Genomic DNA, 115,197 nt, shown 5'->3' with positions numbered 1-115,197 from the left:
CATTTCCTCCTCCAGCTCTCCCAGCTGCAGGCTCAGCCTATCATACAGGAGTTACCAGCACTATGCTGTACCTAGACCTGTCCTCCCCTATATAAATCCAGAGTCCTTCCAAGCTTGAGAACTGAGAGCGGGTGATCTCCTATTGCACTCGCCCCTTGTTGACAAGCCACGTTTACAGCAGATAGGATAGGTTAGTGCAGCCGTCAGCTCCTCCAGTAGCAGCTCTGCTGGCCTGCCTTTCCAGGCCACCTTGTACGGGAGCAAGGTGATACCCGGGCACTCAGGACACAGGGTTGGGAATTCAAGGCCCATGCAGCCTTCTGAGCCGGAAGCCTCTAGAGCAGTTAATCAGGCTCTGATAGAGGCAGAGAGATGCACCCCCAGCGTGCTGCCCTCTCTCCAAGCCCATGTTGCCACAAGGGGCTGAGGATCAGCAATTAAATATGGTGACCAGCCCATGCCCCAGGGCTGTAAACTCACAGCCAGCCATCCAGGTTGGAGATGTAGTTAAGGAGACAGGATGCCCAGCTACAGAGCTGCAGGGCATCTTCCCTGATCATCCTTACAGCTAGCCATGGGTAGGCCAGCGGGTGAACTAGCCTGGAGGGTCACTCCATTGTCGCCTTGGCTGGAAGGTCTCTTGGAGCAAGAGGTCCATGCCCTAGGGAGCTCCCCACAGCAGAGAAGTCTGGGCATCAGATGGGTTTAGGATCAATAGGAAGAGGTCGCAGGGAAAGGAAGAGGGGTTGGGGCTCAGGTAATGGGGCGGGGCTGGGATTTAGGGAAAGTGAGAAGGAGAGGACAGGAAGGGTTAGACAATGTGAGGGGTAACATGGAGGAGGGTGGCAGAGGAAGTTGGGGATTTAGGGGAAGGGGGGAGTCTGTAAGCCTTGAATTCTTCCCTTCCATGTGTGATCTGGGGGAGTCCTACCCCTCTTCAGGGATCTGAGTCCTTCTCTCTGCCCCCTGTATATCCTGGAATGGGGGACCCTGGCCCTCTTGGGGTTTCTGGGACCCTGTTCTTTCCCCTCATGTGAGCTAGGCTCTGGAAGACAAGTGGGGTGGGAGGCTGAAGATAACACAAACAGAAACATCTGAAATCCAGGAAATGGATAGTTAAGGTGCATATCACCCAAGGGGTGGGGAGGCTGGCCAGAGTGTGTGGGGAGAGGCTGACTGGATGGACTTGGGGCATGGCTACGGAAACCTGACTGAAGCTGGGGCCGGGGGTCTGGCTGGGGTGGGTAGTGCAGGGAGGGGCCCAATTCAGTTTTCCACTTGTACTACATAACCAAGGTAGCGTGCGGCCCTCCAGTAAGCCACTGCCTGTGATTTGCGCATACAGGAGGAGAGGGCACAAGCCAGTAAAGAGCAACTCCCTTATGTGTTAATGGCTTCTGTGGTGCTAACTAACAGCTTAATGGGCTGGGGAGGGGAGCTGGAAACGTTGGCAAGGTGGTGTTGATGCGGGTAAGGGTTGGAGAAGGAGAGAGACACATCAGTCTATTCTTACATTCCTCAAGTTACTGTAACCACCAGATAATAAAATTATCACGCTTTTGGGACATAGATCATGGGTGACATTTCTCTCACTGGCCCTGTTAGCAACCAAACATTTCAAAGCATAACCATTATCCCGCGTTCACTATAGCAAAATATAGAGTAGGGGGAGACACAATGAGGCATCACATTGCAACTGTGTGGCCTACTGGAAATACCTCTGGACTAGGACTATTCCTAGATCTACCACTGGCCTGCTGGGTGACCCTCAGCATGTCACTTCACCTCTCCGTGCCTCAGTTTCCCATCTCCAAAATGAAGATAATGTTGAAAAAGATCTACTGATGCAAACACTACATAAAAACTAGGTCTTTTTTGTTATTACCTAACCATAGTAGCATATCTTCTACAAATCTAAGAGAGAACTATAATTGCCTAAACAACTACTAACTCCCTCAACAAATTCCCTTTCTTTAAAAAAAAAAAAAAAACCCTAGGAAACTCACTTACAAAAGCTTCATTAACACAGACTTAAGGTTGCCTGGAGGCATCTCATGCCCTTCCAGAATGATGAGATCAGTAAAACTCAGACCTCTGAAAACCAGGAAATACATAGTTATGGTACACATCAGTGCAATCAGATCCACCTTGAGGTCTGAGGATAACAGTCCATGTTATTCCATTAACTCAAGTAATAATGGCCTGTGCTGTGGCTCTAACGGGCCCCAGCTGGAGGCCCTGGCAGGGGGTGACCAGACCTCAGGGGAGGGGCTGGACTCTATTCCCTTGGCTCCTGCAGGAATTGTCACCTGGGTGCTGGCCAATCCCAGCTGCCTGCAGGGTATAAAGGGGGAAGGCTGGCCTATAGGCTTTATGGGTTACTAGCAGGAGAACAACATGGTTGGGGTATGGCATGGTGGCGCTGTGTGTTTTTGGGTGCTATACTGCTCCTTTGCTCTGGGGCTGGGAGTCCAGGGGGGTCCTAGACAGCTGGTCTGTGGCCAGAGAAGTCTGCAGTTCATACTACCTCCTGGCCAGGCTCGTGTGGGGTCCCTGGCACTGACTGCTTGGGGTAAGTGGGGCCAGCCCTGTGAACCCTGCCTGGGTGTAGAGGGAGCCCAGGCTGTGGTTTCAGTGGGAAGGGAAGGGACTGACTGTCCTAGATCTACCTCTCAATGGCCCAGCCCTGCCTGGCAGCTGGCTGAGTCCTGGGGTACTTGAGCAGTGGCTGACATGAGCTGCAGTTCATGTTCCCAGCAGCGCTGTTGGGCTTAGCTATTTCCCAAGCTTGTGGATCCTGGGCAGTGCCTTGTGCTGCTGGCCTGGCCAGGGCAGCCCACGGTGGGCTAAAAGCCTGTCCCCTGTGTGTGGTGGGCAGTTGCTTGCTGGATGGCTCTGTGGCCTCCTTCCCTTGCATTGGCTGCTGATCCCCTTGTTCCTCCCTAGATACAGCTGGGAGGCTGCATGCTCTGCAGAATGACTCCAGCTGTGGGGTCTGGGTCTCTCTGGCTGCAGATGGCTCCAGGAGAGTGGATGCCTCCTATGCTGGCTGCTTTGTCTCTGAATGGGTGAGTGACCCTCTGGCGCCTGCTTTGGGTGCTGGGACTGCTGCTCTGCCAGCCCTGATGTCTGAGTCTCTCTCTCCCCAGAATGGCCAGTACCTGATGGTGGTTGGGACTGAAGGGATGGCGGCTGGTGGGCGCAGGGCCCTGCATGAGGAGAAGGTGCTCAGATGCCCCCGAAGCCTGCCAGGTGAGGGCCTCATCCTCTCACACTCACCAGTATGAGGCTGGGTGTGCAATGCTGCTGAGTGAATGATTGTCTAGAGATAGCTGCTCCCCTCCAGTTAGATACAGAGAGGCCTCAGCCTGCCTCCAATGGGAAGGCCTGTGTTTCCCTCGTTGCCTCAGCAGGATGAGATGGCTGCCCTTAGCCCACTGATTCTCCTTCCTCGCAGGCTGAGCCTGTGGCAGGGAGCATTGCCTTGTGCTTGGCTGCTTGTCTCACACAGAGCCTGCTGTTAATGGTCTCTGGTGCATTTGCACCTAGAGGCTTCCGTCAGGGCCTGGGGTGGGGTCAAGTGCCAGAGGCTCTCCTAGAGGCAACATCTCCTTCACCAACCCATAGCCCAAACTACCCCAGGATTAAATGGAGAATTTTTGGTCTGGGAGTGCGCAGACCCAGCCTTCTTGAGGGCTGGAGGCTTCAGAGCAATGCTCCTCAGCAGAGCATCTGTGAGCTGGCAGCATGATGTCTGTCCTGCAGTCCCTTGGTCCTGAGGGAGCCTCAAAGGCCCCTGCCCAGTCAGGAGGGTGTGGGCTCTGTGGGCCAACACCTCATCCCACCCATCTCTCCTACTTCCACTGGCTCTATCCCGACTGATTTCCCCCTGTTTCCTTTCAGCCTTGGATGCTCCAAGCCCCAGTGTCTGTGCTGCCATCCAGAGCCAGGATCGGCTGCCCTGTGCCTCCCCACCCATCACCCATGGGGACTGTGAAGGTCGTGGCTGTTGCTTTGACCCCAGTGATAGGGTGAAGCCTTGTTACTATGGCAACACGGGTGAGTTTCAGTGCGCGCACACAGTCCACAGCACTGACTGTAATGGTCCCTCGGGTGAGGGGAGTGGCTGAGATACCTGGCAGCAAAGCTGAGGGATCTCCATGTCCCCAGTCCTGCAGTGAGTTCAGTGCTGGCCTAGTTCGTGTGAGATCCAGGCCCTGAGCAACGCTTCCCATCCAGCCTCTGAGTGATGGCTGAGAGCTCCTGCCATGTACAATACCAGAGCCAGCCTCATGGGCCGGAATCACAGCACGTGTCCCATGGCCATTGCAGCCCCTCTGTGGTGTGTGCACAGCCAGGGTCCCTTTCAGCACCTGCATGTGCCTGGGAGGGACTCAGTAGAACATGGTGGGGTCTTATCCAGCTACAGGACATGCTGCTGCTTTCACACTAGTGTCCTGAGTGGCTAGGCCAGGCGGGAGGGAGACCGACGTGCCCCTTGTTCCCTTCTAGTGACCGCGCAGTGCACTCCAGATGGCCAGTTCTCCATTGCCGTCTCTCAGGATGTGACTCTGCCACCCCTGATCCTGGACTCGGTGCATCTGGCCAGTGGGCGCAGTGCTGGCTGTGTCCCTGTGGCACAGAACAATGCCTTTGTCCTGTTCCAGTTCCCACTCTCTGCCTGTGGCACCATTTTCCGGGTAAGTGGCTGTGATGAAGTAGAGGTCTTAAGGTTTTCTGAGTGCTAGTGTGTGCCTCAGTTTCCCCCATATATTACTCATGTATTTCGGTGATGGGACTTGGGTTGTGGCAGGCGGAGACAGGAGGGGATAGACACCCTGCCTGGGCTGGAAACAAAGGACTGGAGCAAGGGATGGAGGAGCAAGGGGATGGCTGACTGGAAGGGCCTGTCCCTCAAAGGGGGGCTCAGGAGCAGGGCCTGAGAATGGGCTCTGAGGCCACCTAGCTGGTGGCTGCTGCTGTAATGTCTCAGGATAACAGCATAGAAAGACTTTAGCAGATTAATTAGAACAGATAAACCCTTCTGATTCCCATGCTGGCTGTGAATTGCTTCTGAATGTAAGGTGGGGTGCAGGGCTCCCCAGGATCCTGTCCAGGGACTCATGGGGAGTTCAGGCGGAGCAAGGGAGCTGAATGCTCTGAGGCCAGAGTCAGGACTCTGAGCACTAGAGTCTGGATTGGCTTTACCCTGAGTGGTTCCAGAGCCCAGTTCCTGGGGGACTCTGTCACAGGGGCTCACTCCTCCCAGTAGCCTGGGTTCCAGGGTGGGAGCTGAGCTGCCTGCTGGTCAGTGTAGGATGAATAGCTAAAGGGCTTGCAGCCCTGAGTCAGAGCTCCCTTATTGGGCTAGTCAATTTGGCATCTGACCTCTCATTGCAGATGGCTGGAGATCAGGGGGTGTATGAGAACGAGCTGGTGGCAGACCGGGATGTGAGAACCTGGAGCCTGGGCTCCATCACTCGGGACAGCACCTTCCGGTAACTCCTGAGGCTGGTATCCCTGTCCCTTCCTGCCCTGCATCTCCAGAGCTGCCTCTGCGTGTCATGGGAGACCAGCTCAGCTCATGGCGATAGCATGGGAGCAGTTTGGGGCCAGCTATTATGTGACACCTGCAGCATAGTGACTCTCCCCAAACCCTGGATTCTCCCAGCTCCTCAGGGCAAGACTGGCCTTGGAGGGAGAGGCGCAAGGTGGAGGGAGGTGTGAAGTGAGTCAAAGGGGATATTGGGTTGCAGCCCTTTCCTGGAGGTGGTGGGGAATGGAGTGAACTCACCAGTCAGCATGTCCTTCTGCAGACAGGCCTGGCATCATAGCAGCTCTGCCTCCGTTTGCTCCTACCATGTTCAGCCTCTCCTCTGCTCAGGTCACTCCTCCTGCTGTAGGAGGCTTACATGCAAAACAAGACCCCATGCAGGGTCTGGTCCCTGACGGCTCCCTGTGGAGGCTTTCCTTTCCCCTCTCCTGGGGGAAGGGGAACCAGGCCCACCCTCTGCTCTGGGCTCCAGACCAGACACCCTGGGCATAATCCACTAAAATTGTCTCCTTACAAGACCCTCCACTTGCTGCCCATGGGTGCCTTTCCCAGGACCACACCATCCACTCCCCTCCTTGATGGTCTGATTGCTTGTGTGGCTTCCTGATGGCCTGCTGCTGGTGTGCTGCCTCCTGGCAAGTGCTGGGGGTTAGAAACTGCCTGGAACCCAGGTGCCCTCTCCCTGTGGGGCCACTCTGTAGGGCAGCTCTCCTTTTGGTCCTCTAGTGCCCAGCAGTCCCTCCTCCATGGTTCTCCAAATGGGACTAATCCTTAATTAGCTCCCCTCCTGGTGCTGGGTAGCTGAGCTCCCCTTAACCTTGTCCCAACCGCTGGGGCTCATACTCCCATCACAGAGCTTCCTGTCTAAGTGGGGCTTGTCCCTCAACTCCATTTCTGCAGTGCATGCCTGGCCTTGACCAGCTCCTCCTCTTGGCTCTCCCCAGGTTACATGTCCGCTGCAGCTACTCCACCAGCGGAAACTTCCTCCCCCTGAGTGTCCAGGTCTTCACCCTCTCCCCGCCTCCAGCTGTGTCCGAGCCTGGCCCCCTGGCACTGGAGTTGCGCATTGCTACAGGTAGGGGAGTGGTCTGAGGAGGCTCCTTCTTACCTCTTTGGTGCAGGAATCAGGTCTCTGCTGTAAGCCCCCCAGCCCAGATGAGGCTTTGGCTCTGTGTGTGGAGTAGGTCTGGGGGTGGGGATAAGGCTGTGACTGGGCTGTCCATTGCACTCTGATGCTCCTGGGATTCAACTAAGCACTCTGAGCAGGAAGTGAGCAGTATCTGTCCTCACACACGGAAAGGCAGCCTTGCTCCTGTATTGTGAGCTAGATCTAGTGCAGGGCAAACACTCCCCCCTGCACTGGAAGTCCAAGCCTCTCCTGAACAGCCTGCAGGGGTCTTAGTGCATCATAGGGGCAAAGCTTCTCTACCTGCATCGGGTGCTGACCGGGAGTGGCCCCTCCGTGTCCATCTCTGTTCCAGAGCAGAGTTACAGCTCCTACTACACAGACAGAGATTACCCTGTGGTGAAGGTTCTGCGGGACCCCATCTACGTGGAGGTCCGGATCCTGCAGAGAACTGACCCAGTGCTGGTTCTGGTCCTGCACCAGTGCTGGGCCACCCCCAGCGCCAACCCCCAACAGCAGCCACAGTGGCCAATCCTGGTGGATGGGTGAGTGACTAGGGGTCTAGGTGAGAGTCTTAAATTGGGCCTGGGGAGAGCTGGGCACCTTCTCACAGCTGCTCTCTTCATTCCCAGGTGCCCGTACACAGGAGACAACTATCGAACCCAGCTGGTCCCTGTGGGAGCTGCCTCAGGGCTACTGTTCCCATCTCACCACCAGCGCTTCATCGTCAGCACCTTCACCTTTGTGGAGTCTACCTCCCAGCGGGCACTCGCAGGGCCGGTATGGCTATCTTAGCAGCTGTAGCTCAGCTCCATTAGAACACAACCAGCCCTGTGTGGGGTGCTCAGGAGATGAGCTGGTCTACCGGGGCACCTCCTATTCATGCTGAAGCAGGTCACCTTGGCTGAATCCTAACTGGCAAATTGCCAACTGGGGTTCTGGAGCTGGGGGACTAGGCGAAAAGATCTGTAGCTAGACTGGGACACTAGTCCTGCTTCTGCCCAGACCCTAGCTCAATGAGACCTTTGCATAACTCGGGCTGCCCAGTGGCCTGCAGTGGAGACTTGGCTGCTCTTTGTAAATGGCAGGGCAGAAGGCGATCAGGAAAAGCCTTTAAAACTTCGTTGCTGAATGGGTGTAGAAATACTCTTGCCCTAAAGCCTTAACATGTGGCAGCGGGCCAGGAGATGAGGTCACAGGACTTGGAGTTAGGTAACAAGACCCATAGCTCACACACCCAGCTTTCCAAGTGCCCCCAGGAAGCCACTTCTCATCAGTCTAATGGTGACGCTTGACTTGACTTGGGTCTCAAGCCATCACCAGCATGTTGGATTTACTGACCGAGGAAGGCTGTACTAGAGCAGCCAGGCTGCTCATGGGGTGGGGAAGCCACATCTGCTGCTCATGCTAGAGCTCGCCACAGTATGTGGACAAAAATGTACCCTGCACCTGATATCCTAAAAGTATCTGCTAGCATCTCTGGAGGCTGCCTTGGCTGAGCAGTATCTGACCCAGCTTAAGGACTGACTTGTAGCTTGGTCTGTGGCTTGTAGCTGTCCCCACCTCTCTGCTCACACTACTCTCTAGATGTGACTAGAGGGCTCAATCAGGGAGAGGACTCTCCTGCAATCTCTCCTCTAACATCTGCTCTCCATTTTTGCCAATATCTGCCTTTTTGGGGGACTCTTCCCAGTGCACTGGTGTACATCCCAATGAGAATTTGAGCAGCATTTCTAACCCCTTTGTTCTTTCTCTGCCCCCATGAGGGCCAAGCCATCTCAGAGCAGTTGGCTCTGACAGTCAACACAATCCAGGCTTGTCTGCAACTAGATGCTGAATTTCCTTCCCTCAGTGTGGGATGGCAGGGGGCCAGACCACTGGGTTCCTTCCAGTTGCAAGGGGATGATCATCTACTAGCTGGACTCCCAGGAGCCTTAGGGACTCAGTGCTGGGGAACCCCCTGCAGCATTGCTCCCATAGGGATCAGCAGCTCCTGCTGTTTGCTAACACCTGTCCGTCCTTTAGGTGTATCTGCACTGCAGTGCCTCTGTGTGCCAACCCTCCAGGCTGGAGCCCTGCACCATCTCCTGCCCTGCTGGAGCCAGTAAGTGTCCCAGTTCATCCCTCCTAGGGGATGGGGATCAGGGCTGCTGATGGGAACCCTGTGTTCAATGCTGGGTCTGCCCCAAACTAAGGGGGGGGACTGGTGAATAGTGATGCCCAGCTGACACTAGCCCCTCCCTCCCCAGTATTGCCAATACTACTTCAGCTCCTGCTGAAATCCATCTTGCACTAATGCAGTAGCTCCAGCCCCATGTGACTGTCAACCCTGCTCACAGGAACCCCTCCTAGGCCACCTTCCCCACTTCCCACAGCAGCACCTCTCAGGAGGCAGGGAAGAATGGCCCCCTCTGACTCTGGACTCCTGAGGAGGAAAGGAGCAGCTGATATGGTTTTCACAGAGGGCTGGGCAGCCCAGAGTGCAGTGGCTGACTACTCTCAATCCCTGCACCTGCAGGCTTGAGAGGTGAGCACCTGGAACTACCCCACCAGCGCTAGGCTTGAGAAGAGTGCACTGATGCATTGGCAAGCCCAGAGCTAGAAGAAGAGGGTGGTGGTGAACCCCTGGAACTGCAGGAGCAATGGGAGTGTGCTACGGGGTGGGCGGGGGGCCTGGAACAAAACTACCTGAAAGGCTTGGGGAGAGCTGGAAGGCTTGTGCTGTCAGGCAGCATTGTGTAAACCTGCAGGTAGATACCTATCTGGATTTTTCCAATGACTGCTCCTGCTGCAGGGTCAAGGCCTCTTTGCTGTGTAAAACTGGGGGAGCTGGCCAAAACCTCCATTTTGGAGCCAGTCATGATCTGGGCCTGGCATGACTTTAGGATGTCACTTCCCCTTTCAAAAGCAGTGATCCTGGCTAGTAAACACCAGTGACCCTCTGAGTGTGCAGCAGATAGGACTTCCATGCAGTGCAGACATGTCACTTCTGTTTGCTAGACACTCCATCTCAAAGATAAGGTCAATGCAGCTGCCTCTTCAACCTGAGTCCAAACTTCCATCTCCGTTGGCAAACAATGGGAGAGTAGGGCTGTGTTGCCATCTTTGCTGCAGGGGAGGCTAACTTGTACTACCTTGCCTGGGATGATAACAGACTACCTGGTCACTCTAGGGCACTGCTGCTTTGCATCTAAAACACTTCCCTTGCCTCTCTCTCTCTCTCTCTCTCTCTCTCTCTCTCAGGGGGCAGAAGGAGCTCTGAGCAACACCCAGAGACAGGCCTTTCCCCCATCACCAGCAGGGGGCCTGTGTTTCTTCTCCAGGATGGCACAGAAAGGGATGATGCTGTGCAGAGCTTTGGTGAGTACCACTGTACTTAGGGTTCTCCACAAGGGAGCTTGGGTGCAGCCATAAATGACCCTGCCAGAGCTGCATGAGTTATAGGCAACCTGACATCACCTTGGGATCAGGAGAGCTCAGATGGACTCCCTGCCTGGCCCTGGTGTCCTGGCACTATCCAAGCTGCCACTGTCAAACCTGCAGTCTGAAGCATCTCCATCTAACCTTCTATCCCTAGTGTCTGGTCAACATGAACCAATACCCCAGGTGAGTGAGTGGTCTCTACCCCACTCATCACCCTGGGAAGACAGCAGCCACCTGAGAGTTTCCACCCTATCTCATCTGAATGAGAACTGGGTTGCAGTTGACATTCGGGTAGCTGCAGGAGAGCCCCAAAGTAAAAACAGCAGTTGCTGCTCACTTTAGTGTGAACCCCTATTGCTGCCATGTTAGTGACCAATCAAGTGTCTAGCGCTCTCCCTACATCTAAAGAGGGAGCACAGTTAATTAAAACAGGGATAGAGCATAGACAGAACTAATTCAGATGTAAAACCACTTTAAATAGCAACTTGTTGCATCTTTCTTGCTAAATACACTTTAGCCAGGAATAGCACAGTGGCTCTAATCTCTAAACATGTCCCTTTTTAATGCTAAATGAGATTATCCCTGGTCCCTCCTTTGAATAGGACACTGGGCTCTGATTGAATGGTCTCTTTTAAGTGCTTCTAAAGCAGAAGTCAACAGACTTCAGCCTACTGCTATTTGTCTCCGTATAGTAGACTTGGGGAAATCCTCCCTCTGGGAGGGAGGCCAAACTTTCCAGAATTGTTCTTGATAACAGACCATTCAGGAGACCTATCCCTAGCCTATGTAAGCACAGGCTGAAGGCTCTAGCTTTCCAACCAGGGGAATTTAGGCAAGAGTGAGGTGTAAAACCAAGTAATTTGACATTACTCCTAATGTCAACTAGCTTAATTGTTTCACCAAATCTCCTCTACACCTAGAATCACAATGCATAGGTAGCTTCCTCCTCCCATGGGTGGGGCCTAATTTGAAGCAACAAATGGGACACTGACTGCAGTTCTCCCATGCTCCTGCTTAACTGTGGTTATTGTCATCCTCTCTGACAGGACTGCCTGTGAGCACTGGAGCACCCTGGACACTTGCTGGTGTAGCACTTCTAGGAGCCCTGTTTGGGATGCTTGTACTCACTATGTGATGGAGACAAAAAATGTAGCTTGAAATTACATTGCAATAAATGCTTCAGACTTACCTGCTGTCTCTGGGCCTTTCTGATCAGCTGGGAGGCAACTGCTTCTAGGACAGGGCAGGCAAGGATAGCACTTGATGGAATTGGAAAGCCCAACTAGTAGCCTTTTCACTCAGTGAGTGAATCTCCTTCCTAGTGTCTGTAAATCTCCCTCTGGATGCACATGGGGAATAGTCTCCAGGTGAATGACACAGGCTAATACTAGCATCCAACTACATAAAGGTGGTGGAACATGTGCTGCTTTGTCAGGGTTCTGAAGTGATGGCTTCAGCAGGCTTCACCTGCCTGTAGCCTTCTGCCTCAGCAACAATGATGCCTGTCTTGGTGCTTGTTGATGCCCTTAGCATATACTGGGTGGGCCAGGACTCCCTTCAGGTTGCCTGGGGGGAGGACTCTCTGCCCTAGAAACTCTTTAAGTGACACAGGAGCTGTCCTTGCCAACAAATGAAACCTCCAATTCCACTGGCAGCAGTGGAGATACTATTGCAGTTACAGAGCCCTCAGATTGCTATTGCACTGCTCCCTGGAGCAATGTCTTGCAGGAGAGTCTGAAAGAGGTGGGAACATGGGGGCAGGGGGAATCATGAAAGGTCAGGTGTTCTCCCCCAGTCCTTCTCTCAGCATGGAGGCCAGTGTTGCCCTCCACTTTCTCCTGTGACCTTGAAAGGCAGGCACTGGTGGCTGTCTAGCATTTGCACTGTAATCATACAACACAATCCACAGGTCCCTAAGGCTCAGGACAGGGAGTGCTACATGCATTTGAACAACCACCAGCCTAAGGGGACCAAGGTCACCCTAGGATAGCAAATTGCTGCAGAATTTGAGACTGAGGAATACTTGGTGGGGAGAGCTGGCTATGACCTTGCAGCTCCAGGCCAGCAGCAGAATCAGAGTTCTCCTCCCTGCCTCAAAGGTATGTCTTAGTTGTGCACACTGCATGAGCAGTGAGACCTTCAACTGGCAATTACTAGCAGAAGAGTACTGATTTGTCCTAACTCTGCTGAGCTGAAGATCTCTGACCCTAGGGCCAGAGGGGGCTCCCTCTTTGCAGAGCTCTAGTAAGAACTGTACTGAAAGTACCAGGCTATTTCTTCAGGTAATCTCAGTCTAACATCTGATTTACTCAGGGTTGCAGTTTCAGTAGTCCAGACTCCATTAGTATAAGCCACAAAGCTCCACTGATGTACATCAGGTGAGAGAGTCTGGCTCCACCCCTTCACAGAAATTAGTAGGATGGAGCAGTGAGGGCAGAACAGGAATCTAGGGCAAGGGAAACTGAAGCTGTGCTCTAATACAGAAAACTGGCCAGGAGAGTTTAAGAAGAAATAAAACTAAAGGCCTTTAAAAATAAAAGCATCTACATCACTGCTGTCAAACTACACAGTGGCAGGTACTTTAGGCCTAGGTGCTGGCAGAAAGGGGATGAAGGACTAGGAAAGCTCTTCTCTGCTAAACACAAAATAGCTTCCCTCTTCTATGGGGAGGACAACAGATTTGTTAATGACTGTGTACAAAGTATGCAACTTAAAGGGGGGAGGAGATTCTACAGACCCATCAAGGCATGAGGAATTGATTAGATCTGACTTAAAACCAATTCATGCTTTTGAAAGACCCTCTACCCACATTTTGCTGAGGGAGGAGGCTAGAGCAAGGGGTGTCACAGCAGTCATCAGCTCACTTTAACAAAAGACTACCATCCAGATACTAAACTTTTCCCTGGAACTAGGACTTGCTTAAAAACACAGGGATCACTGTAGGGTGTGCATGTTTTTTGTTTTTAAGCTTTCACATGCAATAGTGATGTAAAGAATTTTAGCTCTGCAAAGTTAGAGCAAGCTTTCACTACTGCCACCCATTATACATCCAGAAAGCAAGCTTCTGTCTCAAGATGAAACACCTTTGGTGTAAACTTCAGTAGTCAGTTCCTAAGCTGAGAGCTTATTGAATATTTGTTCAAAAAAATTACATGATCAAGACCAAGTATCAACCTTTTTATTAACCAAATATTAAATAAATTTATCTGTAATTAAGTGAAATGCACACTTCCCCCATGGACAATACTCAGCCAAGGTTGAGGAAATGCTTATAGTACAGTAGAGATTTAGGGTAGCATGCCAGGGTCTGAGACCTCATTGTGCTAGGTTCACAACCCTTTGATTAGTTACAGACCAAATACAACTTAATTCCCCTTAACAGAGAACATCAAGGATCAAATAGTCTAATAGGAGGAGTGCAAGAAGAAATTGATAAATGTTGTAGAAAGACAAGTTTATTTTACAGTTCTCTTTTGATTCCTTGGGGGAATGCTCTTTTTGTCCTGAAGCTTATTCTGTCCTCCAATACCACCTCACTAAAACTCATTAATTCATAGTTGTGTAAATAGATCTGGCTTTCACTTGTAATGTTCTTATCACATTGTTACAAATTTAACCACTTATTTTCAGATGAGCCTTTGGTAGCAATACCATCAATACTTAATGGTGTCCCATCCACTGAAAGTTTGCTTTTAGATAACTAAAAGGTAGATAAATGAGAAGTACCATAACTTGCAGGGAGATCCATACAACTCATTTACACAAGATAGTCTTGAAGTATCTCAATGAAACTGATTATGAATCATCACATTTTCATAATGCAAACACTGAAAACACAGGTCTTTATACAGTACAGATGGAAAGAGTATTTATGGAAAGACACAAGGCTTTAAGTGAGAAAAAGGAAGCAGTGGAACAAGGGGAATTTCAGGTCCTGCACTGAAGAGGAGAATGTATTGATATGCTGTGGAGGAGGTTTTCTACAAGATCATATGGAGCTCAGGAAGTACAGATTTCAGCTTTTCATTACAGCTCAATAATAGAGGCAGTAAAAGAGCAGGTTCCTGAGAAAAGGGAAGGTTTTCTAGCCTGAGAAGGAATAGACAGACAACAACATCACTAGTCTGTCTGGCTACAATTCTTCCAGAAGTAATAGCTTGTGTGTTTTGTGCAGTTCATACCTTAGGAATTTGACAAGTCAATCTGAGTCATGACCCAATTCTCAAAAAAATTATTTTATTTAAGGAAAAAGCATCCTTTTGTTGTAGAATTTCATCGTTTCTCCAGTTTTTTGTACTTTGCTTCTGCAGAAGAAAGATAGAATGGTTGTTAGAACTGAGAGGAGGACTAAAGGATCCAATTCTGTAAACTGCTGTGTATCCTAGACTCCCCTTGACTTCAGAGTGATAAGAGGCACTAGGGACAGTTTTTCACAGGTATTTAGGCACTTATAGTTGCAAACAGATGTTTTAAAAATACCACTAGGTGCCTAGCTCCCATTAAGATCAATGGGATTTATGCACATAACCTACTTAGGTGTCTGCAGGAATTTTTAAGAGGACCTATCTGCATCTTTAGGCACCAGATAACTGATCCACCATTGTGCCTTGCAGAATCAGGTGGGATTAATAATTATATTGCAACAATAGCCATACTATACTCAGCCTCCATGTAAGGCTTGCTACTTCTAATATATCCAAGTTAAAATATGCTGCTTACTATTCCGAATATACTTCTATTATCCAGTTTCATGAAAGGAGGACAATCATACACTGCATTTTCAGAGTTCCAACACTGACTAGTTAAATCCTTTATGAAAATTACTCCTAGCTTCTTCCAAATACATTGTATAACAGGTTATCTTGCTCAATAGCATCCATACAGGGAAATAGTTACCAAGTTTTTTCGAATAGGCATCCAGCTTGTAGGCTGCCTGCTCAAGAGTTGCTACCTGCTCTTCAATTAGGTTGATTTGTTCCAGGTACGGCTGAAGACCAGCATCTTAAAAAAGGGGGGAAAACCAGACCAATCAATTCTTACTAATTCACTGAGAGGGAATGGTTCAGATCTGAAACAAAGAGCTTCTCAGGGACATTGTTTGGATAGAATATTTTACAAGTGTCTAGAGATGGATTTTTAAATATAATATAACAATTAAACTATTCTCAAACTCACCACTACCAAAAAAAACAAAAACAAACAAAAAAAAACAACCCAACCCCATACAGGGGGAATTAAATTAATACAAGTATCTTTTTTTAATTCTCAATCAGTCTAATCTGCTAAAAGCAAATATACGACATATGTAGCCCAGTTATGAGAATGAAAGAAAAACCTATTTACCGCACTCACTATACAGGCATCTTATTACCTATAGCATATAGTTATACAAAGATAGCAGCACAATGTCTACCACCCATTTTGCACACAGATCCAATAAATCTCCAGTTTCAATCAGTAATCTAGCAGGATTGATTCATTATCTGCATTGAGGAATTGCAAAGTTTTATCGTGTTTGGAAAACAAGATCGCGTGTACATATCATTGGCATAACCCATATCTGTGATTGAAGGTATATAGCTGTTACACAAACACAGATTTAGAAAAAACAATGAGAGTCCTGTAGCACTTTAAAGATTACCAAATTTAATTTCTGCAGGCATAAGCTTTTGTACCTGCAGAAATTAAATTTGTTAGTCTTTAAAATGCTACAGGACTCTCATTGTTATTGCTGTATACAGACTAACATGGCTACCCCTCTGGAACAGATTTAGAAGACCCTCTAATGCTTCATAGAAAATAATCCCAATCTTAGAAAGAAACTTTCACTCTTACAGAAACAGGTACTGAATAGAATAAGAATTTTAAAATGTATTTGGACTCTCCAAAGGCAGACAGATACATATCTTGGGCCAGGATAATCACAATGATGACACAAAGCACCCATATGGCTAGAACACAGTTTCCTTTAGGTTACAAATCACTATTTAATTTACTCACGTCTTACATTTTGTCCTTTACCTTCTCCTATGCGTAAACTAAGCAGCTGAAATAACTAGTTGGGAAAATAATATTAAGGAAGGGCAAAGTGTTTTGGTGGATTAAACCTCTTGATCCCCATGTCACCCTTGGTGTAGATAAATATTATTGTTCCTAATGTACAAATGGGGACACTGATAGGCACATCTTATGGACCTGAACAAACTCTCCCTCAAAGTCACTGGAGTCTTTCCATTGACTTTAAATTGGCTCAGACACTAACCTGGCCCAATGCCACAGTGGGACTCTCACAGAGCTGGGAATACAATCCAGGTTTCCTGGCGCCTCTTCTGCAAACTAATCACAAAATCATCCTTTGCCTCTCCCACAGAAAAGCAAAAGGAGGAGCATTAGTACTATTCAGAGAGCTCCATTCATTTAATCCAGGAGTTCTCAAACTTTTTTTGCTGAGACCCCCTTTGAAAATATTTCACGCTGTGATGATCCTCCCCCTCCCCATGCCATGCCACCCTTACCCGCATGCGTGGGGGCTGACAGCTCATGACCTCCTCATAATAACCTTGAGACCCCCTGAAGGGTCACGACCCCCAGTTTTAAACCATGAGCTTCAAATAAAACTTATTCTAGACTTACCATATATTCTAGGCACATACAACCTTTACAGAGCCTTCTCTTCTTCAGAAGTTAATGGGAGTGTGAACTATAGGCCCCTAGATGCTCTGTTTACTGTGTAACATCTTTTCTATATTCATTCCTGATTTGTTTTTACTTACATTTTTGATTTAAGTCCTTCAGGTTTCGACTAATATTTACAGCAATATCTTTCATTTCCAGATATTTCAAGCTAGTCAGCTTGTTCATGTTTTCCAGGAGTTTGTAATCTTCACTGGTGGCTTTATAAAAAATGAGAAAAAATGTACATCTTTATAAAAACAACTGGGAGAGTTTGGAATCTATGTACATACTGTTCAGAGTAGAAGATTTCAAGGGGATAGCTGAACACAGCTGAGAATAGCTCATTCAATAATATGACTCTTAACAGGATGCTCTCTAAAAACAAGGGAATCAAATGTTGCAGACTGGAACATCAGATGGACTGAAGAATAAATATGGTAGCATATTAAGTAAAGAACATGGGCTTATTTTATACATTTCTACAATACCTATCGTTCTGAAGGACAAAAGTTTCTATTTACAGAGCTAAAGGCCTTGATTCTGAAAGCTGATCTGCATGCATGGACCCTTATGCCCACACAGAGCCACACAAAAGTCATTGGGGCTCCATAAAGGCACGGTGGTCTGCCTGTATGCAACTGCTTGAAGGATCTGGGCTTATGACCCCACACAGCTCATTGCATTGTTTTTTTGTTTTGCATTTTTATAAAGAAAAATAATAAGAGAAACATATTAAGCTGAAAAAAGTTGGAAAACATAAGAGTTAAGACTTCTTTGTTAACCTGACCTCTGTCACTTTGCACACAGGCTCTGATTCAACAAAACACCATTAGAAAGGAAGGATGGTCCAGCGGTTAGAGCATTAGCCTGGGACTCAGGGAATCGGGGTCCCTGCTCTGTACAACAGAAGGCAAGTCATTTAGTCTCTCTGTGTCTCAATTCCTTAATTGCAAAATGGGAATAATAGCTGCCCCACCTCACAGGGGTACTGGGAGGATAAAAACATTAAAGATTGCGAGGTGCTCAGATATTACAGGAATAGCGGCCAGATAAGTATGTAAGATAGACAGAGGTGTTTAAGTGCCTTGCTGAATCAGGGCCACAGGGAATATGAAATGACAGAGGTCCTTTCAAAGTCTGCTGACGTGATTTATTTTGGACAAATAGGTGGTTTGTCAATGACATGCCACCAGGCTACTTGTGGCTTAACAACTTTAACACAAATGCAACCTACATAATGCTGCTGGTGCTGCCGAGCCAACACCCTGAAACATTTCTATTCTCTTAACTGCAGCTAATGAGAACAGCAACCCATTTCCACATGCTTCATGGGATATTGGCTCTGCGGCATACACACAACACTTGCTCCATTCAGTGACATGGAGCAGCTGTAGAGATCCCTGTAACAGGGTCAGCCATCACCCAAAATCATTTCATGGCACCTGTCTCTGTCTCCCCTACTTTGGAAGCTCATTACTCCACCCCCTAGTTCAAAGGTAATGTAAACATTCCCCTTCTGGGGTCCAATTTATTCAATCCTCTGAATACACACTAGCACTCCAGGCCCCAACCTCAGGCCAGTGTCTCTCTTTCCCTTAGCTAGGGAGTCCCCAGCCCTCCTTCCTGGAGCTGGGTCCCCATTCAGTCACCACTCTCAGGCTTTACATGGCCAGAGCTCAGCCTTCTAGCTCTGACTTCCAAACTCCTCTGGTCCTATTTGTAACCTAGGAAGTGGGTGGGCACAAGCCCACCCACTGCTAATGGCCCCTCCCCCTACTCCAAACTCCTCTGGTGTCAGGGTCTTCCTCCTACCTTAGCAAGCTACTCCTAGTTCGGGTGATCTCCCTGATTTCAGTTTTCTCTGCAGGAGACCTTCCCAGATAGTCTTTGCCGCAGCTTCCTGCTGTTCTTAAAGGGGACAGTTGTGGTTCCATTACATGGCCTTTACTTCTCCCACCCATAGAGGTGAGTTATACTTGTCACAGGAGAATGTCGACATAACTTATGACGTCTTAATGGCTGCCATACAGCCACTGCAGTAATTAAATCGCTTTTGCATGTCCACACCATGCTCTTTGTGTCGGTGGTGCATGTCCTCACCAGAAGCACATGCACCAATTTAACTGTCAGTGTGAGGCATTGTGGGATGACTTCTGAAAGGCAGCAACAGTCGATGTTAGCAACGCAGTGCAGTGTCAGTCTTGAGACTGCGTCGACCTAATTACATTGACCTAAGCACTGCACCTCTCGCAGAGGGGTTGGACTAGATGACGTCCTGAGGTCCCTTCCAACTCTAATATTCTATGATTCTATGTAGCAGGTGAGCTATGTTGGTGGGAGCTGCATTTTAGTATAGAGCTTAGAGTTAGGTCAACAGTTGCATTGACCTAACTCTGTAGTGTAAACCAGGCCTTAGTGTGAAAGCGCTTTGAAATGGGAGTAGATTAAAGCATACTAGGGAACTTCTAGCACATGGCAGCAGTGTCCACATGGACATTTAGTGCATGGCAGGCTACAGTGTGATATATTTACACCTCAGCTTGCCACAAACTAAGTGTTCGTATAGACAAGCTCTCAGAAGAGGAAATAGTTAACTTGATTCACTTGCTTGTACCATACCGGAAACTTTTTGAAATATAAAAAGTCACATCAATCTAGGGCCCTCTTTAGTTTCATATGCAGATGCGCGGATATTCTATTTCAACACAGGTGGCAACCCTCTAACTATGACCCCACTGACATGCATTAACAATTTGCTACAGCACTTTGATCTAGTCCTTTTTGAAATGGGACTAGCTCAAAGCTCATTAATGAATTATTAAGACATATCAACGGGGTGCACAGGGACAGTTAGACTGGGGCAGGGTAGTGCAGGGTACATTCATACCCCAGCTTTCCATGGTCTAATTGCTTGTGAAAATAAACTCACTAAATCGAATTAAGGTCACTTTAATTCTGCCCACACCAGGGCTCAATGCAGTTTAACTAATCCACTTTTAATTCACACCTTTAGTTAATTCAGATTAATTTTCCTGAGTGTCCCTGTGTAGACAAGCCCTGAGACACCAAGCAACATACTTCTTTAACAGTTCATCTAAATGCTAACCAGGTTCGTTAGTTTCACAGTTGGTCTCACCTGTCAGTTCACCTGTTAAGTAAGTGGCCATTTTGTTGAACATATCCTTACAAAGCTCATTGATATCTGCTTCTGCTGGTTCCTTAGCCTCCTCTGCTGTCTCCACGGCAGGATCCTCTAATCAGGTTATAAACGAACAGCACAGGGGTAAGGGAAAGTTGGTCAGCTATTGAAAACATATCCAAGACTGTAAAAACAGTACCGATCTTTTTGTTATTTATTTTCAGCATATGGTGCACATTTTAGATTAAAAGACAATTAATCCACAAAGTTATCTGTAAAATAGCATAAGGTTGATTTAACAGCTTGATTTTAAATCAGTGAATGTTTTATCTATTTCAGGGACAGGCCTCTCCAGATGACATGATGCCAATGATTTCTGGAAAGATCTTTGACTCTGATCATTTCTATTGGCTGAATCTACTGTCATTTTTGGTTTTTTTCCAATCTTTGATCACTAATTAAGAACAGTTTTGTGTTCTCTTTAGAAGATGCTGCAACAGTCCTTGTCCACTAAACTTTTTTCTTTCTTCAAATCCCTTCGTAATGTTCTTCCCACTAATAATCTCCCCTCTGTTTCCTTTATCTGAGTAGTTACCTTCTGCACTGTATTTGCTTATCTTTTCTTTACATGGCTCAATCCTGAGAGATGTCCAAGCACACATAAATCCAACTGACTTTATTAGGAGCCTGTGAGGGCACTTAACAACTCACTGGAAGAGCTTGGCATATGGCAGAATCAAGCCCATAGGCAATATGCATTTTGCAGTAGGGAACTAGTCTGACTCTGTTTTGGACTAAGGAGAGGATCATTTGCGGTGCTACATAAGTGGTTAGTATCAATTCCATCCAGGAAGAATTATGAGAGTCATTCGCCTGGAAAAGCTTTTCATGACAAAACCATAGGCTACCAAGCTAAGTGAAGACATTTTCCTTTCCCTCCTGATGTTTCATGTTGCTCATGTCAGGCTCATTGTAAGCAAGGAATAGTAGCCAAATCAAGGCTCCCTTGGACAGCAAGTCACACATGGGATGTGGAAGAACAGCATCAGCTGTGACAGAAGAGGGGTCCCACCACCCACTTCCTGAAGGTTTACCATTATGTATCAGAGCGGGGTGCACTGGTGTGTGGGGAAGCAGACAACCTCAGCCTAGGGAAGGACAAGCCACCAAGCCAACACCGCAGCCCATCACCGTAAAAACAAACCCTGCTGTGTTAGGGGATGGAGACCCGGCTCTAGGGGCCACAGAGCGATGCCACGTGGGGGGTGGGGAACTGCACCTGCCAACAGGTAGACAGGTGACACCAAGCGCTCTGGGGGCAGGCGCCCCGACTACCGCAGAGTACACGAAGCCTGCCCGAGGACAAGTGCGGGTCCGTGGGAGGGGAGCGCCAGCCCCGCCCCCTCTCTAGCCTAGGGTGCGCCGAGGGACAAGACCCAACTCCACCCGCACCCCTCCCGGGGCAGCGGCCCCGGCCTGCCAGGGGCTCCCGCTCAGCAGCCAGCCGAGTCCCGCTGGGGCCCCGCAGCCCCTCGAGGACAGACCCCATTAGCAGCGCGGCACCCGGGGGGGTGTTCTGCTCCAGGCCCCCCAGCGTGGGGGCGGGGGCGCCGGGGGGGGGGGGAAGGCGGGTCTCAGGCTCCCCCCGGCCTTTCCCTTACGTTTGGCTACTTGCACCGGCGGCCCCTCGGCAGCGGCTGCGGTTGCCATGGCGACAGCCTCCGGTAGGTCGCAAAACCCGGCCGCTTCCGCGTTCCCCCGAGCAGGCCGAGCGCAGGCCCGCCCCCTGCTGCGCCGGCGCTGGAGCACGAGCGCAGGCGCACAGAGGCGGCTGTCTATCACACGTGACGGGTAGTGACGTCCTGCGCACACATGGTCACACGTGGGTGCCGGGTCGGCCCGGGCGGGGCGCGGTGGTTGTCCTGGGCTGGGGGAGCCGATGGCCGGGAATTCTCAGGCCCCCCCACCCGCCAGCTTCACCCCAGTTGTGGGGAGGGGCGGCCCCCCTCCCACAACCCGCCTCGGGGAGCTGCGCGGCGCCCCTCGGCCTCCGACCCCGCCCGGCCGGGGCTGGGCTGGGCTGGGCGCTGACCATCTCCCTGCGCCGCTGGAACCTTCACCGCTCCTCATCGCTCAGCCCGTGACCCTCGGGCCGGCTGGCAGCGGCAGGAAGGCCCAGGCGAGCGGAGGGAGCCTCTCTTGATCCCAGCTAGGCCTCGGGCCTGCCAGCCTTTCACCCCCGCGCCTCGGCCGTGCCTGGCCCGTGGCCGGAGGGCTCCGGCTCCCCGTGTTATAACGGCCACACACCAGGCTCTGCTTCCCCTCCTGCCCTGGCTATTGGGGCTTTGCTAGCTCGTCTGTACGGTGCCTGGCACACTGGCTGATCGCAGTTGGGGCCATGCTGTAATAGAAATAGCCACCAACGTGTTAATTAATGTCCCTTTGATACCAAAGTGTTTCTTGTCCCAGCAAACACATTTTAAGATGTTTTAATAATTACTTTCAGAACAAGAAAACTAATCAAACAAACAATTCTAAGCATCAGATAGTGTTCAGTTATTTAAACAAACACAGTAAATAACGTTTGTACCAACAACTCAAAGCTGCTGAGGAAGTGAAAAGCCAGGGATTGTGGTTTCAGATCTAGCAGGATCTCTTCCTTCTTTGACAGTGAAAAACAAGCAGTCACAGTTTGGGGTGGTAGCATGGCTAGTTCCCCATTTGGCTCAACTGTGATCTTGAGAGGTGTTCTCTGCCCTATATCATGACTAGACCATGTTTATCTTTAGAACACTAGGGCTTGTCTTCACTGCAGCCTTAGCTTGAGCAATAACATGAGTGTTGCCCTAACCTGTGATGTCTACACACACAAGTCTCTAGGTTGAGTTAGGTGGTGCCTTAAACTCAAGCAAGCTTGGCCTGTCGGGGAGTGGGCTGAAGCTCGAATGCTCCTGGCACTGGAGCTAGTAATGCAGCTTCTCTGCTGCTAATCATCCTGCGCTGCTCAAGTGTCATGCGGCTCTGTGGCTGCTCCTCACTGGAGCTAGGCTAACTTGAGAAGAGTTAACTCAGGCTAATGCTGCATGAAGATACACTCAGACTGTAAAAACAACGAGAGTCCTGTAGCACTTTAAAGACTAACAAATTTAATTTCTGTAGGCATAAGCTTTCATGGGCTGCAACCCACTTCCTCAGATGCAAGAAATAGAAATCAGATAGGAGGTATATATACACACACATCCAAGGGTAAGGAACAACAATGAGGAGGGTAGGTGTTAGCAAAGCCCATTCAGTTAGAGTAGATGAGGTCTATTCACAACCATTGATTAGAAGGTGAGAATGTGTGAACAGTGACAATTACTTCTTGTAATGAGAACCATTCCAACTCCCTATTCAGACCCAGTTTGATTGTGTCAAGTTTGCATGAGTTCCAGCTCTGAGACTGTGGTTCCCTCTATTAAATAAGCATTTACCAATGTATCACACAGGGGTATCAGATTCTGCACTCTTTATCTAGACTGAGAATAGGAGATAACTGCAGAATCTTCAGCACTGCTACAGTAACCTTTGGTGTATGTGGACTACTGGTTGCAGCTATTCACTGTATTATAGAATTAGGCAGCACATCTGTTTATTGTTAAACTCCAATTCTGAAATCTTCAATTCCACAGTTCACTCCCAACCCCTGTGTGGTTAACGGAGCTTGAGAAAGACCACACTACTGGACCATGAGTTTGTTCCTGTTTGACAGGTCATACATAGGCGATCATTCTTCTTTACCTTGTAGGAAGAGAGCTCATCTGGGTAGGGGTAAAGCTGATGTTGTGGTATTAGGGCAGAAAAACAGTCATTGTGTACCAATGATGGGCAGAATAAAGGTGATTGCAATGAGCCGATATAGCAGATTGCCAAAATGAAATATGGTTCATATTAATTTATAAGTTTAAATATTTTCCCCTGAGATACTACAGACACTGGCCGCATACTAATGAAGTTCCATAAATTACAGAACACTGTTTTATAGACATGCATAAGAGAACATGTTAGTCTAACAATTCCTTAAAAATAAAATAGTCAGCAATTCACCTGCAGACAAAGTAAAAAGAAGTTACTCATATGCTCATGCAGTGGACGTCAGTCACAAGAAACAAGTGGCCATGTAGCTCGATCTGATGCCCGCGGAGTCTTTCATCAGTCTGCAACAAGCATGGGACTGACAAGCTTTGCAGCTCCATGTCCTGAGGTAAGTCAGAGCAAAGTGATGTGTGAGGCTAGGTGAACTTCTTCATGAATCGGAGTTTCCCGTAGGCTATCAGAAGGAAGATGGCAGTCATGCAGACCAGAGCCACTATGTTTTCCCACATGGCCCAGTTGGTAGGTATAATCCCTTGGCTGCATAGATATGTTTCACCATAACAGCTGCGGTGGGGACATGGGACAGAAGTTAATAGCAACACTTGGAGAGCTCTGGCAGAACATGCTAAGTGCTTTACAAAGGTGGCTACTGTTATTTATGTTCTGCAGAGATGTTTCTTCCCCAAATAGAGACACTGAGACACACAGTGGGTAGAGCTGGGATACAACCCTAGGTCTTCTTCTGACTCCCACTTTTCCTATCCTTTATACCAGGGGTGCCCAGCCTATGGGCCATGGGCCGTACACAGCCCACCAGGGCATTTCATAAGGCCCACAGCCTGCTTCAACACAATACACCAATGGCCGATTCATTAGCATTTTGTTGTCATGATCACATCATTTCAGTTCAGTTGTGTGTTCTTTACTGGTTTTTCCCTGTTTTCCATAATTCTGATACACATTTTATGCACTGATTTCTTTCTTTGTTTTTAAATAGACAATATTGCACAGAGGTTGTTTTTATCTAAATACATACGAAACAAGCTGTCCGGCCTTCACAAGGTTGTGCTCAGGTTTATGTGGCCCTCTGGTGTTTATGTGGCCCACTGTTTCTAGACCACTTTGCCTCCTTTGATGGCATCGAGTACCAGCAATATCTAATGTGTCAACACAGTCACCCTTTAACTGTCACATCTCACCATATCCAGAGTCAAAACGATTAAGGCTGGTACTCTAGCTTTTTATACTCTGACTCATTTGGGTTACAGTGTCCTACCGAGAGATCACATAGCCTGTTCTGCATCATGCCCGGGATGATTTCATTATTCCTAAACCATCTCAGATAGATGGGCATCTTTTTACCTCTCTTACAACAACTCTACAGCCTCCCGTTAGATGTTGATACATATACCCCCATGCAGGGAAAACTTAGAGATTTAAAAAAAATTATCCTTTATAAAGATAAGCCATGGCAGGCTACGAAAACTAATTTCGAATGAGCAAAGTCCCTCTTGCCTATTTATAGGGGGAGTGACCATATTGTTCTAGGGTGGCTGGACTTTTTAGGGACTTGGGAACCAATTCACCTGTGATTGTTCAGCCACCTCCCAACTGAGATTGCTCAAGTGATTATAAAAGCTAGCAAGTGGCTTAGTTGGAAAGAGCTGCAGGAGGAGAGCTGGCTTGTTGGCAGGGTGGGGAGGGAGAAGACATGCCAGGGGAAAGGATTTGCCTGCAGAGACCGCAGATTAGGGGAAAACCCAGGTTTATATCTGTGGGTGTTGATCTGTTTTATTATGTTTGAATAAACTGTGCTCTGAAGGAAGGGCCAGAAGAGACTTCGGAAGTGTTGTTGTTGATCCTTCCTAGGCTGAGGTTCCAGGCCAGCAACCTACAGTCCGCCCTGCACGATATTAGCTAATTGCCTGCCCAAATGTGCTGAGGTGGGTGTCCTGTGATGCTCTCTTGAGAAAGCTGGCTGGTGAGCAGCTGCTTTCACGAGCAGTAAAGTGATCCCAAACCGATGGCTGTAGAAACTCCACCCTCAGGAAACTTGTTACCACTGGGGCCCAAGAACCATTGTAAGCCAGACACTTACGGCACAGTTTGGACAAATGTATTTGGGGAACAATCAGCCGCCTCCTGGGGGGATGCAGTGATATTCTGGGGGTTCTCACCACAGAAGTAAAGATCTCTAAATTCATTGACTTCCAGGGCCTGTGGAGGAAACCAGACACCAAGATGTAATAAAAACACCAACATCAGCTTGCTACACTGAGCAAACATTTGGCTTTGAGTGAAAACCTTCCCTGGGGACTGCATCCTGATGAGGTGAGAAGGGTTGTGTCCCCCAATGACCCCAAGAGCTATGCCAGCGGGAGCTTTAACTCCTGATAGCGCCACCCAAGTTGGACACGTCAAAGGGTAGGGACCAGTAGAAGAGTAGTGCCTGATCCAGGGTTGATCAATAGGCCAAAATCCTATCCTCAGGGGAAAATAAAGTTGTTATAGAAACACAGCAAGGGAACCTTTCCAGCAAACAGCACTATAGACAGGGATGGCAGAGCCTTATTTGTGCCCTAAGTGACATCTGATGATGCAGGAAGGATATTCAGCTTTGGGTGAAAAGCTACACTTTTCTATTTTGGGGCTCTCTCTGCTGGGTGGCTAGCTCTGCCTGGCAAACACGCAGAGTTTGCTTCTCAATTTGGCTTGCTAGTTCAAATTCAATTTAAGTAGGTAATATCCAAATGGAACAGGCCAAGATTTTCAAGAGTGGCTAGTAATTCTGGGTGCCTGATGTGAGATACCTCAAAGTGCAGGGCGCCCGCCCTCTAAAATTCAGGCCCCCTTCAGGTGTCTCATGTTACGTTCCCAAACTGAGGAACCCGTGATCACTCATCGCTTTTGAGAACTTTGGCCACTGCCTTCTGAGAAGGGATTTGAGGTTCTGGGGCTCTCAGCCTGGTTCTTAGTGGAAGAAAAGATGGTTAGGGTGCTAGCATGAGATGAGAGCACTGCCCTGCCTCCCAGGGAAAATAACAAAGATGGTGAGGTGCTCAGATACTCTGGTCATGGGGGCCATACAAATAACGTAGATCGATAGCTGTCCATGTCACAAAGTGCCACCACACACTGGTCACTTGCACGGCAGTCTCTGCAGAGGGGCCGCAGGTTAACAGGCCATGGGCTACTGAACTGCCTTCTCATCCATAGAGACAGTCTCTCCAGGTGAGGAGGTAAGACCATTGGTGGGTGGCAGGACAGGGTGATTTGCCCTCCTGCTGCCTATTTTGTGGTTCAGTAGAGGAGTTCATTCTCCAGAGCTTCCAACCCAAACCCTTTGATGAGACTATATTAAACCCTTAAAATTAATTAAAAAAGAGCCCTCAGCAATTACATTCAAAAGTATTCACCTTAAAAACCTCTTCCATAAGGGACACCCTGCACACATTATCCATTAAAGAATCACTTTCTACTCACTGTGAGGCCATATCTCTGGATGCTGAAGTATTTGAGCCAGTTCAGCCACCCCATCACAGAAGGAAGGTTCACCAAAAGACCAGAAAAGATCTGAGATAACAGAAGGAGAGAGGTTGTTATGGGTTCATGCACTGACCTGGATTCATGCCCTTTTAGGCCTTAGCAACACACGAGTTGTGTCACTTTACACCAGTACAGTTAAAGCAGTACTGCTTTTTCTAAAGTGAATGCAGTTGTAATAACAGCGTGGGCATGGGGCACTGCAGATCAGCACTGAGGCATCCTGGCATTGGGCAGAGTTCGGTAGAAGCCCAGGACTAGAATAGCTGGGGAAGCTGCAGGGCAGAACTAAACTGCAGTGGTAGAGATGTGCATGGGGTCTTGGACTGCAATGACGGGGTGCTGGAGGTCAGGACCGAGGTACACTGGCAGAGCTGAGTATGGGACAAAGACCAAGACTGTCAGAGCTTCTCCCACCCCTATTAAGCCCTCATTTCTATTAGTGCCCAACCCATTCACACCACAAAGCCCCCTAAAGCCACACACACAATACTTACAATCATGAAGACAAAGCAAACAGTGATAAGCAGATTGGCAATGGCCACCACATCCATCCCAGCACTGATAGCCAGTGACATGGCCGTGGCTGTATAGGATACGAGCACCAGCGTTAACATGAAGAAAAAGAACCGTCCTGCTACTGCCTGATAACCTGTCAAAACAGCAAGACACAGACAGACTTGGTGAATAGCTGGGTTACAAAACTTGGAGAGCTGCCCTCGGCTCCCTGTCCATGGTAGCAAGACACTTGCCCAGGTGAGGAGAGACAAGGTTTAGAGTTGGCTGCAATGAAGCTGAAGCCAGACAGCCAGGAATTCAGGTGAGAAATGAAAAGTAAGTTTAATGGGAGTCAGTGGCCGGCGTCACCCTGCATTCTTGTTGCTGGCTGGCAGTTTTCTAGCATGATTTCCAGCTAGATTTCACCCCCTGAATTGTTCCTGTATATTTAACTGTGTTTAACAGCCTCCCAACGCATGCACCATTCAGCCTGTGCAGGAACGCTCAAGGCACTAACCTTTTTTTTTTTTTTCTTTTCTTTTTTAACCATTTGTGTTGCTTAGCTATAGAAATTAAGCATGAACGACTCAGATTCAAGAAATCAAAGGTGTTTATGCAAGGACAAGGAGGGAGTGGGGTTAAGTGAACATATCAATTCTTTACCAATCATCCAGTAACTTATGCATGAAAATATGATGGCTGGAGCAGTTCTCATGGGCAAAAAGTCTCCAATCATCAAGGCAAAGAAGTATGCCGACACTCGGTAATACCCACTGGTGTACTGATGGCTGTGAGAACAGGAACACAGGTTATTGGACATTTTTAGAGGTTATCAGTATTGATGTGACCATATTCAGCAATGTGCATCTGTTATTAAAGACCTCTATAATGTCAGGGTAATTGGTGGTCTATTCTTAGCTCTCCCACTGACTCCCTATCCAACCTGGGGCAAGTTGCTTAACTGCTTTGTGCCTCAGTTTTCCTATCTGTAAAGTGGGGTGGAGGGAATAATACTGATTTGCCCCCACAGGGCTGTCATAAGGGCTTTGAGATCCCTAAGTGAAAGGTATTGTAGCAGTGTGCAGCATTACCACACTGAAAAAGCCCACGCAGAGGGAATGGTCCTGAACGCTGCATAGGTGGAGAGCCAAAGGCTGGTTCTCACTGGTGAAGGACTGATTCGGAAGCTTCCCCGACAAACTCTGAAAATCTGTTTCTAAGGGGAAGAGGAAAGCTCAAAACTTGGGACTCACGTCTCGGTCACTGACTTAAATCCAACCCAGGCCGTGACCACAAGTCGTTGGCCGTTTGCTGGGCCACGAGAAATGAGTTGGTCTTAGGTCAGTTACCAGAACCAAGGTGCTCACTTCGCCAGGGCACTAACTGGAGCCAGCGTTGGTAGTCTTTGTAGGCAGGCCAAGGAATGGTTAAGCTTTGGAGGCTGAACTGTGACAGATCCTCACCCCCAAAGTGGTGTCCCAGGGGCAGTGTTGGCAGAAGGCAGCCCGAGGGAAGCTGGTAATGCTGCTGCCCAGGCTAGAGTGGGCATCCAGGTCCAGGTGCTCTCATGCTAGAGAGAGAGATTCCCAGTTGTCCCCAAAGGGACAGCTTTGCATCACTTTTGCATTACTGCTCTGGTGCAAAGGGGACTTAACTGAGGCCAAGGATCTGAGGCCCAGTGAGGCAGAAGCTATTTTTTGAGTCCTATTTCCTAGCTATGTATATGGGATCACCTGGCTCACAGTTCAGGCATCCGTCCAAGGCTGTCTCAATGCTAAGCCATTATGGGTCACCTTCTCTCTACCTCTTGGGTACTTCTGTGCAACTTGCCCAAATTCTACCTCCCCGGCTCAGTCTGGGTTCTACAATCCCCTTGCACCATCCCAGGTTCCTAAAGCAGAGCCAGGTCTCTATTTTAATGAAGCGGTCTTTATTGGCAACAGAAGTTGCAGAGGAGAAGCAAAACCTCGAAGTTGGATCCTGACAGGTGAAACGCGTTTCAGGTAGTCTGTCAAAATTCCCACCCTCCGTCCTAACTTCTGATAAAGAAATGCTTGTGGGAGGGCTGCTACTTACACAAACAATTTCTTGTCCCTGATAAACAGCTCAATCGCTGATACACTGGAAAAGCACTGGTTTGTGGTTATGAAAAACAAGGATCCAACCCTGGAACACAAATCGAAATAGTTGAAGACCAAGTCACAGGCCAAAGTCACCAGTGCCAGAAACCTTATACAGGATCATAGCAGCTAGAGATGCCAAAAGCCTATTATATCATCAAGGCATTCCCCTGCCAGTACAGAGTATAATTTCCTGACATGGGAGGTATCAGACAGACAAGGTAGGGGCAGTAATCACAGAATCAGAGAATATTAGGCCTGGAAGGGACTTAAGGAGGTCATCTAGTCCAACCCCCTGCTCCAAGCAGGACCAACCCCAACTAAATCATCCCAGTCAGAGCTTTGTTAAGCTGGGCCCTGAAAACCTCCAAGGATGGAGATTGCACCACCACCCTAGGTAACCCATTCCAGTGCTTCACCACCCTCCTAGCAAAAAAAGGTTTTCCTAATATCCAACCTAGACCTCCCCCACTGCAATGTGAGACTGTTGCTCCTTGTTACCGTTGCTCCTTGAACAGTCTAGCTTCATCCTCCCTGAAAGCCCCCTTCAGGTAGTTGAAGGCCACTATCAAATCTCCCCTCACTTGCCCAGTTCCCTCAGCCTCTTCTCATAAGTCACGTGCTCCAGCCCCCTAATCATTTTCGTTGCCCTCTGCTGAGCACTCTCCAATTTGTCCACATCCTTCCTGCAGTGGGGGGCCCAAAACTGGATACAGTACTCCAAATGCGGCCTCACCAGCGCTGAATAGAGGGGAATAATCACTTCCCTCGATGTGCTGGCAATGCTCCTACTAATGCAGCCCAATATGCTGCTGGCCTTCTTGGCAACAAAGGCACACTGCTGACTCATATCTAGCTTCTTGTCCACTGTAACCCCCGGGTCCTTTTCTGCAGAAGTGTTGCCTAGCCAGTCAGTCCCCAGTCTGTAGCTGTGCATGGAATTCTTCCGTCCTCAGTGCAGGACTCTGCACTTGTCCTTGTTGAACTGCATCAGATTTCTTTTGGCCCAATCCTCCAATTTGTCTAGGTCACTCTGTATCCTATCCTTACCCTCTAGTGCATCAACCACTCCACCCAGTCCTGGGACCAACCCCTGGGGCACTCTGCTTGATACTGGCTGCCAACTAGACATCGAGCTGTTGATCACTACCCGTTGAGCCGAATGATCTAGCCAGCTCTCTATCCATCTTATAGTCCATTCATCCAACCCATACTTCTTTAACTTGCTGGCAAGAATATTGTGGGAGACCGTATCCAAAGCTTTACTAAAGTCAAGGTATATCCCATCCACCGCTTTATCCACATCCACAGAGCCAGTCATCTCATCATAGAAGGTGATCAGGTTGGTCAGGCATGATTTGCCCTTGGTGAATCCATGCTGACTGTTCCTGATCACTATCCTCTCCTACTTAACCGATACCACCCATGGCTCTGCCTGCCTTTTGTTGTCCCTTTCGTATTCCATGTGGGAATATGTCTGGGGCTGATGGGATAGCATTTCAGGAACTACAGTAATGCCCGATCTTGGGCACCAAAAGCCTGTTCACCCTTCCTGGATAATGTGGCCCAGTACCAGCGCCTCCCTGCTGCTGAAATGTGGCAAAGATTGACACAGAAATGAGACACTGCTTCAAGCATTACCGGTTCTGAATGCCGCTTTGGTCAAGTTTTACGCTGAAAAAGATGGCCCCCAGAATCAGCGCTAGGACGATGGTCACTGCGATCTGGAGGGGCAAAGGAAAAAGAAATTGTGCAAATGGAGGAACAGGGACAAGTCACCGGATAGAGCATAGGTCATTAGAGCTGCACACAGGACCCAGTATTCACATTTGTCTCTGTGAATTTGGGCCAGTGTTTGGAGACAAAGAAAGTTACTTGGCCGAATTCTCATCAGTTATCCCCCAGACAAACCTCAAAGTCTTGGCCGCGTCACTCCCCAAAGAAACTGAATCATGTGCTCCAAAGTAGCAGCACATCATCACTAACCCTAAAGAGGGCAGAGAATTAACACCACACTCAAATTTCAAGGCTGTGATGTGACTACATCCAGAGTAGGATGCAGAACTGGCCATTTCCCCACACAGCCTTCACTGTACTTTTAATAGTGCCGGTACAGAACTAAAGCTAGGATCTTTAATGCCACCTAAGGAGATTGGGTGCCCAACTCCCACTGTCTATTAAGAGTGCCTACTTCCCTTAGGGGCCTGGAAAATTCCAGACCTATTTTGACAGGTGCTTTATAAATACCGATAGACATAACGGGATATGGAGTCCTCTATTTCTAAATCCCTGACTGGACCCCAGCCCTACTCAGCAGTGAGCAAAAGTTGGGCCACTGCACAGCTGTCAGATAGGAACATGTGAAATTCCAGGTCTTAATGGACACATGGCATAGAAATGCCTATGGGGTCACAGAAATGTTCTGAGAAGAACTTGGCCCACTCTCTCTCTATGCTGGATCCTGCTTGCTGCTCATTTGTGCCGGGTTAGATGATGCTTTTAGGCACAGCCCTGAATGAGAGGGGCTGTGTAATCTGTATGGGGCAACCCCAAAGGCATTGTGCTTCAGAGACACCCTGATGAGCCCAAGCTCCTCCCTTGCTCTGCAGGCACAGTCACTGGCTGGTGGTGTGCACCTGCCGTTCAGCTCAGCCAGCCATCCAGGATGTCTGCTACCATGGCTACCAAAGGCCTGGAGTTTCATGTAGGTCACCTGCCAGCCATCAGGTGGTCATGATTTTTGGCACCTGCTGACCAGGGCTGGATTCAGTGATCTAGGGGAGATGGTGAGGAGCCTGATAGGACCACCGTGGAGTGGTCCTGCCTAGTGGCAGCCTCTCACCTGTGCCACAGACGCCTGTGGGTTCCTGATAAGGTTTTTGTTGAAACGCTTGGACACCCAGTAGAGCTGGGTGAAGAAGCCGTTTGCATACGTGATTTCGTTCACGTGCCTCGACTTCCCCTGCTCCTTCCCCTGGCTGAGCTCCACTTTCTTCAGCACTTCCCTCATGTCCCGATACTGGCTGGAGGTCAGGTACTGCCGGTGCAGCGTGTCCACCACATTCTGCTTTTCATCACCGATTGCCCCTAGAGCAAAGGGCCCAAGATGGGATTCAGCATGACTGGTCCAAGCTCCCGTCTTAAACCCAGCACCGTTGGCTCCATGGGCTCTCACTAATGCAACCCAAGATCACGGGGAAACCCATGAAACCTATAGCTGACCAGGATCTGGCATTAATGTGGGACTTTCCCATTGGATTTGCTCCCGGTTCCTTATTCATGGAGTCCACTGAAGAGACTGCTGGCTGGTGTTGCAGATCCTCAAAAGGGATTTAGGCACCTAACTCCCAATGTAATGAATCAGTGCCTAATCCCTTTGAGGATCTGGGCCCAGGTGATGGCACACTAGCTAGCACAGTTGCTTTAAAGGTGGCTGGAACCTGCTTCAATGGGTGGAGGAGCAAGAATGTGCGTCCTCTACAGAGAGATTCTGTACAAGGTCTTCATTGTGTGGTCCTACAAAAGACCTGTAGTGATACACAGTGCCGCACACTGTCCATGCACACAAGGCTACAGGGAAAGGCAGTGTTTGACTACTCAGAGCCAGGGCTTCTTAGTCCTGTTCCAGCTCTCTGGCTGTCTCAGGGTTTTATGTTGCTGCTGATCACTGTACTGTCTGGGTGCCTGCCACATAAAGCAAACATCCCCAATGAATTTTGGGGAGTCTGCAGCATTGTTCCCTTTTCAGGGTCAGAATGCTTTTTGGGCTACGGTTTTAGTTGGTCTCTACCACCCATGACCTTTGGGTGACCTTGGGCAAGTCACTTCACCTAACTCTGTGCCTCAATTGTTTCCCGTGGCAAAACAGGGTTGATTGAACAGGTGACTTTGTACTAAATCATTTTAAGAGCCCGAAGGCTCCTGATGAAAAGTGCTATATGTGAGGACAAAGTCCTAGTATGAAAACACAACAAAATATCCACTCTTTCGGAGAAAACAACAAAACAAAATCTACCATCACTGCCTGCAACTTCCCCTGCAATCTGGCCAATGCTTGATGTCTCATTCACCGGATCACCTCCTTCAGTCCCTCCACTGCCCAGGCTCCTCTGATCACCTTTGCTTGCTGCCACGGCAGTGGAGTCACCATTTATCACATCGAGGAAGAAGTCAGCCGGATTGTTGAAGGGCTCGCATTGATACCCTTTAACGATAGCAAGCGGAACACATATGTTTTAGACAGAACACTGCTTGGTAGTAATACTCCACCCTCCCATAGCCTCTTACACAAGCCTCTTGGGGTGCTTTAGAAGCACTGATGAAGCTGCTGCTGGGAGGGAGGGGTTATGACTTGTTTTACATGTGGGGAAACTGAGGCATCTCCATAGGTTAAGTCCACAATTTTGACAAGGCTGCGCTGGTTTTGGGTGCCTAACTAGAGACACCTTGGGACTAGTTTCCAGAAAGGTGGGAGCAACTTCATCTCCCTCTGCCTTGAACTGGAGCGGTGGGTGATTGGCCTTTCTGAAAACCAAGCTCAGGGTGTCTTTGACAGGGCACCCAGGAACCAAGGCACCCAAAGCTATGCAGGGCTGGCTTGTCATGGTGCCTACTCAGCCCCATGGGGTGGTAAGGCCTCTCCACATCACTTCTGCTCTGATGGGGACTCTGGCCATAGGTGGGGAGCATGAATGCGGGGGTAAGGAGGTGACTGAGGGGCTGATGAGACACCGCAACTCACTGGCCGCAGGGGAATAAGCTGTACACCCACACTGTGTACAAGGGGGGAGGAAGGGTGACAGGGCAGAGCGGAAGGTTACAGCACAATAACTCAGTGGCAGAGAGAGGAATAGAACCCAGGAGTCCACACAACACACTCTCCATTAACCACAGAGGCGGGGTGCCCACCGTGTAGTCATTACCGTGTTTATGTGGGTGTCAGCACCAACATGGCGCTTCTCACCCTTTGTGAGAGACGCCCTCTCGTGCATGATCTTCCCTGCCAGTCTCCCCACCTTCCCAGCAGCCTTCAGACACGTAGGCCCCAGCCCCACACCCAGATCCCCTGTGGCCCGCTGACGTCAGCGTGGGATGCACAGAGCCGTAGAACTGTCGTGGCCTTGCAGGGGGGCTGGAACAATCTGTATAGTGGAGGTGCTGAGAGCCACTGAGCCGAACTGTAAACCACTCCAAACCAAGGGGTGTGACAGAACCCCTCGCGCTCCTAGTTCCAGCACCTACGTGGCCTTGTCATCTGTTTACTGAGCTGCTAAGTGTGTAGGAGCCTGCTGTCAGCTATCATTTTGTGAGGCAGAGTGGATACAATGAGCCCTGAAGGGGACACACACACTGAGCTCTCATGGAGACTTTACTTCTGTTCCTTCTTGTTTTTCTTAATTACACAAAACTCATTCACACTGGAAACATGAGGCTGCTCCTTGTGTCTGGAAAATGCAGCAATAGGCTAAACATAGCTAGAGCTAATCCATCACTATCAAGGATCATACGCTAAGCCATTAAAATAATTAATTGGTTACCTTATCTCTGGCCCTGTTTTGAGATGTAAGCACTAAAATATGAGAGCGACTAGTGTTATTGCATTTGGACTGCACACTCACCGATAGAACTAAAATACTCCAGGGCTTGCTTAGCCGGACCATGATACAGCATCTTTCCCAAAGCCAACAGTGTCAAGCTGTCAAAGAGCTTGAATATGGAATAGCGGGGCTGGTGGATAGAGAAAATGATGGTCCGACCTCTTCTCGAAAGCCTAGGATGGGAGCAAAGAGTCCAAAGTTCAACTATGCCCATTGTATCTTTCAGAGAGAGGGCTAGTCCCCCAGATCTGCATTAGTCCCAAGCAAACAAGCCACCATTCCAATCTGCTTTGTCTAAAATCATCTCTGGCTGGACAGTAACGATGTATGCAAATCCCATAGACTAAATCCTCCCCAAATGTTTTCTAGACAATATACCAGAGCCACAGCTTGTCTAATCAGCATAGCTCTATTGGAATAAATGGAGCTGAGGATCTGGTCATTCAAGGATATTTTTCTTAGCTACTGTACTAGACTAGTCTAACCAGGCCAGGATTCCTAGTTTTCCTTTGAACTAAGTTTGCTGGAAGCCCTCACTAAGAGAATTTAGTGTTGATGAAAGTTCCTGACTGACAGCCCCACAGATTGAAGGCTTCTGCCCATGGAAGAGATACAGCATGGGCAGCAGCTGGGAAAACTTCCCCTAAGATGCCCAGCCAGCAAGCTGGAAACTTCAGAGGGAGGGAGCCATCTCTGGTGGAATGAGAGATTCAGCAGGGTTTCCATATCAAAGTGGTTGTTATGGACGTTTGGCCCTGTCCAACCCAGCAGTCAGTCCATCTCCAGCCTCAATTAAAGACTAAAGGAAATTGGCCATGGTCCATTTTCCTAATGTAGGGAATAGACCTAGTCAAAACTTTTTGTACAAAACTTTTTTTTTGGCAAAAACCTGCAGATTTGGTGACACCAAAACATTTCGTGAATTCGTGTCCATTTCGCCAGACTGTTTTGGTCCAAAAGACCTAACTTTTTTTTTTTTTTTTCTAAATTCTTTGACATTTGCAAAGCAAAATGTTCCAGTGTTCTGGTTTGAAATGATTTTTTGTTTCCAAATTTCCTTTCATTTTATTAAAACCCAAACTGGTCAAAACTGAAATAAAATTGTTCGATTTGGTCGAGACAAAAGGGTTAGTTCAACGCAAGAGGATTTTGAATTTTTTGGATCCCCCGAAAATTTTTGAAAAAAATTTCATTTTTGGTTTGATCCAAACCAATTTTGTTGTTATTGCTTTGTGGGATTGCTGGAGAACTGAGCCATCCATCATTGCCCAGCTTTGATTGCTCTTAGCGATGATGCAGCTGAAAAGACAAGAAGTGAATAGCCCATGAGTGAATAGACCTTTCCCGCTCCCGAGGGGACTTCTCCAGGACAGAGCTGGGCTGCACTACTGGCTGTCCAAGCTGTATCTATTCTTTAGAGCTCTGACCCGAAGTCCAGTGAAGTAGGACTGTGGATCAAGTCTTAGAGAGAGAGACTGCAGGCCAGCCTCTTTTACCAGCACCAAGACCACTAAGCCATCGGTTTAGATGAGCCCAGAAGTAGGGGGGTTAAATAATAAATCCCCACAGGGCCGGCTCCTACCTCTTCAGGAGGATGAGCACAGCATTGGCCGTGCTAGCATCCAGGCCGGTGGTTGGTTCGTCCAGGAACAGGACTGGGGGCTCTGTGATGAGCTCCATGCCGATGTTGGTTCTCTTCCGCTCTCCGCCTGACACCCCTCGGATTAGTTCCGTTCCTACCTACAGCAAGGAGTCTCGTGGTTAGTACGTAGCTTAGGTGTGCGTCAAACATTCCCTGTGGGGTGCCGGGCTTTCCCATGTGAGCCATCCCGTTACCTCCCAGAGGGCTGGCCATGTCTGCAAGTGCTACTCCTAGCAGTGCGCACTGGACCCAGCCCTCAGCGGCACCACGGGGACTGCGTGGAGATCATGCACAAGAACTGGCATTTTCAAATATTTCAAAGACAAGTTATGCAGCTGGTTAAAGGCAGTTTGGTTTTCAGAGGTGCTGGGCACTGGTAGCTCCCATGGGCTTCAGGGAGCCAGAGATGGGGTAAGGAGGTGCTGTCTTCTATGGATTCACCACGCTGGGGGATGGACCCCAAGGCCTTTTCCCTGAGAGGCTGAGTGCTCAGATATCACAGTGAGGGGCATGGCAGAGGGGCCTGAACAGACTAGAGGGGACCATGACAACACCTCAGCTGAGATTGCCACCTTTGAGCCCTTCTGGCCCCTCATGAGTTTTAGCACCGTGACCCAGACTTCCTCACACTGTACAGCAAAGCCAAACAGAAGAAGCCTGGGATCTGGGGGACTGTAGGAAGAGTTCTTCCCTGTTCCTATACAGCACACTGGACCTAAAACCTCCTACAGGGCTCATCTGTGCCTACCTCTTTCCCTGCATGATCCTTCTTATCCTAGTTCTCTCTGCCTTAGAGAGAAACTCAAACCCTTTTATATCCCTGGCTTGGAGCTAATAGGATGCAGCTGAACCAACATCAGAGTGAGTCAGCAAAAGTAACTCTACATTGTGCAGGGTCTAGTCCTGCATTCCTGCCATAGTACATCCCCAGTACATGGGCAAGGATTTTGAATTCTGGAGCAGGTTTCCCCTGCCCACTCCTCCAGGTACTCACCTTAGAATCAGCCACTTTGCTGAGCCCCAGCTCGCTGATTATCTGGGTGACCCGCTCTTCCTTTTCTTTAAAGCTGATGGAGCTGGGAAGGCGCAGGGCTGCAGAGAAGAGTAGATTCTCCCTCACCGTCATTGTGCCCATAACCACGTCATCCTGAGAACAAGGCAAATGCACCACTGAAAAGCCAAGGATCTTTCAGCTTAGTCCCAGGCACCTAATTATTTGCATTTCTGTAGCACCTAGTGACCCAGATGGGATGAGGGCTCCATTGTGCTAAGCGCTGTACACACACTCAGCCTCTGTCCCAGGGAGCTTGCAATCTAAATAGACAAGGCACACAAAGGGTTACAGAGATGGGGAAGCGACTTGCCAAGATCACACATCAGGTCAGTAAACAAAACGCAGTGCCCTATCCACTAGGCTACACTGCTTCCCGCTGTGGTACTTGAAATGCAGGCTATACAGCTTTGCGCTGGGAGGTCATTTGTCATTTAAGCCAGTGGTTCTCAACCTTCCCAGGCTACTGGACCACTTTCAGGAGTCTCATTTGTCTTGCGTACACCAAATTTCATCTCACTTAAAAACGACTTGCTTACAAAATCAGACATAAAAATACAAAAGTGTCACAGCACCCTGTTACTGAACAATTGCTGACTTTCTCATTTTGTCAGCATGAAATTTTTGTTTGCACTGACTTTGATAGTGCTTTCTATGTAGCCTGTTATAAAACTAGGCAAACATCTAGATGAGTTGATGTACCCCCGGGAAGACCTCTGTGAACCCGCAAGGGTATACGTACCTCTGGTTGAGAACCAATGATTTAAGCTACTGTGAGAGCCTGACTCACAGAGGTACTGAAAACTCCAGCTGACGTCAATGGTTTTTCCCTTGCAGATGGTTTGTTAAGGAAATTTATGGTCATTCCTGCTGTCAAGATAGCCAAATTCATGACGAAAATGCATATGCCGTGCGGCTTAAGTGGTAAACAACAAACAGGGGCGGGTATAATTATACACCTCCCATAGCTATTAATATTCATTTCATAACCATTTCTATCACCACCTAGGGGTTTTATGGGGCATTGTAGAAGTGTGTGTATTGTTTTAGATAAAAAGTTGTAACGTAATTAACTAAGGGCTCAATTTGTTGGTCCCGAGGCAAAGGGGAACGAGTGGAGTAGAGGCTGTAACCAAATAAACGCTCCTCATCACTCCACCCGGCTCAATCTCTCTCTTCAATCGACCCTGCAACAGGGGGGACAGAGGAGGGCTCAGCCCAATTTTTTCCCCCCACATGCAGGTCATTTTGCATTTTGCTTTGGTTGCTTTATAGATAGCCAGTGGTTTAGAAACTGGAAAGCAAGGATTCCTAAACTGGGAATTCTTATAGGAAAAATCAAATTCCCTCACAGTTTCTAGGAGCTATGGGGAATTTTTGGATCCTGGGACTTGACCTCAGCTGGAGCAGCGGAGGATTGAAATTCAACATCAATTCAACCTCTGCTTTCAATCAGATGCCCAGATGGTTCCACGATTCAGCTGTGCCTAAGTTGCCAAGTTAGTCAGGGGTGTTCTCTTCGTCTCTCCCAACTACCTGAATTCTAGGCCATCATTGCTACTCCAGGATGATTTGAGTCCACCATTGAAATCTCTTTCCATGATTCAGCTGGCACTTCCTGCCTGTCAAGTGGTAGGAGAAAGGCAATTACCAGAGCATAGGGCTCAACGAGTAGTGATCAATGGCTCCATGTCTAGCTGGCAACCGGTCACAAGCGGAGTGCCCCAGGTGTCGGTCCTGGGGCCGGTTTTGTTCAACATCTTTATTAATGATCTGGAGGATGGGGTAGATTGCACCCTCAGCAAGTTTGCGGATGACACTAAGCTGGGGGGAGTGGTAGATACCCTGGAAGGTAGGAATAGGATACAGAGTGACCTAAACAAAGTGGAGGACTGGGCCAAAAGAAATCTAATGAGGTTCAACAAAGAAAAGTGCAGAGTCCTCCACTTAGGAAAGAAGAATCCCATGCACAGCTATAGACTGGGGACCGACAAGCTAGGCAGCAGCTCTGCAGAAAAGGACCTGGGGGTAACAGCAGATAAAAAGCTGGATATGAGTCAGCAGTGTGCCCTGGTTGTCAAGAAGGCTAATAGCATATTGGGCTGCATTAGGAGGAGCATTGCCAGCAGGTCACGGGAAGTGATTATTCCCCTCTATTCGGCATTGGTGAGGCCGCATTTAGAATAGTGTCCAGTTTTGGGCCCCCCACTACAAAAAGGATGTGGACAAGTTGGAGAGAGTCCAGCGGAGGGCAACAAAAATGATTCGGGGGCTGGAGCACAGGACTTATGAGGAGAGGCTGAGGGAACTGGGCTTGTTTAGTCTGCAAAAGAGAAGAATGAGGGGGGATTTGATAGCAGCCTTTAACTACCTGAAAGGGGGTTCCAGGGAGGATGGGGCTAGGCTGTTCTCGGTGGTGGCAGATGACAGAACAAGGAGCAACGGTCTCAAGTTGCAGTTGAGGAAGTCTAGGTTGGACATTAGGAAAAAGTTTTTCACTAGGAGGGTGGTGAAGCACTGGAATGGGCTACCTAGAGAGGTGGTGGAATTTCCATCTTCAGAGGTTTTTAAGCTGAGGCTTGACAAAGCCATGGTTGGGATGATATAGCGGAGGTTAGTCCTGCTTTGAGCAGGGGGTTGGACTAGATGACCTCCTGAGGTCCCTTCCAACTCTAATATTCTATATTTTACTGTATCTAGCCCTTGCTAACAACCACCACCTGCATCTGAAGGGCCCTGCTTGAGACGTCTCTGCCTGTGGGCCTCACCCTGGTTAAAGAGCCATGTTACCACTTATGTGTCTAGATGTCACCTTTCCGTTCTCATGCAACCCACCTACAAAGACTTCACACCATGCCAGCTCTTGATCACCAATATCTCCACTCTTCAGCCACTCAGCTCCTCCCAGCCAGGAGGCAGAGAACAGAAATGGACACTGACCTGCACGACGTATCCTGAGATACACTTGAAATTCGGAGGCTGTGAGATGCCATCTATGAACACTTGCCCAGACAGACCAACAGGATCCTTTCTAGCAGCCAGCACATCTAGGAGACTAAAGACAAGCAACCATCCTTAGGTTCCACCATAACTACTCTTATTTTCATTGGGTAATCGTCACGACTAGGGATAATTACTAAGATTATGCATGTCTGTTGGACCTGCGCTACACTTTGCTCAGAGCATGCTGCGAACTGACTGATCTCAGCTACAAGAGGCACTGGATAATAGCCATTGGTGCAAACTTTTAGTGTAGGTGCAGTTTCACAGGTACACGTCATGCTGCACTCGTGCAAATAGTATCTACAGCTAGGGGTTTGCCCCTGGCACAGTCACATGCTGGTAGAGCTGAGTGGTAGTTTGCAGCCAAAACCTTTTTTCTGGTGAAAAATGCAGATTTGATTAAACCAAACTTTTTGGGAATTCCTGTTGATTTTCCCCCATAGTGTGTAAAAAAAATAAATAAATCCCAAACCACAAAAACATTCTGAAAGTCTAAACATTTCACTGCAACATTTTCAGCATGAAATGGTCCAATTTTTTGATTCAAAGTAACTTTTTCTTTTGAACTTTTCCTCTTATTTTTTTAAAAATTGAAAATGATTAAAAAAAACAAAACACTTGAAACTGAAAGAAAATATTTAGATGTGGGTCAAACACAACGTTTTGTTGGACTTGAAACCAATATCTTTTGAATTTCTGATTCACCAGATATGTCAAACATTTTCTCTTTGACCAAAATCAATATATTTTCCAACTTTTCAGAATGGCAAACCTCCTGAAAAATCTGTTAGTAGGCCAGCTCTAACCAAGGGCTCTAATCCAGTGTAGACAGGGAATGAGTCTTCCAGTTAACAGCCAAACTCAAGCCAAATTTTTTTTTTTATAACACAGAAGTGTGCTAAAGGCCCTAACATTGTAAATCAGGAATGACTCCCTTGATCTCAGTGAAATTATTCCTGATAGTGTTTTATTGCCAATCACTACAGTGAACTCTTAGGTTGGGTCTACATTTAGAATTTATACTGGTATAGGTATGTCAGTCAGTCAGGAGTGTGACTATCGATACAACCCCTGGCATAGACGCAGCTGTATACAGAAAAGTACTTCTGGCACTGCAGTGAACATCGTTCTGATGGGGGTGTTCCTACATCAGCAGAAAATTCGTTCTATTGGTGTTTGCTGTGTCTACGCTGACGTGGCTATGCTGAGGTAGGCTCTGTAACGTAGACTAGCCTGATGCAGATAGGATTTTGTCCTGAGAGGCCCGATGGATAAAAATGGATGCTTTCGGGGGTTTTTTTTTTTTTATTTAAATCAGATTTTTTTGGTTTTATTTGAATTACAATACGTTTTTCTTTTTAAATATAAACCTGTTTAAAATGAAATCTGAATTTAATACAAAATATGTTAAGGCCTAAACTGCTTAGTATCTCTTAAAACATTTTTAAAATACCTAGATACGCTGTTTTGTGTATTTAATTAAATTCCAGTTACCATCCTAATGCAGCTTGACACAAATCATGAGCAAAATGTGAATTATCTAGTAAATAAGCAAGATTCATTCACCTTTTTCTAAAATTCTAAAAATGTACAATTAATAAGAATCTGAAAATATTATGCTATGTAATTGCTTAAATAAATGTATATAGTTGTAGTGTACCCCCCATAGGCGGCAAAAAGATGTGCCAAGTCTAGTGTAAAGGTTCTCTTTAGTTGATATCAATATATTTTAATGGTTATATCCACGAATGAGAATGCATCTTTCTTTAGAAAATAACTGAAGTACAAATGGAAAAGTTGATTCAAATTGCTGATTTAAATTGAGACTTGCCACTGGGTGATTTAAATCATTATTTCAATCACTGATTTAAATGGCCTTAGTTTAAATCACTCCATCCTGCTGGGAGGAGTCCAGTGATGGCCTGTAGGAGGTCATCTCATCCCCAATCTGATCTTCCTGGTTGATGACCCCTCTCTAGGCCTTGCATTGCAATGATCTTCCATGAGCTTCTTTGCCCATCACTGTTGTTCTTAAACTGGCCACAGGAGTGGGGAGAGCATGGCAAAACAAGACACTCTCCTCTTCTCCTCCCACACAAGAGCAAGACAATTGATCCAACTTTTAATTTAAATGGAATTCTCTAAAATCTTTCATCCAGGGATCTCCAAGCACTTTCCAAACATTGCTGCATTCTCTTGACATCCCTGTGAGATTGTAAGATATTATCATTCCTCATGCTATAGAATGGGAGAGCAAGGGGAAATCATTTGCTCAAGGTTATGGAGCAAATCAGTGACAGAACCAAGAACAGAACCTGGAGCTCAGACTCTGTCACTCCCAGAGCTGAGAACAGAACCTCAGAGTCCTGACTCTCCTTTAACGACTAGATCATGGGTTTTCAACCTTGAGGTCATAACCTGACAGAAGTCAGGGAGTCACAATCACCCTGCTAAACAGGACAGACTAGATGGGACAGGGGTCCAGAGTGGTTGCAGTGTGGAAACAGTCGAGAACCACTGCATGAAACCACACTCTCAGTTCAAGCCCATTAAATGTATATACACTGGCCAGGAATAAATTTGGTCTGAAATTAGCAGAAGATTTCGAACTGTTGAAGGAGTGAGATCCTGGAACAGCCTTCTAATTGGAGTAGCAGGGGCAAACAAACTAACTCGTTTTAAGATAAATGTATCAAGCTCTCTCTATGACCAGGATGATACGATCTGGTTACTTGCTACAGCAGGGGACTTGACTTGACCCAGAAGGTCCCTTCCAGACCTATGTTCCTAAATCTGGAATGTGCCTTTCCAGTGTCTTGGATTTTCCCAGCTATTCTCCTCCAGCCCACAGGGAGTTCAGTTTCCATCTAGAACTGTCCAGTCTCCATCTGAGGAAACAAAAGAAAGACTCACGAGGATTTGCCGCTCCCTGTTGGACCCAGGATAGCATTCAAGCCTGGCTTCATAATGCCACTGGAAGAGAGAGGAAATGGTTACTTGTGAATGAGGATCTGCCTCTGTGGAGCTGATGGCAGAATTGGGGCCTTAATTTGGATACAAACAAATTCCGTAATGTGGGATGTTTTAAAAAAAATTATAAACAGAGTAAAACATTTCCCTCCCCCAACTTGAAATTAATAAACACTTTCACTTCCTTGTCCCTAGTCCCCAAAAAGTCTTCAAGGAAGCTTCTGATGGAGAAGATGCCTCTTTACTCTAGCAGATTTTACTCCTCTCCTTTCTGCAAAAAAGTTTGTGATGAAGAAACATACTACACATTGTGAAGAATCTTCTTTTCCTCTGTTGTCCGTTTGCAGAGGGGCCCGTGGGACTGTTTGATGACATATTGGATGTTATGGAAGCTCACGACAGAGCCTCGGGGGCACCGAAGGGATTCTCGTGTTGGGGTGAAACGCGGGAAATCTCCTGTTTCTTCTTCCTCCCCGATGGATAGGGTGCTGTGGTTGGATGTGCTTGACCTCAAGTCTTTGTTGTAGAGGCTGAGTTCCCCTGCACGGAGGTCCCCAGGGTACTCTACAGCTCCCATCTGTTGGAATTGATTGGGTGGGAAACATTAAAAACAGGGTAGAAAGTAAAACATTTTTGTAAGAAGAAAAGTGATTTTGAATCTTAAAACAAACCAACCCCAACCCAGCTCTGAACCTCAGATCCATGCTTTACCGTCACCCAGAACAACACACGCATGGCAAGTTTGAAGAACTGGTCCTGTGTGTGTTTGGGGAGTGTATATTAGCAGGAGGAGGTGGAAATCCATAGCCACAGGGGGGGATTTGGGATGCGTGCGACAGCTGCCATCTTGGCCTACTCACAGAGGACTGAACCACGGACCCGCAGAGCTAAAAACCACACACTGCTACAGCTTCAGTTAGAAAGCACTGTAGGTGGGCCCATTACATTTCCTGTGCTCTGTGGATTGGCATGGAGGTGGATGTGGCGCACACTCACCAGTGGGTTACACAAGAAAACCAACTTTGCATAAGGTGGATCCATCACTCAGGGCTTGTCTACACATGAGACATACCCATGTAGCTACACTGGCGTACTGCATCTGACAAAGTGGGTTTCTGCCTACGCATGCTTATGCCCAAATAAATGTGTTTGTCTTTAAGGTGCCACAGGACTCATTGTTATACTGGTATAGATAAAGCAGCAACCCCCTTGTCCCCCCCATGTGTATGCCATTGTATCACTCCAAAGGTGCTTGTAGCAATTTAGCTATTCCCATGAAGGAAAGGAAATTAGCTATATAATATACAAAGCCTTTTAGATCAGCTTCTTCAGCTACATGAGGACAAGAGAGATTTTTTCAAGTGGCAGATAGGTGCCTGACTGCAATGTGAGCCTTGGACAATTTCCTCTCAGAGTAATGTGGGAGCTCTATGGAGGACTGGGGTAAATGTTACATGCCCTTCCAGGAAGCTGATCACAAGGGATTGCCCAACCAGCCGATCTACCCACCAAGTCCCCAAGTAGCCACTGGGCTGAGGCTGGGAGTAGGAAGTTGGTGGGGGAGTTGCGAGAGAGCAAGGAGAGCTTTGCATGAGGAGCTCACGCACCAGCTGCCCTGGCTTCCCAACAATGCGTAGAAATCCCTCAACACTTTCCCCACATTCTCATCCCCGTGCCTCATGAGGGTCTGCCTGGTGAGTAGGTGAACCTGTCACCAGCTGAGACAACGAAGGGGAGAGGTGACTAGGGGGAGGAGAAACCTGACTTCGAAGGCAACTTGCAAAGGAATTAAGAAATGGACTTGTGCTCGGCTTGTGTTTCTTCATGACAGATTAAGAAAGCCTGAAAGGTTGGGGTGAGGGTTTTGTTTAAGTAACATAAAAATTCTGCTGCTTCATTATGTTTTTTCCCTTTGAAACATTGCTAATGTCTGGTCTGGTTTCCCCTGTTGAATTGGTCTGGTGTTATGGAAAGGCCTGCTTGTTAATCTCTGCATTTTGAATGTGTCTGTCCTGAAGACCATATAACAACTGGAGAAGCAGGGAAACAGTGATGTCACCAGAGCTCTGAGTTCACAGACTTTCAAATGGTTGAGCGCCTTGCAAGTTTCACCTTTCCTCTGAATTGCCTAGTGCTTTAATGATGGTTTGATAACAAAGGATTGACCCTTATGTTACCAATAAGTTCTCTCAAATTAGCTGCACCTTCACACACACACACACACACACACACACACACACACACACACACACACACACACACACGCACAGGCTATGGGCTGGTCTACACTGCAGAGTCTTGTGGACGCAAGTTAGCTTTTGTCAAAAAAAAAAAAAAAAAAAAAAAAAGTGAAGGTGTACACACTGAAATGCTCCTCCCACCCATGCAACTCCCCTGCTATGCTGACATCATAAAGCCAGCTCAACCAGAGGTGAAGGGCTTATGATGGGGTAGTTAGGGTGAGACAGTATCAGTGCAGACACTGACATTGGATGTTGGCTGCCATTCTTGTCAATTTCACGGCTCTGCTGGAGCCATGAAATTGACAAGAAACCCAGGCAGCTAGAGCAGAGCTACTCCCTACTCCCCTGGAGAGCTGGGTGGCTGGACCCCGCTCTTGGATTTCAACCTCCCTGAGAGGTAGTAGTGAGGCTGATGGAAGAGCTAATGCTGTCTACACAGGGTCTAAGGTCAGCTTAATTAAATCTCTCAGGGATGTGGATTTTTCACACCCTTGAGCAAAGTACCTGGGTCCATCTAATTTTCTAGTGTGGACCAACACAGCTGCACCAAAGACAATTTTAAACTGATTTAGTTAAATAGATGCAGCTCTGTGTGTGGATACTTCAACTGATTTAAACCAGGTGAGGGCTAGTCTACACCTAATGCGTACAGCTGTGCCTGTCAGCACTTGTGTAGCTGTGTTATGTCGGTGGGAGAGAGCTCTCCCACCAACATAGTAAAACCACCTAAATGGCAATAGTGATGTCAGCTGGCGAGCGTCTCCTGCCAACATAGCTCTGTCCACACAAGCCTTGTGCTGGCAAAACTTTTGGGGAAAACCCAGGTGGGACCATTCATGTTCTTTCACACAGGACCCTACGATCAACCATAAAGAAAAAAAAAAAAGTACTCTAAGGCAAAGGAAATAACAAAGGACCACTTTTTTCCCCTCAGAGACTGCAAGGGGAACAAAATGCAAAAATGACTCTGTCCTGCACGGAAAGGTCTCAGTGGGATCTGGAGTTCAGCACTAACCACAAGCTGAGGAACTGTATTTCCATCCGCTTTTTTAAATGAACATACTACATTGGACAAAATGCTAGTCTGTCCTTGTTAAAAACTATTCAGGAACACCTTCTGCTCCCATGGAAATGATTGAGACAGAAAGATAAATCCATCTGTATTTTCACCTATTGAAGCTATAGGATGCTCATCACTGCTCTACGTATGTAACAAAAGTTTACAGGCTTTGGTTTCTATGCCGTTAAAAATTTTGAACACTGGAATGAATCACTTGATAAAATAGCCATTTTCTAACCAAAGCTGAGCTGCAGAGAACGGCAGAGACTTGGCAAATCTTTGCAATCTATATAGCTCTCTCATCACACCCCATCTCAGGAGTAGAGCCACAAAGGAATCATTACCTCTTTGTTTCCTAGATCTCAGCGTTGCTTCCGCTCAGCTGCTGTATCCAGAGGTCTCCCAGCAGTAAGTGTGATTCTCTACTCTGGGGCATGCGGTGCAGTTCACGTTAGTTATATAAACTATTCTGCTTGCATGAGAACTGCTGGGAGTGTCGAATTACTGCTGTCATGCAATCCACCCCAAGTCACTGGAGAAGAAGTCACATGTAAAGGGCTAGCTGAGCCCAGTGGAGCATGCCTCCTGCTTTGGGGACAGCAGATGGGGAACTTCTGCTCCCAGTTCCAGGCGCCGAAGTCAATGGAATCACTCCAGAAAGACACCAGTGTAGCTGGGAGCAGGAGGAGCTGGGAGCAGATTCCTCCACCCACTCATTAACAAAGTGTTGTTACAGATTTGTCAAATGCCCTTAGCTTAGCATTTACATGACCCCGGCACCAGCCTGCCATCTAGCAGCACATTGCCTGGTTAACACGGTTCTCCAGTAAAGCAAAGCAGCAACTTATTATTTCTATACTCAAACCTCCTAAAACTATTGCCTTCAGGGCTCATGGCCAGCTCATGGAGGAGGCATAGCTCTAAACCGCAGGGGGCCTATTCACTCCCAAATGTGGGTTGGATGGCAACCACACCTCCCCCACCGAGGAGAGGACAGGGTCCTGAAGGGGACACATCAGCTTCTGCACTGAAGGGGAAACAGGAGGAGTTCTCCTGCCCCTGACGGACTTCACTCTCCACTCTAGATGCTGCTCGTGGTACACCTGGAGCCAGGATACCTCAGGGAGTGGCCGTGTCCGTCTGATTAACTGAGCAGGACTGGATTGTTTGGGACTTGGATGGGCAGTGTGCAAGGAACACTGGACAGGCTTACCGGGCTATGTGGCAGAATTGGTGGTGGTGCTTCCACGCCGCCCCTTGCTCCAGGGGGCTGTGCTGCAGCATGTCTTTCTGGAGCAGATGGGCTCTTTGCTCTGGGTCAGCCAGTGCCCCGTCTGGCCTCAGACAGTGGTGTTCTACTGGAGGTGCCGTCTTTCACCTGAGACAGGAAACTGAGATTCTGCCCAGCTGGGGCTCCTCAGCCTCTCCCATTACCCCTTGCAAGGCTACAGGTGTTAGCCAGTGTCCTGGCTAAATTTCCACCCCAAATTACTTTCTGCATCCCTAAATTCCAGTTCAGAGTGGATATGGGATTCTTACTCCTTGTCCTGGTAAACAGTTGCCATGTTCTACCACAGAGGTGGCTGCATTTCCAAGATGGATGAAGTGATCCCTATATTTAGACTGGAGAGCAGGAGTATTCTGTAAAGCATTTTGGGATGAATCGTGCTATAGAAATAATCATTATTAGAAGAGGGATCAAAGCGATGGGGGTGGGAAAGGTGGTGAGGGTTCTGTGTCTGTGGTGTTTTGTTGCTGTCTCTGGACTTTGCTTCCAGGCGTGACTTTTATCTCCATCTCAGAAAGGGGCTTCAGAAAAGCAGTTCTGTTTCCTGTTTGGAAAGCACCGACCTGTCGCAGGGGTGTGAGAGTGGCTCCCACAATTCCCCAGGCAGAGCTTCTCTGTCTCTGTTAGGAGTTCAATAATGTCTACTGTCTCCTGCCCAATTACTTCAAAACACCAAGGTCACATCTCCACAAGGGGCATTTTACCAGTGTAATACAGCAGCAAAACACTGCTAGTGCCGGTGCAGCCTTTCTCGCTGTAGCTTATTCCACCCCTCCAGAACAAAACAAGATACATGATGAAAGCACAGCTCTGCCAGCATAACTGGGTCTACACTTGGGGTTTTGCCAGCACGGTTATGTCGGTCAGGGATCACACCTCTGACTGACAGAGCTGCGACAGCAGAAGTCTGTAGTGTAGACTCTGTCTCCTGCACATCCATCTTATGCCCCCAAAAGAGACTCACCTTAGTTACCATCTTCATCTTTATTCTGGAGTGCCTCTGCTGTTTGTTTATGGCAAAGGCCTGGAACAGGGTATTCCCTGCTCACTGTACTGGTCATACCCTCTGCTCTGCTCAGCACCACTCACTTTTCCCAAAGTGCTGGCCTGCTGAAGTAGTTGCATCCATTTTGTATCACTACAGCTGCCTCCAATGGACTTTTATGTACTGGGGGCGGGGGTGGGTCTGTGCATGAGTTTATGCTGCTGGAAGCTGACAGGCTGACTATAGCCCAAGGTCTTTTATAGCTCCAATTTAGGTTTGGCTGTTTATGCAGTGCATGTGTTTTTACTTGTTATGCTTTTCCCAGCTTAGGGAGGCCTGGAAAGCAGACTAGTCAGTTTCACTTTGGTTTATGGTCAGTTTCAGTTTCTCCTCTTTCATTAGTAGGATGCTATATTGTCTGAGTTTCAAACACTGCAGGGAAAAACTATGCCTTTATAAATAAATGGTTTCCATGGGCTGTTTGCTCTCTTGATTTCAAGTAAGGATTTCTATTGTGATTAGCAAGTGTACATTTTCCCCTAAATGATCTAGGTTTCTCTACCACCAGCTTGAGATTTATTGTCCCTTAGCAGCTCCAGATCAAATGCACTCAGTTTACAAGTACAAAACTGCTTTTTCTATCCACCCAGCCCTGCAAAGTTACTCAGGATTCTTAGAAACAAGCTACGGTCTTTCTACCTATCCCATCATCACCAATAATAAAGCTTCTGCACTAGGTTTCCACAGGTATAGCCGATTACATAAACCATTTGGTTGATACAGAAGAAGGAAGAGACTCCAGTTCCCCCTGCTCAGCTGTGTTGACTCTGCAAATGCAGTCACTGAGATCAGCATCTCTGACATTGATACACTCAGGGAGCAGAATTGCTGAGTAATGGTGTCATTTTCACAGTCACTTTTCGGGGCAGAACTGCATTTAAACTTTTCTCTTGGTTCTGCTTGTGACTTGCCTTCCTCTTTCAGTTAAAATCTGCCTACACTGAAGTTCATTGCTCCACTGTTTCCTTTAGATGCATCTCTCTTTGAGGGCATTTCAAACCTAAGCATAATTTAGTTCTCATTGCTAGTGATTATATCCTGTACCCTCTCTTGTGACTTGCACGAGACCAGTGCAGACATGTGTGTATGTTACCAAATCCCTGCAGGGTGAAGCACCATTGAGTTCCTGCATGGAGATTGAGAACTACTTGTTAAAGCGAGCAGCATTAGGCTATGTTAATTCCCCAGTCATTGCTGTTCCTTGGATGCCCCTTTTAGCCCAGGCTGAGAGTCTCCATTACTGGAAAGTGTGGTGTTGCTCCAATGTGGAGTCCCTCAAGCTTCAGTGAAGAATGGGAATGGGCCCCCTCTCAGCCCTGTCATTATGAGACAGGACTCTCAGATGAGGTCCCAATTCCCTTTCACCGGAGGCCAAGGAGATGGGAAAGGAAGGAGTCCAACCTGCCACTCCTACAGCATTTGGCTAGAGACTGGTTCCACCCATTCTTCACCTCCAACCCACACTCATCCTGGCCCCAGGCCGAGCTCTGTGACTCCGGCACCAACCCCTCTCCTGCTAATGAGCTGTGCAGGGGCCCAGGGAGTGGAGGAGGATCCAGGAGGTTGAGCATCATTGTAAAACCGCTCTGCATCTAATATCCAGTGTGGTTAATGTGCATAAGATATCTCACTGTATGACTGGTATTGCAGTGGCACCCCGGAGCCCCAGTCATGGCCCAGGACCCCATAGTGCTAGGTGCTGCACAGTCGCAGAGTGAGAGAAACACCCTACCCCAAAGAGCTTAGGGCCAGATCCTCAAAGGTATTTAGGCCCCTAACTACCTGTGCAGATCAGGGCCTTGCTGTCTAAATAGATGAGGCAGACCCAGGGTGGGAGGGGAAACAGAAACACAGAAAAGGGCAGTGATTCGTCCAAGGTCACATGTAGGAATTGGGAACAGAACTGGCCTCGTCTCCAGCCACCCAAAGCAGTGCCTCACCCACTAGACCGCATTGCCTCGATCCATTGTTAGAGTCTTTCCAGGCAAAAGCGTTCATTTCCTGAGGAAGAGAGACATCACGCCGTTCTGGAGAGAGACTAGTCATGAATGCAGTTTTGCTCCAGACAGCTGTGCTGCACATGCTGCAAGCTCATGTCCTCCATGGGCCTGTCGCTGAGGTTTGCTGCCTGTGTTCTTTGCACCAGGCTGGTTTGCAGATTTCATGCCAGTGCAAGGCCCTGATGGCTCATGAAAGATTTCTGTTTTGGGGAGGTTACCGTAGTTAATGCAGTCTTCACCTAGCTCCACTTTCTTTGAGTAAGTTCTTGGGTTTGGCTCACCCCTGGGTGTGTGTGTGTGTTGACACATCACACAAGGTTATAGCCTGTATAACCCTCATCTCCAGGAGCAAAGTGCAGCCTGCCCCTGCCTAGGCTCCTGGGTGGAGAGATCCACCCCAGCCTTTCATAACAGCTCTTTGGCTTTCACGTGCAGGAACAAAGTGGGGATGGAGGGGCTCTGCTCTGCAGCGCAGCGGGGACGGAGGAAAAGAATCTTCTGCCTCCTCTGGGCTGCCGTGCCTAGCCAGCCAGAACAGCCCTACTTGGTCAGACCAACAGACTTGTCACTGACAGCAACCAGTGCCAGATGCTTCAGCGGGAATGAACAGAATGGGGTAGTTATTGAGTGATCTATCCCCTATCATCTAGTCCCAGATTCTGGCAGTCCGAGGTATAGGGACACCCGGGGCATGGGGTTGTGTCCCTGGCCCTCTTGTTTAATAGCCATTGATGGGCCTATCCTCCATGAACGTCTCATTCTTTTCTGAACCCAGTTATGCTTTTATAACAGCCCACAGCTGTTAGACAGCAATGGTAAAGGATCTCTGAGTCGCTCTCTTCTGACACTGAACAAAGAACACATTAGAATAAAGAAAACAGGAACGTGGGACTGGGAAGGCTGTGCTGTAATTAAGGCTGGAGTCAGGAAATCTCAGCTATTCCCTGCTCTACTGTACCTACTTGTGCCTTGTTTCCCCCACCAGTAAAATGAGGATAATGATACTTTATCAAGGGGTTTGAGGGCATCACACAAGATTGTTTGGTACAAGGGTATAAAGTAATTAGGCCAATTGGGGCTGGCTGGTGAGAGAAAAAGCAAAACAGGAGGCGTGAGTCTGTGTCAGGGTGAGAGTGACAGTGATAAACAGGCAGAACTAGAAGTCTCATCATCTGAGCAGCACTCTAGCTTGGATGGGATAGTACACCTGCCTGGGATGGCTGTAGAGCGCAGTGTGCTCTGATCAGGAAGAAGGAGGAGTGATAACATACATATCAGGAAGGCAGGCAGCTGGTGGAAGGGGATGGAAATGTGTGAAGTCTCTGGATTACAGAAAAGACAGAGAGCAAAGGGCTGGTCCACACCCCCAAGTTGAACTGCTTTAACTATCCTGGTACAGGTAGAGTGGCAAACCCCATAGTGTGGACACAGTTAGACCAGTGTAACAAGGTGCTTAGTCCCCGTTCCTTTGCCCCATTCCAGGGCCTCACTCTCCAGGCTGTCCACATGAAAGTACCAAGTCCCACTGCTCTCCCACAAGTCTTCCCCTGTAGCCCCAAGTCAGGTTTCCCAGGGGGGCTCCCCACAGCATTTCACTCCCCCAGGCCTCCTCACCCTGCTCAGGGGAACCATCTTCCAGGACCAACCCCTTACTATTGGGTCCAGTTTACACTGACTTAGCTGGTTCTTTCCCTCAGTGCTATGGGCACCTGCCCCAGCCTTCATGCAGCTCAGCAGGGTCCCCCAGCTCCAGCCAAACCTCTCCCCAGCCCAGAACTCATTGCTAGCAGCTCACAGCTACCACCTTCTTGCAGTTCTTTGCCTCAGGCAGCTCCATATAAGAAGGGGAGACATCACACCCATATGCTGAGAGGTCCCAGATTACTTGGGCCTGTAGGGCCCAGCCCCACCAATATTTGAGCCGGGGCACACCCAGAATTTTGCTAAGAAGCAGGCCCAGGTTACCTGCTTGGCTGCCCCATCTGAGAGGTCCAATGGCCCCATCATTTCATGCCTTCTGGGAGGCTTCACTATCCCCCCAGGCACCCCCCCACATATAGAGGGCTCTACCCTGGATAGCCACTGAACACTGCCTCTCCCATCAGTGAAACCTGAAATGACCCCCCCCCCAACCCTCTCTGGGTCTCCCTGTTTACATGGCCCAGGTGCCCTCTCTTAAGCCTAGTTGGGAGGTAGCAGACCAGGCACAGGTGCACTGGACACTGCGCCTCCTTTAAAGGGCTGTCACCCGGTGACAGGACACATGAGATCAGGGCTAGGACAAGTCAGCAAACAGGCAGCATTCTGAGAAAACAAACACCCGCCCCCAAACATTTTTCCAGTGGAAATGTGGGGTGTGGGGGTGTATGAAAAGTGTATGGCTTTCAGTAAAACCCAAGTTATTTTTTCAAAAGCTGACCCAGTTTCAGTATGTTTGTGGAACAAAAACAAGAACATTTCACAAGAAAACAAGTGTTTGCCTTATGGGGAATAAAGGCCATTTTTCATCCAAAAAACTTCAGTCAGCTGTAACTGGGGCCTGCTTGTGCTAGGACGGTGCTGCAGAAACCGAGTGAGACTGTCCCTGCCCCCACAGAACAAATGGGCTAAATGGACAAGAGAGAAAGGGAGGGAGGCACCAATCACCAAGAGGTGGAGTGAATTACCCAAGGCCATATGGCAGATCAGTGGCCAAGCCCAGAAGGTGAGGCTTTGCTGTCTCCCTGTCCATTAGACAACACTGCCTCTGAAGACATCTGTTAGAGCTGAGCTACAAAACTAACAGCTGGAAGGCGATCCAGTATTGAACAATAAACATTGGCATGCTAATTCTGTGCCCTAGCCACTAGGCCACACTGCTTCCTCATTTAGACAGCACTCCTGGGTTCTATTCCACAGGACTCACTGAGTGACCTCAGGCAAGTCACCTGGTGACAGATTTCCCAAAAGGCCTAACTTAGAGTGCATCTGTTTTATGGGAGCCTTGTTGGAGGCACCTTAAGGTCTAACATTAGAGGCCAGTTTTGAAAACACGTGCCCTGGCCTCCCTTATTTGAGATTTGAGCAGTGCTGTGCTTTATCCAACAACCAGATTCCAGCAAGCAGAAGGCGCAGTTTCTCTGCTGGTTGAAGACACAAGCAGTTCCATGCTCGGTGTAAACATCACAAGCTCTTTCATTCTACAGCTCTTTTCACCAGAGTGCAAATCCAAATTTCTCCTCCCACAAATCCTACCTTACAGACTGGCAGCAGCAGTCTCGCTGAGCAAGTTATGCTGCATGCATTTTTTAGGAGAATGCCTGAATGGGGTTTTTATTCAAATGCAGTAACATTAATCTAGTTGGAGCATCAACAACTTATGCAACTGCTGGTTGAGTTCTTATTCAACAATGACAGAGAATTGGGTGGGTTCCCTTGTTTATGAAACAACTGGCTGAAGAGGGCCACAGAAGGTCTGGGAAGGCTGTGATTCACTATGAGACTGACACTTGTGGATACCTGTTAGCTGAGTCACAAACTGCCCTGGCCTCAATGTTGCTGTGGAAAAAGGTGTGCTCCTCACTCAAGTTAACTCAGGCCTTGTCTATACTACAAAGGCTGTGATGGTACACATGAGTTAGCTATGCTGACAAAAGTTGCATCTACCTCCCAGGTTCTGTTGGCATTGCGGGGTGGGGGTCGCTAGGGGATGGATCCTCCCCACCCCCATTCCTGACCGACATAGCTATGCCAGCAAAACGTTGTAGGGTAGACCTGGCCTAAGTCAAGATGAGATCTTAGTGATGGCTAGGCAGGGTGTAGTTTTTACGAGTTAGTAGCTCAAGTGAAAACCTATGGGGGGTCTCTCTTGAACTGGGCCTGCTAACGTGTGAAAACAACCAACAGCCTGGGCCTCATTTGGGTTGCTCCCCTGCGTGAGTTCACATGAGTGAAGAGCACAGCTTTTCCTGCAGTGGCAACAAGGCCACGGAGCCCGCTAAAGCAGCCTGAATTAATACTTAAGGCCAGGCCTACACCAAAATGCGATGTCAAGCCAGTCATGTCACTCAGGGGTGTGATGTACCCCCAGGAAGACCTCTGTGAACCTGCAGGGGTATGCGTACCTCTAGTCGAGAACCAATGATTTAAGCCTGACTCACAGAGGTACTGAGAACTCCGGCTGAAGTCCAGCTGGGAGTTGTGAGCGCTCTGCCTCCATAGATTGAATAGCAGCCATTCAGAATGGTCATCCGACTCAGCCAAGGCCTCCACTATGAGACGGAGCCGGCTATACACTTTCAACCTCTATTGTCTCCAGCTGCAAGTTAAATAGGAGCTGAAAGTTCTCACTGCCTCCCAGCTGACACTCAACCCCACAAAGGACCAAAATTGTGAGTGGAATCCTGGCCCCAAGGACATCAATGGGGGGTTTAATTGGAGACACAGCCTTCAGGGCTGAATGGCTGTTGCCCTGACCCGTGTGCTGAGAGGGTCTGCCACATCAGAATAGTGCCTTTTCATCCCATCTTTGCACTTGTGCAAGTGACAACACAAGGTGCTTGAGCACCAGTAATTCAGGAGCCAAGAATGAACCCAGGCAGTTTCAAGAGTCTTTGTCCAGGTCTACACAGTAGAGTTTCATTAGCACAGCTGCATTGTTCAGTGTAGGGGGCTGGACAAACACCTCCACCCTCCCCATGCCAGCCCCACTCTCAGCCTCGGTGCAACTATGTCAACAGGTGGGCGCTTCAGTTGGTGAGCCGGTGTCATCTGGGGAGGTGGTGTCCGTGTGCTGGCAGAGAAACCTGTTGCCAGACCCTGTGTTGACGCCAGGGGCCTGCGCCGGGACAGCTCTCCTGGCAACGCGCTTGTAGCGTAGATAAGGTCTTTGCCAGTGAACACTGCCTTTCACCCCCTCAGCATGCTCTGTCATCCATCAAAGGCCCCCATTATCACGGTATGTGAGCAGCACGCCAGGCGGGCAGGGTAGTCCTAGTACTCCCACTGGACAGATGGGAACTGAGACACAGGGAACGAAGTGACTGGTCCAGTATTGCACAGGGAGACTGTGATAGAGCAAGGATTTAAACCCACGTCTCTCAAGTTCTAGGTGAGCCCCCGGCCCCTGGACCAGCCATCCTTCCCTTGCTGGTATGGCACATCTTTGTGCCCATGTCCCAGCTGTGTCGGGAGGAGCTGATTGCTTGTAATAGGGCTGATCTGAAGCACATCAGACAGCTGGAGGCTTAAGCCCTTTCCTTTCATGGTGTAACTGGGCCCACCTGTGGCAATTGACGCTGATGGGAAGAGGGTACAAGAGAGCAGGCAGGATGGGATATTTGCTTTCATGAAGGTCCTAGTGACAAGCCTCTCCTTCGTACCGTGTCCCACAGGATGAGAGCAAAGGTGGCTCAAACACCGGCTGGCCTGGGGGCTTCACGGCTGCAGGAGGGGGAGCAGACTAGAGTAGCTGGGCTTTTAAGGGGGCTGGGTAAATGTCTGACCAGTAACAATGTTCGTACCAAGAGCCCAGGTGCTGGGCACAGTGGAAGGGTGAGGCCAGGATAGTAGGTCTGCAGTGCAATCAGAGTAACCCAAGCTGCACACTCACCATGGCAGGTGCTGTATAATGGGCCTGTGCTGCTACGTCAGTACGTTGCTTATTCAGGTCCATCCTGTGAAGCCCGGGGGTTCTGGTCACTGCTAAGAGGCAGGATACTGGGCTCCATGTGCCAGTGATCTGAGCTGCTGGGGAAAGTCACTTTTCCCCTCCAAAAGCAGCCGAGAAGCCTGGAAAATGGGTGTGTCCCCCTGCCCACAGAAATCCCACCGGTGGGTTGGGGAGGGAGGTGGCTCCTTGAGGATGCTGTCCCCACGTTGCCCTGGGATCCTGGCTTTGGGGGGTTGTCACCACCCGTGTGGAGCTGCTATGGATTCTGGAGGCAGAGCATCTGGCATCCATCCTGGGCCCAGCACGCAGACAGGCCAGGCCCCTTGATTAACCCTCTGCTGGGTTCTCCAGGGGGGCAAGGTGGTGGAAACGGGGTGTAGCTCCTCTCAGCCAGCTCTTCTGGCCTTCCTTCCCCTCCTGCCCTGCACCAGCCAAGGAGCCCTGCCACAGAGAAGGCTGTCTCCCTGTGTCTGTGCCACTGCTGAGGTACAGAACAGTGGGACTCCGGGAGGATGATCCTAAGCCCGTTAAAGTGGACAGCTGGCAGTGTGGACCAAGCACCCATACAGCATCCCCAGGATCTGTCAGCAACATGTGCAACATTAATAATCACCCAAGGGATGCGCTGGTAATGTCTATACACTGGTTCCTGTTTGGAGCCGAGGCTGGTTGGTCCTAGTCTCTTTGCCTATGTGTCCTGCATGCTCCTGAATTCCCAGCATCTTCTATGATGTCTTATTGAGACAAACCTCCAGAACCAGGTTTTAATAAACTACCCTTCAGTAAGGGGGGAAACTCCCTACCCGCTCCTAGGCTTTTTATCCCAGATCTCTTGTCTCCTGGCAAATGGACTCAACCACTCTTATTAATGATAATCACTAGCTCTCATACAGCACTTTTAATCAGTAGGTCTCAAAGCTCTTTACAAAGGGGATCAGTATCATTATCCCCAGTATGCAGAAGGGGAAACTGAGGCACGGGGCAGGGAAGTGACTTGCCCAAGGTTACCCAACAGGCCAATCATAGAATCCTAGAAGATGAGGTGAGGGATGTCATCTAGTCCCTCCCCCTGCTCAAAGCAAGACTAACCCCAACTAAACCATCCCAGTCAGGGCTTTGTCAAGCCGCAACTTAAAAACCTCTAAGGATGGAGATTCCACCACCTCCCTAGTATTTTTATAATCCTCCCTAGTCATCTGCCCAAGCTTCCACTTCTTGTAAGCTTCTTTTTTGTGTTTAAGTTCACCAAAGACTTCTTTGTTAAGCCAAGCTGGACGCCTACCATATTTGCTATTCTTTCTGCACATCGGGATGGTTTGTTCCTGCGCCCTCAATAAGGTTTCTTTAAAATACAGCCAGCTCTCTTGGACTCCTTTCCCCCTCATATTAGTCTTCCAGGGGATCCTGCCCATCAGTTCCCTGAGGGAGTCAAAGTCTGTTTTTCTGAAGTCCATAGTCCGTATCCTGCTGTTCTCCTTTCTTCCTTTTGTCAGGATCCTGAACTCGACCATCTCATGGTCACTGCTGCCTAGGTTGCCACCCACTTCTATTTCCCCTACCAAATCTTCCCTGTTTGTTAGCAGCAGGTCAAGAGAAGCACGGCCCCTAGTTGGTTGCTCCAGCACTTGCACCAGGAAGTTGTCCGCAACACTCTCCAAAAACTTCCTGGATTGTTTGTGCTCTGCTGTATTGCTCTTCCAGCAGATGTCAGGGTGATTGAAGTCCCCCATGAGAATCAGGTCCTGTGAACTGGACACTTTCCCTAGTTGTCTGAAGAAAGCCTCGTCTGCCTCATCCTCCGGGTCTGGTGTCTATTACAAACGCCCACCATGGCATCACCCTCGTTGCTCTCACCTCTAAGCTGAACCCAGAGACTCCAATGGTGGAGTTGGGAATAGAATACAGTGCGGCTGAGTCCCAGCCTAACACTTTATCCTTTAGGCCACACTGCCTTGCAGGCATGCCACTTCCCTGCCTTCACCATCCACCCTGGAAGCCAGCTGAACCCTGCATAGAGGGGCAACACCTTTGGGCTCAGAAACCCTCCAGCCTGGCATGGTGCTGTCAGGTTCCGGGCTGTGGCTTCGTTCGGCTCTGCACTGGGCCCATAAGCAATGCACTGATGGTTAGCCTGGTGGCATTGGAGGGGCTGGGCCATGGCACCTGAACATTTCCATTGCCCTCCTGTTCTTTAGTCAGGCCCCTGCCTTACATTAGGCCAGGTTTTGGTTTCCCTGAATTCTGCGGTGTGGCGCCCTGCAGGCCCTGATGGAGCCTGTTGGCCCCTTGGGTGGGCGGGCTGCTGGATAGTTATAGCGTGCCACGGGGACTGGTGCCTTTCTTCTTGGGCCTCAAGCTTAATGCCTGTTACCAAACCCATGCACTCCTCGGTCAGCTGAATTAAATACCTTTCTCCTTCCAGGCTCTTACACAAGGGCGCAGCCCCAACATGTATGTGCCACGCCCCTTCCAGGACACGGCCCGCATCGCTCTGCAGTCAGAGACACCTGCTCCTGGCCGACTCAGTGCTGGCCTAGCTACTAGCAGCCTCTGGGCATCGGCTACCTCTGGACCTGTGCCAGCAGCACTTAGGGCCCAGATCCTCAAGTGGTGTCACTCTGCATTGACTGCAAATGGCGCTGTGCTGGTTTGCCCTGGCTCGGTATGGGTCCAATATTGCCAAAGGGTGGGTGTTTCTTTAATTCCCCTCAGGTCCCCGGTCAGGGTGGAGACCAGGAGAACTGCACCCAGTGTCATTCCTGTCTGCTCATGCCTGCCCTTCCTCCCTGCAGGTGCACACCTAGGGTAGGGCAGCCCCAAAAGTGAAGCGGGTGCATCAAGGATTACCCGTGGAGCACTAGCTCGTGGTTAAGGTTAAGATTCTGTCACGGTTATTTTTAGTAAAAATCAGGAACACGTCACGGAGAAAAATTCACAGGAGCCCTGACCTAGCCATGACTTTTGCTAAAAATAGCAGGGGGGGAGGAGGAATGACACCTGGATTCCCATGGGGGGGGAGGGGTTCTGAAAGTCCCACTGCCCCGGGTGGGGCACAGCCCTGGCTCCAGACTCTGCTGAAGCCGTGGGGCAGGGGCACATAGCAGTGGCTCCAGCTCCGGCCCCAGCCACAGCCATGGGGGGTGGGCACACAGCCCCGACTCCAGTGCCGTCCAAAACCGTGGGTCAGGGGCGCCGAGCCCCAGCTCTGGCCCTGCCTTGCCGCAGACAGCTGAAGCCAGAGGTGCGGGAAAGTCACGGCATCTGTGCCTTCCCTGACCTCCGTGACCAAATTGTGTCTTTACTCGAGGCCCATGGCTGGACAGCGGGGTGGGCATACTATGCCGGCTCCTCCTCCTCCTAGCCAGCTGCTAAATTGCATTGGAAGAGCCACCAGTGCATCATCAAGAACTTTCTCCGTGTTTCCCTTTTAACTGGTAACCAATTGCTGCAGTGACCTCAGGATGTGATGGGTTACTGAGGAGACAGGCGGTGGGGGTGCATGCGATCCTGAATGGGGGAGCAAGTGAGCGGGGGTTGGGGGGGCGAGGGGCACAGGCCACAATCTCTGCTAAAATCTGAGCCCCCCCTCTGGGACAGGCTGAGGGCCTGTGGGTCAGGCCATCGATCACAATACTTTCCAAAGATGAGCCCGGGAGCTCAAATAACTCCACTAGACGCTAAAAGCTCTGGCTAAAGAGAGACCCTGGCTTGCTGGTTCTTTACAACAACCTTTAACGCCCAGCTTCTTCCAGTCCCACAATGCACAGGGGACAGCTGCAGGGGCACAGCAGCAGACGGTTGAGCTGTGACACTTGGAGTCGGGCCCTGTCTCCACTTACAAGCTTCCAACACGGCAGTGCCGCTGTACAAGCGCTCGCGTCGCTGCGTTATGCTGACGGGAGAACTTGCGCCCATCAACAAAACCAAACCAGCTCAACGAGCGGCGGTAGCTGTGTGGGTGGGAGAGGGTCTCCTGCCGCCATAGTGCAGTCCACACGAGTGCTTGTGCTGGCAAAACTTATATGGCTCAGCGGGGGTGTTTTTTTCATACCCCTGAGCGACAAAAGTTTTACCAGCATAAGTGCTAAGTGTAGACATGGCCTTAGTTTCCTGGACCTGACGAAGAGCTCTGGGAAAGCTTGAAAGCTTTTCTTTCTCACCAACAAAAGATGGCCCGATAAAACACAATAACTCATCCACTTTGTCTCTCACATTTTTGGAGTCCTTATCCGATCAAGTGTTTCTCCAATTGACCACTAGATGTCACCAGTGCACATCCAACGCTACACACACTCACCATAATGCCTATCTCTTACCTGGCAACAGGTTGGTATCATTGTCCCACTTTACAGATGGGTAAACTGAGGCCGGCTTGTTCTACAGCAGTAGAGCTGTAAGTGATTTTTCTGTTCCTTGTCTGAACTGAAAAATTGGGGCCGGAGTGGGGGGGGGGGGATTGTTTTGGTGCAAATTAAAATTTTAATTCATTGTTGAGTTTTTTTAACCTTTTTAACCTTTTAAAATAAGTAAAATTCACATGTAATCTGGAATGGAAAAATCCAAACATTTCCTTCAGAAAATGTCAAAAATGAAACATTTGGATTTGTTTATTTGTTTGGTTTTGTCCCAAACAATTTGGCAAATTCGACACAATTTCACAAAATGCTCACCTCTTTGATCCCAATCTGCATTTTTTTGCTGCAAAAACGTTTCCAGTGAAAAATTTCACTTATGCTAAACCATTTGTTCAAACCATGCTTTTAGCAGGGAGCCTTTGAGGTAGTTTCCCAGACCGGAAGAAGAACTCTGGGTAAGCTCGAAAGCTTGTCTTGCCGTCCAATGTGAGAGATTACCTCCCCCACCATGTCTCTAATATCCTGGGACCAACATGGCTACAACAACACTCCAAAATGTGTGTCATGCTTGTGTGGACTCTGGTGACACTCCCTCTAGGACTGTGCACAGTTCCCATCATCAGCAGAGTGTGGCACTGATCCCGAGACAGACCATACTCTCTCTGAAGGCAGGAGAGAGCAGCCTTTATTTAAGCCCTTCTTTGAACCATCTAACTAGTAATTCTCACAGGTTTGATTCATGGCCATCTCCTTAACAATTAGGGATGACAAAACAAATGCTGCAGCAAGGCTGTGCCCAGCCTCTGTCGGAAAACCCTTTGCGCTCCCCGCTGCCCCAGCACACTGGCAGTATCATCCCCTCCCACTCTGACAGCAGGCCAAAAACATCACATTTGCAAATACAGCGGGAATGATTCTGCCCTTGGGAGCAGTTAATTTATGGCATTTCTTAGCTGGTCAGCAGATACAGTCTACACAACAAACACAAACAGGTGCTGGGGAAGGACACCGGCGTCCAGGTGATGCACAAGCGGTTTGATCCATCATAGCCTAAGACACGATCATCTTTGAGAGATGTTTATCATGCGTGTCACATACATGATTACATGTTCAGCAAAGGTACATACAAGAGACAATTGCATGGAGTCATACAGGGAACAGATAAAGCATCGGTGACATGCTAGCTACAGGAAGTGCTTTACACCAGGTGTGAAATTCACACACACAACACAGAGCCAGAGAAGCAGGATTTACACAGGGGTGAAGGGAAAAAAGAATTTGCCTTCCAGCCTGCAGGTGAGACATAGGGAGCCCCTGCAGCCCTTCTGGAGTCATGACCCCAATGCTGGTTTGAAATAGGAGCCATGATTCCCACATGCACCCTAAGCCTGGGGGTTGGAACCACTGGATCTGTGTGATTTTGGAAACAATGGCCATCCATGATCCTGCCCCCAAATCGTCCCTTTGTGGCGGTTGATGTGGATCCAGCTCTAGCCTGGGCAGAGTGTTCTCTAGCCCTGCACTGCTGGGTGAATTTTCCCTGCAATCCTAATGTCCCTGATTTACAACATCCCGGAAGGTGACCGGAAAAGCTGTACAAACACACACCAAAGAGAACAATAAATGTCTAAACTCAGAGTGTGAAACAAACAACTTTGCAGAACAAGAGCTTGGAAAATCTGTTCCGCCCAAGAGCTGAGTTCAGGATCCTCCATTTCCCACGTTTGGGGCTTGGGCCTGCTCCCACAGAAGCCAATGACATCACTCCCACTGACTCCAAAGGTACAAGATCAAGGCCTTAAAGCAGACTGCTTGACTGTAGCTGTTGGGGAAATCTCCCCAGCTCTGGCAGCAAGCTAAATTCTGCCCCACATACGCTTGAATTGTATGCGGGGAAAATCAGTTCAGAATCTAATCCAGGACCCTGAACTCAGGAGATGACAGGCAGCCAAAAAAGAGCTTTTAAAAAATAGAACCGGTTTTGTTATAATTAAGCCTTCCTGCCCAGCATCAGCTACTGATCGAACCGTGAAGCCCATCTGTAAAAAATGTATTTACAACGGTCTGTAGGATCTACTACTTTGCATGAACAACTCTAGCTTGACCGCTGTGGGCTTTCCAGCCGAGGCAATGATGTGCCCTTTGTTGTTCAAGACTCTGGGTTCTAGTCCTGAAACATTTAGGATGCTTTTTTTGGTGATTATTGTTGCTGTTTGAAAGAGGCACGTGTATCATTGTGTGATTATAGTTTACAGAGGCTCTCTGTTAAATTTTTCATCCTGGGAAATTCCAATTCCCTGACATGGTCGCTTTGCGCTTTAATAACAGAAGAATAACTTCACACATGATAAACATTACAGCCTGTGGTGAATCGGTAACTGTGGTTTTACATCACCCAAATACATTGGATCCACAGATTGAAGGGGACATTTGAGTTTAATACACTTTACCCCTTTGTGATGCAGTTGTGATTAGGATATTTCAAATCCCTTTACTGTATTCCTGTCCTGACCTTTTGTGTAGTACTGCTGTTAAACAAGTGCTATCTTCCATCCCAATGGTGGCTGCATTTCAGTGGTGGGTGAAGTGATTTTTTTTTACTGCATATGGTAAAAATCTGTAGAGTGCTTTGGGATGAAAGTTACTATACAAATGGACATTAGCATCACTGAAATCTAAAATTTCATGGTGGCTAATTTCACTGAACAATCTCCTCCAATGTTACCTCTCAAAGGTATTTAATAGCTGGTGTGGGAGTTTACTGCTAGAACCAGAAACATACAAAATAATGAAATAGACTATCAGGACTGTAGAAACAGCTGGATTCTTAATTGGTGTAAATGAGTGTAACCCCATTGAGTTCACTGCCACTTCACACCAGCTGAGAATCTGGCCCAGTGTCCCTAGCTTGTGGCATCAGCTATAGGTGGGTAAAATAGTCTCAGTACAAATGCAAAATGCTCAGAATAGGAGCGTTTTCACACGTCACTGAGATGTCGATGGTCCTGTTGTCGCGATATTTCCACAGGATGAAACATTTTCAGTCCAACTTCAAGCAAAATTGTTTCCATGGAAAACGCATGATAAATGTTGTCATTGCACAACTAGATGGCTGGCTTTGTGACACCTCACACACTGCGATTTTGGGGGAGTGAAAATGGACAACACAAAACCAGTGGGAATTCTAGCATCAGCAGGTGAGTTAGAAGCCATGTTAATGGCTCAGCCATAGGACTGCTTCAGCCAGTGCTTAAAGTGGTCTGGAAAAAAGTTGGGGAGGGAGTTGGACAGATTCTGAAAACAGCAGTTTTGGTAAGAAATTGCTTAAAGTGTGCCCCTACCTCAGCGACTCAGCTCGATCTGTCTGCAACCCTTTGCCGCCCTCTGAAAACATTGCCTTCAGCCACATAACCACAGCCTCAGATCTCCCCCTTAGTTCAGCCAGACTTCTCTTCTCGTTTAAGTAATGCTGGGTTAGTATCCTCTCATCTCAAGCTCTCTGCCTGCTAAATGAGGGGGTGACAGTATGGATCCCACAGTGGGGTGCAGAGGGACTGGGACAGAAGAAAAGTGGGGGTGACCAACAAGCTTAACTAGCAAGTTTCTCATTGCAACTTAAGTTGACACTTATATCCCGCCTTGTTTATCTGATCCCCCCCAACTGTATCCTGTAAAGGACTCTGTGTGCGTGTATGCGATGGGATGGCAGACAGCTGCACAGATCCGCTCTGGATCCAAATTCGGGGGTGTTCAGATCTTGGGGGGGAGTAGGGAGAGATGGGACAAGTTTAGCCCATTTGGAGATATAGCAGCCAGCAGCAAAGTCTGGATCCAGATCTGAACACCTCCTTTAAGCCCGGAGGTGCTTGGACCTGGAGTTCTAGATCTATGGTGTTACACAACTTGGCAAATAAACGCAAGATAATCTATGATGCTGCATCGCACCAGGCTGAGACAGACATCTCTAATCGAGTCCGACTTTTTCGTGGAAAGTCTAACAATGGGGAATCAACGGAGCCTGACTTAGTACCCTGGGATCCAAAGTGGGAGCATTTGCATGTTTGTCAGAAGTGCACGTTAGACTGAGGCCGGGTGTTCTTGGGCACCTGAGAGCCCGGTAAACCGGATTTAGGCAGGTTGGCGTAGACGCTGTTACCATTTTGGGGACCGCTCCCACTGAGGTTGCTTCCCAGCATGTGCTTTATCTCCCAGCCTTCTTGATTTTCCTTCACTAGCTGGTCTAGATTCCGATGGAGCAGTTCTTCCTGGCGGGGCTGTTCCTCCTATTACCAAGGGGAAGAAATGGACATTTGCACTGTCAATAATTTACTGAGAAAACTACCAAAGGCTCCAAATGTTGCAATGGAGAGAGACTGGGCCATGCACTTTCATTGGCCTCTCCTCTCCCAGTCCCCGGTCCCTTCCATGGGTCACCCAGGGCTTGCCCAGACAATGTTCAAAGGAGTCTTTTTTAAAGGTGTTGGCTAGAATGCTTGAACTAATATGGTTTCAAAGTCTCTCGTAGCCCAGGCCGGTTCAATTCCTTTCTGCAAAATGCTGTTGGCAAGAATGTCATGCAAATGCACATTTCCGAGTGAACTCTCAGGCAAATGTCTATCACAGGCGCACACACAGCAGAAGTGTGTTCACACGGCCACACTGAAAGCTCTTGGTGGGCTTGAGAGTGGTTATGAAAGCACTTTGCAATGGCGGTGTGTCTGTGGATAGGTGAGAATTCACCGGCAAGGTGCCACAGAAGGTGCTCCCAAATACACAGCATTAGTCACAGGTTTTGTCGGACCGACATATGTCAGTGTCATTGAACATTGCAAATAGCTTCCAGCTTGCAACTCTTTATAGGCAGGGGAGTCAGCCAGTCAGGGACCAGAAACGTGATTTAGGTGAGCAATCATACAATGCAAGCACCAGGCAAAGGATAATTGGAGCAGTCTTCCCTCAGAGCAGTCACGAGGCCGAGTTATGTTCACATGCACCATTCGGTCAACAGTTGTGAACAAACCATTTTTAAGACCCAGATGCTCTTTGCAGGTGATGTGCATCCAGAAAAAAGGGGCTAAAAATTGTTCACTGTGATTAATGCACCCAGCAAATTCTTAGCACTTATCCTCAAAACCACTTTCCCATGTTCACAGACTAATCCTTCCAGCATCCCTTAGAAGTTGCTGCCCCCATTTTGCAGAGAGGGGAAACTAAAGCCAGAGATACTAAGGGTGCGTCTGCACTGCGATCATGGGATGTAATTGCAGCTCATGCAGACGCACCTAAGCTAGCCTTGATCTCGCCAGCTCAGGTGCTGCAGCAGTGACGTCGCAGCCGGGGGCACTTCAGTCGGGGGGACTGTCCCACAAGCAGTGACCCCAGCTTGTGAGCAGGCTGGCATGGTCTGAGCTGAAGCCCATGCTGTTGTGGTACCGAACTGGCTAGATCAAAACTAGGCCGGGTATGTTGACAGGTGCTGCAGTCACACCCAGCAATTGCACCATAGACATCGCCTCAGAGGCCTGGCCAATGTCACAGAAGGAGCTGGTGTCAGCAGTGGGCTTAGAACCTGGGAGGTCCAAGACCCTAGTTCTGTGCTGGGACCATGCCGTTAATTTTACACCTTGATGAATGACAGTAAAATACTTTTACAAACACGGACTCTAAGGCTCTCTGCCTGGACGTTTGAGAGCGCAGGGCCAACGCCAGGAAGACCTCTGAGAGAAAAGACACAGGCTTCCTTGCTGTTCTAGGACACAGTGGGCAAACTCAAACTTGAGGCAAGCAGGTACACTAGAAACTATTGCCTCCGCCTGCACCAAACCTGACTTTGGCCCCGCAGGAGTTTGCGGGACACGTTCTGCTCCAGGGGTGACCTGGACAAATCACTGGATGTGATCTGGGCACTGAGTCTGGAAGACCTGCAGGCGGGAGGTTTGGTGTCACACCGACCCTTAATGCAAACGGCTTGGTCTTGCAAAGCTCTGAGCACCCTCAGGTCTCATTGGCTTACAGGAGCAGGGCTTGGAAAGCACACCGCTAAATGAGCCAGTCCATTCAGGCGGGGAAAGACGCCCAGGCCAGCCGGACAGGAGCCCTGGCCTGCTTGCGGTGGGGGTGTCTGTCCGAGGACGACTGACCTTGCTGATGTTGTCGAGTAGCTTGCCCACCAGGTCTTTCCTTTGCAGTTTGTTTCTCTCCAGCGCCTCCAGCTTGCTCACCACCAAGTCGATCTTGGACACGATGCTGCCGATGGAGTGCTCCAGCTGCAGGACCCGTTGCAGGAGGCTGCGGAAGAGAGTGTGAGCCCTTGTAAACCTTACCCCATGACACGGGACAGAGGCAGCAGCAGAGCATGTACAGACCCTGGCCAGATCCCCCCATGGGTGTCAGCTGGCGTAGCTTCAGCCCAGTCAATGAAGTGCTGCTGATTTATACCAGCTGAGAGTCTGGGCCCCCGGCTCTGCTTTCAACTGTGCTTAGTGATCATGCTTAAGACAGATTATGTCCCAGGCAGGTTAGCCAGCTAATGTGGATGGGGCCAGGCTATTTTCCCATGTGATTTAGTTGAGCTGCCTGTAGCTGCCTTGCTCTGCTCCAACCTCTGTCTTAATATGGCCATAGGTGACTTGCCCAGGATCCCGCGGGGAATCAGTGGTAGAGCCACAATCTCTTGTCTCCCCATGCTGTGTGTTAAGTCTAAACTCTGCTCCCTTTTTGGGAGAAACAGACTTGCTCCCCCTACATCCTCACGCCTGGGAAATAAGGGCCAGATCCTTAGCTGGTGTAAATCAGGGTCACTCCTACGTGAATCCTCCTGCAATGTGTCAGCCCACTCCACCCTCTGACCTGAAACCTGGGTCTGCAGCATGACACCCCCTTGCAGCAGCTGCTGGAGAGATTATTCCAGACACAAGCTGGGAAGTTTCCTGGCAATGCTTTCACAAAATAAGCCAACTCCATTATAAAAGACCTGGCATTGTCTTGCTGTGCATGACGGGGGCACATCATGACCAGGTCACGCTGGAAGGCTTTCACACCCGCGTGGCCCAGGTGGATGTGGCTCCACGAGGGGCGGGGGCAGCAGGACAGGGCAGCCCTTTGTTTTCAGATTCTGGGCTAGCACCAGCAGTGACCCACATTTGGAATTCTTCCTCCGACACCCAGTTGGACTTATTGGCGTGATTGTTCTTTGAATCCACAAGGGTCAGATTCTCTTCCAGGTTGTTGTCACCATAGGATTTCCCCAAGTTTTCAATCTCTGCAGTCAAAGCAACCTAGAAAACAGAGAGAGAGAGAGACAGACAGACAGACACAAACACACATGGAAAGCTGGATTGTCATTTTGCCCAGACTTCACCAAGGAATATTTAATGCATAACAACATAGGCTGTCATAAACTCATCGCCCCTTGCAGTGTATGCAAAGATGCAGACATGGCACCCACTTGCTTTACATGCCCACCCCGGGACCAGGACCCAAAGAACTTTGGTGGATGAGCTGGGACAAACAAAGGGTTCCCTTTCCAGCCCCGCATACCCAACCTTTACCCTTTTCTCTTCTAGGTCATGCCTCATTCTCTTCTGTTCCTCTTCATCAAGGATCTGGTTACCATCTTTGTCAAATCTGGAAAAGGCTGCTGTGATCTCATGCTCGGCGTGACCCAGCCTAAGGCAGGAGGCACAGAGAACGGAGGCAAGAAGACACAGGCAGAGCAGGTCAGTTCGTTATTAGATTCTAAACCAATGATGCCACTTAGTTACCTGTCTTGGGATGAGAGCAGTGCACTGTGGGTAAAGGCAGGTTAGAACCAGACATTTTATGACAGGCACTTTTTTTTGGCATAAAATACCGATTTGGCAACCCCCAAAACGTTTCGAGAATTCGTGTCTGTTTCGCCAAATTGTGTTGGGAAAATAAATCTGGAAAAGTCACAGTGCTTTGTTTTGACTTTTTCAGATGCAACATTTTGATTTTTTGGAGGGTCAAAATGACAGCTTGGAAATTGCCTTCCATTTTTTCCCCTTTTTTTTAAATGTAAAAATGGAAAAACACTGCTTGAAATCCAAGCAAAATGTTCTTCCACTTTTTGATTTGCTGACAAATGTGAAGTTTTGGGTCATCCCAAAACAACCCCCACTGCCCCCGTGGTTTGGAACTGCCAGTGAGCTGAAAAATCCACTCTTTGCACAGCTCAAATTAAAACCACAGCCCAAAGTCACCTAATCAGAAATGAGACGGCGGCACAAGCCCATTTATTAGGCAGCTATAAATGGCAAGGGAAGGAAGGGTTGGCAGGTGAGAATTACTACGTCGGACTTTTCCAGTGCCCAGAAGGGAGTTAACTGCTTCACAGGCAGCAGACTGAAGATCTTAGAGTCTAAATTCATCACTGTAGGTTAATTGAAGGGAGGAAGTGAAGCAATAGCTAATGGGGTAGCAGAGAGCTCCAGATACATGACAAAGCGCTATCCTTCCACCGAGTGTGGAGAGTCAGGGGAAGCGAGACTGGAGAAGCAAAGTGAGTGGGTGGGAAAAGGTGGCTAGAAGGCTGGGCAGGCCAGGTTGGAGGGTCCAACATGGCAAGATGGAATTAGCTGCCACGTTGGCTGAGGAGCAAGGTGAAGTGATAGTGGATATGGCAAGCTGTTACATTTCCCGTACCTAAAGGATGCAATAGGTAGTTCTCTGCCTAGATTTACTGCAGATTAAGCAAAACAACAAAAAAAGAACAAATGTAAAGAGCCCACAAAAGAATGAGACTGTGCCTCCCTTTATAACATTCTGCATCTGAACTGAAGCACAGCGTGGCAGCTGCCTTCCACCACCTCACCCCATTCCCCAGCAGGCCTCTGCATGTACAGGCACAGGGCACAGGACACAGAATCATCTCTCAGTTACAGAGCTGGCCCATGTGCCAGCACCTAGCCTGCTGTTTAGGGCTGGATCCTCAGCTGGTCTGAATCAGTGAAGCTCCAGCAACGTTAACAGAGCTGATTTACACCAGACGAGGATCTGGCCCTTAAATGAACAGGGGTTTAGGAAGATCACAAACAAGTGAGCTGCAGAGTCAAGGGAAGGAGAGAGTGCTTAGGGCACAGCTGAGCATTGCAGCAGAAATGTAACCAATGTTGGGGGCAGCTCCCAGAAAGAGCTCCCAGAGTCGTGCTGGGAAATTGGGGTCCGGTAACTCAGTGGTTCTCAACCAGGGATACGTGCATCCTTGGGGGTACCCAGAGGTTTCCCAGGGAGTACATCAGCTCATCTAGATATCTGCCTAGTTTTACAACAGGCTACATAAAAAGCACCAGCAAAGCCAGTGCAAACTAAAACTTCATACCAACAATGACTGAGTTATGCTGCTTTATGTATTATACACTGAAATGTAAGCATAATATTTATATTCCAATCGATTTGTTGTACAACGCTATGGTAACAACGAGAAAGTCAGCCATTGCTCAGTAACAGGGCGCTGTGACACTGTTGTGTTTTTACGTCTGATTTTATGAACAAGTCGTTTTTAAGTGAGGTGAAACTTGGGGCTCAGAGCCCCTGCTATAACCCACCAACTTACTCTTTCAAACTGTTCTTAAAATCCTCAAACTCTAGCTCCTTTGTCCCGTTCTGGAGAGCTTTCTGAACATCCGAAATCCTCTCTTTCTTCAACTTCAGCCTCATCAGCGTCTTGTTATAGCCCTGAAGTCAAAGATGCACATGGAGGTTTATTGGAGATGCAGGGCAGACAGACGCAAAGCAGAGATACACTGAGCCGGGGCCAGAGGAGACAGATAACACTGGGATATGTCAGCTTTGTACACACAAGACTTTCGTCACTGACTGCGCCACCATCCTTCTCAAGCCAGGCACATCGCTGCACAACACAGAGCTGCAATGGGGACAGGCTCCCCACAGCTCCTGTGGCCTCTGCCAGGGGAGGCTTCCGTCTAATTCAACTGGGAGAAGTGCAGCTGCTGATGGGCAGCAATGCAAGTCAGTGCGTTGACTGGGATCACGCACAGGGGGCCCGCCCAGGGCAGATGCCCCGTAGGCAGAAAGGGGCGCCACTTTGTTGACGCCAGTAAGAGTTCTGCCCAGGTGGAATCTGAATAAGGATCTCAGGATTTGCCCCAAGGGGAGAGCCCAGCTCACAACAGCTGTCTGGAGTCTGCCCCTTCCCCTGGCACCAGTCTGGAAGCACTTTGACTGCAGCTGGGTGCTGGAGGGAAAGTGCTTTTGGAGGGCTCCTGCTTGCCTTTCTCTGAGGAATGAGTTTCTCTTGTCCCCTACATTTTCTTTGGAATGAAACAAACTTGCTATGGATTCCGGGGCTTGGCCATGAGTATGCTACAAAGGAGAGAGATCAGCATTGGTGGTGTCTATTGTATGGGAATTCGGGAGTGTTGAGGGAGACCGGCTCAGGCTACAAAACACAGACCCAGATCTCAAAAGACCCTAGTAGTTCAGGGATTTTGGGGTTTGGTTGAATCCAGATGTGGAACTCCTCCTGCCCCCTGGGATGGGGCAGTTTGGATCTGGAGGTTCGGCGGAGGCCCCTCTCTAGTACATTTCATGTGAATTTGGGTGCGACATCACCTTCGCCCTTTGGTGTGTCAGGGCAAAGTGAGCTGGGGGTGACGGGCTCTATACAACCTGCTTCAAGATGTCTGAGAGCTGCAGCTCGTTCTTCTGGTTTGAAAGCTCCTCCTTGACTTCCGAGTAGGTGTCGTTGATGATGGCTAGGAACATGTTCTACAGAAAGGAGAAACTAGCTGAAGCAGAGACTGAGCCCTCTGGCCTGTCTAGGCCAGTTCTTTTTCTCCATTATTGCCCTGGGGTGATGGCAGAGTTTAGGGGAGAGGACGGAAGGAGCAGTTTGTAGAGTGACTTTACTTGGTCGGATAGCAGCACGGTCTCTCAGCATAGTATCTGTCAGCAGGGATCAAACAAACAGGGAGCCGTTCCCTCCCAGGGATGCTCTCATTGAAAACACAAGGGTGAGGGGATGGGACATTCAGACCAGCGCAATGCTCTCTAGGGAGGAAGGGTGGCTTGTGGTTATGGCACTGGGTTGGGACCCACGACATCCTGATTCAATTCCAGGCTCTGCAGGATTCCTTGGGATGCAAATCCATAAAGAGACTTGGGCACCTAAGCCCTAGATGTGGGCACTGCTGCAACGCACAGACCCCTACGCACAACTGCCACCTCACCCTGCCGGGGCTGATGTGTCTGCCTCTGGGCGTGCACACTGCTGGCGCCCGGGCGTCTTTTGTACATCCAGCCCCAGTGCGACTCTCAGGCCAGGTGAAGATAAGCACGCTCCTCACCTGTGGGGCCCAATCCAGTAGGTGTGCCCTGAGCATGCCTAACACCACACAAAAAGTCTGGGGAGGCAAGGAGGAGGCTGTGCTAGCACCTTTTTAGGGTACTCACCTGGGATGTGGGAGACCCTGGTTCACGTCCCTCCTCTACCTGCTTTCCACAGGCCTTGCCTAGGGGTCCTAAGCACCCGGCCCAGGGTTCATGGATTCCAGTGATTACCAAGTCACCTACAATTGGGGTGCTGTGCTGCCCAAGTCCCTTTGGGGATCTGGGCCTGAATCCACCCTTGCAAAATGGGCCTGTTACTAATGTGCCCTTTGCCTGTCACATCTCTTTAGACTGTAAGCTGTTCAGGGCAAAGACCATCTCCTTCTGTGTGTGTTGCACAACGGGCCTGATCTCAATCTGGGTGACTGGTGCTGCTGTAACAACAATACTCTTCACCCCAGGCAGATTAACCCTTTCCGCTTACCAGCAGCACAAAGAAAACAAAGAACACGTAGGTGACGAAATAAATGGGCCCCAGGACCCTGTTGGCATTGTCGATGGCATTGTAGTCAAAGTCGCCGAGGATGATTCGAAACTGGGTGAAGCTAGGGAATGGAAAGAGCACAAGGTCAGCACCGCATCTGCAGCTTATTGACAGCACGGCACGGCACGTGTTAGAGAATCATACACTTTAAGACCACTCGCTGGTTGTGTTCAGAGGACTGAGCCCATGGAATGTATCAACCTGGGCTACTTTCATCATACTGCCAATTGCATTTTCTGTCCAGGCACTTCCTGCCTTTATATTTCTGCAGGAGACTGTTTTACTGTGCTAGCTAGAGCTGAGCAAATCGTTTGTTCAGCCATCTGTTAGTTGCTGAATTTAGCCTCCCCCTTCATGAAGTGTCCATGCTGCACTGATTAGCATGATGAATGGAGCTCTACGACTGGGCTGAGATCGTCAAAGCTGTCTAATGGACTTAGAGACGTATAATAATAATTCTTATCTAGTGCTTTGCAGTGGCAGATCTCAAAGCACTTTAAAAAGGAGGTCAGTATCATTATCCCCATTTTACAGATGGGGAGACTGAGGCCAAGACGGGAAAGTGCCCTGCCTGAAGTCACCCAGCATGCCAGTGGCAGAGCCAGGAATAGAACCCAACTCTTCTGAGTCCCCATCCAATGCCTCTTCAACTAGGCAACACTGCCTTCCACTGCTTTCCCTTAGATGGCTTTGAAAATTTCAGGCCTGGTGCTTGTGTGTGTTTCTCGTGCCTCTAGGGACAATATTATGGGATCAGAAGGGTGTAGATGAGAGCAATTAAGCAATGACTCGGAGATTTTGCAGTGAGAATGTGATTAGCAATGTTGTGGATGACGTATGAGCCAAAAGACAATCCAGCTCAGTCTCCTGTAGCTGGGCTTGAAGCAATTGACAAGAGATCCAGTGAGGTCCTACCCAACATGCAGATGAAATTGCAGTAGCCACAAGGCAGCCCTGGTGCCCTGACAGTTACAGATAAGATTTTCCCTCTCTTGAGGACTGTGTAATAAAACTGTGCTATGCGCCCCTGGAGAGGGGAGTTCATAGCAGTGTCTGACTGGCATGGCTTTGCGTAAAAAACCCCAGTCTACAATTTCAACCATAGGGGGCTGCTTTTCACTAGACTTTAGCGTTAGAACAGGACTGTGAAGAGGCAAGTGACGTAATACGACTCACCTACAATTCCATCGTGTCATCTGCTCATGGGTAAGTCCGACTGGAACTGAAGCTAACTGTGACCAGCCGGTACGATGTTAGACATGTCCCCCTCTCCACTGACTGCAAACGTCATGTGAATTAACACGACCGAGGTCACGTTCCAACTCAACCGCACGTGCTAGCAAAGACCACCCCAAAGCAGGCAGGGGCTCAGTGCAAGGCTGGTGGGTGGATTTTCTTCTGTGAGCATTTGGCCACTTGGAACTGAGCACCTCAAACTCATCTGACATAGGCTGTCCAGCTGTCCAGTGAGATGGGAACAGCTGGCAGATGCTGCTGGCCTGGGCTGGATTTGGAGTGGAGACTAGAGGTGAAAGCTGTGACTTTTGCTTTAAACTAAAAACAACAGTTGGCAGTCTTAGAGCCACTGCAAGAGGGGACATAGTAAAGGCGGATGCAAAGGCATCCATTCGGAGGGGTTAGTTTTTCCTAATGTATGTGAAATATCCCACTTCCTCCCTCATTTCTTGAGTAATTTTAATGGGAGGAACTCCCTGGATTTCCAGCACTGTTAGCTCTCAGGTGGATCAGCGAGTTCTCCTCCCCCTGTTTATTTTGGGGATGTGAGGAGGAAGGGATTTGCTCTGTGACCACTGGATCTCTTTCTCTCTCCACGCCACAGACAAGTTCCTAAGCGATGCTCACTGCCTAGTCCCTGTTGTGATCGCCCACACACCTAGCTGAAGGCTGCTGTCATTTGCACCCTCCTAGCCTCATGGCTCCAATATAGCTGCCTGGGTGTAACTGAGCTGAATTTGCCCTTGTGCATGCCATGGGCTGCACAGATCATCCTGCTGGGAGGACAGGAAAGGTGCCCCTCATTTGGATTGGTGCAGTTAGATCATTTATTAAGGTCTCATCCAGAACCCTTTGAAGTCAATGGAAGTCTTTCCACGGGACGTCAGTGGATGTTGGACCCGGCCCCGAGTCTTTCCCTAATGGATGTAGCTAAGAGGCAGATAATGACCCCACATGCAGCAAACCCCACACTGCCAGGATGCTCAGTGCGCACCAACTGGAGCTAGAAGTGAGTTGCTCAGTATGGATCTAAAGGGCAATTTAGCCACTGTGCTTGGGTGTCGTGGGGCCGGCAGGGCTAAGGAGTGACAGAGCGGGCTGGAAAATGGAATTTCCATTCTGCGGGAGAGTCTGATATTTCTAAATCTGTTTTTGTTCTGCACTGAAAAGCTGAAATTATGACGTTTCCCAAAGAATGAAAATGGCAAACTATTTCACTTCAGGGACACCAAAATGTTTCCTTTCAAGAAGGTTGAAAAAAGTTGCATTCCCATTCATTTCATTTTGACATTTATATTGAAGTAAATAAAAGGTGTGCTGTACAAATTCAAATGTAACTATTCATTTGAATATAATGCAAAAGTCAAAACAAAATGAATCAAAACAATAGAGTCGAAATGAAACATTCTGTCATTATCCAAACAAAACGTTTCAACATTATTGAAATGAAATGAGAGCGTAGAAACAAGTCAGTTTGACTTTCCCATTGACAATGTCACTGAAATTGACACATTCCCTGTTTAGATTTTTCTGTCAAAAAAATGTCAGCAATCTCTAGATAAAGCCCAGTTCTAGAACCAAACACAGAAGTGGCAGGTACATGGAGCAGGCAGTGGCTTCATTTTAGACTTCTGCAGGTGTCGCTTTGAGTCTCCTCCCTCTCTTTAAAGCACCTATTTGCTACTATCATGCATTGACCTGTTTAGTTCTTGCTACCATGATCACGAGGTCACTAAATCTTTCTGGGCCTACCCTGACCTTAACCGTCTGTGCTGGTGTTTGGAAATGTGCAGGGCCAGATTCTCATTTGGGGTAAGCATTGCTCTATTGACATTGCTCTATTGACACATGTGAATAGCATTGCTCTATTGACACATGTGAAGCTACACTGATTTAAGCCAGCTGAGACGATGTCCTGTAAAATGTAAATTCATGGATCATTTGAAGTGTGATTCTGGTCTGAAAAGTGACTTTATCAAAAAAAAAAAAAAATGACATCAAGGCTGCCTGTAGTTTATGTGCTTTGATGAATCCATATCAAAAGTGCTCCATTTACAGCCCTGTACAAAGACACCATTTCTTAGCCACGAGACCGGTGAATGCAAGTTGGAATCTGAAAGTCAAGCTGGGTTCTTTCTGCATCACTAGTAATAAGACCATACAAGCCAGATCCAGTTCTCAGTTTACATTCCCATTCAGAGATGTCGTACAGGTGTAACTGAGGCCTACACTGTCTTTATTATCAGTGATACAAGAAGAACCCAGCTTGACTCTCAGATTCCAAATGACCTGCAATAGGAATGCAGCTGATAATTCTGTTGATGATGAAGGAGAAGGAATAGAAGCCAGCTCCCTCTCCCAGAGCCGTGTTGGCTCTGCAGGGATGGAAATGCAGTGACAACTTAGGTGTCTCACTAAAATGAGCAGCTGTGACTCTGAATCCACACAGGGAGGAAACGAGTCTGTGGAGAAGCCACGGCCTGTTTCTGTCTTCACAGAGCCGAACTGCGCTTGATGCCACAGAATGAAAGGGTGGCGGGAGAGGGGAAGGGACAAGGGAGAAAGTGAGCGAATACACTTACATGCATTTAACAAAGGTGCTGAAGTTTTCCACTTGTGTCCCAAAGAGAAGGTAGCCCAGCTGGGCGTAGGCAAAGAACACAATGAAGAACATGATGGCAAATCCCAGAATATCTTTGGCACAGCGAGCCAGTGTAGAGGAAAGCTGGGTCATTGTTTTGTTAAAGCTAATGTACTTGAATATCTAAGGGGAAAAAAAGACAGGGTAAGACAAGGTAAGATATGGGCATCAGCTATTTTATTCTCTAGCTCATACATCCATGCATGCACTGAGTTAATAGTATCACTACAAGAAATGATGCAGCTGGGCAGAAGAGAAGGTAGGGAGAAAAGATGGGCCATTGGTTAGGGTGTGCAGGTGGGTGATGGGAACAATTCCTGCTCTGCCACAGGCTTCCTGTGTGACCTTGGGAAAGTCACTTAGCCACCCCGTGCCTCAGTTTCCCCAGCTGTGCAACGGGGATAATAGAACTGCCCTGCCTCCCAGGGGTATTGTGAGGATAAATGCATTATAGACTGAGAGATGAGGGCCAGATAAGCATAGAATACAGAGTAAAACCTGCTGGCTTTGTATGAAAGGCATACTGCTGACTGAGTCTGAAAGGGTCATTTGGCAAGGTCAGCGCTGCCTGATGGTCATTACCAGCTGCTGGCTGTTGGGTGGCCTGTGTGAAAGGGGCTGGTTTTCTCAACCCAGCTTCTAGCAAATCCACGCCAGGAAAATCGCCACAGGAATTGGCTCCAATCATCATCCTTCTTAACAATGTTATCAGAGATGCTAAGATGAAATGGGTCTGGAAACTGGCCGTCCTTTTTGTCCTTAGAGAGGGTCCTAGCAGGACAGGGGTGGGGAAGCGTCCTGTGCTGCACAGCTTGTTTGCTGCGTGGATACGACGACCTGCCGCTCCAGGGCTGTGGATACTGAGCTTTCCAGGCGTAGGGTGCTCAGAAGGCTGGGTTCTGATTTCTCCATCCAACCCCCAGCCAGGGAAATTGGCTTTTCTAATGGGCCAGATTTCGAGTGGGTTTTTGGCGGTGCCAAGGGCTTAATGTTTTTTAATTAAAAAAAAAAATTGAAGGAAATTTCTAACCGAAAATCATTTGGACTCGAGCAGTGAGACCTTTGATTGCAAAATGATTGTAACAAAACATTTCCATCTTGGGGATCATGACACCTCCTTCCCCAGCATGAAGAATTTGGCAAAACTGATGTGCATTCATGAAATGTTTCCTTCTGGCTGAATTTGCATTTGTCGCTGAAAAATGTTTCCGTCAAATAATGTCCACCCAGCTCTACTTATGGGTGTGGGACTTGGGGGAGGGAGGGTTTGGTCGTTTATTATTTGAAATGTTCCAGCTAATTATGGAAATTGCTACAAAACTCTCTGTTCTGTCAACTGGTGACAGGCACCAAGTGTCAAAGAGGATGGTAGAGTCATCAGACCATGTTTATCTCTCCTCCCTTCTCCTCCTTGCGTCTACACAGATGCAAGAATGTAACTTTATAACTTCAATGTTGCTTTAACAATCTAGGCTATTTTCTCTTACACTAGGGTTTGAACGATGTAATAAGTGTCAGTTGCGATTTTTGCCTTGCTTGTCTTTAAATCATGCTGTCCCCTAGGGCCTGGCAAGAATTCCATGTGCCTTAAATAGTCGGGTCACAGCTTTGACTGGGCATCGATAGAGGTGATCATTCTTGTTGCTCTAGACTGAGTATTTTCAGTAGTTACTGGGATACAATTAAGTGGTGCTCAACACCGTAAAACACCCTTTTCTACCCCACAGCCCTTGGCTCACCCCCTGCTCTCCAGAACACTGCCCCATCGAGGGATGTGGAGAGCTTCCCTGCGGAGAATTGGAACCTGAGATATTCCTCTCCTTTAGCCAGCCCCATCACCACCTGCATTTGCGCCGCTCTGCGAGATGAGATCCCCTGAACGGAGCCTTCTGGGCTCTTTCCCACATGCTGCTCAGACAGCAGTCTCTCTCACAGGAACCTGCCCCTCTCCCCGGTACCTTGATCCAGGCGAAGAATAAGTTGACGGCGTTCATGTTATTGTACTGGGTCTGCCAGAAAGCTAGGAACTCAAAGTCTGCATAGATGTCGGGGTGCTTGAGCAGCTCTCCCATCAGTCTGTTCACCTCGATGGTGCGAAAGATGTGGAACGCAATGGCCACGATGGAAAGCTGAAAAGAGGAAATGGCCTGAGATGCTGCTGGGCCTACAGGGGCTAAAAATGTTAAAAAACTTTTTAGCATCGGTCCATAGGGATGTTCCACTAGAGGGACTGGCAATACAGGGGTGTGTTAGTAACACACTGGTTTAGCCCCTCATTCAGCCAAGCGCTCAAACACATCCTTAAGGAGAAGATCTGCAAAGGCACCTAACTGCTATTGAAAGTCATGGCCTTTGTGCATGTGATTGTCTCCTTCTAGTGGCTCAGCCTGAGATTAGGGCAAAGGTCTGGGTCAGTTCTTGTTTTATCTGGACCAGTTCCCCAATCCTAACTTTGCTTTTCCTTTACCATCTTTCCCGGTCCCCTCGCCCCCCACTCACCAGTATGACCACCACATCCAGGATGTTCCAGACACTGGTGAAGTACTGCAGCCTGTGGATCCGTAACTCCAGAATCTCTTCCACCACATAGTAGAAGATGAAGACGCAGAAGATGATCTCGCAGGCTACGATGAAGAAGTCCCAGGTGCTGACGTAGCGGATGAGCTTCACCGTGCGGATTTGCCAGGAGGGGATTGCGCCTCCGGTGGCTGGAAATTCAACTACTAACCTGGAAGGGCAGAAGGAAACCAGAATCACCATGGGGCTATTGTATGTTCTTGAGATACATCAGATGGAGAGGATGAGCTCTGCACATCTGCCAACCCTTGTGTGGAAGAGTCAAGCACACATATGTGGCTGTTGTACTCAGCTCTGCTGCCTCACTGCACACCGAGAGAAGGGAAACAGGGATCGGTGAAATGCTGCTGATTATTGTGGTAGGATAAAGTCTCTTTATTAACCACGTGGCAGCTACCAATAATACCAACACCCAGGTCCTCAGAAGGATTTAGGTGCCTAATCCCCATCGATTTCAATGGGCACTAGGTCCCTAAACACCTTTGAAGCCTTGGGGCCAGCAGCTCCCATTGCTCTCAGGCACTGCCTCTTACAATGGATACATACAGCACTGAGCACAAGGGGATCCCAATCTTGGCTGGGGCCTCTAGGAGCTATTGTCATAAAAAGAGGGGTCCCTGGCTGGTTGGAGGGAGTGTGATCTGGGGAGGTGAAGGATCTCCTGATGAGGCTGGAAGAGAACATAACCGGAGTTTATTTGGATTGTGTTTGAATTTCATCTGAATAGTGGGCGATTTACCTATTGCTCGCCAGGGAGCTCTTCCGCAGCAGTGCTTTGCTACCAGCTAGTGGTTCCCAACCTTTTTGGCTCGAGGGCCAGAGATATCATTTTTACAACCCTGAAAGGCCACCAGTCTCTGCCAGCAGCCCCCGCACAGCCAGACAGAAGGAATTCGGGAGGAGGCTGCTTCCTCGCTGATCTCCCGTCTCCCGGGCTGCAGCAGGGAAACCGCACGCGTCCTGTCGCCCCATGTGCTCCACTTGGGTCCCTAGGCAGTGGCTTCCTTCTGCAGCCAGGGGTGTGTGAAATCAGTGCTCCCTTCCGTCTGGCTCCAGCAGGGACCCAGGTGGAGCGCTTTGCCATGCTCCCTGCTACAGCCAGGGGGAGGGGAGTGCTGATCTCCTGTCCTTTTGGCTGTAGCAAGGAGCCTGCACTGATCTTGTAGTCCCACGGCAACGTGCTGCGCCTGGGTCCTTAGGCGGCGGCTCCCTTCTGCAGCCAGCGGGAGGGGAACCGCGGGCCACTTTGAAAGCCGCCACGGGCCACAGGTTGGGAACCACTGAGCTATGTGATACTTCCTCATAGGCAATAGTTACATTAGGGGCCAGCCCTGGCAGATTCACCAGGATGAGAATGAGAATGACACGTCACACTCACAGCAGTCACCTGCGGGTCTGTATGGTGCTCACATCAGGGCAGTAACTGGCATCAAAAGTGACAGGGCTCAGGGAAGGAGATGTCACCACCTCCTCAAAAGCCAAGACACACTCAGAACTTGTGCCTCCTTGTGGTTAGAGATGACTGGGAGCCAGGACTCCTGGGTTCCATTCCCAGCCCTGCCTTTCACTCACTGTGTGACCTGGGGCAAGTCATTGAATGTCTCTGTGCTGCAGGCACTGAGGACAATAAGAAGGGCCTGCCCCGCAGATGGGGCACAGAGGCTGAATTCATTAACGCCATGATGTGCTCGGAGGGCCCTGGATGAAGGCAATGATGCCGGGCAGGGTGGGAATGCCATGTCCCCAGCGCTAGGCAGCGGGACCGAGGATGAAAGGGTCTCCCGTACCTCAGCACGCAGAACAGGTTGATGTTTGCGTTATACACTGAGAAGTCAATGAAGATCACCCGGGTGCCCCGGTCCAGCCACAGCTTCTCTTTCAGGGCTTGCAGGGCTTCTGCGCTCTCCTCCCGGGTCAGCTTGAGGTCTATGTAATATCCGCCCCCGCTATAGCTGGTTAGTCGACCCCAGTGGGACGAGCCACCCAGTTCTTCCTCCGAATGGTACCTCCACCTGCAGGGAGAAATCCACAAGCCAGGCTTGAGAGGCAACGTGACCCAGTGACGAGGGGACAGGAGACCAGCTGCCCTATGGGGTGGCTTTGGGCAAACCGCTTCTCCCCCTGCCCTTTGCGGCGCTGGAATATTCAGACTGTAAGTGCTTCAGGGCCAGGGTTGTCTCATGTTCCATATCTGGTGCCTGGCACACGAGGGGCCGCCAATCACAGACACTGCTGCAATACAAGGCATTGCCAGTCACTGGGCTAGCCACATCGCTGACTCCTGCTGGCCTCTTCACTCCCAGGCCTCTATCCGTCACCTTTCTCAGGGTGCAATCATGCGATTCTCCCACTCTCAGAGCGGGCCCTGGTCGCAATCCCCAATGATCAACCACGATAACTCAGCAGGCCTGATTTATCTTCAGCGCCCGCCATTCTGTCCCCTCCAGGAGCAGTGACAGTGACCAGATGGCCTTCTTTAAAGCAAAGCATTATTTAGGCAGAACAGCAGCATTATAGAGAGCAGATCTTAAAACAATGAACAGACGACCGTGTGTTTAGCACACCAGGTGTCTATGCATCTTCCGCATGGGGACCTTGGTAGAGCTAAGCTTCCAACAGAGCCACCCAAGACTGTTCAGGTGTGTGTGATGGTCTCTTCCCTTAACTTGCAAACCAGTTCTCCCCGCCACACCCTCCCCTTCCTTTAAAAACTGTTAAGTCCCTTTGACCACCTTGCTTCCCAAAGACCAAGTGACTTTTTAACTGTTTCTAGCTCACTGAGCTGTTAATCCCAGCACTGGCAGAACAAGCCTTGCAACTTGGAGACAGGATATAGAATCCTCAAAACTAATAGCTTCCCCCTCTGCCTTGTCATTGCCCCTGAGTGTTTGTTCAGAGGCTGCTTACCAGAGTCCATTGTGTAGCTTCCCTGCTTGTTTTTCCCCTCAGTCTTAAGCTAGAACAATGCATTCAGACAGGCAAGTCTCATCACCCAATACACAGTAAGTTCACCTTGCTGACTTAGTCAAGTACGGTGTTAATCAAGTGACTAAATCTTGGTGTTCTGGGACTATAACATGGCAACTCCACCGCCAGGGATCCTAATACAAATCAAGGGCGAGGAAATCATACAGCCGAATAGCAGATGAACTTCAAGATGTTTTGCAGGTTTGGTTCAGTTCAGAGAAGCATCCAGAAGCCCCAGTTCTTAACTGAATGATCCTAACATCTGGGATTGGGCTGAGAACAAGCTTTCAAGACCTATGGGAGTTGGTTCTCTCTCCTGGGTCACAGATACAATAGGAGAAGTAGTGGGGTTTGCACCCTCACTGCATCCGGTCCAAATATATTCTCTCCCAGGACTGTGTCTTCAGCAGCTTAAACTACCAAAACAAGAGTTTCAACCTAAGCTTTTCTCCTGAGCTGGGCTGTTGCTGGGGTTTTCCCTGGCAGAAACCGGATCAGTTCCTGCCTCAGAGAGACACTGAAGATTTTTATATCCTTGGGTTGAAGCTACTAGGACGCACCTTGTCTGTCTGCCAGCAGGAGTCAGAGGGAAAGAACTCTGCAGGCCTATGCAGGACTCTCCCCCTGACATCATGTTACCCATGGGACTAGCCTTTCACATGTTATTTCACAAGAGTTGGCCAAAGTTCTGGCAAAAGTCGTTCAAAGATTTTCCAGCCTCAACAGGAGGGACACACTTACGCAGTTCCATTGATGAGCCCGAAGGGGACTCTTTCCTCCTTGTCCTCGGAGTACACATCATAGCATCCTGAAATATCTTCCTTAAAGTTGTCGTGCACCACACACGAGTTGTTCTTCACCTTCAGCTGGCGCAGACGTGGGACGCCAAGCAGCAGATTCTCATAGTAGATGTAGGACTGGGTGCTGTGAGCTAGAGACTCATTGTTGTACCATTTGGTCCAGTACAGGCTATCCAGCAATGGGCCTTGGGCATACTGCAAAAGAAAAGGAATCAGACATCTGGCTCAAGGCAGCCACCCCCCCGGGATGCCCATGGACAGGGGTCTTAACCTGGAGGTCACAACCCCATGGGGGTCGAGACCAAGTGCCAGCTTGTCATGACTCTCTGGCCTTCCCCATATTACTAAATAGTGGGGTGGTGTCAGCTATACCATGGCTAGATGGAAGGGGGATGCCAGGGGAGCCCCTGTTTGGAAAGGGAAGATGGCATGGAAAATGATGAACCAGTGCCCAGGTGCAGATGGAGAAAGGCAAATTCATAACCCATTACAGGCTTTTAAAAGTCCGAGACAGAAAAAGGCAACTCGTTACAAGCTATTTCTAGCTGACTGATCAGCGCAAGAGATTGTGGTGTCTGACCAGCATTCACTCTGCTTGTGCTCATTTCTCTGCTAGTTCCTCAGGAGAACTCTGACAGATCCCACACACCTTTTCCATCTTGATTTATTACTCTGATGAAATCTGCAGTGACTTTCAATCAAATTCCCTCAGCAAACAGTCTACCTAGGTGGGTGGCCAGGGCCTGATTTTCACATATGTTAGGCATGCACACATAAATCAGAACGTGTTTCTTGTTAAAGAAAGACTGAAGAAAGACTCAGAAGCTCTGGGGCCAATTCCCAGCTCTGCCACAGACTTCCTGTGGGACCTTGGACTGTCACTTAACCACTCTGTCTCAGTTCCCCATCTGGACAATGGGGATAATAGCACTTCCTTTCTCCCATCTTTTGTCTGTCTTGTCTATATAGGTTGCAAGTCCTCTGGGGGCAGGGACTGTCTCACTGGGTGTATGTACAGCACCTAGCACAATGGGGTGCTGATCTCAGGGCCCCTAGGTGCCACAGTAATAGAAATAATTCCTTGCTCAAATAGCTAGCTATGGCCGGTGAACTTTGTGTGTGCAAATGACAGTGAAATTTCTACTGGTCACACAGGAAGGGCACTAAAACTGACAGTCACAAAAGTCAATCAACAGGATGAAGCAACTGGAACAACCAAGTACTGCCCAAAGGGACATGGGCCAGCACAGGGATGGATTACATGGCATCAGTGTGGGAAGATTTCCCTTTCCCAGAATCTGGGGTCCTCTGTCTTGAGTCTCATGCTTGGTTGTACTCACGCCCCAGAACTCAGCCATGCTACTGATGGACTGGAAGGAGCCCCCGCTGTCCGAAGGGGTTTGCAGGAAGAGGTCGGACATCACTTTGGTGTAGTAATAGGCATTTGTACTTGTCATTCCGTAAGTCACTAGGAGAAAACAGGACAGAGCAGGATGGTTCCACTTAGTTGCACATGAATATTAGAGACTAACAGTAGCATCAGCTTCTGATCCGAAGACGTGGATTACATTAGTAGGGGTGAGTTTGGGAAGAAAGAGGAGAGAATACAGAAGGAAGAGAAGAGGTTGATGCTCAGGGACTCTCCAAAGTTCTCAGCAAATGTATGTCTGGATTTAGAGGGGCCTCTCTCAGTGGGGATGAAATCTATTTCAGATCTGCAGTGCCTTGGCTTGCTGGGCTTCTCCAGCACAGCAGGCTATATACGAGCACCCCAGCTGGACAGTTTTAAAAGGGCCCCTTTTTACCACACAGAAGAACTTAAGCTGGGGTCTTAAAGGGTGACAATGCTTAAAACCAGCAGCAGCCAACCTCTGCTGTGTGGGCATGGCTGGGACATTGCAGCTCACCCTGACTAAGGGGCAGTCTGTCACGGAGCAGCCCTGGAAAGGAAATGGGACCTAGTGACCGCCCAGTTCTTTCCAAGTCCCCCCGCCTCACTCCAGCCACCTCCTACACCCTCTGACCCAGGAGATCAATGGGACTGCGAGCGTACCTTCTGAGTGTTACACAAGTACCGGAGTGCTTTTCTGCACCAGGGGCATAGACATGTCGCACCAGCCGCGCAGACCCATGGTCGAAGCTTTTTGAGGATCCAGGGTCTAATCCCTGCTGGTGACCAAGCTGATGATGGTTATACGTGCATGAAGAAACCTTGCCAATTACAGCTAGGTTTCTTTCTGCTGACTCATCCACCGGCTTACACAGTCATTTTGCCATGTGCACCCATTGGTTAAGTCATAGGAGTCATAAGGGCATAGATTTTAAGGCTAGAAGGGATCATTAGATCACCTAGTCTGACCTCCTGCATATCACGGGTCCAAGAATTTCACCCCGTTAGTTACCCCTGTATTGAGCCCAATAGCTTGTACTTGGCTAGAAAGGCTGATGGAGAAACCACCACTTCCCTTGGTGGGATGCATTAGATTAGCTTTCACTCAACAAGGATCCCAACCTTTGAGTGGGATCTAACACACCCACACCCCTCTCCCACCTAAAGAATCAATCACTGCAAATCTTAAAACCTGTTCCTCTAATGAAAGAGCTTCCTGAAAAAGCAGCCAATGTTCAAAACCTGACTTTTGCATGACTCAGACTAGGTGCGTGTCTCAGTCACACTGAAAGACTGATTGGGATTCCATCCCCCTGCGCCTGAGCGATAATAACCTCATTTGGTGCCCTTTGTGTGTCTGTTCTGCCACAGGGTGCATGAAATATAATCCACTGCACCATGCAATGCCACAGGTGCTCCTTTGAGATAACAATGAACCGTCCCAAAGCAAACAGCCATTGTTCTGCCCACACAAGGTCCATACATTAGCATTCAGTACAGAACTGCATTAAATCCACCCCCAGGACAATGTGAGCTGCCATCCCCGTTATCATCCTAACCACCCTTCCCCTAAGGCCCATCAAGATTTAAAGGGGAAACGTCAACTGCCTGCATGTGTTTGAACAATGTGTCTCAGATTCCAGGAAGCTTCGAGACCCAGCTGTCTGCATTTGTCCTTTGCTCTCATAGAGCTTCATGCTGCAAATCTGAGGACGGGCTCTGGTGCAAATTCCCAGTGGCTTCTCAGCGGTTAGCGGCCAGAGCTTGTGCTGAGATTTGGAAAGCTTGGCTTAAAAACAGCAGATGCCAAGTCAGCCGAGTACGGCAGCCTCGTGCTGTCGAGATGCCAAGGGCCCACTTCACTTCGGGTACGTCCTCTCGGGCAAGTGGTACCTGGGCGTGAGCAGTCATGCCGCAAAGCCCTACCCACGCTCCTGTGTCCTCATGGGGGGGTGCTACGTTCCCCTGAGAGAGTCAGTGGCACATTTCTGGGCACACCCCATAGCTTTTTGTGCTGCAGTAACCTGAGCTGCTCTGTGAGTCTTTCCCAGTGAATTGTGGGAGAACTCGTCTGCCCTTCTGGGTCGATGGGGAAGTTGTGTGAAGGCATTGAAGGACCAGCAGTGCAGTGTTTTAGCTTGTGTCCACACTGCAACGTGGGCAGGTTACCAGCCAAATGAAAGCCTCACTCGGGTGTAGCCCATAGCCGCAGGTGGGGCACCTAGCTCAGGCTGAAAGCATCATCAAAATCTATGAGAGGGTTTTGCGTGTGGACGGGAGGTAGGGGCAACACCTGGGTAAGTGCCTGGGCTAACTCTGAAGTGAAGAAATACCCTTATGCTCATCTTGTGCGGCACCCCCCATGATGCATGCTTCTCTTGTGAGCCAGCTGAGTGGTTTGCTTCTCTGCCCGTCACATAAAGATCAGTGAGTGCCTTTGAGTTAGACTGCGACAGAGGCCACCAGGATCCCTGGGTCTCTGCCTTTAATTTGCTGTGTGAACTCAGACACATCACTTCTGGCCTTCAGAGGTCCTAAGCAACTGCTGCTTCTGCACAAGTCCACTGGAGTTGTGGGTCTCAGACCTGCTGAAACTCGGACTCCTTAATTACTTACCAGCACCTATGAAATGGGCCCGGTAGCACTTAACTGGGGGCAATGTTGTCTGCAGAGGGCCTTGAGAACCGTGGATGGAGGGTGCCATGGGACCATAGAGAGTCATTACTAGAGTCATTCAAAAATGCCCTTTCCACCCTTTTCCACAGTATATTTTCAACATCCCCCCCACACACACAAATTTCCTATGAACTTTTTTTGTCAGTGAAAAACTGAATTGTAAAATCCAAAGCTTTGAGGATTTTTTTAGAAACCACAATTTTTTTTGAAAGCCAAAAATGTTTCCATCCCCCCCCGGCCACTCCCACCAAAAAATCTGGAAAAGGTCAATCCACAAGAAGATGTGTAGGTTGACCAAAAAAACATTTTTCACAGAAAAAAAGGTTTCCATGAAAAGATGCCAGCCCGTTCTAAGGACTACCAGGATCAGGCATTGATCTGCACTCTAGCTGATTAATAAATCATTGCGTTGTCCTTTCTACCTATAGATGATGCGGACATTTTATTGAGCCAGTTAAGAATGCGCCCAGCCAGTGCTCTGGGTGCATCTACGAGATATTAAACAGCACATAAATTAGTGCCAAGATATCCAGAATATAAACCCCCCTAAACAGAGCGAGAGAGACACACACATGCTGACACACACACAACTACTCACATAGGCAGATATCCACCAAGAAGATGACATAAACCAGCAGCTCTCGCAGTGTGGTCTTTACATAAAGCTCTCGGTCTTCAGCAGTGTTTTCAGTCAGCGTTGTCCCCCAAAGGCCTGTTAAGCATAAAGAAGCAACAGGTGAATTTAGGGCGAGATTTTCAGAGGGGTGAGTGCTCGCTGCCCATTGAAAGCCCCTTGGAAACAGTTGGCTTCACAGCCCCACTGACTAAACTGATGCAGCGTGGGCAGGACTGTGAAAGTGTCGCTCATCCCGGAGGAGCATGGGGCTTTGCCTCCATCTAGTAACTGGTCCACATAAGAGGTTAAGAGTCTACTACTGGTGCCAGTTGATGGAGTTGCTCCTTTAGTTCAAGTGGTGGAGACTCAAGCCTTTCGTGCTGAAGGGGCCAGGTTGAGGCCATCTGATAAGCTTCTCAGCCCTGATCTGGCAGGACACATTCACACAATCACCCTCTTTTCCTGTCTTGTAATCGCACCATCTTCTACACCACCAGTCTGCACAGTACCACACTCCTGCCCTCCCACCTGAGCCCCTCGATGCCTCTCCCCTCCCACTTCTGTCTCCATCAGGCCCCGTCAATCCCTCCCTCCTGCCTCCATCCATCTTCTCTGCCCCCTCCCCTCCAGGGTGCACCAAAGGCCACAGGAGAATTGTCTCCCTGTGTAATGGCAGGAGGCGGACCGAGCCCAAGCAGTCTGAGCGGTGGCAGCTCAATAGGACGCTGGCCCTGCCAGGTCTCCATATGCAGAGGAGCAGGTGACTGGCAGGGTCCAGGTGTGCTAGCCCTGGCTATCCAGGCAGACCTTCCCTAGCTGAGCTGCATCCAGGGATCGCATGGTCCTTCTTGCATCTCTCCAGTAAGACCAGAAATCCCTGGGCCCTGGCGATGCACAAACCCCAAAGATCCCTTGGAGGAGATGATCCTGAATCAACCCCTCAACCCAAAACCCTTGGGCTGCAGGAAATCGAGGGCCAGATCTTCAGCGGAGTCAATTGACCTGGCTCCATTGACTTCAATGCAATTTACACCCAGGGAGGGGCTGGCCCCAGGGAGCTAATTTGGTGTCTTGAGCCCCTGTGCCCTTGACATGGAGGAAGCAGCTCACTGAGCATCACCAGTGCTTGATCAGGCAGAACGGAGTTTTCCCTCAAAGAAGCCTGACATCTCGTGGCTAACGCGCTGGCTGGGCCCATTAAAGCACTTGCTCCTTCGCTCTCTAATGGGTCCTTTGTGCGATCACTCACACTTCCGCCCACCGCAGGTCGAAACTTCCACTTGAAAGCCGAGCGGCTTCATCCACGCCAATCATCACAATGGTTCTTGCGCCTTTCAAATGGTCCCGGCTCTTGTACACACGTGGGGCAGAGAGACGGACACAGCTCCGCCGTGCTGCAGCAGAGATGAAGCCGGATCAAAGCCTGAACACCCTGAGGGAGGAGGGGCAGTAGCTTTGCCAGCATGCCAACGTGGCCTGGTGACGTGCCCTCGCTCCCTCCTGTCCCTCAGTAGGGCAGCGAGCATTCGTGTTCAGTGTCTGGCTGTGCCCTGGAACCTCTGTGTGACCTTGGCCAAGTCATGCCATGCCTCAGTTTCCCATCTCTGAAATGGGGTAATAATACTCCCTGCCTCTGTCTTGTCTATTTAGACTGTAAGCTCTTCAGAGCAGGGGCTGGTTCTTTCTAAAGGCACATTTATGCTTCGAGTTGGGAGCCTCTGCCTCCTCAAGCTGGGATTTAGCTGTGCCTGCTCTGATCGAACTAGCGCACTAAAAATAGCCATGCGAGACTGCAGGCGTGTACTCGGGGCAGCCAGCCCCTGGAACCGCAGTGCCTACACTCTCTTTTCACTGCGCTAGCTCAATCAGCCCTAGCATGGGTATGTCTCCTTGAGCTGGGAATCACTGCCCCCCATGCTACTGCCCAGTAGATATACCTCCTGGGTTTGTGCACAGTAACAACCATCAGGCAGTAAAGGGTTAAATGTCTGGCTCTCCACTGTGCAGCTGGGGGCTCATCTCACCACCAAGCCCCTGCTTGCTGCCCTAATGTTCTCATGTTCAATAGGGTTCCAAGGAGGGAGCAGTAAGGACTGCACGGCTTGTCTTTGCTCTGAGATAGGCCCTGTGTTGCCCACTTAGGCTCTGGATCCTGTTCCAAGTGCGAGTCCCTATCTGTATATCCCTTAACCACTACACCGGGAAGTGAGCCTTAATCATCAATGATCGTAAAGTTCTTTGAAATTGTTGCATGCAAGAGGCAAAAGGATTGCTACAGGTAATGCTCATAACAGGAACAAGCAGAGCTGCAAGGACGTGAATCCTGTTTCGTGAAGCATGGAGATGTTGACATTTATCTTTGCTGCAATTAGGAACAAACACTGTACATTGCCAGGGAAAATATCGTTTCGAGTGGGTCAAAATGCTCCAATTTGATTTAGCCTTTTTAAAAAGTGTCACGTTGTAACATAGGCTATAACGCACATCACAAAAACTGATGCGAAAGGATTCTGCAAACTGAAAAATAACGTTTCACTCTGGAAGGCGTCGTATTGTGACATTTCAACACTGTCGGAATTCCCCCATCCCCTCAGAATGAAATTTCGGCACCACCGATATGGTTCTGGGAAGTGTCATGACTGCAGCGGAATGGGATGCTCCGATGGAAAGTGGATCTCTCTGTCCAAGTTTGAGTGTGCAGTAGAAGCCAGCGGGCTGGCTCATTGTGCTACTGTGCCACATGGGAGGCCAAAGCTGAGGTCCCAGAACTCCTGGGGCAGCCGGAGATGGTGGGTGCTCTTTGGAAGCAGCAGACTCAGTCCCAGGAGAAGAGGGGGTGGAAGCACTTTGCACTGCTCTCAAGCCAATCATCAGCTCTGTCCTGAGGGTCACTGTGGCCACAGCTTCGACCACTTGCAGGGTCACAGGGCCACCGGGCTTAAGAATGGGGTCGAAGAGACAGGATCCCAAATGCCTTCTGCTCACCTCCCCTCAGAACCCACCCAGTTAGTGGGGCCAGAACCTCAGCTGGTGGAAACTAGGACATCTCCATTGACTTCCTTGTTTCAGACCAGCTGGTTGGGCACTGTTCAGTAATTCTTCCTAGAAAGCTCCCTTTCCCACTGACAGACAACAAGAACAACACCTCTGCACACAACACCGCCAACCAAACCAACACCCAGGCTCTGGGCACACAGAGCGTGGCAGCTGCAACAGTAACCCAGGCCGGGGGCCGTCCATGAGCAAAAGCTGGGCTGACTGTCAGGCAGGGTGGCGTAAACCCTGGTGTGTGTTTGGGTGGGGAAGGGTTAATCATTTCCCCTGTAAATTAGGTCAATAACACTGTGCCCTTGATCAGCTAAGAGATCCCGCAGGAGTCTGCCGAGAAGATGGGGCAGTGGGGACTGCGGGGAAGAGACAGGTGAGTATCAAGGAAAGAGTGGCACAGGTGGGGAGATAAAGAAAGAGGACAAGCTCCTCAGCTGGAGTAAATCGACTCTGAAGTCAATGCAGTGAGGCTGAGTTACACCAGCCCAGGCTATGGCCCAGAAAAAGAAACGTCAAGACAAAGCTGAGTGCAATCCCCAGGGCAATCAAACAGACAGGGTTTGAAGATTGGTTCAGATCCTATCCACAGGGATATACCTACCAAAGGCCCCCATTAGCCCAGGATCAACGCACCTCACAAGCTTTTGATAAGTTTGTTCATCCTCCCGCCCCCTTGTGAGGCAGGGCAGGGCAGATGGGGAACTCAGGCCCAGAGAGCCAGGTGACTTGCCTGCAGTCATCCAGAGAGTCTGTTGTAGAGCCTGGATTGAAACTGGATCTCAAAATTCCCAGGTTGGCACCCAAACCGCTGGCCCATCCTCCCTCTCCGGAATAAACCTACTTAGCAGAACTCCTTCCCACACAGTGCTTGCACTGATGGTGGCAGCTTCGTCTATGACATGGACTCTCCCTTCATTTTAAAACCATCCCAGACAAGCCCTGACTTTAACCTATTGCTTAAAAAAATATGTATTGCCCCAGATGCATGAAAGTTTTCCCACTCCCTGGGTCTGATCTGGGCACTTCTATCTACTGGAAAGCTGCTGAGACAGCTTTTTCGGGGACTGCGTCCTATCAGGACTCTGTAATAACTGTTCTCCACAAACATCAGCATCTTCAAGGGGGACAGGATGGAAGGAGACTCAAGCCCAGGCAAATCCTGCATTAGAAGCAGTTTCTCCGTATATAAGGTGCAGTGAGAATTAATTAATCAGCATCTACAAGTGCCATGAGGATGCAAAGGACTATCTACAGGTCAAGTCTACCATTACTAGGCTCTGCATTAAGGGCTTCATCCAAAGCCCACTGAAGTCAATGGGAACTTTTCTATTGATTTTGCCAGACTTTGGATCCGATATGATCGCACTGGTCTGTACACGGGTAATCTGTTATCTTTGCCTACAGGGAACACAGCTGGGTTAGTCAGGGCGGACGTAATGGTACGAGAGGGGTTTTCATTCTCATTTCTTTGACATTCAGTATTTCACAGTGATCGTGTCTGGAGAGGGATGTTTGTTTTTGAAGTATTGATCTTTCTGTTTTCATGCACCACACTGTACTTATGTCACAGCACCTGGAGCAAAGGAGGAGGCCCGTGGGGATTGCCCAGACCTCAGAATAAAAGAAAGTAAAGAATCCATTTGTCTAACATCACCTGTCTCATTTTGTCTGTGGGCACGTTCTAGTGACTCTGAGCCATTGAAGGATGCCATCAGTTGCTCTAAAGACCCAAGCCAATGCCCATCAATATCAGTGGGTGCTGGATCTGGTGCTAAATGGCAGCCAAGGTATCTTTGGTAATATAGACCATATACAGCATATGGCTGATCTGTCCAAGAACAGATTAGACAAACGCTTGTCAGGGATGGTCTAGGTGTAATTAATTCTACTGCGCTACAGGGGGCTGGACTAGATGATCTCTTGAGGTCCCTTGCAATCCTACATTTCTATGATTAACACAGGTGTATGTTACAGTGTGCCCATTTGCACAGGGGTCATATTAAAAATCATGATTAGAACAGCAGAGAATTTATAGCTGGGGGAGGGTTAGACTAGGTTATGTTGCCAATTCAGTGCAGGGCTTTCCCTCCAGCTTAATGCATTCTCCAGTCTGGTGTTTAATTTCTCAAGAAATGGGGCTTCACCCCTTTTGCTTGGAGACACCCCCACAATCAAACATATCTCACTGCCGGCCGGGACCTGCCCCATATGCAGCCTAAATTAGTATTTCTAGATTTTAGCCCCCCTACCTGCCATCTAGCACCTTGTGCCAGCCTAAACAATTCCTCTCTCCCTACATGTTCCCTGCCTTTCAAACCCTTGATCATTGCCATCTCTCCATTTGGCTATCTTTTAGCAAAGCCACGTATATATAGTCATTACATTCATGCCCCATTTATTAATCCCCACAGCCCAATATTTTGGTGGCTTTTCATCGTCCAGTTTTCTATACATGTATATATATAGGAAATGTGAGGGCACCTTGATTCACTACAGCCCCCTCTACAATAACACACATATAAGGAGGAAGTACTGTCTAATTCCTAGGGGAAGGCTTGGAGTCAGGACTCCTGGGTTCTATGTCAGGCTCTGCCACCGATTTACTGTGTGACCTCGAACCAGGCCCTTAGCTTCTCTGCACTTCAGTTTCCCCACCCGTAAAATGGGGACCACAGCTACCTGGGAGATAAAGCCGGGAGTGTGGAATCAGGATTCCTGGAGTCTGTCCCTCTCTCCCGGGGCTGCTCTTCATGTGGGTTTATAAACACATTCTAACCAGCCCCCAAAGTTTTACCTCGGATGCCTTTGAAGACGTAGAAGCAGCACCTGGGCAAGGGTCTCTTCTTCACACCCTCAGCCTTTTTCCTCTCTTCTTGGGAGGGAAGGGAGTCCCCCAACTTCTCAATGTTCTCATAGGGGTTCTCCAGAATGGCCTTGGGGTTGTAGATGGCTCGGATCTTCAGGGAGGCAGAGGGGGAGCCGTTATAAACAGGATTATCCCACGCTTTCTTCCCCAGGGTCTCTAGCTCGTGCTCCTCCTGGGCTCGAAAGTGGCTCTCCGCTCTGTTGTTTAACCGGGAGGAGCTCATGGCGATTCACCAGCGAGCAAGGTGCTTTTAACTCAGTGGCTGGTGCAAACTGCCTGCAGACAGCAATTCAAAGCTAGCGAAGAAGAGTAACTTGAAAGGAACCTGTCAGAGTCAGGGAGCCCCTTTGCCAGGGAGTCCGGGCGTGGTGAGCACTGGATTCGCTTAGGCTCTGTCTCTCTCTTTTATACTAGCTCATCAGGTGACATGGATCAGAGGGTGGCACAGCCCATTGTTGGGAAAGGCCATAAATTCTATTCTTCTGGGGGCGCAGCTACCGTCCAGGGCATGCTCTCTGCCTCCCGGCACAGATAACAGCTCTGAATGCAACAGAGGGCAGAGCAGGCTGCTAGGAGACTGAATCTTGCTGCCAGAGTTGAAGGGAGGGAGGGGTTAGGGAGTTAATAGGACACCTAAAGCTGCAGGCAGCTGAGTCTAGCACCTGGGGCTTGCCTAAGTGTTAAGGGCTGGGCTTTGGAGCGGCCGAGGGAGTCTAGATCTTGCATGCAGGACTCCATGGCAGATGGGGACAAGGAAGGCCACAGAGGGCTGGGCAGCTCCATGGAGCCAGGCAGAGAACAATTACCTTGGAGATCTATAAAGTTTCAAATGTTCCATGAGCTGTCAAATTCGGGTGACTGAGACAAAGGAGAGCACACATCCCATCTGTAACGGGTGCACAGACAACACAAAGCCTCTTGAGGCAGAGGTGTATCATTACAGGGAGTCACCAGGCAGCACTATCCCAAATTCTATGCAACAGAATGTATAGGCAGCTAGATCTTGGAGAAATGCTTGTTGCCAGTTGTAGCACAATTCTTCTTAGAAACCGTGCATAGCACCAGTAAAAGTATGTTCGCTGCCTAACGCATAATCTACACTTGAAAGTTTTATCAGCATAAGTATATCAGTTAGTGATGTAATTTTTTTTTTTTTACTGAAATAGTTATACTGGTAAAAGCCCTAATGGAGATGCAGTCATATTGGTATAAAAGTGACATATACTGGTATAGTTATTCCCCCTCCCACATGGGAATAGCTATACCAGTATAAAACACGTTTATACTGATATAACTGTGCACACATCAGGAGTTACATCACTTTAATTATACCAGTAGTTATCACTTTCTAGAGTAAAAGTCCTGGCTGAATCAGTCCTTAGGTGCGAAGCTGCTCCTGGCAGGTAACATCCACACAAGCCAACGAATGACATGGTGTCAGACACATTGCAGGAGTCTCCTGTTTAATAAGGCACCTAGCACTATGCCCTCCCCAAGACGAAAGCTGCTCAAAGAGAGCCTGAAAGTGCAGGAATAGATTTATTGGGCAGGCTGTGAAACACTGATGGGCCATTAGCTTGTGATGTTAGAGACATAAAAGCAAACCTGCCCCCTCATACAAGACAATGTGATGCCACAAGGCCTCTTTCTGGCTGCGACTGCAGAACTGCTGATGAAGCAACCTGGATGTTTTGATCAAGGGATTCTCCATATCGAGTGCGGTCTGTGTCCTGGCTCATTACTTCCCGTTTCATTATTTATTTCTGATGAAGCCAGTCAAGTGCAGAGCTGAACTTGGCAGGGAGCGTTTCACCCAATACATGCCAACTGTTTAGCTGCTCCCCTGTGTAACCTTCAAAGCACTTGCGCTAACTCTACTGGTGATCCAGGGATGGGCCAGGTCCCCATGCCATCAGCTATCTGGCTCCATGGACACATGCTCCTATTCCAACTGCATGTCCCCTCCGCAAGGGCCTGAGCACGTAGGCAGGGAATGAGTCCCGTGACTCATGGAAGGCCCATGGAATTGACCTTAACAGGAGTTTGGTTGAGCCCCAGAATAACATGCTTAGTAGAGCTTGTCAGAAAACAGCTTCTGACTGCAGGAAATGCCAACGTCTGTTTTCATTCTGAATCGGAGCATAAAGTCACAGGTTTGAAATTTTTCACAAGACAGAAATTGCCCCAAAAATGTGGATTCAGAAACACTGAAAACTTCCATTTTGATAATGTTGAAACATTTTGTTTAAATAACATTGAATCCTTGTGTTCTGATGCCACTGACATGTGGTCTTTAAAATTCCACGTACCATATAAACAGAGCATTACAAGTAATATTACAGTATACAATACTGAATACAAGAAGCATAGCAGAGTATTACAATTATCATCATATAAAAGGCAATATGAAATTAAACCAAGTGATGAAGTCCCAGCATTTTTATCTTATTGAAATGAAATGAGAAAATCAAAATGATTCCCCAGGAAGAGCTCTGTGTAAGCTGGAAAGCTTGTCTCTCTTACAAGCAGCAGTTGGTCCAATAAAAGACATCACCTCCCCCACCTTATATCTTGAAATATCCTGGGACTGACCCGGTTAAAACAACACTGCATACAGCCGCAGACACACTGGCATTTTCCAAGTTGCCGAGCAAGTCAGTGCTTCACTGGGGGTCCAGTCTCCAAAGGGTTAGCACATTTCATGTCTCCATTGAGAGCCCCACTAGCTTCACAGCGGAGGGTGGAAGTAGCTGTTCAGTGGAAGATAGGCCCTGCAGGGATTATGCAGCAGAGGGGGTTTGGCATAGATCCACCAACTGTGCCCCGCCCTGTCCCGTGCCCGGGGGTGCAATGAGTCTCAAGGGAGCTGTGCACGTCAGGGCATAAGAGGGGCCCCTTCCCCCTAGAGCCGCAAACTTTCACAACTTCTGCTGCATCCAGGATCCCCAGCTCCCAGGGTAGTGGGGAGGCAGGACTGGAGCAGGAGGGATGGGTCGGTGTTTTCACAGGCAGGTGGGATCCTCAGCATTGGTTTAGCTCGGCCCTCTAATGAGCAGTGGGGAGAGAGACTTTCACCCCAGGGCAGGATTTTGCCAGGCTGTTAGTAAACAGGCCCTGGAAAATCTTGGAGCTGCTTCCAAAGAAATGCTCAGTTTAACGGCACCCGGTAGGACAGACCCGTCAGTGGCTGATCTGCACCCCAGCCCCCGGCCCACGTGAGGTTCAGCCATTCTTCTCACACAGACTTTATCACAGCCAGAAGGGTTGTGTGCGCACACTGGCCGTGTACCGCTGACCCTGGCATATCGGCCGCAAACATCTGGCAGCTCCCTGCGCAATACAAAGGGCGAGTCAGCAATCAGAGCTTTTTTCCCCCAGCCCAGCTATCTGGCCGACCCAGGAGGGCCACTGTATAATGCCTTCAGGAACACTGAGGTTTGACTGGGGGAGCCGGCCATTTCTTTCCTCTAATACATCATTTCTTTACCTGGCAGGGAAATGTTGGGTTGTTTTTAAGCAACTGCTTGAAAGGATCCCTCCTCTGAGCCACAAGTACTTATCTAACTAATTGTCTATGTTACCTACAGTCACGTGTGCAGGAAGCATGCATTTGAGATCTGCAGGTAGCTTCCATTCTGTACATCTGTGCAGGAGGCTAACCAGACGAGACTGCTATTTAACAGTCTGCCAGAGACCGGGCCCAAACTGTTAGCTGTATTACAGTAGATTAGAGGCCCTGCCATTGGTGGATCCTCCTTCAGTGCCCTCCTGTGGCAGGCTGCAGCATGACAGGTGTGCCTGCCTCAGTTTCCACTCTGTTCACCCACGAAAGGAGTCTAGTCTCATGGCATCCAGACAAAATCCCACCGTTCGGCACAATTTATCATCTATACCAGCACAGTAGATCCCCCATGCTCCACTCCAGGGGGATCCCTGCCAGTTGACCCATCGGAGAGTCTGCCAGCACGCTGTCCCCAGTTCCTTTAGACCCTGTCCCAGAGCACCACTAGCCAGGCCTCCAACCAGGGGAGATCAGACTCATGACTCTTCTACCCCAACCCCACGTCAGGTCTGCTAAGAGAGAGCTCCCGCAGTGTTCCACTCCCCCGCCAACCCTACGCCTGCATCAGGGGATCCACCCTTCAGCAACAGCCCTCTTGCTTCTGAACTCAGCTTCCTCTGTCCAGGCTGGGTCTTCCCCTTTTCCCAGGGCCCTTGCCCAAGCCCTCTGCTTTGGTCAGATCCAGCCAGACATTCTTTTCCAGCGCCCATCCTCTCTCTCAGGTTCCCTGCATTTCCCTTGTCTCTCTGCCAAGCACCTCTTGCCAGCTCTCCGCTGCTCCTCTGCCTCCAGCTGCTTCCCATCTCTGGTCTCAGGCAGTTCTCACCCTCTCCAGGTCTCCTTCCCGCTCAGGCCCCACTGCCCTTTGGGGGATCAGTTGATTAGTCACAGGTGCACTGGCCTCTTCCCTCTTAAACGGCCAGGTGCCACCCTGTGATAAGTCCCAACCAAGATTAGGACCCTGGTGCGCTAGGCGCTGTACAGACACATAGTGAGAGATGGCCCCTGCCCCGCAGAGCTTACAATCAATCAGCTGCCCTAACATGCTGCAGAGTCTCTTCCAATGGCTGCCAGACGTGGGATTAGAAGAGAATGGAGACAGGACACCCATCCTTATGCATGGATCTGGGGAATAACTTCTCTGGAAACCAGCTGTTCTTCTCCAAGTTTAGGGCAGGTGCTGCCACGTCATTATCATGGCTTTGCTGCTGCGATCCTTCCCTGCATGGCTGGCTTTCGACCCCTCAGTGCCATGCTCCGATCACCCCTAGTATACTCATGTTCTCTGGCTGCTCTGCTGTTTGCAGTTCACGCTCTCCAGTGCTGGGAATTTAGCAGCAGTGCCTTAGTGACCTGAGCACAGGCCTGGGAGCCAGGAGCTCTGGCATTGCCCCCCCCCCCCCCCCCCCATGGCCTTGTGCAAGTCACTTTAACTTGGGGTTAGCGCAAGTCACTTGCCTGCTTGCCAGGTGATCCATGAATTTACAACGTGCTTTAAAGGTTGAAAAACAGCTTGTGAGAGGCATGAGGTACAGTGAAAATCCCTTGGAAACAGCCCTCACTTTCCTTGGCTTTGATAACTGCAACGCATTAGCCTGCACCTGCTGCCTGCTGGTTTCTGAGGGCACCACAAGGCGTGGGCTTTGAGCTACAGTTGAGGTCCCCTGTATCTTAGGGTAGGTCCAGGCTGCAGCTGCAGGCGTAATGCCCAGCTCAGGTAGACAGACGCACTCTCGCTCCCATCGACCTCAGCCATTAAAATAGCAGCGCAGCTGCACAGTGTGGGGGGCGACTCGGGCTAGCCGCCTGTGTACAAACCCCTGTGAGTTGCACTTGGGGCAGCTAGCCCATCCTTCTGCCCGAATGGCTGGGGCTATACTGATCTTTCTAGCACATTAGCTTGATCAGAGCTAGCACCTGTGCCGTCACCCGGGCTGGAAATTACACCTCCAGCTGCAGTGTAGACATACCTTTTAATATTTCCTCACTCCCCATGTTTCAACCCCGCAGCCACAATCTCTTGGCATTCTCCAAGATCAGGTTCTTCTGACTCTGTTTGAGGGATACTTATGCAAGCTCACCGACGTTCATAGGCCCAACTCTGTGCAAAGCTACACCTGCAATTAGTGAGTTTCTCACACACAGCCTGAGTCCTCAAAACCTGTTACCCTGACGGAGGGAATGCTGGCTGGGACACTGCCTTTCCCCTCCGCTCTTACCCACAGCGCCCGGGCAAAGAGGTCAGCGGTAAGGTTATCTGGGACACGTTAGCGCTGCATTGCCAGCTGACAATGGGGGTTTGCTTGGTTTTTTTTCCAGCTAGCCTTAATCTGAACTTTCCTCTCCTATCCCCAGAAGTTATGAGGGGCTGGTCTGCACTTAAAACATAGGCTCATTTAGCTATGTCACTCAGGGTGTGAAAAATTAACCCCCCGAGATATAGCTAAGCTGATCTAAGCCGCAGCATAGACACCACTAGGTCACGAGAAGAATTTTTCGATTTGCCCTAGCGCTTGCCATGTAGACATCCCTGTCCTGAGACACAACTGATGCTGAGCTTCCTGGTTTAAAACAACACAAGAGTGTCCCCATCAGGTGGCAGTCAAGCCCTTTCTTTCATTGCTACTCTGCACCCACACCATTTTCCCCACTCTAGCCTCAAAGCGGCAGCAAAGAGCAGCGGCCTGATACCTCCAGGCAGAGCCCCGTTCTAGTCAATTCTTAGGCCTTTATTGGCACAGCGGCAACATAGGTGGGTGGGGAGGCTGGAAAAATGGGACCGAGCCCCCAGGTGTGCGACAGAGGCAGGTACAACCAACCAGCATGGCTTGCACACTGTGCTTGGCGTCGGCGCCCGTCTCAGCAGCGGCCTGGTGCCTGGTGGGTAATCCCCAATGGGTGGTGAGGGGACACAAGACGTGGAGAATTCTTCCCCTGGTGTTTGGCTGGTGGGTCTTGCCCACATGCTCAGGGTCTAACTGATCGCCAGATTTGGGGGTCAGGAAGGAATTTTTCCCGGGTCAAATTGGCAGAGGCCCTGGGGGGGTTTCACCTTCCTCTGTACTGTGGGGTCACTTGCAGGTTTAAACTAGTGTCAGTGGTGGATTGTCTGTACCTTGACGTCTTTAAACCAAGGCTTCTCAAACTTTTTTTTCTTTGAATATATTTCAGGCTTTGACAACGCCCCCCCTGCAAAAGTGACGACCTGTCCCGTGCCAGGCCTTCAGAGCACTGGGTAAGCAGCCATTGCTCTCTGGCCCTCCAGCTCTGAAGGGCTCTGGCTGTCAGCCATGCCCGGGCCTGACAGCTGCAGCCATGACATGCACGGGGCTGACAGCTCACGACCCCCCCATAATAACCTCGCAACCCCTTGAGGGATCCCGACCCCCAGTTTGAGAACCCCTGATTTAAACCATAATTTGAGGAGTCAGTAACTCAGCCAGAGGTCAGGGGTCTATTACAGGAGGAGGTGGGTGAGGTTCTGTGGCCTGCATTGTGCAGGAGGTCAGTGCAGACGATCACCATGGTCCCGTCTGACCTTAAAGTCTATGAGACTACAGCATGATGCCATCAGGGCTATTTCTCTCCTGCTCCCCAGAGCCCGCAGGGGCGCAACTGGCAGTTTCCTAAGCGGGGAGGCCCAGGAGGCCCAGGTTACCCGGCAAGTAGCATGAGCTGGGAAGCAGAAACGGTGGGGAGACACCGGCCCAGAGTTTTGGGAAGTGGGAGCTGGGTGTGACAGATCAGCTGGGACCTTCCCCCCCACAGAAAGACTAGGACTGGCCAGGACCTCTCCCCCACCCCTCCTACCAGGTAGCATCTAAGGCAAGGAGGGGGCCAGGCTCCTCCACCCCATTGCATTCCTGGAATTAGGTGTGGTGTTTTTCTCACTCATTGTGTTCTGGCTCTCCTCCCTCCAGATCAGCGAGGCAGTCTCCTTCCTGCACTCCCTAGCATTGGGGTCACTGGCGTAGGAAATGCCTCTGTTTCTCTCATCATGGTGATCACATGGTCGCTCCCCCCCCAGGTGTGGACTGTACTTTGTGCTAGGTTTGCTGAGTCTGCCTTAGTGGCGCACATGGCTGTGGTTAGGCAGTGTGCTAGTGTGAGAATAATACCGTTGCTGTCGTGCTCCCAGTGCTTTACAAAGGAGGGCAGAATCATTATCCCCATTTTACAGATGGGATAACTGAGGCACAGAGCAATGATGTCACTTGCCCAAGGTCACCCAGCGGGCCAGTGGAGAGCTAGCACCAGAACCCAGGTCTCCTGAGTCCCAGTCCCATGCAGGGCTCTCTGGAGCATTGTTGGTTTAGATTGGTTCCTCCTGGTGATGCCTATGTTGGTGTTTTAGGTGCTGGCCTAGGATCCTGAGCATGTTGTGGGCTGGCTGGCGTCAGACTGTTTGCTGCACTGGCCAGGAGGTTGCTGGGCTAAACAATATGGTGATTGTAGGAGGTGATGCTGGTTTCTTGCTTGGATTTCGTTTCTGAGCCTCAGGTGGTTTGTGGCTCTGGCTGCCATGGCCCCAGAAGTGGGCTCTTCCTTTCTCTACGTTTAGCAGGAGACATGATCTACAAGGTAGGGTGCAAACCTGGCCTGCCTAGTGATGGGGTGTTCAGGGGTGGGGAGGGGTGTGCATCTCACACAGGCTCAAGCCAATGTGGCAGAATGAAATGCGTGCCCTGCAGATGGTTTCCCTGGCAGCTCCTCAGCTGGTTGCTGCAGTAGGATGAGAAAAGAGGTAAAGGGGAGAGGCAATTAATCCATGGGCAGAGCCCAGGCCAACCCTGGCAGAAGTTAAAGGGCAGCTCTGCACTGCCGCTGACATTGCCCAAGAGCACCCGATGAAGAGAGGCTCCCACGGGATGCCCGCCTCCAAGTGACGGCCCCCCAGGCATGCAAGGCTGGCTGTGGCTGGCAGGGGTGTTCCTCTGTCTGCACAAGCCGCTGGTGCTCCCTACCATGGGGGCTGCTGCACACAGACCAGAAGACACAGAAAGAGGGAAAGAACGGACTATCCAGCGTGGCCTCCCAGCCCGCCAGCCCCTCTGTGCCCCCTGCAGCCTCACTCTTGTGGGCACTGATCCTGGGGGTTACCCACACAGGAACTTAATGGACAGATTTGCTCATTGCTTCTGGGAGACGCCAACTCCTCCTCATCCCTGCCCACGTGCTCTGGAGGGAGATCCCTTGCTGACTCCAGATCTGCCCATCGCGGAGATAAAAGTCACCGGCACCTTCGGGGTTTCTTCCTCTCATAACGATCATCCCCAAGTTGAGCACCAGGCTGCTCTCCTCACCCTGCTCTTCCCAAGGGGCAGCCAGCTGTTTTCTCCTGGACAGTGGAGCTCTTTGTTCCTTTCTAGGCACCACCTCTTTCAAGCTCTAGGCCTGCGGGCAGCGTGCAGCTGCTGCTGTGTGCTGGGGCGACACATGCCCTGCGCTCTCCCCCAGGGGTTTTTACTGCCCTTCTCTCCCCACAGCCGCCACTGACAGTCATGCTGCAGGGAAAGTACGTGAGCTGCTCTCCGTGTGAGGAGACGAATGCAAAGCCAGCTCCATCAGCAGTGTAGGACGCAGCCTTTCCAAGAGGGTCTGTGACAAGCACCCCTCTGGGGGCACCCTCCAGAAGCAAGCAGGTGTGTCTGCCTCAGTTTCCCCTCTCTTCCACCCATGAAAGGACGTGTCTGATCCAAAACCCACCACTGGGCATAATTTATTCTGTGCTTCCCCAAAAACCTTGCTGTGAAGCCTCTCTCCCATTCCCACAGTACACACCGAGAGACAGAGCAGGGTTTTCCCATTCCCCTCTCCAGGGTCATCTCCTCCAGGGTGCCCACAAGTCACTAGCAGCACCGTGACCCCAGATCCTTTGGCCCTTGAGCCAGGATCCTGCTCTCTAGGCCTCTCTGCCTGGGCGTCCTGCCCCGGCTCAGGGGGATCAGCCCTCCTGCAATAACCCTCTAGCTTGCGGGCAAGGCATCCCCTGACCCAGTTGGTTCCCCGCTGCCCCTAGGGGTTGCTGCTGAGTCTGACGCTCATCAGAGATCCCCGGCTTTGGCCAGTTCTCCCCCACAGCTCCCACTTGCTGCTCTCCTTAGGCTTATTCCCTCAGATAACTGTCTGCTGACTCCAGCTCTCCTGCCCTCACGGCCCAGCTGCCCTCTCTTATACCCAATTGGGGGGGATCAGTTGACCAGTCACAGGTGCCCTAAAGGTACCACCATGTGACAAGCCCTAGCCAAGATCAGGGCCTCAGCGTGTGAGGCGCTGCACAGACATAAGAACGGCCATATTGGGTCAGACCAATGGTCCATCTAGCCAAGTATCGTGTCTTCCGACAGTGGCCAGTGCCAGGCGAGAGACCCATAGTGAGAGACTGCCCCTGCCCCGCAGAGCCTACAATCAATCCACTGCCCCAACACGCTGCAGAGTCTCTTCCAAAGGCTGCCAGATGTGGGATTAGAAGAGAGCGGAGATGGGACTTCCACCCGATTGCAGGGATCTGTGGAATAATGTCTCTGGAAACTAGCTGTTCTTCTCCAAGTTTAGGGTGGGCGCTGCCATGTCACTGTCACGGCTTTGCTGCTGCAATCTGTCCCTGCGTGGCTGGCTTTTGACCCCTCAGTACCATGGTCCGATCATCCCTAGTGCACTTGTGTTCTCTGGCTGCTCTGCTGTTTGCAATTCACGCTTTCCAGTGCTGGGAATTTGGCAGCAGTGCCTTAGTGACCTAAACACAGACCCGGGAGCCAGGAGCTCTGGCAGTGCCTCCCCCGCCCCATGGCCTTGAACAAGTCACTTTATCTTGGGGTTAATGAAAGTCATTCGCCTGGCTGCCAGTGATGCATGAATTTACAACACATTTTAAAGTCTGAAAAGCAGCTTGTGAGAGGCGTGAGATGTTGTGAAAGACATTTGGAAATAGTCCTCACTTTCCTCACTCTTCTCTGTATTTTAGTTGTTGAAATAATGCCCAAAGCTATTTCCATTCGTGGTGAAGTCCAGGGGGGTTACAACAGGAATGAATTAGGCCCAGGTTTTAAAACAGTCATTCATTTTTGCTTGTTAGTTTCCTTGGGTATGTATCCTAGTGGTTAGAACAGGGTTTTGGAAACTAGGACTCCTGGGTTTTCTTACTGGATCTCCCCCTGGCTTGCAAATCATAAACTCCTAGGGCTCGAGAGTCCATCCTCCCCTGTCCCCGCACTGAGGCAGGACCAGACATAATGAGACAATCCCCGATATATGTCTGTCTTACCTGTTTTTTAAAACCGTCCAAAAACGGGGATTCCCAGACCTCATTTGGTAACCTATTCCACTATTAACCCATCATTAGAGTTAGGAAGCTTTTCCTAATATCTAACCTAAATCTCCCTTGCTGCAGATTATACCCATTACTTCTTGATCTACCTTCAGTGGAGCCTTCTTTATAGCAGCCCTTAACATATTCCTAGTCTTTTTTCTCAAGTCTAGACATGCCATTTTCTTTAATCTTTCCTCACAGATCAGGTTTTCTAAACCGTTGATCATTTTTGTTGCTCTCCTCTGGACTCTATCCAGTTTGTCCACATCTTTCCTGAAGCGTGGCACCCAGAACTGGATGCAGTACTCCAGCGGAGGCCTCACCCAGCTAGTAGAGCAGGACAATTACCCCCCATGTCTTACATATGACACGCCTGTTAATATGCCCCATAGCGATATTAGCCTTTTTTGCAACCGCATCACATTGTTGGTTCCTACTGAGTTTTAGATCTGCTTATAAACCCCAGCTCCTTTTCCGCAGTACAACCACCTAGCCAGTTATTCTCCTTTCTGTACTTGTGCATTTGATTTTTCCTTCCTCAGTGAAGTACTTTGCACTGGTCTTTATTGAGTTTCATCTTGCTGATTTCAGCCAATTCTCCAATTTAGCAAGATCATTTTGAATTCTAATCCTGTCCTCCAAAGTGTTGCAATCACTCCTGGCTTGGGGTCATCTGCAGATTTTATAAGCATACACTGTACTCCGTTATCCAAGGCATTAATGAAAATGTTGAATAGTCCCAGACCCAGGACTGACCCCTGCAGGATCCCAGTAGATGCCGTCCCAGTCTGATAATTACTCTCTGGATACAGCTTTTCAACCATCCATCAACAAGCCTCACCTTTTCAGAAGTGGTCTCTAGTTCTGTGGACTCAAGACAAGATGCTTGGAGCCAGGTTTGCAGGAAGAGCTGATCTCCTGCAGCTCCCATAAACATTGTCACTTCTGCAAATCCAGCTGGGGTGGCTGAGGCCAGGCACCCAAAATTAGGAGGCACTTGTGAGAAGTTGGCCCTTACCTTCCTTACACCCATCTGTGATGTGGGGCAGGAGGGCAATTCTTACTCCCACACAGGGCAGGGTGCAGTTTGTGAAGTGCTGGGACGACGCTTGCCAATTAAACACTTGAAATTAAATTTGTTAGTCTTTAAAGTGCTACAGGACTCTCGTTGTTTTTGCTCTAAACAACTACATGAACCCAGCTATTCTCCAAGATCTAACGGCCTCCACAGTCTGTCCAGCAGAATTTGTAAACCCATCTGAGACAGCTCCAGCGGGTGACTCTATAAATTACACTCTGCATTTGCTAAACCATCTCATTCCCTCTGAGCTCCCTTCTTCCCAGTGTCTGCCCAATCCTCTGTCCTCCAGGACCCGCTGGGCCCCACGTCTCTTTCCATGGCACTTAAAAGCTGGGGACACCCTTCCTAGCAACCGTTACCAAGAGCCTTTCCTCTCTCTTTTCCAAACCCCTCATTCATATGCTGTACTAGAGAGTCCTGATGAAAGGAAAATGTTAGAGCCGCATAGGCCAGGGCACCCAAAGGCCCACACATCCCTGTGCTGATTGTTGCAGACTGCTCCTGGTTGTACCCTGTAAATCCTTCGGGGCTGGGCCCCCTTTGTCCCTCATGCGCTTGGCTGTGTTCAAGCACCGTGCGGAGCCCTGGGGCTGCGGTAGTAATGACACCTCGCACTGGATGAAAGGGGCTGGCCTGGCAGCCCGAACGCCCAAAGGCGTCTCTGCACAGACATGGTGCGGCGCAGGGGGGTCAGGACGAGCTTTCCCCACCAATGTGCCCCAGCCCTGGCCTAGAAGGATCCTGTTGGGGCCAGTGGGGAGGCCAGTCTAGTCTGTCTGTGCCTGCGCCCATCATCATGGCGTCTGTCTTCATGGCTCATTCATGCCTGGGTCTTCCTGCTGAGCTGCCAGTGAGGGTGCAGGGTCCTGGGGCCGTCCCCTCCTGGCTGCTGAGCAGGACTGGGGCACAACCAGTGGAATGGCCATGGCCGGTGAGCCTGGTGCATGGTGGGACAGGACTATGGGTGCAGACTCAGGGCTGGAGCCAGGCCGTGCAGATGTGATCAATAGCACTGAGCTGTGAGCCTCGTTAAAACCGAGTCTTGCTAGGCAGGGCCCATCCCTTCCCCAGTGCAGGGGAGTTTTGCAGTGTGGGAGCTGCCTATTGCCCAAGTGTGCATGTCTTCAGCTGCTCCCTGATCCTCTAAAGACGTCCCTTCTCACCTCCCTGGCAGGCGGCTGCTGGGGTGATTCTACCCCAGGAAAGGAGGCACATCCAGCCAGAGTCCCTCCAGCTGTGAACCTGTACCCCACAGGTGTGACAGGGCGCCTCTGCGGGCCCACGCAGGGTCTGTCACTGCTCCATGTAGGGAACTTAGCTCAGGCTGTAGCAGTTCATGCTGTTAGATCTGGCGCTTCCTGTCCATTCTCTGCTGTGTGGCCCTCACAGATTGCAGGCAGGGCATCAGGGAGGCTGGATATTGTCTGCCTCCTGCATTAGTTCAGCTGGCAAGTGGGGCGACTAGGGAAGTGTAAGGTCACATGGAGGTGAGCAGTTCTAAAGGTTCACTATCTTCTTAAACAAACAGAGTCTGAGCTGCTGATCCAGCTTGATCTACATCTCCCCCCTGCCTGCTTTCTCCAGTTGGGTGTGTGCCAGGAGCTACAGGCTCGGCCTACGTGCACCAGAGCAGGATTGGAATGGCCTGTGGGTGGCCAGAGCCCATGTCCAACAGCCCGACACTTGTTTTGTATCCACCTGGGCCCACCATCCTGCAGCCACTGCTGGGGAGGAACATGGCAGCTGTTTAGTGGCGCACAGCAACGCGCCATAACAGCTTGGGGTAGGATGTTAAAAAGGAAGCATGTGTCCCCCTAACAGTGAAGAGGGAATTCTGGCCCTGAGGTGTTAGGGTTTGGCCAGACACCCCTGCTCTCAGGGATCTGTCCTTGGATCTGTAATGATCACAAATGGTGAGTGCTTTGGCCTTGTGGCTCCTCCAGAAGCTGGTCCCTCCCCCTCACTGTCTGTCTTAGTTTTGTTCCCTGCTGGATGCAGAGGGGTTAAAATGCTTCTCCTGGTCACAACAGGAGGCATTTGGGTCTGGGGCAAAGAATGCACCATCGAGAGCTGGCTGGAATCAACACCTACCAGTGAAGGATCCAAAAAAACAATGGGAAGGGAACCCCAACACCCAAAGATTACCCCGTGCCACCAGGAGGAGCAGGCAGGGTTGGGCACAGGAACACAGCACAGCTGAGTCTGCAGAGCCCAGGAACATCTACGTGGCGAAGAGAACCCCATGGCAGCAAGTCGCAGAACTTAGGTCAGCTGACTCAGGCTCACTCTGCCGGGCTAAAAATCGCTGTGTACACCTCCAGGGCCCTGAAACCCAGCGAGGGGAATGGGGCTCGGAACCAGGGCTCCAGCCTGAGTCTGGACGTCTAACACGGCTAGTGTTAGCCCTGGAGCGCCAGCCCAAGTTGCTGCCCTGGGCTCTGAGACTTGCTGCCGCGGGGCGTTTTTGGCAGTGTAGACGTACCTGTAGATGAGCGGGGCCAGGGGCCTGTGTGAAGAGCTGGGCTCACAGATACAAAAGATCTCACTCTTGGCACTGAGACACAATGGGAGAAAGCCGAGGGGGAGCCAACAGCAGCCTGGCTTGGGGGAGCCCCCGCAACCGCCAGTACGAACCCTGGCTTACCCTTTGCTTCTCTCTGCTACACCAGGGACTTCCCAGTGCTGGATCCCAGGGGCCTCATGAAACCTCATGTTTTGTGAAGGCTGCCTGGGGTCCCTGCAAATACGTGCAGCCATGCATTGATCCCTGAAAGGCAGGAGCCATCTCTGACCAGCTGGATTTGCTGTTCACTGCTCACGGTGTGAAACAGGAGTGCTGCAGGCTGAAGACTCAGGCCTGTCTACACTGCAGAGTTAATGTCCACACTACAGCCTTGCTCCCGCTGATGTATGTGCCCTGCTACACCGACATAACGAGGCGTAGGGCTTCTCTCTGGGTAGTTAGGGCGCCGCGGCATCCCAGTGGGTAGGCGCTCCAGCTAGAGCCAGCCAGCATCTCACTCCCAGCCAGGCTGCTATCCGGGCTCCACGCCGGGAGTATGGCAGCCCCATGGGCAGTCTCAGATTTGGAGGCACGGAGGCTGGGTGGCCTCCTCTGGTAGAGCAGTGGTGACCCCAGCTGGGTCTGGCGCACTAAAGGATTAACTCCCAGGAGATTGCTCAATGGCTGGGGCGTAGCACAGTGAGAACAGGCAGGGGAGCCTGTCACATACCCCCCCCCCCAGCTGCTCCCTGTGTGTGTGCACGCAGGTTCCCTTCCCCCTGGCCACCTGTGCCGTGCCAGGCTTGGCCTCCCAGGGAGCGCCTCTCGAGGGCGCTGGAGGGAGGTGTGGGCCCGGCGCTGAGCAGGAGCAGCTAGAACACGTCGCGTCAGGCTGGAGCCAGAAACACTCGATTCCCCACCTCGGCCCCGCCAGCCCTGGGACGGCAGGTTGGGTGGCTGGCGTCAGCCCGGCTGCTGCTTCAGCGAGCGCTCAGTGCAGCATCTCTCCGGCTGGGGAAGGCCCTGCTCCCTTCTCCTCTGCCAGCCTCTCTCTGTCTTCCTCCCACCCTGGCAGATCCCTCTCCCCTCTCTCCTCCCATGTCTCCCAGGTTCCTTTAACAGAGCGGGAGAGAGAAACAAGAGCCCGACTGCACAATACCATAAAGCGAGACATGGACCCGTCAGATTAATTTCATGCTCCCTCTCCTGGGCCCAAGGGGTGCGGAAGGCAGCTTCCTGGCAACCGCCCTGCACGCCCCGGGGACTGTGACTCACTGCGGGAGGACGTGCTGGGGCTGCAGGTGTAAATGCGACCGTGCCCAAAAGTGCCTTGCAAGTTGAAGCCCTGTGAGACCCAGTTCATCGCAAGGGGCTTCAGGCAACGCTCACCCCTGCAGCCCTGCGCACTGACAACGGGCTGTTAGGAAATGTGCGCAGATCTCAGAGTGGAGAGAGAACCTGGGGCCTGGGATGGGGCTGGTGGACATGTGATCAGGCGCCATCCCTGGGAGCAGATTGCCCCATAACTGGGCACTACGGCAGTTCTTGCCCCTTCCTCTAGTGCAGCTGGCATTGGCCACTCATCGTCCAGGACACTGGACGAGCTGGGCCACAGCTCTGATCCAGTAGGGCAGCTCCTGTGCTCCCTGGATCGCTTGGAACCCCATTCTGCCCTACCCCTTCCTTGTGCTGTGTTTAGCCCCCTTGAAATCTGTGGGCCCACAGTGCTGCTCAGCCTGAGTGCAGGGGCAAACCCCACCCTAAGAGATAATATGGGCCTGTTGGGGATGTGAGGGAGTGAAGAGAGATAATCAGTAGCAATGACTGGGATTCCCCAGCAGGTGGGCTTGGGCCCGACTAATGGGCTGCTCCCTGCCCTGTGAGCATCCTCCCAGAGCTGCAGGGCCCTGTCCAGTAGCAATCAATGCGAAGGAGGAGGCGGCCATCCTAATGTGCCTGATGGGGGTAGAAAGATGCCGGACCAAGCCACGGATGGACAGAACCAAGCTCTACAATGAGTGCACTGTTCCCCCTCGGATTCATTTGCCCAAATCAAAAGACAGCCTCACGGCTCCCGCGAGGCGGGGCGAAGCGGCCCAGGATGGGCTCTGAGGTCATTCTTAATGAGGGCAGAAATGCAGTGTCAACAATGCCGCCCATTGTAGAGCTGTGTTTGTCCAACGCGGCTGGGTTATTTCTGCTCTCAGAGCGAGGCCAGCAGAGAGGGGTGGGGGGCTTGGAAGTGAGTCAGGCTGTGGGGACTGGGATGAGCCTGACAGGGAAAGCAGAGAGCTAAAGGTCCTTTCTGATAACCCGCCTGTTATCTCTGCACTTTATAGGCGCTGATAAGATAACGAGATGGATCGCGGGGACTTTATCCACATCGGGCACATTGGCGAGGCACAGCCTGGCACCTGGGTCAGAGCTACCCCTCCAGGGTCCTGCAATGTGGGACCAATGAGTTCGTCTGCTCTAAGTCATCCCTTATGTAGCTGCCAGCATGGCAGTTGTCTGCCAGAGACGTAGGCTGCATCCCAAGTCAGTCTGCGGCCTTGGGACCCAGCGGAGGCCGGGGAAGGAGTGGGCAGCCTGGGGGAGATGGGCACCGGCTCATGCCCCACCAGCCCTGCAAAGCCCCTCACGAAATGGTAATACAACTACTGGCAGCCTCTGCGCCGAGAGATTCCATTAAGAGTGTCAGCTGGGGAAGCCCTGGTAACACAACCCCCATGCTACATGCTGCCAGGGAGAAGATGGCTCATGGGATCCCACTGGATCTCTGGATTTCAGAGCATTAATAGAGCAGCTGATTGTTCTTGCTAGTGGGGGAAGCACAAAGGTAAGGGAGAGAGAGCCTCTCTGCAGTGGTGTCACCTCTTGCGATTTTATGGGACATCTCATATTTGGTGCTTCTTTTAAAGCCGTAGGCCCTGGAGTCATGAGATCACTGAGAATCTCAGCTCTCATTAAACAAATAAGTTTCTGGCCCTCGTGGCTGCAAAGAAAATCTGGAAAATGGGACCCGAGTCCATCCTGAAAGCTCAAAAACCAGAAAGTCCATAAAAATACCCCAGCATTGTATTGTGTTCAATAGTCTCATGATTTTGTGGGACCTGGCTCATGAGGTTTGAGCTGGTGGGGTTGGCCATACTAATGGATGTACATCTGTATCCATGGCTATACCCTCCTTGCATGTGCAGAGGTCTAGCTTGCTCGTGGAATGGATTGTTTATTGAGTGACAGTATTGCCTAGTGCATGAAACGTTGGACAGGAAGCCAAGAAGTCCTGTGATCTGAGTCAAGTTCTGCCACTGACTCGCCATGCAGACTAAGGCAAATCACTTCACTTCTCTGTGCCTCAGTTTCCTCACCTGTGAAAAGAGGCACCTTGGGGAACTGTGCAAAGAAATCAACCCCTCTGAAAACTGGATAGCCAATAAACACTCAACTGCTGGTATGTTATCAGAATGATGGACCCAAGGGGCATTCAGTTGCCACGGTGATGGCTGGATACACCAAGAATAGATAGATGCTGTAGGACAGCTGTTTGGAGGGCGGGGTGAAATGATTCAGTGGGTCTCGGCCCATCACTTAGTGGGTAAGCATCCACATCACAGAAACCACCATTGCAACTGAGTGGATAGACTGGCTCAGGAAGACTGGATAACTGCTTATCCCTCAGGATAGCTCTAGGGTGTGGTGAAAACTGGGATGCCTTTTCAGCAGAAAGAAACAAAAAAAGTTGGAAATTTTCTATGGAGATTTTTGTTTTTCAAAAAATAATAATTATTTTTTGGTTTTCAGTTCCCTCCCCCCTTCCCGTCTTTTCCCCTTGCCTTTTTCCATTTCTACAGATGCAACAGAAAAGAGAAAAGATCAGGGCCCCCACCTGGGGGGAAAAAGGGCACACTTTACCGGGGCTCAGAGGCCCTGCGGGGCCTGGCCCAGGCTGCAACCCCCATTACAATGAGGAAAAAATTGAGGCTAAATTGTAGATCATGCCTGAGGATATTTATAGAACCTTATTTCCCTGTATCTATGTATCTATTGTCCAGATCTTGTGAGATTTGCAAATCTTGGAGATTTGTAACATGGGAGGGGGCCTGTGATACAAGTTTGTACTGGGCCTGAAAAAATTACGCTTGGGCCCTGGAAAACATGGGAAAAGAGGAGAAAAAGGGGGAGGGGTAGACCCAAACAATGAAAAACAAACCTTGACAACCAACATTTTTTCAGTTCTCAGATATTTCAGTCTTGGGGGTGTGGGGACGGGTCATTGAAAACTCCAAAAAATGTCAATGTAAATGAAAACATTCCTGCAAAAATGTTGATTTAATTCAATAAATGTTTTTGATGACAATTTTTTGACCAAACCTGGATGATTCCCTCCAGGGTAGGGGTGGGGCATGTTGCTGGGGAACCGTGGATGAAGCAGAAGACCTGATTCCTATTCCCAGCTCTGCCATTGACCTGCTGGGGTGACTTGGGGCAAGTCACTTTGCCTCCTTGTGCCTCTGTTTCCCCATGTGTAAAATGGAGATAATGATGCTGCCCTCCTTTGAGATCTACTGCTGACAGGTGCTACACAAGAGCTGCTGTTGTCCTGGGGCTGCGTAGGCTGGGCCCACTCTGAGCAGAGAGAGGATTGCAGTTACTAGGGCAGCTTTGACCAGCCTTCAATGAGTTTGGACACATTTCTAAGTGGAGGAAAGTGGATCCTGTTGCCTGCACTGTGGCCTCTTTGTCCTTGCCCCACAGCATCAGCAAATCTGTTCACTGCCACACAGCCCAGAAGATTGCATCAGGCCCTGTTGTGTAAAACCTCATGACATCTGCAGGCAGGAGTCACTTGACATAGACTGTCTGATCAGTTTGCCAAGAAGGATCACTAAGACAGCGCAGGAGAGAGGGCTAGAAGTCAGGGATTCACAGTGTGATCGACTTCTCATTCCCAAGATGAAATCTGGGTAATACGGTTCTCTGCCTTAATGGGACATCGGACAAACGGCTCCTTGTGGGTTCAGGGTCTGCCCACACAGAGCAGCTTACAGGCTGGGGGCTCATATGGGTTCCCTGAAATCAGAAATTTAACACCAGCTGAGGATCTGGCCCTAAGTCTCTAGCCCTTACAGTTGTGGAGAAACAAGGAGCGGGAGGTGATCTCTTTTACTGGATCAACTCCCTCACCTTGTCTCTCTAACATCCTGGGACCGACACAACTACAACACTGCCCACAGTTGTGGAGAATGCATTCATGCCACGTTTTGAAGGTTAAGTGATGAACGCAATAATGGCTGCAGTCTGCAACAAAATTCTGAGAGAAGAAACTGCCCCGCTTATCACAAGGTGGTGTTAACTCTGAAACATAATGACTAGTAAATGTCAAGAGAATTAATTATTTCACATCTGATCTAAGCATTTACAGGAGAAGAGGGTGGATCAGATAATGAAGATCTGCACTATCTGCTGTGAATGATGTCTCCTTTTGGCATCAAGGTGGGCGGAGCTTGGGTAGTAGATTGAATTTGAAAGATGACCAATACTTTTTTGCATGCTATGTAACAAACAGTAAGAATGCCAGCTTGATCCCTGGGTAATTTTGTAGAAAATTATCTATTGATGTCTAGCTGAGCACATGTGATCTGGGAACAGCCCTGAGATGATAAATATGTTGTCCATTTTTAGAGTCTCTGACTTTGTCTGCACTTTAAATTGCTTCTTCTTCATGATCAAGGTGTCCAAAGAGGAAATTGAGAAAAAGGGGAATAAGGGGTTTCAGCAAACTCATGTGGTTGCAAGTTACAAACCCAGAGTCTGTTCCAAAGTCATCTGAGCCATCAAATTACAAAGACATTTCAATCACCAAGACCCCAGTAGCCTCAGATATGCAGTCGGAGTTGTTTACCACTTCTTAGCCAGAGATACGAACCCTTGCTACAAACACTCGTTAATTCTGTCTGTAGCCACTAGGGTCAGTATTATTTCCTCCATTTTGCAGATGCAAAGAATTTGTTAAAAATTAAACATATTCCTTTTTTTCTTCTATATGATGGATACAAGAGACCTGAAAATTTTTTGTTTTTTTTAAATTTCCTTCTTGTTTTTATCTCTGAAATGCTGAAAAAGTCAAATCAGATCTCCTTGCTTTTTCAGGAGGACTTCTTAGAGTTTTTAGATGTTGGTTATGAGCGCTGACACTTTAATGAAGGGGGTGAGGATGTTGAATCTTTAACC

The 115,197-nt window shown here is 49.5% G+C and overlaps 4 protein-coding genes and 1 long non-coding RNA gene across 9 annotated transcripts; 2 read left to right on the top strand and 3 right to left on the bottom strand.

Annotated features, from left to right (window-relative positions):
- Window positions 1-2,389: 2,389 nt before the first annotated feature.
- Window positions 2,390-11,291, top strand: LOC137146280 (zona pellucida sperm-binding protein 4-like). 2 transcript variants are annotated; one of them, XM_067537457.1, is made up of 12 exons: window positions 2,390-2,572; window positions 2,947-3,068; window positions 3,150-3,252; window positions 3,904-4,059; window positions 4,513-4,700; window positions 5,401-5,498; window positions 6,499-6,629; window positions 7,036-7,225; window positions 7,313-7,460; window positions 8,706-8,784; window positions 9,924-10,040; window positions 11,150-11,291. In XM_067537457.1, the coding sequence occupies exons 1-12, from the start codon at window positions 2,398-2,400 to the stop codon at window positions 11,236-11,238; spliced, it is 1,596 nt and encodes a 531-aa protein (XP_067393558.1). In that variant the 5' UTR covers window positions 2,390-2,397; the 3' UTR covers window positions 11,239-11,291. The 2 variants fall into 2 exon arrangements, with proteins under 2 accessions (XP_067393558.1, XP_067393567.1); XM_067537466.1 differs by lacking the exon at window positions 7,036-7,225.
- Window positions 11,292-14,322: 3,031 nt separating this feature from the next.
- Window positions 14,323-22,024, bottom strand: BLOC1S2 (biogenesis of lysosomal organelles complex 1 subunit 2). Of its 2 annotated transcripts, none has more exons than XM_067537447.1 (5): window positions 21,579-22,024; window positions 19,915-20,080; window positions 16,877-16,996; window positions 15,000-15,104; window positions 14,323-14,407 (listed from the first exon to the last, which is right to left on the bottom strand). In XM_067537447.1, exons 2-5 carry the CDS (start codon window positions 19,955-19,957, stop codon window positions 14,376-14,378), a joined length of 300 nt encoding a protein of 99 aa, XP_067393548.1. In that variant the 5' UTR covers window positions 19,958-20,080; window positions 21,579-22,024; the 3' UTR covers window positions 14,323-14,375. The 2 variants fall into 2 exon arrangements, with proteins under 2 accessions (XP_067393548.1, XP_067393542.1); XM_067537441.1 differs by having other exon boundaries at window positions 19,915-20,031.
- On the top strand, window positions 19,966-21,531 carry LOC137146271 (uncharacterized). Its single transcript, XR_010917895.1, has 2 exons — window positions 19,966-20,061; window positions 20,257-21,531. It is a non-coding gene; the product is annotated as an uncharacterized lncRNA (long non-coding RNA).
- Window positions 22,025-23,341: 1,317 nt separating the features above from the next.
- Window positions 23,342-49,911, bottom strand: LOC137146229 (broad substrate specificity ATP-binding cassette transporter ABCG2-like). Of its 3 annotated transcripts, none has more exons than XM_067537429.1 (16): window positions 49,752-49,911; window positions 44,499-44,773; window positions 44,140-44,199; window positions 41,164-41,278; window positions 38,167-38,319; window positions 37,113-37,270; window positions 35,552-35,703; window positions 33,949-34,137; window positions 32,776-33,020; window positions 31,575-31,657; window positions 29,890-29,979; window positions 28,477-28,601; window positions 27,813-27,967; window positions 27,256-27,345; window positions 25,871-25,989; window positions 23,342-24,336 (listed from the first exon to the last, which is right to left on the bottom strand). In XM_067537429.1, the coding sequence occupies exons 1-16, from the start codon at window positions 49,767-49,769 to the stop codon at window positions 24,189-24,191; spliced, it is 2,175 nt and encodes a 724-aa protein (XP_067393530.1). In that variant the 5' UTR covers window positions 49,770-49,911; the 3' UTR covers window positions 23,342-24,188. The 3 variants fall into 3 exon arrangements, with proteins under 3 accessions (XP_067393530.1, XP_067393533.1, XP_067393537.1); XM_067537432.1 differs by having other exon boundaries at window positions 34,051-34,137; XM_067537436.1 differs by lacking the exons at window positions 23,342-24,336; window positions 28,477-28,601 and having other exon boundaries at window positions 25,873-25,989.
- Window positions 49,912-65,901: 15,990 nt separating this feature from the next.
- PKD2L1 (polycystin 2 like 1, transient receptor potential cation channel) lies at window positions 65,902-94,731 on the bottom strand. The gene is made up of 15 exons (XM_067529917.1): window positions 94,437-94,731; window positions 88,577-88,690; window positions 85,253-85,380; window positions 83,854-84,107; window positions 81,933-82,157; window positions 80,068-80,296; window positions 79,527-79,697; window positions 77,510-77,691; window positions 73,632-73,752; window positions 72,488-72,586; window positions 71,412-71,533; window positions 69,388-69,505; window positions 68,978-69,114; window positions 67,978-68,125; window positions 65,902-66,120 (listed from the first exon to the last, which is right to left on the bottom strand). The coding sequence occupies exons 1-15, from the start codon at window positions 94,729-94,731 to the stop codon at window positions 65,902-65,904; spliced, it is 2,562 nt and encodes an 853-aa protein (XP_067386018.1).
- Between the last annotated feature and the right edge of the window lie 20,466 nt (window positions 94,732-115,197).

The sequence above is a fragment of the Emydura macquarii genome, unplaced genomic scaffold (genome assembly GCF_026122565.2).
Source record: "Emydura macquarii macquarii isolate MOO-44397 ecotype Brisbane River unplaced genomic scaffold, CSIRO-AGI_Emac_v2 contig_67, whole genome shotgun sequence".
Lineage (NCBI taxonomy): Eukaryota > Metazoa > Chordata > Testudines > Chelidae > Emydura > Emydura macquarii.
The sequence above is the reverse complement of the archived record's forward strand: the minus strand, read 5'-3'. Positions and strand labels throughout refer to the sequence as shown.

Coding starts and splice junctions, on each gene's coding strand:
- LOC137146280 (XM_067537457.1), top strand. CDS start 2,398: ATGGTTGGGGTATGGCATGGTGGCGCTGTGTGTTTTTGGGTGCTATAC. Junction 3,069..3,149: donor GCTGCTTTGTCTCTGAATGG/GTGAGTGACCCT, acceptor CTCTCTCCCCAG/AATGGCCAGTACCTGATGGT. Junction 7,461..8,705: donor AGCGGGCACTCGCAGGGCCG/GTATGGCTATCT, acceptor TCCGTCCTTTAG/GTGTATCTGCACTGCAGTGC.
- BLOC1S2 (XM_067537441.1), bottom strand. CDS start 21,627: ATGGCAACCGCAGCCGCTGCCGAGGGGCCGCCGGTGCAAGTAGCCAAA. Junction 20,032..21,578: donor GCCGGTGCAAGTAGCCAAAC/GTAAGGGAAAGG, acceptor TAACCTGATTAG/AGGATCCTGCCGTGGAGACA. Junction 14,408..14,999: donor TGCCTATTCGAAAAAACTTG/GTAACTATTTCC, acceptor TTTCTTCTGCAG/AAGCAAAGTACAAAAAACTG.
- LOC137146229 (XM_067537429.1), bottom strand. Junction 38,320..41,163: donor TCTCAGGATACGTCGTGCAG/GTCAGTGTCCAT, acceptor CCTTGTTCTCAG/GATGACGTGGTTATGGGCAC. Junction 24,337..25,870: donor ACATTTGTCCAAACTGTGCC/GTAAGTGTCTGG, acceptor TCCCCACCGCAG/CTGTTATGGTGAAACATATC.
- PKD2L1 (XM_067529917.1), bottom strand. CDS start 94,731: ATGAGCTCCTCCCGGTTAAACAACAGAGCGGAGAGCCACTTTCGAGCC. Junction 82,158..83,853: donor GGGCTCATCAATGGAACTGC/GTAAGTGTGTCC, acceptor TTCTCCCTGCAG/GTGGAGGTACCATTCGGAGG. Junction 72,587..73,631: donor TTGTTTTCTTTGTGCTGCTG/GTAAGCGGAAAG, acceptor TCCTTTCTGTAG/AACATGTTCCTAGCCATCAT.